The sequence below is a fragment of the Phycodurus eques genome, chromosome 1, assembly GCF_024500275.1.
Source record: "Phycodurus eques isolate BA_2022a chromosome 1, UOR_Pequ_1.1, whole genome shotgun sequence".
Taxonomy (NCBI): domain Eukaryota; kingdom Metazoa; phylum Chordata; class Actinopteri; order Syngnathiformes; family Syngnathidae; genus Phycodurus; species Phycodurus eques.
This window is the reverse complement of record NC_084525.1, coordinates 34,261,003-34,405,181: the sequence shown is the minus strand read 5'-3', so window position 1 is coordinate 34,405,181 and position 144,179 is coordinate 34,261,003. Positions and strand designations below refer to the sequence as shown.

Here is a 144,179-nt window from a genome sequence, read left to right as displayed (position 1 = left end):
TATTTACAGTATGTTTGTTATTTATTAAGTTGTAGTGTCTCTTTAATTAAGACAATGAACGGTTAATGTCAGCGTAATCACGTCAAAATAGCTCTACACGCATGCATTTGCTCGGCGGAAATTCCGCCTACGCACATACAGCAAATCCAGATGCAACCAGCAGTGCCGCGTTCTTTATGAATGATATCCAGGCACAGAATCTTTCCCAAAAAGTCAACAAAGGGCTAAACGGTTCGAAATTAGAATGGCTCCTAAGAGGAAGCACTTGATGAGCGGAAAGAGCCATGCTGTATCTTTGTTGTTGGTTTTTTTGCTCTTCATTAGACTGACAAAAAAATGAGAATGCGCTCACAGGCGATAGCGTGAGCGAGGCAATGAAAAAAATTCTAAAATTAATCAAATGATGAAAATGATCATAAGAAATGTGCAGCAAATTGGCCAACAGAGCAATTCATCTTTAAATGACAATGTGACGTCCCGCTTTCAGATTTTTTTTTGTGAACAGAAAAAGACAATTTTCGCTGAATCAGTTTATTGTGCCAAAACCAACAAAGGAATTAGAAAAGAAAGCGGCAAAAGAAAAAAACACCTCAATCTGAATTTTCCCATTATGGAAGAAAACTCTTCTTCATTGAAGAGCTGTCACCTCCCCTTTAATGACCAATAATGTCCCTTTAATGACCAATAATGTTAATGAAAATAATTAATAATGACAATGACCAATAAATTGTTATCATGTTTATTTAGTGTTTTATTTCTTTAAAACAGTGAGTTTTCACTGATTTCTGTACTGCATGTTTATTTTAACCATACACACTGCAAAAAAAAAAAAATTTTGTTTAATTTCGGGGCTGGAACAGATTAATATAATTTCTATTCATTTCAATGGGTATTATTACTTCGGGTTAAGAACGTTTCGAGTTACAAACAGGGTCATGAAACCAAATAAGTTTGTAACCCGCCGTTCCACTGTATTTGCCTTTTTCCCCAATTTATCAGTAGCGGGATTTTAACCAAGACCCTCCTGCTCCAGTCTTTACAGATGAGCTTCTGCCACCCAAACTATTGTTGAAAATGTATCTTGAGTTTGGTTTGTTTGTGGTTATAGCTCTGAGGAAGATAACCTCACGTTAGTGACATCACAACACACAGCGAGCGCCTAAGCTTTTTGCCAAGTAAGTGTAGACATGAGACTTGAGTAAGTAACCTTTTTGTTATTAATGTAAGAGATTTGAATGGATTTGTGTGATGAGACTGTGACAGAGGTTAATGCTAATTTTCATGACTATATCTAAAAACAGGTTGTTGTTTTTTTGGCAATCATTCAAATAAACAAAACAACACTTTTTTGCTAGCATTCTTTGAGTGAACGACAATTGCTTTGAGAGGGGCAAAAATATGAAAGCCACTTATCACTAATATTAAAACGTGTTAAGGTTTTTATTTTGAGAGCTTTGACTAATAATCTCAGTAATCCTTTTTATTTTATTTTAATGATAGGTGCGCTTTGGATGTGAATGACACTCACCCAGTAAGATCATGTGACAGTTTCCCAACAAGACAATACTCCGCACAACGCTGTTCTCTGCTAAACGCCACTGGCTGGAGTTAAAGGTCGACCCGCAAGTAAATTATTAATGACTTGTTTACTTTTTCTCCCTGCCCCACTGCTCAGTCTTTTATCCTGTCTTTCCTTCTGATTGGTTTTTACATTACCCTCCATCCACACCTTCTTCTACCATTCTGTCTCCAGTCCTGGCATAAAAAAATGCATTATTTATTGTAAATATAATTTTTGGAGCAATTTAGTACACAAGTATGTGCAGTAAATGAACAGGTGATTTAAATAGACACATTGCTCCATCTTGTGATCGGATCGGTGATCGGCCCCAAAAATCCTGATCGTGTAAAGCCTAGTTCCAAATTATGGACAAACATTTGAAAAAAATCAAATACACTAATACAAAAATTATTAGACCACTTTAGTTCTTCAATTTCTTTTTCATTTTAATGCCTGGTACCACTAAGGGTATATTACCTAAAGAATACAACGAACATGACAAATACTTTGCCCTATTTGACATGCTTAAGCTTAATTGTATTCCCAGTGATTTTGGTTACTATCAAGAAAACCATGGAACATGGATAGATATCAGCTCTTAAATAAAACTATTATGACCTACTTTTGTTTTCATCATTATATTTGTCCAAACAAATGGTATTTAAAAAAAATAAAAAATAAACTGAAGAAACAAGGGTGGTCTAATATTTTTCTTCCGTGACTGTCGATTGTAAGAACTTGTTTTTCTGTCATTACATAGAGATCTTTAAAAAAAATCTATTGCTACTTCAACCCAAAAAAATAAACGTTTGTTTGTTCACGTTAACATAGGATAGTTTCTGCCTGTATCTCATTTGAGGATGCAAGAATGGCTTCCCAGAGCTGCAGTTTGGAGGTATACTGCCATCCATCCTCAAATCTTTTTAGGGGTGCTCCATAGGCTTTCAATAGGGTTGACATCAGGGTTTTCTCCCTTTAAACCCATAGCTTCAATGTTTTGTTTTGTTTTTGAAGTGTGGAATGGTGCTTTGTCTTGTATGATAATTATTTTACGACGAAAGACAGTTCTTCTTTTTATACCAAAGTAGGAAATGGTCTGTTCGAAACTAGAGGTAATTTTAAAAGCTTGAGGCACACTAGCCATCTCACTTCTAATTATCCCAGCCCAAAACATAGCTCTGCGAAATTATTGTTGACATTAGGTCTGGGGGAGGGAGGAAGAGAGAGAGAGGAGAGAAAAAAAATAAAAAATAAAATAAAATAAAAAAAAATAAAAAATAAAAAATAAAATACAACCCCAATTCCAATGAAGTTGGGGCGTTGTATTAAACCTAAATAAAAACAGAATACAATGATTTGCAAATCCTGTTCAACCTATATTTAATTGAATACACTACAAAGACAAGATATTTAATGTTCAAACTGATAAACTTTATTGTTTTTATCAAATAATCATTAACTTAGAATTTTATGGCTGCAACACGTTCCAAAAAAGCTGGGACAGGTGGCAAAAAAGACTGAGAAAGTTGAGGAATGATCATCAAACACCTGTTTGGAACATCCCACAGGTGAACGGGCTAATTGGGAACAGGTGGGTGCCATGATTGGGTATAAAAGGAGCTTCCCTGAATTGCTCAGTCATTCACAAGCAAAGATGGGGCGAGGTTCACCTCTTTATGAACAAGTGCATGAGAAAATAGTCAAACAGTTTAAGGACAATGTTCCTCAATGTACAATTGCAAGGAATTTAGGGATTTCATCATCTACAGTCCATATTATCATCAAAAGGTTTAGAGAATCTGCAGAAATCACTGGATGTAAGCGGCAAGGACAAAAACCAACATTGAATGCCCGTGACCTTCGATCCCTCAGGCGCCACTGCATCAAAAACCGACATCAATGTGTCAAGGATATCACCACATGGGCTCAGGAACACTTCATAAAACCAAAGTCAGTAAATACAGTTCGGCACTACATCTGTAAGTGCAACTTGAAACTCGACTATGCAAAGCAAAAGCCATTATCAACAACACCCAGAAATGCCGCCGGCTTCTCTGACCCGAGCTCATCCAAGATGGACTGATGCAAAGTGGAAAACTGTACTGTGGTCCGACGAGTCCACATTTCCAATTGTTTTTGGAAATTGTGGACGTCGTGTCCTCCGGGCCAAAGAGGAAAAGAACCATCTAAACTGTTATGGACGAAAAGTTCAAAAGCCAGCATCTGTGATGGTATGGGGCTGTTAGTGCCAATGGCATGGGTAACTTACACATCTGTGAAGGCAGCATTAATGCTGAAAGGTACATACAGGTTTTGGAGAAACATATGCTGCCATCCAAGCAACGTTTTTTTTCATGGACGCCCCTGCTTATTTCAGCAAGACAATGCCAAACCACATTCTGCACGTGTTACAACAGCGTGGCGTCGTAGTAAAAGAGTGCGGGTACAAAACTGGCCTGCCTGGAGTCCAGACCTGTCTCCCATTGAAAATGTGTGGCGCATTATGAAGCGTAAAATACGACAACGGAGACCCCGAACTGTTGAACAGCTGAAGCTGTACATTAAGCAAGAATGGGAAATAATTCCACCTAAAAAGCTTAAACAATTAGTGTCCTCAGTTCCCAAACGTTTATTGAATGTTGTTAAAAGAAAAGGTGATGTAACACAGAGGTAAACATGACCCTGTCCCAGCTTTTTTGGAACGTGTTGCAGCCATAAAATTCTAAGTTAATGATTATTTGCTAAAAACAATAAAGTTTACCAGTTTGAACATTAAATATCTTGTCTTTAGCGTGTATTCCATTAAAAATATAGGCCGAACATGCTTTGAAAATCAGTGTATTCTGTTTTTATTTTTGTTTAACAACATCCCAACTTCACTGGAATTGGGGTTGTAAAGTAATTAAATCGAATAACTCTAAGTCGACACAAAAATAGGTTGACACAAAATTTCTGCCTCGAAGCTCCGCAGGGACCTATACAGAACCATGTTTGCGCCGCCGGAACACTTTTCACAAAAACATTTATTGCAGAGGGACGCAGTGTTGTGCCAATGATTAACTTTGCCAAACATGACAAAGACGCGTCTTTAAGTGATTTTTAAGACACTGTTAAATGTGTAACATACATATAACATGATAAGTATGAGTGAGCTGAATAGTAGTGTGTGTTTTTTGACCTAAATTGGTAATCATCAGCGCGCTAATGTAATCGCGATTATTAACCATTTAGCATTTTGCATTCTCAAATTCGGTACACCAAATTTAATCCATACACTCAGTACCAACATATGCAGTTTAAGGATTGAGGTCCATCCCTCATAAATGAGAATAAAATTCATGTTAGTGGGATTTTTATTTATTTATTTTTCAGTAATAGTGTGGGAGTGGGTGATTATTATTCAATTATTCAATCATAATCAATAGGAGAATTGATTCTAAAAAGATTCAATAGTGACAGCCCTAGTTGATATTGCAGCTTTGTTGGGACATGTCGGTCATCAACCAACCACCCAGAACACCATCCATCTGTACCATCCCAGGTAGCACTGCATTCAACAGTGAATGAAACTGTTAGAGAATTGGTCTTCGTATTCTAAACCTACTGCAAACGTTTCGCCTCGTGAGATAGGAAATACAGTGGTGCATTGAAATTGAGTTTAATTCGTGCCATGGCCACACTTGTAACTCACAACACTCATCACAAATATTTGTTGGGGGGGTAGTGTGTATTTTCATGAGGAAAAAATAGAATTCTATAATATTGTACTTTATAAAAACATACCGTAATGACATAATTAAATAGCATGCAGTCCTGCCTGAATGCACCAGCCATTCATATTGCAGTGCGGAGTGTCCTGCCTAGAGCTCCAGTGGGATTCATAATAATGCCTCAATTCCTCTCAGGAAAGTACTCTATATTTGTTGTTCTACGCAAAGGATGAAGGATATACTGTATCAATGTGAATACTGTTACAGTATATTGTCAGTGCACATGTTAATGCAGCATTTTTGCACTGCAACATACAGTAGCTGCTAATTAGCGTTAGGATTAAGCTGGCGGACTGAAAGAATCAGAATCAGAACCAGCTTTATTGGCCAAGTACATTACAAGACACAAGGAATTTGTCTATGGTAGTTGGAGCCACTCTAGTATGACAACAAACAGCCACTATGACAAAATATACATTTAGGACATAAAAAACAAGTATGGAGAGTCATTGAGCAATGAAAGTGTACCATTAGTGTGGTGATGCTGATATAATGACAATTGTGGAAATGATACAGTCCTCAAGTAATTTAGAGCAATTTAAAGTGACTAATAGTGCAATGATATGGTACATAGACGATTGTGCAAATGGTGCAGAGAGTTTTCGAACACATATGTGGGTAGTAGTAATCAACAACAGAATGTAAATAGTACAGCGTGATAAAACAGTGAGGGTACGAATAATGTAGAAGTGTCCCAACAGAGATGTGCAAAATTGGCAGATGTTACAACTGTTTTATAAGTTAAAGATAAGAGGAAATAAGCTGTTGGAATTTCGCCTGGTTTTAGTTTGCATTGTTCGATAGCGATTACCTGAGAGAAGGAGCTGGAATAGGTGGTGACCAGGATGTGGAGGGTCCAAGAGGATTCTGCATGCCCTTGTCTTAGTTCTGTCAGCATGCAAGTCCTCAAGAGTGGGTAGTTTGGGTACCGATACAGTTTACAAAGTCAGCAGCCTTGACTGTCAGTTGCAGTCTGATTTTGGTGGTGTCCCCTAGCCTCACCAGATATATCCTGCCTGTCAGGAAGCTGTAGATCTACTGGCAGATGGCAAGCGAGACGTTGAGCTGGAGAAGCTTGGAGGGGAGGAGTTCAGGAACGATGGTGTTGAATGCAAAGCTGAAGTCCGCAAACAGGATCATTGCGTAAGACCACGCGCCGTCGAGGTGTTCTACGATGAACTGCAGTCCCATGTTGACTCTGTCATCCACAGACCTGTTTGCTCGATAGGAAAACTGCAAGTAGTCCTTCAGGGGTCCTGTGATGCTCTTGAGGTGGTCCAGCACAAGGGGTTCAAAGAATTTCATGTCCACAGATGTCAGGGAGACAGGTCTGTAGTCATTCCATCCTGAAACTGCAGGTTTCTAGGGGACTGGGATGATGGCCGAGCGTTTGACACAGGATGGGACTTCACACAGTTCCAAAGCTCTATTGAAGATCTGGGTGCAGACTGGAGCGAGCTGGTCTGCACAGACTTTCAAGCAGGAGGGGGGGACAGTGTCTGGGGGTCTGCCGCTTTGTTGATCTTTTGTTGTTTAAAGACACGTTTTACATCTTGTTCTTGAATGGTCAATGTAGAAGGGGGAGTCAGAAGTGTGATGGTTGTCATCGGTGGTGCAGCTGGGTGGGTATGGGGTGTGAAAGTGTCCTTTTCAAATCTACAGTCGAAGGTATTCAATTCTTCAGCCAGTCCTTGGGGGGGGGGGGGGGGAGATCGCTTGTAGTTGGTTAGTGATTGTAATCGTTAGCAGCAAACTGGTTTTCCAGCTTTTCTGCATAATGTCTCTTTGTGATGTTGATTAGGTTTGCTAGCTGGTTTTTGGGCTGATTGTACAGGACTCTGTCCCCACTCCGTTAGCCTGTTGAAGTTGGCAAAGTTTGGCAGTTCACCACGGCTTGTTGTTATTGAACGTGCAAAATGTCTTTGTTGATACACATACGTCTTCACAAAAGCTGATGTAGGATGTAACAATGTATGCATATCAGTCCAAGCTGCCAGTTGAAGTTTCAAATACTCCAATCTGTGCAGTCGAAACAGTCTTGAAGTTCCATTTTTTCTTCATTGGTCCACTTCTTCACTGTTTTCACCAAAGGCTTCGCTCATTTAAGTTTGTGCCTCTATTTTGGCATTAAGTGAATTAAATAGTGATCAGACGAGCCCAGAGCTGCATGGAGAATAGCATGGTATAAGTCCTTCAGCATGGTATAGCAGTGGTCTGGAATGGTTTCCCTGGTGGGACAGTCAGTGTGCTGCTTGTATTTAGGGAGTTCTTGGTTGAGTTTTGCTTTGTTAAAGTCCCCAAGAATAATGAGGGGTGAATCTCATTTGGGTTCAAACCTGTGATACGCCCACCTCCCCCCTCCCGAGTTCGTTTACTTGGTCAGTCAGCTTTTGTAGTGAGGAGTTCGTGGGGAGGAATGTAAACACCGGCGAGTATGAATGAAGCAAACTGGCACGGGGTATAAAATAACTTACAGTTCAAAAACAGTGACTCCAAGTTCAGGCTGCAGTGTGTGCTGAGCTCCGTGACATCATTATACTATTTTCCGTTTATGGAGACGCATGTGCCGCCACCTTTTGTTTTCCCAGATAGCTTCCTGTCGTGGTCCGCTCAGTGTAGTTGGAAGACGGCAACAGTACAAGGCCGTCGGGGATGCGTTCACAAAGCCAAGTCTCCGTGAAAGACCAGTAAAGACATATGCAAAGTCTTTACTGGTCTTTGTGAGGAGATGAAGCTTGTCCATTTTGTTGGGTAGAGAGCGTAGATTTGCGAGGTGAATCGACCGAAGTGGTGTTCGAAATCCTCGCGGTCGGAGCTTAACTTCCACTCCGGCATGCTTTCCTCTGTGGCGCCGTCTTTGCCTCCTCAATGCGACATAAAGTGCTGGTAATTAAATCTGGGAAAAAAACTTGGTGGATTTGTGAAAGTTGGCGAAAGAAGGTTCTCAGTACAGTGTTCCCTAGTGTAAGTAAGTCACGTAATGTCTCCAAAGATGAACGAAAAAGACAAAAACAAGGGCATTACTAGAGAGCGTGTTACCGAGGCGTCCACCCGCGTAAACTATGGTTGCTTTAAATACAAAAGGTATCGTTCTCTTTGTTGTATGCTTAGTTTGACAGTAATTTTCAACTTGGAGTGGCATTAAACATAACTCTTTTTGAAGAATTGTTCACTATTTGTAAAAGTGCTGCTATTTTGAAGTTATATGAGTTGATTTCACTTCCATCATACAGCGTTCATATCTCAATCAGCCAAATGACAGCTTGTATGTTGTAAAAATCGTATGTCGGTCACTCGTGTCTCGAGCCATGTGTCTTTATGCATGACTGCAAGCCCAAAGAGACACCAGCAGCTTTGAATGCCTGCTTGCTTCCTTGATACACCTTTATATGAACGAATTAATTTGCTCTCCAAGTCACACACAATGTATTTAATAGTGCAGTTATCTTGCTTATGTTTACTCAAAATGCCCAGTGTTTGCATTCCTTTCGAAAGGCCTTGGACCATTTCATGCTTTTTATCAGCAGAAAGATTCTTCTCGTCCTCCCATCATGCATACAAACTGACATGTCTAATAATATGCAACAACATCCAGAACAACAATATCCTTTTAATTGGACTCAGCTGAAACTAGTTCTGAAACTGCTCAAGATCGATATCAGCAATTGAAAGAGAGAGGTGAAACAACATGCAAAAACGTCCACAGAAACACTAAAACTGTCAATCAATTTTTTAAATCCTAACCCTCAAATTTTTAACACAGTGTATTCTGGAGCACTTTAGCCGTCTCCCCGTAAAAACAAACCAGAAGCATTTATTGACAGTAGATGACCATTTTATCAAACGATATGGGACAGACAGACAGACAAACAGAAGTAGGCCCAAATTTGATTTATCACCTTGAGAAACAAACACTATCTGTTAAAAAGACCCACGAGGACGAAATCAGTACATCTTTTTCTCATATTGCATAAAATCAATATTTATATTCTTCCCCCATTTTCGTTCAAAGAGACTGTCACTGTTGTTTACTACATCTCAGATCTCACAGGACTAACAAGTTTGTTGTGAAAAAGAGAAGTAAAAGGGATGTGTGTGGAGGGTTGGCAATGGAAAATAGATGGAGCAAAATTTGCTCCTTATGCTTCTTTCCATTTGCCAGCATAACAGACTTGCATAATAAAAGTATATTAGTAAATGTGCTGTGTCCTCATCCACACTGTGTAATTCAGCACTTGGTTGAAGTCTAATCCACTGTCTTGTCTGCACGTCATTTGAAAATCTCCTTAGTCACATGTATGTCACAGAGAGATTCTCAGGAAGTTGCATCCTGCCAAAAGCACTTTTTAAAGAGCGTTTCCAAAGCATTGCCTTCACTGGTGAGTCAACATCATGCTGCTTACAGTTGTTACAATAATATTAATTTTACTGGCTAATCCTCATTACGGCGGCACGGTGAAGGTTAACAGTTACGAAAACAAATCGATATTTTTCTACAACTTAGGGCAGCATCGTGTCCGACTGGTTAGCACATGTGCCACACAGTTCTGAGGACCCGGGTTCAAATCCGTCCTCGCCTGTGTGGAGTTTGCATGTTCTCCCCGTGCCTGCGTTGATTTTCTCCGGGTACTCCGGTTTACTCCCACCTTCCAAAAACATGCATGGTAGGTTAGTTGAAGACTCTAAATTGCCCGTAGGTGTGAATGTGAGTGCGAATGGTTGCTTGTTTATATGTGCCCTGCGATTGGCTGGCGACCAGTTCATTGTGTACACCGCCTCTTACCCAGCGGCAGCTGGGATAGGCTGAATGAATGGATCCTCATTACATTCTGTCGCACCTGTGCAGTTTACTCTGTTCCAGGTTGGAACCAGATACAGAAAAGTGGGCTCATAATCATAAGTTCTTTAATTATATGCAGGATACTTGTTAAGTCATCCAATCCTGCCTCTATGCTATATTTATATTAAGGAGAAGTGTGTGTGTATGTGTGTGTGTGTGTGTGTGTGTGCGCGCGCGTGCATCAGGGCCAGAGCAATAGTGGCGGAGTGGCAGTAGAGGGGAAGGCAGGACGGGGGTAAACCGAGTTGAGGTGGTGGTCACGTAATAGACGAGTTCAGGCAGAGTTGAAGCTGCTGCCTCAGTGAGCTGCATCTGGTAACATTTACCTCAACTTCTGCCCTGTGTGTGTGTGTCCATGGACATGTAAAGGACAGCTAAAACGCTTAAACTGGATTGTTTAACAATGGAAAACAAGTAAAAACACAGAGCACCCCTTCTTCAAGCCACACACCTCCCTGTGAGGAACCCATTTAACAAGCATCTATTATCTTAAAGCATATGTGTCAAACCCAGGCCCGCGGGCCAAATTTGGCCCACGATGTAATTATATTTGGCGCGCAGGACCATATTAAGTGTGTATTAGAGCTGGCCCGCCAGTATATAACACATGCACCACTAATATTACAAATCCCAGAATGCTTTGCTAGTGTGGCCCATCAGTCTAGACCGGCGAGTGCCCATCGATACATAGAAGATAGAGAGACAGAAGAATTCATGTTATCTACTTAAATACAAAACAACAAACAAATACCACTGATTTCTTTTATCGCAAATTTTATTTCTCGTGTTTATAATATTCAAGTTTGTTTATTCCAGATACAATGTTTAAGCAAAATTTAAGTTTGTTGTCAATGATAAACTTTAATGCTACATTTCTACAGAAAAGGGAAATGTGCACATCGCAGTGATTTTGCATTAAATATTGAGTATGGCCCGCGACGTTGTCCCAATTTTTAATTTCGGCCCACCGTGAATCTGAGTTTGACACCCCTGCCTTAAAGCAAGGAGGAACATGCAACTACAGTCCCTTTCAATGGTTCTACTTGAGGCAAATGCAGACAGGACAGATTGTGTTTTCCCACTCCTTTTAAAAGCCCTATTTGACTGACACCTTAGCTCATTGTTAGGGAAATGGACCATCTAAAAATGTACCTTGCCAGGTGGCCCCAAAAAAAAAAAAATTACATTTTTCTCCATGGAATCCAATCTGGCGGCACAGTGGATGACTGGTTAGAGCGTCCGCCTCACAGTTCTGAGGAGCGGGGTTCAATTCCCGGCCCCGCCTGTGTGGAGGTTGCATGTTCTCCCCGTGCCTGCGTGGATTTTCTATGGGCACTCCGGTTTCCTCCCACATCCCAAAAACATGCATGGTAGGTTACTTGACGACTCTAAATTGCTAGTCGGTGTGAATGTGAGTGCGAATGGTTGTTTGTTTATAAGTGCCCTGCGATTGGCTGGCAACCAGTTCAGGGTGTACCCGCCTCCTGCCCGATGATAGCTGGGATAGGCTCCAGCACGCCCGCGACCCTAGTGAGGAGAAGCAGCTCAGAAAAATGGATGGATGGATGGAATCCAATCTTGGTCAGTACCTCCTCACTACTGAACATAGATTCATACACAACCAGTTGAAATACATTGTAGAATGCAGACTCAGCCTCGTCACTGATCGAGTGTTGTTAACGTGTACGATGACCATAATGTTAATTCACGACATAATTAAACTCAACTCATTTGTGGATAATAATTTCGATTTTTATTCTTTAAAAAGTCAAGAACCAAATTCATGCCAACATAATGTATATGTAACAGGTAGTGGTCATTACTGTATAAATGGTGACAGTAAATATGGAAAGGAGTTCACCCAAGGGATTTTGCAGACCTTAAAGATGAGGAACAAAGAAAAACTGAAGGGGGGCGGGGGAGTAAAAAGGATACTGTGTGTTCGGAAAAACAAATCCAAACCAGCGTCTCTCTCCGACTGACCAGCTAAATATTTTATCACAGCCACAAGTCCAGAGATTGCTCATTGCTTGTTGCTTTATCGACAAAAATAACACTGTGTGTGTGTCAGTAGGGTCGGTGGAAGGTGCCGTCGTGTATGTTTATTAACAACATGTCACTGAAGGGCTTTCCATTGGTCACTTTGAAGCAGTTTTTTAATCTGTACCTCCCTCCTCTAGCAAGCATCCTACAGTGTGTGCTGCATGATGCTCAGTTCAGCACTGGATGAACGACCTTGAGCAGGCGCAAAGGGTTGTGTTGCTGTGGCAACCAAGCCTCGCGTAACCAGTAACAGCTGGATGCTACAGCACGCTGTGAATTTTTGTGGGTGTTGCCGCTTTATTACAACCACTCTTCCTCCTTATTTACCTCCTCCTCTACCTCCTTTTCTCATAGTCTCACATTCATCATCTCACTTACATACAATCACACCAGGACATAATGATTATTTACACAAAGAAAAGCCCGGTTCCTCGATAAGAGTAATGTAAACTTATCTTGAGTACACCACGTGAGCGATAGAATACAGTCCACGGTGTACGTGGAAAGATAGTGGAGAAGAAGCAGCCATGAGAAGCACAAAACAACATGAATCCGAAGCAACTAACAAACTCGCACATAAGAAAGGCATCGAGATGGCCACTTAACATTCATCGCACAGATGTAAACCAGTGAAGATTAATTCCTGTTTAACACAGCCTGACACTTGGAGAAGGGGGCTCAATAACAACAGGACAACAGTTCAGTTGGCACACTGTTGACGGAGGAAGGCAGGGGACAGCGGGCAAAACACCCAAGAAAGACCAGCAAGAACAGAATAAAGAATGTGGAGCGTTTCGACTCAGAAAGCTTCCTGATTCCACAGCAGAGGACGGCGCAGAATAGACCTGGGGAAGACAAAAGGGCACAAAACAATGGAGGAATTCCAGGTAGAATTCCAGCAAGAGGCTCCACCTTTGCCCCTCCTCCCTTCAATACCCACATTCTTTCCATCGTCGCAAGCTTCCCAGGCTGGTGGTGGGTGAGGTCCAGGCTCCCCAGCCCCACCCCCACCCCCAGGGCCTGACCCTCTCACCAGCATCCCCTGCTATAACCTCTTTCTTCATTTTCTCCCGAATTCAGCATATTTCATGCATCACTGTCATCGTCCTCCTCTTTCGCATTCATCTCTGCATCCACAAGAGCGAAGATCAACCAAGACCTGGCCACAGGGAGAACTGTGAAGCTGTCAGAAGAGGGGCAGTGGGGCGGAGGAGGGCAACTGATGGCGTCACCATGCCTCTTCACTTGGGAAGCAGGCAACCACGTCCGACAGCCCGCGGTCCCAGGGTCCGAAATTAACACTCGCCAGTCGCCAAATGCGACTAAATTATCCATTTGGCGAGTGAATCGAAGTACACGCCACGTGGTGAGTGAATGTCTGTACCCACGTACACACACACACGCAAATCATAGTGTAACGGCGTGTGTCCTGGAGCCAGTAATATTGAAGCAGGGCCGATCTCAATTATCAGCTCTGTGCGTGCGTATTTCCTCGATCTAACATGATGGGATGATGGGACATAGTTTATTCTGTATCTTGTACGGTACCTCTGAAAATACTCAGGACTTCAAACTAGTGTTGTATTTTTCTACATTCGCTGCACTGTAGAGTGAAAAGTGAGCAATCATGGCTTAATAAAATGTAAATAACTACTATTCAAGATTAGTATTTACATGTATTTATTAATATGGTGTTGCAAATCATATGAGCGATCTGAAATGTCTTAACAAAATGACTGAATCAGTTTTTTTCATTTACACTTGTGCAATTTACAGATAAAAGTGGATCTATATAAAACCCCAATTCCAATGAATTTGGGACGTTGTGTTAAACATAAATTAAAAAAAATAAAAAATACAATGATTTGCAAATCAGGTTCAACCTATATTTAATTGAATACACAACAAAGACAAGATATTTAATGTTCAAACTGATCAACTTGATTGTTTTCAGCAAATAATCATTAACTTGGAATTTTATGGCTGCAACACATTCCAAAAAAAGCTGGGACAGGTGGGAAAAAAGTTGAGGAATGGTGTTTGGAACATCTCACAGGTGAACAGGCTAATTGGGAACAGGTGGGTGTCATGATTGGGTATAAAAGGAGCTTCCATGAATTGCTCAGTCATTCACAAGCAAAGATGGGGCGAGGTTCACCTCTTTGTGAACAAGTGCGTGAGAAAATAGTCGAACAGTTTAAGGACAATGTTCCTCAACATACAATTGCAAGGAATTTAGGAATTTCATCATCTACGGTCCAAAGGTTCAGAGAATCTGGAGAAATCACTGCATGTAAGCGGCAAGTCCGAAAACCAACATTGAATGCCCGTGACCTTCGATCCCTCATGCGGCACTGCATCAAAAACCGACATCAATGTGTAAAGGATATCACCACATGGGCTCAGGAACACTTCAGAAAACCAATGTCAGTAAATACAGTTCGGCACTACATCCGTAAGTGCAACTTGAAACTCTACTATGCAAAGCAAAATCCATTTATCAACAACACCCCAGAAATGCCACCGGCCTCTCTGGGCCCGAGCTCATCTAAGATGGACTGATGAAAAGTGGAAAAGTGTTCTGTGGTCCGACGAGTCCACATTTCAATTTTTTTGGGGAAATTGTGGACGTCGTGTTCTCCGGGCCAAAGAGTAAAAGAACCATCCAGATTGTTACGGACGCAAAGTTCAAAAGCCAGCATCTGTGATGGTATGGGGCTGTGTTAGTGCCAATGGCATGGGTAACTTACACATCTGTGAAGGCACCATTAATGCTGAAAGGTACATACAGGTTTTGGAGAAACATATGCTGCCATCCAAGCAGCGTCTTTTTCATGGACGCCCCTGCTTATTTCAGCAAGACAATGCCAAACCACATTCTGCACATGTTAGAACAGCGTGGCTTCATAGTAAAAGAGTGCGGGTACTAGACTGGCCTGCCTGCAGTTCAGACCTGTCTCCCATTGAAAATGCGTGGCGCATTATGAAGGGTAAAAGAGACCCCGGACTGTTGAACAGCTGAAGCTGTACATTAAGCAAGAATGGGAAATCAATTCCACCTACAAAGCTTCAACAATTAGTGCCCTCAGTTCCCAAACCTTATTAAATGTTGTTAAAAGAAAAGATGATGTAACACAGTGGTAAACATGACCCTGTCCCAGCTTTTTTGGAACGTGTTGCAGCCAATTCACTGGAATTGGGGTTGTATGTACCATTTATAAAACAACTCTGTGAAGCTCTCAAAATCATTTTAAATGTACATATATTTCAGAATTCAGCTGGAAATCTTGACAAACTCAACTGACTCATCGCACCATACAAACTAACGTGGTAACTATTCAGAAATTATGCAGTTATCCACCGACCTTGTAAATGTGTGTATGTAAAAATACAAGTTGTGGCAGTGCATGAAAAACAACCAATAAAATAATTGCACAAAACCAACCTCTTTTGAACTGAAGCTGTGGATAGACATTTTTCAATATTGATTTATGGCTGGATATTTTTCAATATCCAGCCATCCATTTTCTGAGCCGCTTCTCCTCACTAAGGTCGCGGGCGTGCTGGAGCCTATCCCAGCTATCTTAGGGCAGGAGGCGGGGCACACCCTGAACTGGTTGCCAGCCAATCGCAGGGCACATAGAAACAAACAACCATTCGCACTCACATTCACACCTACGGGCAATTTAGAGTCTTCAATTAACCTAGCATGCATGTTTTTGGGATGTGGGAGGAAACCGGAGTGCCCGGAGAAAACCCACGCAGGCACGGGGAGAACATGCAAACTCCACACAGTCGGATTGAACCCCGGTCCTCAGAACTGTGAGGCGGACGCTCTAACCAGTCGGTCACCGTGCCGCCTAGGGCTGGGCAATATGGCCAAAAACCAAAAAAAAAACACAATTCCCAATAATTGTTTTCATATCGTCCGATCTCGATGATCAGGATTTTTTCATATTGTTTTTAACATTTTTAATCTCCCAGTTTTAAAGCACCTGTACTGAAAACTGAACATTCGAGAGTAGTTCAACATTTTATTAACATAAGTAATAAGTAAATTAAAGAAAAATGAAAAAGATTAATTGTAGACAAATTATTTTACCCAACGGTACAAAATATGTAGGAAAATATTTAAAAAAAACCCACAGTGAACTAGTTTACTGTCTTGACTAAGTGTTTTTGCAAGTATACAAGACCCAAAATAAACAAACTGCCCCCCTTCGGGATAATGAAGATGCCTTAAAATGTGAATAATATTATTTTGAAGTTATGATGCTACGTACAGTGTTAACATTATTATTACCTGCAAATGTGCATATTTAATAACAGTAATGATTATAGTTTCAACTTAAACTTGCGCCGCCAACAGCTATTAAGGGCCCTCGCACCCCTTGCCATGTTGGGGTACTGGCACATTGCAAATCCATTAAAAAGAAATGGCCACCACACTTTTCAGATTAATCTTCGTGTAGATCTTCATCTTTCAGACTGTACAAGTGCATCAATATCATGTGTCCAATCATGAGGAGCAGCCAATTTCAGAATGTCATTTAAGTGGTAGGTGTTCATCAGTGCACTCGCCAGTGGACAAAATTAGCAACAACAGTTACTTTTATTGAAAAATAGCTGTGAATGTATTCTCTATCCCCACATGCAGGATTGGATGCCCTGATGGGCCAGTTCTGGCCCACGGGCTGTACGTTTGATACCACTGCTGTAAACACAGACTGACTTGCAATCAATCCAGGCTGAGCCCCGCCTCCCCCTGCCCCCCTCTTTCCCAATGTCAACTGGGATAGGCCCCACCCCCTGCAACCTTGCGTAGGATAAACATGGATGGATGGATGGATTTGAATGAACATGTATAAAGTCTCCTTGCATATGAAGGCTGAATCTTTCTGGGTCATAAACATCAAAGTGTGCTACAAAAACCCACCAACAGGTGCAATCAACAATCATCATGTTTTCCTCCGATTACGTAGATTGATATATATATACTCACACACACACACATAGCCTAGCATATAAATAATTATGTTCTGTTATAACTTGTATTCAAGTGCACACTTGAAATTAAACCCGATTGGAAGTGTATGACAGTAACAATACAGAGAGTCTTGAAACAGATTCATTAAAAAGGACAAATCCAAGCAATTCATCTTTGCCCACAAGTGCCGGTTGCACCATGTCACACACTACATGCATCACTTTTAGTCCCTTTTTGTTTACGCACAATGTGGGGAGCAGACAGTACATGTGAGCTCATACGGCACGGGGCTTTACGTGCAAGCAGGCACATACACACGATCGTGAGTGACTGAGGTATCAAACAAGGGAGCTCCGGTGTTACCGGGTGTCGGTGCACGGTCGCTGTGCTGCCCCCTGCAGATTTGCACAGCGAGACGTGTTCCGGAGGGTAGAGCAGATGACACACTGTTCAGCTCACACAATAGGGATAACAAACAAAACAAACGAGCACGTACATTCATTCATTCACCTACATTTGCACGCAAAGCATTCGCGATTCAAAGCCCAAACATGTACTTTGAGCACTTTTTCATCGCTCAGTAAGGCGCGGGGACTCCGGCCCTCGCAGACGGACAAGGCAGCAGCATCTTGTCCACAAATCGCACCAGCAAAACGCAGGCTCGCGGCTCTCGCAAAGCAGTGCGCGCATTCATCACATCGGCAAAGCTTTCGCTCCCTTACGTCGCTGCCGCGTCGTGGACAGCCTTGGCTCGCAAGCTGCCAGCAGATCGTCGCTGTCAAACGGGGCCAAAACCTTTACGCCTCACCTCACGCTTGTCGCGTGCTTGCTTGTGTTTTAAACATAAACTTCCCGACGCGTTAAGCGGAAACACTTGCCACCAGCGAGCGGCGCGCGCGCGCGCGCGTGCGTGTGTGTAAACTAGCCAGCTTGCGTGAAGTTCACTTGGTTAAATAAAGATGCAAAGAAACAATTGTTTAATCGCCCAGACCGCGCGACAAAGACTTCCCTTTGCATACGCATACGAGATGAAATGTTAAGTGTCATTTAGAAAAAGGCACCGATGTCAATTTGTGTGCACTGTCGCAGGGAAGACAAATAAGCGGGTTGTATTTCCGTCCTCTATCACATCGCAAACCAAAGCAAAGTCTGGTGAAATTCGTGTCTGAATGGCAACAAACACAAAGTAATGCCTTACCTTGCAGACGTATCTCTCTCTACCGAGTCGATAATTTCGTCTTTACACCATTAAGTCTCCGCCATCTTCGGCACTGTTTGTTTAAATGAGAAACACTCCCGGAGCCTAACGAAGCCAGTTTCTGGAAGTTGAGGCGTCGCGGGAGGTGGCGGGTAGTTGAGTTCATTTGCGGAAAGCGCCGCTGTTCCGGCCTCGCTTTTCAACCCGGAAATGGACTACAGACAGACGACACCACCACGCCGGAGAAAGCAGGGGGGGTATGGGCTCAGGGGGCTTTCGCTGTCTGTCTCGCCGCTCGCTAGACGGGTGTCAGCGACTGGAGCAGGTCGGCCAAAGGTGAGAAGGTGTGAACCTTCACTTGACCTTTCAAAATGCCTGGCTTGCTTGGAGAAATTGTTTCGTATTTACTGGCGACCACAGTACAAGAGAGTGACACACTTTGGGCCTAACTCAATTTGACAGAAAAGCAGTCAAATACAGTCATGAAGACTTGGGCTAAACAAAAGCCACAGTTAACATAGTAACGACAGCAATGCTTTGAGTAAAAATGAAAATAAATATATATATATATATATATATATATATTAATTAATATTTATTAAACAACTACCCTACATGGAACGTAACCTTAATCAATGATTGCTAAGGCCTGTATCTGTCCTACTATTTACTGTTTGTTGAAATGTCTGATGTGAGAAGGGTCATTTAACTACAACTTTTGCACAGCACAGCATTCCTCTTACATTTTACATCATCTCTGTGAGTATGCATATGTCAGTAATTTTGCTTTATCAACCCCTTTAGGCCCCAATAAATATATGATTGACTGTGCGAAAGAGGTGTGTGGTTTTATATTTCTTTCTGTTCCTTTCTTGCAGTGTTCTCAAGCTTTGTTGAGCCAAGACACCTATTTTGCATTAGAAACAAAATCTCATGCCACACCAACAGACAAAAAATGTCCTAATGAGTATCATTACTAAAATACTGATGATCTTGTCTTGATTTACTTACAAATTTAAATACTCAGTGTGAAATCTGGGCCTGTTTAGTTGAACACAAAGCTGATATACTTGCCAGAAATGATGACTTATTCTGTTGTATGAATGACAACAGGTAGATAAACAGGTTACTGTAATTGTACCTTCTTACAACCCCAATTCCAATGAAGTTGGGACGTTGTGTTAAACATAAATAAAAACAGAATACAATGATTTTGCAAATCATGTTTCGACCTATATTTAATTGAATACACTACAAAGAAAAGATATTTAATGTTCAAACTGATCAACTTGATTGATTTTACCAAATAATCATTAACTTAGAATTTTATAGCTGCAACACGTTCCAAAAAAGCCGGGACAGGTGGTAAAAAAGACTGAGAAAGTTGAGGAATGCTCATCAAACACCTGTTTGGAACATCCCACAGGTGAACAGGCAAATTGAGAACAGGTGGGTGCCATGATTGGGTACAAAAGGAGCTTCCCTGAATTGCTCAGTCATTCACAAGCAAAGATGGGCCGAGGTTCACCTCTTTGTGAACAAGTGCGTGAGAAAAGAGTCGAACAGTTTAAGGACAATGTTCCTCAACGTACAATTCCAAGGAATTTAGGGATCTACGGTCCCTGATATCATCAAAAGGTTCAGAGAATCTGGAGAAATCACTGCATGTAAGCGGCAAGGCCGAAAACCGACATTGAATGCCCGTGACCTTCGATCCCTCAGGCGGCACTCCATCCTAAACCGACATCGATGTGTCAAGGATATCACCACATGGGCTCAGGAACACTTCGGAAAACCAATGTCAGTAAATACAGTTCGGCACTACATCCGTAAGTGCAACTTGAAACTCTACTATGAAAAGCAAAAGCCATTTATCAACAACACCCAGAAACTCCGCCGGCTTCTCTTGGCCCGAGCTCATCCAAGATGGACTGATGAAAAGTGGAAAAGTGTTCTGTGGTCCGACGAGTCCACATTTAAAATTTTTGGGGGAAATTGTGGACGTCTTGTTCTCCGTGCCAAAGAGGAAAAGAACCATCCGGATTGTTATGGACGCAAAGTTCAAAAGCCAGCATCTGTGATGGTATGGGGCTGTGTTAGTGCCAATGGCATGGGTAACTTACACATCTGTGAAGGCCCCATTAATGCTGAAAGGTACATACAGGTTTTGGAGAAACATATGCTGCCATCCAAGCAACGTCTTTTTCATGGACGCCCTTGCTTATTTCAGCAAGACAATGCCAAACCACATTCTGCACCTGTTACAACAGCGTGGCTTCGTAGTAAAAGAGTGCGGGTACTAGACTGGCCTGCCTGAAGTCCAGACCTGTCTCCCATTGAAAATGTGTGGCGCATTATGAAGTGTAAAATACGACAACGGAGACCCCGGACTGTTGAACAGCTGAAGCTGTACATCAAGCAAAAATGGGAAAGAATACAAAGCTTCAACAATTAGTGTCTTCAGTTCCCAAACGTTTATTGAATGTTAAAAGAAAAGGTGATGTAACACACATGACCCTGTCCAAGCTTTTTTGGAATGTGTTGCAGCCATAAAATTCTAAGTTAATGATTATTTGCTAAAAACAATCAAGTTTAACATTTTGAACATTAAATATCTTGTCTTTGTAGTGTATTCAATTAAATATAGGTTGAACATGATGGGCAAATCATTGTATTCTGTTTTTATTTATGTTTAACACAACGTCGCAACTTCATTGGAATTGGGGTTGTACATCTCATGTAAGAGGATCTAATTATTCTTCTTGTCACTATACGACGTTGGCATAGCTAGATAAATAGAGACATATTTGTAATTCATGAATAATAATTTGAAATAATGTGAAATTGGATCATTTCCTGCAGCACCCTTGATGATCGCTCATGGTACCCTGGTTGGGAATCACTGATTCACTGTATTGCCATAAACAATAATAATAACAACAACAATAATAACAATAATAACAATTTGATGCTGTTTTAGAAACAGCATCAAATTGGATGTCACATAACATGTACAGATATTACTGATACTCATAAGCATTATGTGTGATAACGTCTTTCTGTTAAGTGTATTTCCGCTCAATCCTTTTGTGGCAAAAGTCTTTTTTTGTACATTACTTTGACAAATTAATAGAGTTTCATAAAGGAAACAAGTCAGAATACTGATTATGTCTCCTAACTTGTCTATTGTTTTTCATCTCGATTTGTCATGTGGTACACTAAGACTTGTTCTTTCATCGGAATCCATTGCAAACAACAAGAACCTTTACCCAGAAACATCATTCAACAACCCTCTTTCTTCTGTGAACTGGCTTTGTGTGTTTGACCAGAGAGACTTTGGCTCCTCCAAGCAAACCATCTCTTAAAGATGAGGGCCATATGCAGGCTCCATATGTGAGCTGGCGGGTCCAGCATGGAGCACTGATGTCTTTGCCAGGTGGCCTATGAATTGGGACGCGTCGACACAGCGGCCCAACTGCTGCCAAGATACACTAGGCAAGGGACAGACAGCAGCAGAATCCGTCGCCATGGTGATACCAGGCAGACAAGAGCACAGATAGCTTGATAGATGCACACACACACACATACACGCACGCACACACAGTCAATGTATCCTGTTGTGTCAGTGACAGTGTGAAGGAAAGAGAATGAGAAGTGAAGAGGAGGGTGAGAGAGAATCGGGACAAGATGATGAGATAGTGGCATTTAGTTTAGCGTAAGTAAAGGACGAGATCACAGATAATGATAAATGCTGTCTATTTCCTGGAGAGAGGGGTAGCTGGGAACACCAATATATGGTTTAAAAAAACAAAAGAACAAAAAGAAGCTTTGTAATAAAAGCAGTGTAACTGAGTTCGAACTCTTGACTGAGAAAGTTAGCGATGAAGAAAGTGTGAGACTACCGAGAGTAAGAAATGTTGAAATGGGGTTGCGGTGGAGGTTTAAAGCAATTAGCCTTGTGGGTCAGGCTTAATTCATCAGGCAAAATGAAAAGGCTTGCCTGGGAGTAGAAAAGGAGATTAGAGCATGACTCAATGGAGGATTCGAAACGTGACTGTTCTTGGAAAGCAAATTTACACAAGGAAGATTTTTAGAATTTAATACTAATGTTTTGAAAAGGTGCAATGGACACACTTTCGGGAGGCATGTTTTAGTAATTTGTGGGTACTTTTTAGGACTTCGGAGGCACCACCTGAAAAGTGTGTGTGTGTGGGGGGGGCACGTGTCCCCAACACCCCCCCCCCCCCCCTCCCCCGGTTCCACTGCCTATGATGCTACACATCATTTTAGTGTCCTAAAAAATGGTTGGTCAAGAATTAAATTGGCCATCGATGGTGTAGTGGTTCACTCACAGGCAGCGTGGGCTCTGTTCATGTCCAACAATGGTGTACAAGGCAAGTGTGAATGGTTGTCTATCTCATCGCATGTACTATGTGATTCCCTTAACACATATAGCAGACTGTGTTGGATGAAATCAGCTGAGACAGGCTCATAGGATCAGTGGCATATAAAATTGATAATTGGATAACATTTTATCACCTGGCATTCCATGGGACACGACTGATCTTTTTGAATCCCTCAAAGATTATTTTTCTGTTGCAAAGGAAGAACCCAATTGATTTTAAACACCTTCAGACCAAAGATGATTGAGGTAACTGGTTTCAAATCTATAGAGTACATGCTCTTCTTTTGACGAACAACTTCCAACGAAAAAAAAACCTAGGTTTTTTACTCGTCTAGAATTTGTACCATTATTAATGTTACAGTTATTAGCAAGAGGGCTTCAGGTTTCAATTCTGAACTAAAGAACAACAGCAATATTTACCTACCTGGGATTCATTGTTGAGAGTCGACCTGTGAGGATTTTTGAGATTACAGTGTGAGGTGTGGGAGGGTGAGAAGAACAGGAAGGCTGCTTAAAATTCTTAACAGGTAGAGATGAGGTTACAGGAGGATAGTGGAACAGCTAATGCACTCACATGAACACACACACACACATGCACACACACGCATGCATTTCAGTATCACCATCGACAGCACCTCGTGGACACCAACAGTGAGGTGAAATTTCTTATTTGAAGACATTTGTAAGGCAGCTGGACTGGTAAGAATACGCGTATGTGAGCTCACTAATCCACTTGGGCAAGATTCAAACTGATACAAATTATATTCAAATGTGTTCAGGGTTGGACTCTGGTTTTATGATTCAGGAAATTGCTTTCATTTTCTTGGGCATTACGTGACCCACCTAAATTAGAGTGTGCAATAAGCCAAGTCCACAAATGTATAAAGGGCAATGACAGTTCTCCCTAGCCCCTCTCAAAGGTCAGCTCTGTCAAATGTGTGAGGATTTACTCTTACTACATGAGTTTTGCTGGTGTGAGTCGTGATGTGATGATGCAACAACAGATGTGACGGTGATCATAAGATTGGTCATTTAAATGCAAGGTCTTAGATGACTACATGTATCCAACTGGGCAGCCTCCAATTGCTTCTGATATTGTACCCAAAGTAATTCGACAAGTGAGGTCAGCTTGAATAAAACTTGATGAAAAGTGTTTCGAATGTTTTTTTCATAACGTCATAAAAATTGAAGAAGCAGACAATCGGGAGTTTTCATTTTACAAGCCAGTTTACCATAATAAGGTTATTCAATGTACAATTCCAATGAAGTTGGAACGTTGTGGGAAATGTCAATAAAAACAGAATACAATGATTTGCAAATCCCTTTCAAGCTATATTCAATTGAGTAGACTACAAAGTCAAGATATTTACAGTAATATTCGAACAGATACGCTTATTTTGGTTTAGATTTTTGCAAATATTCACTCATGTAGAATTTGATGCCTGTAATATGTTCCAAAAGACTGGGAAAGTTGAGGAATGCTCCAAAAAAAACCTGTTTGGAACATTCTTCAGGTGATCAGGTTAATTGGAAATAAGTGATTGGGTATCAAATGAGCATCTCCGAAATGCTCAGTTGTTTACAAGCAAAGATGGAACGAGCTTCACCGCTTTGTGAACAACTGCGTGAGCAAATACTCCAACAGTTTAAGAACAATAGTTTATAGTTTGAAAAGGATTTCCAAATCATTGTATTCTCTTTTAATTTATGCTTTAGACAATGTCCCAATTCCATTGGACTTGGGATTTGTAAATATTTGCGACATAATAGTACATATTACTGCAGCTATAAACTCACATTGCTGCAACCACACGCACACACACGCGCACTCTTCCATCTATTACAGTATTTCCGTCAATTCCAAAATAATCAAATCAGTTTTCCTTCCTCTCGCTCCCTTGAGCATGTCCTCTTCACTGCCGTCTCCTTTGTAATCCCATATTTACAATGCCTCCAGATGTTTTCACCCGTTCTACACTGTCCTTCATCGTTGTACACCTGCTCCACTGCCCACCTCAAACACACCCCTCTGGTCTACTGGCCCACAAATAACCGCGAGGTCATGAACATCTTAGATTCCCTCTGTGTTTCACACAGCACTGCACGAAAAGAAAAAAAAAACTGCCTCGGAGCGCAGCTGCTGCCCAATTTGCTCATGTGAGACAATCAATGAAAAACAATGCTGGAGGACTACAATATTTACAAGAGATTACACGCGCACTCACGCACGTGCGCAAACACACGTGCACACCGACACCCACACACACACACAAGCTCCATCCCAACTAATTGGTGGCTATTTGTCTGCAAGTCTGGGATTACATGTCCTATTAAATACAGAATTTAAAATGAGCTTTGTTAAATAAGAAAGTACTCCACTTTTAATGAAGTTAATTTATATGGAAATTACACATAATACGAGCAATTCACAGAAAGATTCATCCTCGTTAGTTGTAGGGGTTCGTGGACTTAATGGGGGAGTTTGCTCGCCTCACTTTTATCCTGAATATTTTGCCTCTTAAGCACACTCCAGACAATCCAGAGCATAAACGTTTGGGCCATAGATGATTTTGTGTGTGTTTGATGGAAAATGTGTGCGTGAACTCCCGTCCTTGTGGTGACCCTGCAGAGCTGGAGCCTTCCTCCCTGCCTCTTCATGATCCATCATGCTGTCTGCTTGGCCTAAGAAAAGCCATTACGCTGGAGCAGCACAACATGTGAGCAGTAAGCTGTAGGTGTCTTTCTTTTTTTCTGGGGCGCACTCATTCCTGACGATCGATGAATACAAAGGTCATGTTAGTGTTACAGCAGTCAAGTTGGAGGCCGACACCCAAATTTAGATTAATGTCACCTGATTTGGTCAATTGACAGCTGAGGACTTAATCAATTGACACAAGCTATATTGGTTGAGAAGATAATGTTTCACTCTTTCTCACTCTGACGAATGGTTTATTCATGCAGTTTTGTATGCAGCAATGCCCCTGCAGACCCCTTCCGTCCGCCTGGTTAAAAAAAAAAAAAAAAAAAAAAAAAAAAGGTTCAGCGATGCCCTCTGGTGGTATTCCAAGAAGTAGGATTAAGACAATAAATCCCACTGATCAGTTCTATCCATCCGTTTTCTGGAGCCTATCCCAGCTGACTTCGGGTGAGAGGCGAGGCATCCTGGAATGGTCACCAGCCAATCGCAGGGCACACATAGACAAACAAGCATGCACACTTAAAACGCTTAAATTTGTCAACACAGTTAAGGAAAAACATCCATCCATCCATTTTCTGAGCCGCTTCTCCTCACTAGGGTCTCCTCACTGGAGCCTATCATCGGGCAGGAGGCGGGGTACACCCTGAACCGGTTGCCAGCCAATCGCAGGGCGCATACAAACAAACAACAATTCGCACTCACATTCACACCTACGGGCAATTTAGAGTTTCCAATGCATGCATGTTTTTGGGATGTGGGAGGAAACCGGAGTGCCCGGAGAAAACCCACACAGGCACGGGGAGAACATGCAAACTCCACACACGCGGGACCGGGGATTGAACCCCGCACCTCAGAACTGTGAGACTGACGCTCTTAACCAGTCGTCCACCGTGCCGCCCATTAAGGAAAAACAAACAACAACAAAAAAAATAGTTCAATTAGGGGTAAAATCGATATCAATTATTTTAGAAATAGTCCAATAATGCAAAAGCTGCAGTGTTCCAATTAGTTCACCTGATTCAAATGGGTCAAAAGGCTTGAGTAATGAGATAAAACCTTTATTTAAACACAAAATGTAAAAAGTGACAACAAGGTGATCAGAACACACATGAATTTGCATAAATATATACCGTATTTATATTTACCAGCAGACCATTTCAGAGAAAACATTTGAAAAAGCAAATGCACAATCATCACATAACAGGTAGCTACATAAAAATAAATCCATCCAAAAATGAAATATGAAAAAATGCAATCAAAACATGTCTTTTTCAAAGCAAAGGCATTTGCAAATGTCAGTTAAAAAGGCAAATAGATTATTTTCTCCAATTTATGGCAGCATGGTGTATGACTGCTTAGCGCATCTGCCTCACATTTCTGAGGACCTGGGTTCAAATCCCAGCCTCGTCTGTGTGGGGTTTACATTTTCTCCCCGTGCATGTGTGGGTTTTCTCCGCGTATTCCGGTTTCCTCCCACCTCCCAAAAACATGCATGATAGGTTAACTGAAGAATCTAAATTGCCCATAGGTGTGAATGTGAGTGTGAATGGTTGTTTGTTTGTTGATATGTGCCCTGTGACTGGCTGGCGACCAGTACAGGGTGTGCCCCGCCTCTCGCCTGAAGATAGCTGGGATAGGCTCCAGCACGCCCTCGACCCTAGTGAAGATAAGCGGTACTGAAAATGGATTGATGGCATCTCCAATTTATCATTCCAACAAACAATGCCAAATGTGTGTATTGTGTGATGCATTTTATTTATTATTATTATTATTTATTTTTTGCAAACGTTGCATTTTTGGCAAATATACTGTGCAGTTTGACTGCAGTAGAGTACATAATGCAGAGCCAAATTGCAGATTGCAGATGAGCAAGGCTCTAAATCATGGGCCACATACGTCCTGCTCTGTTCTTTAATCTGGGCCACCAAGCATTTATATTATTAACAAAACTGTAATATTTATTTGCTTTAAGTTAGTTTTCCACCCCTAAAATTGGCAAATTAAAATGAATATTTTCATTTATTTATTTTGTATTGTTTTTATCTAATTAAATAATATTGTGTCTTTTTGTATCAAAATATTGGTTTATCAATTATAATCGATGTACTTAATAATACACATACATTTTTTTTTACACATTTTACATACACCTTTTTTTTTTTACCTCTCCAATGATCTGGTCCATCTGTCAATTTTAAAAATCAAATGTAGCCCTTGAGCACAAACGTTTGCCCACCCTTGTTCTAATAGTTTGGTTATGTAGATTATTAGATCATGGTCAAAATACAACTTAAATAAAGCAATGAAATTAAATATACACTCACGCAACAATATATACCCACACTAACAGTTTAGCAGGCTTCATTCTTGGATTGAAAACTATTTAAATGCAAAACATATTCACACCATTTAGAATAACAATAGAGTCTGACGACCCCAATATAAAAATAGCTTTTACAATCTGACACTTATTACATTTTAGGGTTGCTTTTATGTCTTCGATAGTCCTCTGCTTTTCTTTCTATTGTGAGACACCGTCAAACACTACTCTAAGTGGACTGCCCAATTCTCAATATGGTGAACTAAAAGCAGCAAACAGGATTGGCATTTTTATTTCTTCCCTGTTTTGTTTCTACACTGAGACTCCAAACAAACTCTGAATTCTTTCTCTTCACAGATCCAATGGTCCAGGAGAGGAAAGATAAGGTCCAACAGGCAGGACCATTTGAGTGATACCTAGCAGCTAAACACAATCACAGGCACTCAAAAAAAAAAGGGAACGTTATCTGGGGGTGTGCAAACACAAACATTTAGCAACTGCAACTTTTGCAACTTAGCCTTTTACACGCAGAAATGTGTAACAGGCATTCTTTAAAGTTTGCAGGGGATCAGATGAGGCAGGATTTAATTGACATATTCTTACAATTCATGCACTGCACACAGGCTGTCATTTTTTTCTTCAACAGACAAGTTACAGACAGACAAACAGATTTGTCGTCATCATAATTCAGGCCAAGTTGATTCACACACATCTACAATAAGCAGAACGCACATAGACACACCTCCCATTGCACCACAGGATGTAAGCTGGGGAACAGTTTATGCTTTGAGGCACCAAAATGTAAAAGGAAAAAATGAGAATGCAGACAGAACAAACACAAGCAGAACAAGTGATACAGCTCACTGACATTATAAGGACACTTGAAGAAGGATTGTATTGTTTGGAATAACTGAACACAGTTGCTATGTACCGCTGTGTTTGCTGGTTACAATAACCATCAATAGTCTGTGATAAAAATAAATAACCCTCTTGCAGCAGTTGTAAAAAAGGCCACTGAATGCTTCTGTCTGTGTGTGTGTGTATGAGAGAGAGAGTAGCAAACTCAATAGCACAGGTAGGCGTTAGCCAGTGTGTTCAAACTACCATGCATTGACAACGTTACCATACAAAAACACTGAGTTGCAGCCTTCATGCTCAAGTGTCTACTCATGCTGATAGTTGGATTTAACTGTATGCATACGTTAAAGCCTCAGAGGTTCGAGCACAGCTTCCAGATGTGGAGAGTCCCCTTGAGCAGGGTGAAGCTGAGAACCAGGTGAGTGAGGATTACATAAAATGAGAAAAAAATGCCTCAATACGGCGTTGGATTTCAAAGGCACTGGCCATCATAATTGGAATAAATTATCATTAACTCACAACTTTAACACAGTACCTAAATAACATTACTACTATACACAGTGATTAATAGGGATGTGTTTTTTCCTGAAAAACAAACAAAACAAAAACAAAAAGACAAAAAAAAAAAAACATAATTTTTAGGGACATGACTCAGCAGCCTGTTTGGTCAGTTTAACTAATTAAGGCCCAAACAAAAATATGACAAACAACTAAACAAATAATCAAACAACCAATCAACCTTGTACAGTTTACGTGTAAATTAAAACTTCACATTAAGTTGCATTTTAAAGAACCAAAATTTGGATTCATTCCATGTCATAACAGTGGAAAACAACTCAACGTAGGATCATGGTTGTACACAAAAGGACACTTTTTTGAAGAGTGAAATCGGTTCAGTTTAAAGCATCAGACCCAACTCTGTCTTGCCAAGCTCCAATAGAAAGAGAACCAAGTTAAGAACTCGCAGTGTGTCTCACAAAGGGAATCTCAATACCAAAGAGACGGCTATGTGGGGTTTCCTTGTGATTTTGTTTAGAACGCAGTAGACACGGTGCTAAGTGGTGTATAGAACATAGAGTATGTCACCATGCCATCTTTTTCTCAACTTCGCCGTTGTTATGAGTTTTTAACTCTTCTCGCCCGTGGTGATGTTTTATCATCAGGCTTCACAATTCCATTGGCAGCTCCAGCTGATGAAACAAGTGAACAGAAACAGCAGGTTTTAGAACAATGTTTCCGACATTACAACACAGAACATGTTTGACAGATACCCCTAGTAAAGTGGGCTGGAATCGTTCATTCTATTGATTTTATCCCCACCTTGAGCTCTGTACATATATTTTAGAGGTGGGAGTTTATATATATATATATATATATAAAATGTGAAGTTTTCATTTACACGAAGCAAATAGATTAGAGGCTGTGTAATTAATTAAAACCCTAAAATATCCTTGGTCAAAAGTAAAAAAGACCAGCGCCATTTCTACAATCTACAAACCCAAATTCTCATGAAGCCGTACCAGCTTTTTTGGAACGTGTTGCAGGCATCAAATTCAAAACAAGAGAACATTTAAAAAAAAAAAAAAAACTTTAATCAGTTTGAACATTCAATATCTTGTCTTTGTAGTGTATAAAATTGAAAAGGATTTGCAAACCGTATTGAATAATATAAAAACACAACATCCCAGCTTCATTGGAATTGGGGTTTGTAAAAAAAAAAAAAAAGGATATATAACATAAACAGACACAGTCCCAGTATCCTGTGCATAAAAACACTACAGTCCATATTATTTTCATATAGGAATTTTAGTCTGTTTTAATAACAACAAGCCCATTGGCCCCACAATAAATGTTCTCTTCCAGCCAGTTTCTGAGACAAACAAGCCTTGCTCCTACTAAATCTATTGCCGCTGCAATGTTTTGCTGTCAGGGGATGATTTCTTTTTTTCACTTGAATTTGGAGCTGGATGAAAAACACACAATGGACCGAAAGGTCTTTGAGCCTACCTTTTAACTCAATAATTAATAAGAATTGTTCCCCTCTAAATCCTAATACTTCAAGGTATCAAGATATGTTGTACAATATCCCGGTTGCCAATTTGGGAACACAAGATTGTGACACATTGTGCAACATTTGATCTCAATAGATGAACAGACAGAACAAATCTGATGCCTGTGTGGGTTTTCTCCGGGCACTCCGGTTTCTTCCCACTTCCTAAAAACATGCAGGGTAGGTTAATAGAAGACTCTACATTTCTCGTAGGTGTGAATGTGAGTGCGAATGGTTGTTTGTTTCTATGTGCCCTGCGATTGGCTGGCAACCAGTTCAGGGTGTACCCCGCCTCCTGCCCGATGATAGCTGGGATAGGCTCCAGTACCCCCGCGACCCTAGTGAGGATAAGCGGCTCACAAAATGGATGGATGGATGTTCCCCTCTAAATCCGAATACTTCAAGGTATCAAGACATCAGAATCGGAATCATCTCAATAGATGAACAGACAGAACAAATCTGATGCCTGTGTGGGTTTTCTCCGGGTTCTCCGGTTTCCTCCCGCATCCCAAAAACATGCGGGGTAGGTTGATTGAAGACTGTAAATTGCCTGTAAGTGTGAATGTGAGTGCATAGTGAGTGAGTTTATATGTGCCTTGCGATTGGCTGGCGACCTGTTTAGGGTGTACCACACCTCTCGCCCAAAGATAGCTGGGATAGGCTCCAGCATGCCCGTGATCCTCGTGAGGATAAGCGGTACAGAAAATTGATTAAAAAAAAACATGATATCCCTACAAACACAGACAAACAAAACATGAAAGTTTGAAGTTAAATATTGTTACTTTGACATAAAAGGATAACCCTAACCAACTATTCTAGAAAGACAAAAGTCTTCTATGAACGTCTATGTCAGGGGTCGGGAACCTATGTGGCTCTTTTGAGGACTGCATCTGGCTTGGAGATAAATCTTAGCTGACATTTCTTAACACGATAAATAATGAATAATTCCGCTGACTTTTAAAATAAAAAAATTACAGAAATCCATGGCAGGCAGTGAGTTTTGGACCTGGAGCTTTAGTGACGTAATCCACCTCTTAAAAACACCATCATGTCGCAAAATACTGTACAAAAATGCTATATAACTGTGTGGCATTAAACAAGAGACAGAGGCATTTCTCATATTTGAGGATGAATGCCATTATCACTAAAGCGAGAAACACAGCTAAATTTATCTTCCAATACATCACCTCCAAACAACTCAAATTCTCTATATTGGTCTGAGGTTGTAGTGTACACACTACAGTATAGCACTTCACAATTAATATTTATCTAATAACATGGCAAAAATATGAATACCTAGAATAAAATACATCATACTCACTGGAGATGCTGATATAGACGCAGAGACCTTTCTTTTCCCCTGCCTGTCATGCTCATACATGCTGCTCTGAAAGTGCCCAAAACAAGCCAGACAACAACTATGTTGGTTGACCTAGCCTCCCAAAGTCAAGTTTTTCTTGAAAAGTAGCATTCAAATTGAATTTTTAATCATATCCGACATCGTTCTCCCCAGTAAATCAATCTTATGCGCATTTTCAGCTCAACCAATCAGAGGGGTACACAGACTATTTAGCTGAACCAACCAGAGGACGGAAAAATGCTGATGGCGCTCAGCCTTTGTAAAGCCACTGTGGTGAATCTAAAATCTGATTGGTTAAAAAAAAGAAACGACCATTTCAACAGTGTGTATGTGCTTGATGCCTGCACCTGGGATTCTGAAGGCCTTGGGGAGATTACATTTACATGACAACAAACAGAAGCTGAAATCTGATTGGACATAAAAAAAAAAAATCTATATATACGATACACGACTGGAAGCCGGGAAGATAAGACACACGTTATGAAATGAAGACAAAAAGACTGTTGGAAATATATATATGTACACACATATATATATATATTATATATAATTATAATTATATATATATATATATATATAATTATTTAATCAAATTGTAAACGTGGGTCAGTGCTTTTGATAGTGTTTAGACCAGCAGAGAAGGCTCTGAAGGCTCTCACTGCGCACTACTGCAGAAATCACAGTGTTAAGAATAATGCTCAAAATATAACACACTCTCATGCATTTGATTAGAATGTCAGCTGTCTTTCCGGGTACAGTAGGGTCAGACACCAAAACTATTTTTATTGGATAATGCGGTAACCTACCTGGGTCTTTGTGAGATTAAGAAGTAAACTTCCCTCCTTTTAGTCAAATAGTCAGCAAGCCAATTCTGCGAAGCAAACTCTTTTGTCGAAGAAGAAGGCGAAAAGAAAGAAAGGTGAGGAGTAGGCTACTATATATTTCAGCATGAATGGACAGGTTCTGTGGTGTGTCTAATATGCAATGGTAAAATTTCATCAACAGAACGGTCAAATATAAAAGACATGCCTCTGTCAGCAAGAACTGTTCACAATCGTACCATCATGATGGCAAACCAAGTAGAGGAAACAAGTGAATGGCATAAATGCAGCGCCATACTTTTCCCTCGCATTGGATGAGTCAACAGACTTAAGCCATTTATTGCAACTCAATGTGATTGCAAGGTATGCTGCCAGTGACAAACTGTGTGAGGAAAGTCTTACTGTTTTACCACTGAAAGGGTCAACAAGAGGGGAGGATTTATTCGTCTTTCATTAAGTTAACTAAAGAAAAAAATCTACCGATGGCTAAACTTATTTCAGTGTGTACTGATGGTGCTCCGTGTATGGCAGGGAAATAGAGAAGTTTTGTTGCACCTTTTTGTGAACACGAACATACTGTAGACCCATCCTAAAATGTCATCGCATTCTGCATCAGGAGGTGTTTTTTGCTCAATTCGGTAAGACTCGTATGACACAAAACAAACACAAGTGGACGGAAATGAAAAAACTTCAACCCGCAGACCAGTTGAATGTCAAAACTTGTAACGCACTGCAACATGTGCGTATTGCTGTATTGGATCTATGTTTGGATCTATGTATGGATCTAAGGTCACTGTGACATCTAAAAAACATCAAGACCTACCTGCGATCATGTTGAAAGGATGGAAGCCTGCATGAAGCTTAAACTCACCACGTATCAACCAGACTCTGAAGCCATCAGCAAAACCATGCAACATCGGAAGTCGCATTAATGTTGAGAAATATTTTATTTATTATTGATTAGCTTCAGTGTAACAACATCAAAAAGAATAAATTCAGATTTATATTCAAAAATTGTTGGTCTTACTTAAAAATGCATGCTTTAAGTTGTATTCAGTGTTAAAAAAAATATGATATGGCTCTCACGGAGATTTTTAAATATGTGGCTTTCATGGCTCTCTTAGCCAAAAAGGTTCCCGACCCCTGTTCAATGGACAAAATGTATGCAGCCTCTTCAACTACACGTATGTGCACTGTGTCAGTTTGCTGCTGCTGACTAAACCATGAGGCATTGAACCACTCACCTCTTGTAAGCTCCCTTTTGTGAGGTTTGCTCTTTGGGCTGGCTGTCTTCTTCTTTGAGGCCTGGATCTGGGTGTTTTCTCTCCACTTCTTCAACTGGAAATTGATGAACTTCCACATCATCCAAGCCTGAGTCAGGCAGATGGCTGCCAAACATGCTATCCTAGTGGGGCATAACAGACACACTTAAACCAACACCATTAAACTTGTATATACAGTGATTTGTGTTCGCATGTTAAAACTGAGTGAAATACAGTACATGGTTTCCATAACGAAAAAGACATCTTCTGTAGTTTCTAATGCATTCCTGCACGATTAGACAGACTGTACCAATATAGTCCATATTGACTAGCATTGGGCATAACAGTCAATTAAATGATCATTGAGAGTTCTGACAGTTGTGTAGAATTGATTGTTGATACGGTCGGCGACTGGTTAGAGTGTCTGCCTTACAGTTCTGAGGACCAGGGTTCAATCCCCGGCCCCGCCTGTATGGAGTTTGCATGTTCTCTCCGTGCCTGCGTGGGTTTTCTCCGGGCACTCCGGTTTCCTCCCACATCCCAAAAACATGCATGCTAGGTTAATTGACAACTCTAAATTGCCTGTAGGTGTGAATGTGAGTGCGAATGGTTGTTTGTTTGTATGTGCCCTGCGATTGGCTGGCAACCAGTTCAGTGTGTACCCCGCCTCCTGCCCGATGATAGGGATAGGCTCCAGCATGCCCGCGACCCTAGTGAGGTGAAGTGGCTCAGAAAATGGATGGATAATTAAAATTTATGATCAGCAAAGACTAGAGTAACGCACTTCTCTTTGTGCTGGTTAAAAACTTGTCTTAAGTGTTTTAGATTAATTGGAGTCTATATAGTCTTGCGTTTAATCTCTAGTCTGGAGTCTAAATAGACTGAGATGCAGTAATCCAGGCTGTAAATATTAAAAGTATGGATTACTTTTTCCAGATCTATGGGGGACCGAATTTACCTGAATTTGTTTCATTATCTGAGGTAGGCAATCTGCATCATGTTGGTGACTTAAGCATCAAAGGACAGCTCTGAATCAAAATTGACTCCCAGGTTCCAGGCGTCTGTCCTCACATTCTACACAGCGGTGATCGAATCAGTACTGTGTTCTTCCATCACAGTCTGGTTCGGTGCTGCTACAAAAAAGGACAAACTCCGACTGCAACGGACAATCAAAACTGCTGAAAGGATTGTCGGTAACCCCCTACCCACCCTTGAGGACAGAACTAAGACAAGAGCATGCAAAATCCTCTCGGAATCTCCACATCCCGGTCACCGGCTCTTCCAGCTCCTTCCCTCAGGTAGGCGCTACCGATCAATGCAAACTAGAACTAGCAGACATTCCAACAGCTTCTTCCCTCTTGCGATCAACTTCTTAAACAGCTAACTTACAATTCCATTACAACAATTTTTTGACTTGAGTTCGTTGTCACATTTCTGTCGGGCCAATTCTATATTACTCGTGCACTCACTGTAGTAGTCTCGCCATGCTGCACTATTTGCATATCTGTTGTTGACCAATACTGGCCACTCATGCCAGAGCAGCATTTGCTCCATTTGCACACTGACTGAGGAGTATCTGCGACATTTGCACAACCAACATTGTCCCAGATGATCGCACTACTCGTCACTTTAAACCGCATACACTCCTTGAAGTCTCAGCGCCCTTTGCACAATGGTCATTGCACCGGACTATTGCAATATTAGTCATTCGAACTGCTCTAAGTGCTAGAGGACTCTGCATCTTTTGCACAATTGTCCAAAAAAAAAAAATAATGTACCGGCATTACCAGACAACTAGCAACCCTTTATTGCTTATTTTTCTTTTTGTCAATGTCTTTATGTCACAAAAGTGTTCTCTGTCAATTGACTGTCTGTTGTCGTACTAGATCGGCTCCAACTACCGGAGACAAATTCCTCGTGTTTTTTTGGACATACTTGGCAAATATAGATGATTCTGATTCTGATTGTTTGATAGGGCACTCAGGGAGGAGAGAAAATTACGTTTGCTGCTACGATTAGGGCCAGAGGGTGTAGTTATGATGACTTTACTTTTGGTGTTGTGTACTTTCATAAAGTTTTTACCATCACACTTTCTGACAGACGGGCCATAATTTGCAAAACATCGCCGGAGCTGGGATTCAGCGGAATGTACAGTTGAGTATCATGTGCATAACATTGGAAATCGATAATAAAGTTCTGCAGGATTTTCCCAAGGGGCAGCGTATACAGTATACTGTGAAAAGGAGGGGCCCCAACATTGATCTTAGGTGGACTCAACACACAAGAGGGGCACAATACTAATAAGTCAAAGGTCAAACTAATCCCCCTGGAGTCTTATACATTCTCCCAGCCTTCTCTGCCATGTGTTCATGCATCCCTGGAAAGATTATTCCGGGTTCCTCCACAGCTCATCACGGCTATCTTAATGTCAACCACGTCTTCAAAGTGGGTTCCCTTTATGACGTCCTTGAGCTTGGGAAAGCGGTAAAAAAATCACTCGGAGCCAGGTCTGGTCAGTAGGGAGGTTGCTACAGCAAAGCAAAATTCTTGGCCAGGAACTATGGGATGCGCAGGGCATCGTGAGCAAGTGCAAAGTCATGGTAAAGCAACCACAAGTTGTCCTGTCAACTCTGTCCTCTTCTCGCGAAATAAATGAAGCAAATGCCGCCAGATCTCTTGATCTCTACATAGATATGCTGGTTGATCGTCTGACCCACGTTTAAGGGGAAAACTCGTAGTTTGGGGGTTGGGAAATACAGTATATCTTTTGTGACAGCCGTTCTAGGACTTTTCAGACACACCTCATATGCAGGAAAACACTTTTCTCTGAAACTGTTTACATTTCTTTAAAGTTCTCTATTTTAGGGTACACACAGACTATAGGTGTTTAATACCAAGAAACCAATGCACCCTAAAAAAATAACAACTTAAAATGATAATAGTTTAATGTAGTTGAGCAGAGAATTTTACTCAAATGTGTCTTCCAAATCTCGACAGTCGTGTTGCTAACTCACAAAATCTGAATATTTATGAAAAACTGGGTTCTGCAAACAAAATAATCCATTCAGATTCATCAGAAAAACAGTATCGATTTCATATTTTTGGCAGTTGGATTTACCTTATGGTGAGTACATTAAAGTTGCCTTCCACAAGAGAAAAGCCTTGGTTTTCTGTCCGGGGCAACCCAAAGCCAAATGTCAGGACTGAAAGAGTGAGCGTGAGGAGGCGAGCGATGACGAAAAGCAAAGCCCACAGAGTGAAACTGTAACAAGAAAACAAAAACAAAATGGTATTACGTTACACAATCTGGTTCAGTTAAAAGAAAAGTAAGCCACCATCTAAATGACAATTTTTATAGTTGTATGAACGGTACCCTTTCTGCTTGTTCTCATCACTGAAGTAGAAGAGGCGTGAGGCGTGAAACAGGAGCTCCACCAAGTAGTGAGGGACCAACAAGACGACACCGAGTCGGTGGAGGCTGAACAAATGAGCGCAAGCAAACAACAAAGAAACGTTCACTGATTACTGGTGGTCTAATTATCAGTCTCATAATCGTCATAAAACAGTGAATTATTGGACAGTGATGACCTAAAAATTATTTATATAAATATTAATACTTTGACACAGGCCATAGCTCATAAAAAGATAATCAGTCCATTAACTAGCAATATTGTGTCATAGACTTAATTTAAGTAACTATCCAGATTGGTCAGCATGGCATGACCAATTTATTTTTAAGTTTGAAAGACGTTAAAGTGACACACTGTCACACGTATGTGAGGAGCTTATTTCTGAATGGAGGTGCATTGTGTTCATCTGTCTATCTGCCCTGCCTGTCTGTGTCTGTCTATCTAGCTTATGTCCATCATGGACATTCCACAGCACCCACTCCACAGCACCATCTCCAGGAAGAGCAGAAGAGCAGCTAGAGTGACAGGCAGCTGCCACTGCCCTGCTCCACTGACAGAGGAAATCCTTCCTCCCCCATGACATACCGACTTTTTAATTCCACCCGACGGGGGGGGGTTCCTCAACTCACTGTACTGTCAACATCTTGGTCACTAATCACCATGCATCTTATTCCAGATCTTTCCACCAAAAAGAAATTATGACTTTTATTTTATTTCTGTACTAAAATATATATATATATATATATATATATATATATATATATATATATATATATATAGTGGATACGTAAAGTATTCAGACCCAGTTAAATATATATATATTATATTTCACTCTTTGTTATATTGCAGCCATTTGCTAAAATAATTTAAGTTCATTTTTTTCCTCATTAATGTACACACAGCACCCTATATTGACAGGAATAAAACAGAATTGTTGAAATTTTTGCAGATTTATTAAAAAAAGAAAAAGTGAAATATCACACAGCCATAAGTATTCATACCCTTTGCTGTGACACTCATATTTTACTCGGGTGCTGTCCATTTCTTTTGATCATCCCTGAGATGGTTCAACACCTTCATTGGAGTCCAGCTGTGTTTGACTATACTGATTGGACTTGATTAGGAAAGCCACACACCTGTGTTTATAAGACCTTACAGCTCACAGTGCATGTCAGAGCAAATGAGAATCATGAGGTCAAAGGAACTGCCTGAAGAGCTCAGAGACAGAATTGTGGCGAGGCGCAGATCTGGCCAAGTTAACAAAAACATTTCTGCTGCATGTAAGATTCCTAAAAGCACAGTGGCCTCCATAATCCTTAAATGGGAGATATTTGGGACGACCAGACTTCCTAGAGCTGGCCGTCCGGCCAAACTGAGCAATCTGGGGAGAAGAGCCTTGGTGAGAGAGGTAAAGAAGAACCCCAAGATTACTGTGGCTGAGCTCCAGAGATGCAGTCGGGAGATGGGAGAAAGTTCTAGAAAGTCAACCATCACTGCAGCCCTCCACCAGTCGGGGCTTTATGGCAGAGTGGCCCGACGGAAGCCTCTCCTCAGTGCAAGACACATGAAAGCCTGCATGGAGTTTGCAGTCCAAGATGGTGAGAAATAAGATTCTCTGGTCTTATGAGACCAAGACTTTTTGGCCTTAACTCTAAGCGGTATGTGTGGAGAAAACCAGGTACACTTCATCACCTGTCCAATACAGTCCCAACAGTGAAACATGGTGGTGGCAGCATCATGCTGCGGGCGTGTTTTTCAGCTGCAAGACGAGAGATGAACGATGAACGTGGCCAAGTACAGGGATATCCTGGATGAAAACCTTCTCCAGACTGGGCCAAAGGTTCACCTTCCAACAAGACAATGACCCAAAGAACACAGCTAAAATAACAAAGGAGTGGCTTCAGAACAACTCCGTGACCCTTCTTAAATGGCCCAGCCAGAGCCCTGACTTAAACCCAATTGAGCATCTCTGGAGAGACCTGAAAATTGCCCTCCACCAACGTTCACCATCCAACCTGACAGAACTGGAGAGGATCTGCAAGGAGCAATGGCAGAGGATCCCCAAATCCAGGTGTGAAAAACTGCATCTCAATTCTCAGCAACTCATGACTGTATTAGCTCAAAAGGGTGCGTCTACTAAGTACTGAGCAAAGGGTTTGAATACTTATGGCTGTGTGATATTTCATTTTTTCCTTTTTAATACATCTGCAGAATTTCAACAATTCAAATTTTTTTCTGTCAATATGGGGTGCTATGTGTACATTAATGAGGGGAAAAAATTAACAAATGATTTTAGCAAATGGCTGCAATATAACAAAGAGTGAAAAATTGAAGGGGGTCTGAATACTTTCTGTAGCCACTGTATATATTATGTTTAAAGATGAACCCGTCATTTATGTTTTGTTTCTAAATACATTAAATATGTTTGAAGGTAAGTGCTCAAAACTGAGAATAATTTAGGACTGAATTGTTGAGATATAGCTTCAAAGTCGTTTTCACCTGCTAAATTTTCTGGATATTTTTTTGGGTGGGGATAAAACAGGGTCATGCTGACGTCACTAGCAGAGGTGGTTGGAGTAGCCAAATATTGAACTCAAGTAGGAGTACTGTTACTTTCGAATAATATGACTCAAGTAAATGTAAAAAAGTAGTCATCCAAAAATGTACTTGAGTAGGAGAAGGAAAGTACTCAATGAAAAAACTACTCAAGTAAAGAGTAACTTGTGAGTAACTTCATTTATTTATTTATTTTAAATCAGAGCATGAACATCAAATAAAATAAAAAATATAATAATACATGGGAGTCGACACACATCTGCCCCCATTTTAATTTTAAACTGCCCAAAAAACAACAACACATGCATTGGGCCCTACAGAAACATTATTTGCTTTATTCACTTAAATGACTTTATGGAGAAGCTGTTCGCTGACCAGTGTGAGTGATTGTGTGTGCGACACCGGATGATAAGGCTAATTTTACCAAATCACTGCCAAAACAACAATAGAACGAAGTTAGAAGTGGGCTGAAATAGTTTGGGCAGTCACAATTTAAGAGCTGCATGACAAAGCTGTTGCTTTTCAGAGTCTGGAAAGTAATCACACTCGCGCGGCTGTTTTTTCCCCCCCAAAAATGAGTCATTTTGATTGGCTCGCGAAGGCTATATGCGCGGTCATGTGACTACCTAGTGTCGTCTGATTGGCACAACGAGCACCATATGAGGAAGTTGAAGATGGAGTCTGAAAATAGACGCGCAGGAATGGATAAAAGTAGCGAACGGATGTCGATCATTGTAACGGAGTAAAAGTATCGATCTTTCTTCACATAAATACTCAAGTAAAAGACAAAGGTACAGTGCATTTGAAGTACTCTGACAAGTACAGTTTATGGAAAATGTTACTTAAGTAAATGTAACGGAGTAAATGTAGCGCGTTACTACCAACCTCTGGTCACCAGGGAACAGCACGAGTCGGCCCACCCCCACTATATAAACACCAAGCACCCTTATTCCATGCAGTGGCCATTCAGCGGAATTGCCACTTCCTTATTCAGGACAACTTGCTCCAGTTCTACAAGTCTAGCGTGTTGTTAGCCATCAAATTAAGCCCACAACGTAAAAAAAAACATCTTCCCTGAAGTGTAATGTGTTTAGTGTTATTTGGGCTACAGTGTCTCTGCCGTTGCCCCCCCATGTTTTGTTGTGAGGCAGCAGCGAACCGGACGGGATCCACCACCCCATGACCCATTGCCAGCCCTACAGTGGTAAGAGTAGCCGGCGGAGGTCCAGTGCAATGGCATTAGGGTCGTCACCCACACAGTTGCCAGCCACACGTCATGGGGCGGGGAAGAGGAAGGGGGGGGAATCATCCAGGGGACCGGTGCACGTCGCGCTGCTGTGTCCGCTTATGCTGCACACTTCATCGGCAACAGCAGCGTGGTTAACGGCCCGCTGAATTTCAATGGAGGCAAAGAAGGGAAAATTGTCCCAGCGGCACTGCTGCTTGTCATTACGCCATCTCAGAGGCTGCTTCTCTGCAGCCCGTGAGTGTGTGCATTGAGAAAGTGTACTGTGAGAGACGGCACGTATTTGATTAACAGCTGAAATTCCCGGGGAGCATTCAGTGACACGTCCACAGCGTCCGGAAGCTTGAACAATGTTTGCCTCTTTGGTACATCTTTGACAGTGTCTATATCTTCAAGCTCCTTTATCAGGGGTGTCAAATTAAATCGCACAGGGGGGCAAAACTCAAAGCACAATTTGGGTATTGGGCCAACCAGAATGAACATTTTTGAGCACAGTAAAACAAAATTTTAATATTATTCCCCCCAAAATCAATTTAAACTTAAAATATTATATATATATATATATATATATATATATATATATACACACACACACACACACACCCATAAATGCCCAACACTTAGGGGCTTAACCGTAGGTAAAACTATGGGACTACGTTTGGGCAATCTGCCAACACGCATTAGGGCAGCGTGGCAGATTAGGGCCTATTCCTTCTTCATGGCAGTACAACAAAAAAGACGACCCTCAACGTCCGAACGCTAAAGGACGATTCTCGATTAGAAGAGCTACAACATGAGCTAGAAGCCATCAAATGGGATATAATTGGACTTGGTGAAATACGTCGGAAAGATGAAGCTATGTTGACTCTCGATAATGGACATCTATTTTATTACAGAGGATCAGAAAGCGGACGCAATGGTGGAGTTGGTTTCATTATTAATAAAAGTATCGGCAATTATGCTACCAGTATCAAAAGTGTTTCCGATAGAATCGCCACATGTACCATCTCAATTAGAAAGCGTTACTCGCTTCAATTGATACAAATATATGCGCCGACCATCAGCCACACCGACGATGAGGTGGAAGCATTTTACGAGGATTTATCCCGTCATTATAGTCAATCAAAGCACAAACATCTGCAACTTACCTCAAGGTGTTTTCTCAAGTAAGAAGTCAAAGTTTGGGCAGTGACAAAATTACGCTGCATGTTAAAGGAACAGCTTTTTTTGTCAAGCCGTACGCCTCTGGCAAAAGATTTGGAACTAGGAAGCACACTAATTCCTTGTGGCTCATGAAAGCGACTCGCCATCGATGAGTACCCTACGTCAACAATGTCACCATGACCAAGCACACCCGCATGGTAAGTTTGCATAAAACTTTCAAACATTTTCAAGCTTTTTTAAATATATTTATCTACAGTAACCTTTTACTGTACGAGGCCATGAAAAAAAACCTACAAAACAATAATTTTGTACTGTACAGTCATATGGGTATGTATGGCCTAAAAAAAAGTGCTTCAATGTAATGGACAATCGACTATATGGAATGACCCTCCCGCCCCTATTAGTCTGTTCTATCGAGGTTCCAGTGTACTTTCAAAAGTTCTGTTAAGACAGGATGATAGGCGCTTGATCCTTATTGTATTTTGACTAAAACATATCAGAGAGAGACATGTTATTGAGACACTTGAGAACTGTTTTAATTTGCGTAAATTAGCATAATATTCACCCTTTTAAGTTTATAGAGGCATGTGCAAACAGAGTAGCACAGTAGTTCTAGTTCTAGTCAATTAAAATCATATCACGGATGACATAAACCTCTACTCACTTTAAGATGTAGGCACCAGCGATGTGAACAACATAAAGGCAAATGTAGTACAGTTGGCGGGGGATATCCTCCTATGGTGACAGAAGACAAATCAGACAAGAGTAAGTGACAGAAAGCACAATAAAGTAATGCATTCATTAGCTGGGGCCTTGTGTGGACCGTTTTGTACGATCACTGGGCTTCATCTTGTCAACTCAAATGCGACTGGATACACTCGTTACCATGCTGACGACAACAATAATGGATCGCGCCATGTGTTTATAAGAACAAAATGGGGAAAAACGTGTGTTGGTGGTCACCGGTGCTCGGGAAAGGACGTTCGTGTAAGGCTTGCTTGAGGTATGTTCACGTACTTTTAATATAATACAGCAGGCAACAACACGTTATGTAGACTAGCAAGCTAGTGCTAGCACTAATGGTTGTAAGCGAACATGCAGGCGTTCTGTCGAATCATGCTCTAAAGTTTTGGTGTGTGAAGTAATTTAATTACAGTAGAGTAATTTAATTACAGTAAGTTAGCACCCATTATTTCTGTCATGTTGTAATTGTTGTTGTTGACCTGACTGATTCGAATACATGATCAGACTAGAGCAGTGATTTCCAACCTTTATGGAGCCAAGGCACATATTTTACAATTGAAAAATCTCACGACACACCAACAAACAATGTCACAAAAAGCGGATACATTAATTACTGTATGTACTTCCTGCCATCTAATAGACCATTCATTTGTTCTGTCTGTCACTATGCCTCACTGGCATAAATAGATGAACAAAGATAAATTATTTATTGTAAATATATTTTTTGGAGCAATTAAGTACACAAGTATATACAGTAAATGAATAAGTCATTTAAATAGACACATTGCTCCATCTTATGATCGGATCGGTGATCTGTTGTCATTTTTTTTTTTAAACTCAATGATCGGCCCCCAAAATCCTGATCGTCTAAAGCCTAGTACACGGAGCTTGTGTATCTGTCTACCCACTCTGCGAGGAGGCGGGCTGGACCTGGCTTTGGCACTTAACTGGACCGGTGTACATTCAAGGCATTTAAAATGCTACATCTGCGCTGGTCTGGGTCAGTGGCAGTTCTTGACAGTCTGGCACCCCCCACCCTGCCAAAAATGGGCTAAAACCGCCACTGCTCTGGGTGTCACCACAACAGGCTTCAATCATCTCCTGTCGAAGCGGGTTATTGCATACCCTTCAAAAGGAGCGCAAATCGTCTTGCATGCTGATGTCAAATATGCGGAAGAGGACTCCGCAACCCGTGTGTAACTGGAGCATTGAATGTTCGCGGTATGAGAATATGGTGGCCGACTGGTTAGAGCGTCAGCCTCACAGTTCTGAGTACCCGGGTTCAATCCCCGGTCCCGCCTGTGTGGAGTTTGCATGTTCTCCCCGTGCCTGCGTGGGTTTTCTCCGGGCACTCCGGTTTCCTCCCACATCCCAAAAACATGCATTAATTGGAGACTCTAGATTGCCTGTAGGTGTGTCTGTGAGTGTGAATGGTTGTTTGTTTGTATGTGCCCTGCGATTGGCTGGCAACCAGTTCAGGGTGTACACCCCGCCTCCTGCCCGATAACAGCTGGGATAGGCTCCAGCACGCCCGCGACCCTAGTGAGGAGAAGCGGCTCAGAAAATGGATGGATGGATGGTATGAGAATATGAAATTGAGCTGGTGGAAAATCGCTGCAGACTTAAATGTGTCCACGGACTCCATTGATCTAAACCCCCCCAAAAAATGTCCTCGTTTCTATTACCCTCCCCCCACCCTTTCCTGTTGATGGTCGGCCAGAGATGCACAATTGATGGTCGGCACACCGGGCACATCTACTTCGAATAGCTGTTTACAAAATAAACCCCCAAAAAATCTTTGCCACCACCTGTTATTTACCACATACCTGAGAGTAAAATACTTCAAAATGATTTTACAGTAATTAACTAACTTCCACTGCATCACAGGATTTTTCTTGACGTCACACAGAGTTACTGTATTTTGCATGCAGCAGAATTGTGAAGCCGTGTGCTCCCAGTATGCATTGCGCCATAAAATGATGAACATTTGCCGTAATAAAGACGTTAATCCTTAATGTTCATGAACGATAAGGATTAACGTAACATTGATTATGTGTGTTTATGTTACCCGTAGTTCGTTGAATGTGTGTCTTCTTTAACTCTCGCATTACATGTATGTTGCACTTTTTTTCCATGAAACCCTGACTGTGGGTTGTGTGCAATAGAGTGACATCCCTCACTTCTGCTGTATGCTAATGCCTGATACACACATAAAGATTTTCCTAATCTTAAATGAATTTTTATTTGCTACAGACCCAACACATAAAGTTAAAAAAGTGGCCATTTAACAGTTTTGGTCATCATATGGGTGGCACGGTGGACGACTGGTTAACACATATGCCTCATAGTTTTGAGTTCAATTCTGTTCAAATCAGGTCTCGCCTTTGTGGAAATTGCATGTTCTCTCTGTGCCTGTGTGGGGTTTTTTTTTTTACTCCTGTTTCCTCCCACATCGCAAAAACATGCATGGTAGGTTAATTGAAGACTCTAAATTGCCTGTAGGCGTGAATGTGAGTGTGAATGGTTGTTTGTTTCTAAGTGCCCTGCTATTGGCTGGCGACTCGTTCAGGGTGTACCCCGCCTGTCGCCCAGAGTCAGTTGGGATAGGCTCCAGCACACCCGTGATCCTAGTGAGGATAAGCAGTAGGGAAAATGGATGGATGGTCCTCATATGTGTGGTGTGCTCCAAAAACCCTCAACACAGCACACCACACACATAAAGCGTCTTTTCCACCGCCAAACTAGAAATCTCGCGTGATCACGTGATCTAAAAAAAAAAACAGAGAAGAAGAAGAAACACTTCTGAATATGTGCCGATGTTTGCTGAAAAGTTTCCCGGAGGTTGCGGGCCGAGAGCCTTGTAAAATGGCGATGTTGTCAAAAAACAACTTCTTTTGGAAAATACTTCATGCCGTCTGGGGAATCCACAACAACATTGTTTTCATTTGCGTTCATTTCCATGTTCATCAGTCTTGGGTGCTTCTTTGATTGGCTACATTTTGTATCACGTCACCATTCTTGGCGTCAAGACTTGGGAGAAGGGTTCCCCACACAAATGAAAGGTTTTGGTTGGAAATATTGAACACGTTAATTATTTAAGATTGTCGGCCCCAACCAGTTTCAGAGCCTAAAATCGGGAAGAATCCACTCTTAACATACATCAGACCTAAGAACAATCTTATAGGATAATCTTATAAGATTTAAGATTTTCTGACGTTTGACATGCTTGGTCGGAAGGGACAAAACCGGCACAAAAACAGGCTGACTGTCTGTATGTGTGCCTAAGTGAAACTAAGATAAGCATTATCTGGCCTACTTCATTTGCAAGCCAAAAGAGCTCCTGTTTACCTTGTACGATTGAATTACTAAAATCGTTGTCCTAAACACCAATTAAAAGCTCAGTCAGTGCCTAAATATCAAAGACATAAGAAAATACCTAAGGGTGCAAGCACGTGTTGAAGTGAGAATGGCCAACAGTTTTATAAATACAACTGCACTCGTCACAAGGAACAAGGCATTGCTTTAGCTGTTAAAAAATGCATGCAGCCTGGAAAACCTAAGTGACACTGAATTACTTGTACAGTATGCTAACATGTAGACTGTTTACATATGAGCCTTACCTTGCGTACTTTTTGAAAGTACAGCTCAGGAAGTGCATGGAGCCAATAGGCAATTTGGCAAATGTAGAAAAACTTGACCTGAAAACTGAGCAGAGGAAAAAAATATTGTGCATACTGAATGTTGAACCTGGGTTCCATTTGTATACAGATAATTATTTCTCACTGTGCATTATAGGCCTATTTTCATTTTTAAATACAAAGTGTGACATGAAATTAAATATTTACATACACCATGTGAGTGTGTGGATAACCCTCCCATAGGAAAGTGGGATTTTTTGCAAAGTCCTCCTATCAAAAACAAAAGATGGAAAGAAACATAGATTTTATTAAGGTATAGTGCGACCCACTGAAGAGATGTGTTTTTACCGCTGTCAAGATGCCGCAGCCCCAAATGAAGGAGAACAGGTAAAATGCTGCTAGTTGCCCTGATTCATTGAACTTGCTGTGTTTGGTCTTTGACAGATGCAGCCTTCTGTTCATTTTCTGAAACAAAACAAGATGAAGACATTAAAATGGCACTTCTTGAAATGGCATACAAAACAAAAAAGAAGTGTTTGTGTTTTTACTACAAAATATGTTAAAATAATGTGACTACGTTTGATTATTTGACTCATAATGAAGATATTTGTTAACAGGCGGAAATGACAATGACGTGGTCAGAAGCTACACTTGTACTTGTGCTTGCAAACATAATATCAACTTGATTGTATTACAAAATCCAATCTTAAACTTAATATTGTTTGATGATTTCAAAAACACAGCACACAACTCTGAATGGTGACTAGCACCAACACCAGTCCTCACAAGAGAAGTGTGCAGCCTGGTCCAACAATTTAATCGAACACTGACGTGGGTGAATTGAGAGAAACATTATTCTACTTATTACAAATTGGTGTACCACATAAACAGTTGTTTAGGTTAAATTATTATGTAATGTTAACTTCATTGCGATTGGCTGGCAACCAGTTCAGGGTGTACCCCGCCTCCTGCCCGATGACAGCTGGGATAGGCTCCAGCACGCCCGCGACCCTAGTGAAGAGAAGCGGCTCAGAAAATGGATGGATGGATGTTAATTTCATTAAATTGTTTAACATTAAATTCATTCACATTCAGAAATAACTTTTATTTATTAATATTTTGTATTCTCCTGGTTGTGAAAGGTGTGTCCCCAATGTGTTATAAATTCAAAGGATGAGGGATGGAATCCCAACTGTCCATTAATTCATTTTTACTGGAAGCTTGAGGATTCAGAAGACTCAGCTATATCACGACAATATCATCATCGGGCAATTAAGTGTTAGATTACCCCTTTTATGATTTGAAAGGAATACTAACAGAGGTGAGGATTACACTATGAAAGAGTAAAATTAAATCAGATCAAGATGTTTGAACCCCATTTTGGATTAAAAGATTCTCTCCAAACCATTAAAAAATATGCTACTATAAAAGTTAATTCCAAATTATGTCACTTTTATTCACATCAAAAATTTATTACCACATTAAATAATTTTATACAGTATATTATCCTTCTCCATCCTGTAAATATTCAGGATATAAGAAACGGCACATAACATAACAAATTCAAATGATAGCTGCAACATACAGTCCAGATACACCGTAGAAGGCCCTTCCAAACATACACAGGTATATGAAACATCTTTTCCCCTGTAGTTTAGAGGTCAGAAGTGTATGAATGATTATAGTTTCAAGGACAAAACTGAGACAAATGCTTGCCTACCAAAAAAAATGTTTCAAAAAGTGCAGCATATAAAATACCCAATATATTAAGGCACCGCGTTACAAGGGGCACAGAATGAATGGTGAGCTTGTATACTCACATCAAGAATATACTCTTGTATCAGGGCATGAAGGATGACGACAATTAGAAGGTAAAAAAACACAGTGGCCACATCTTTAGGTCCATACTGGTAAAGGTTCACTAGATCATTCTTTTCATCTGGAAAAACACAGAAGCGCAGAAGTAAATGAGCCTGTTGACCCTGTACTCTGAAAGGAGACGATCACCGGACATCAAGCCTTCTACTCACCAAGAACTTGTGTGACGTTGTACTGGACTGTGATGAACATGATGGAAAACTTTGCTGTGACCTGGAAAGAAAATGGTGATAGAATAATGTTTTTAGCTTGCTTTGTAGAATTTGTCATTATGGTACAAAATGTTTAACAATAACAAGGGGACAATTCATACAAAAGGTGCAATGTCTCTATTTATGTGTGAGACAAAAATACAACACTAAGCGAGGAGCATGTAGAAGTTACATGGAACCAAATTGTTTTCAAGTGGTCTAATGTTCAGACATGCAAACACCAAAGGTATGAAAAATGTGACAGACCCAAAAAAAAAAAAAAAAAAAAAACATTGTAGGGGTGGCTGTGGGGATCACTGGGCCCCTGCAGAGAATTTTGGGGGATTTTAACATAAATTAAGCAATCTGGAAGACTTCAAGCAGAATAACATTTATTTACACCGCTCAAGTACATGTTGATGTACATATTTAAGATTTAAATTAAATTTGTCTCATTTCCTTGCTTTTTTTGTTTTGGCCTCCAACTTGAGGCAGACACATCTCCACCTGCACCTGATGCCTGCTTCAAGCTGTGCCACATGAATAGCATCCTTGTCTTTAAGCACGCTCAATCATGAGAAAGAATTTACTAAAATCATTGTCTGTTTCCCTTCATTTTTCACTATTACCAACTTCAAAGGCTAATCCCAAATGCATCCTCGAGGAAAATATTAAGTAAAGTATTTTTTTTTTTTTTTTTGGCCATCTCTGGATTTGAAGTTAGTTCATTCTGTGTTGTGACATAACCCCTCACATCGCTCCGTCGCTTAATATATTTAACATTAACATCCGTAAACTAATTAGATTTAGTTTCCCAATTAATATGACACGTACTAGCGGATCAGCTCTTGTCTCCGATGTTACGTGTGCTTCGCGGTTCCGCTGGGACCACAACCTCAACACGAAAATACAAAAGACCAGTGCAACAAATACAACACTGGCTGATCTGATGAGCAAAAAATGTTGCTTAAACATAAGAGTAGCAAGAGAGGATGCCAGCTCCACAGGTGGGTAGTAGCCAAATATTGTACTCAAGTAAGAGTACTGTTACTTGACAATAATGTGACTCAATTAAAAGTAAAAAGTAGTCCTCCAAAAAAATTACTTGAGTATGAGTAAAAGGTACACAGTGAAATAATTACTCAAGTACTGAGTAAATAGTGAGTAACTTCAGATTTTTTTTTTTTAACCACTACATGAACATCAATAAAATAAAAATAACAAAATAAAATGTTTTTTACTGCAAGGTGTTTTCTCATGTTATACGTGGGCTGAAATATCCACGTTTGGGCAGATAGTGCCAAACAAATACAACAATAAATGAAAGCTGTTGTTTTCGTTCATCTAAATGTAAACACGAGTAGCGCGCCGTTCCCTTTATGTTAATGACGACCTTCCCAAAATGGCACGACAATCAGCCGGGCTGGCTTATCTGGTGGTAATACCTATGCCAGGGATGCCCGACATAAGACGTTGTGTGAGGTCATGTGACTTTCTTGTGTTGATTGATTGGTGAACTAGACTTAAACGGCACCGGCGCGTAAAGGAAAAACTCATCGGATCTGTACGATTCATGTAAATGGCCTATTTTGAGTTCAAAATGGCAAATTCCGCCGAAAGGCGACTGATTTGCATGTATGAATGTTAAGTTTATGCAGCACCAAACCCCCTGTGGATAAGTACAGAAGCACACCCGGCCATCCACATTCTCTACCGCTTATGCTGTTCAATGTCACTGGGAACTGGAGCCGCTCTCAGCTGACTGAGGACGGAAGGCGGGCGAAACCTTGGACTGGTCACCAGTCCATCACTGGAACTGGCTGCTGAACCCACACTGCATGCATGGAAGTCAGCAGAATGAACCACTACACTATCACTACACATTAATGACACAACCTTAAATGAATTATAAACCAACAAATCAAGATTTCAACAGGACCATATTAGTTACCCCTGAATGTTAAATAAAGTTTTGATCTTACATTTTGGACAATTACTGTATATAGTTTCAACGCAACATGTCTGCCTCACAGGTTCGCGGTTAGAATCTCAACTCAGGCCTTTCTCATCTGCATGTTCTCCCTGTGCTTGCGTGGGTTTCAGTGTCCTCCCACATTAAAAAAAAACATGCCTGTTCGGTTCACTTAAGACCCAAATTTGCTCATCACTGTGAGTGTAAATTGTTGTTTGTCTATCGGTGCCAGGCGATTGTTCGACGACATCAAAGTCAGCTGAGATAGGCTCCAGCTCATCAATAACCCTGATGGGGACAAACGTTATGAAAAATGGATGGATGGATGTCAAATACTGAATGCTATTGATATACATGTGAAGCTCTCTTTTTGAGGATACTATAAATACATTTGGATTATTCTGAGAAAAATGACATTCGTTTGGCCAGACAGTCCTTTGAATTTTCCCAATTTAAACATAGACACATCATTTTCAAGAAGTGGGGTGGGGGCGGGGGGATAACGTCCGTTTACCACATTCTAATCATGTACAATTAGTGTACATGTTCAAATTAAGTAAATTCAAGTGCACACAACAATACACGATAAATGACAAGTGCAATCATTTTAAAATTTGGCTTTTATATCATTCGCGAAAAGAGCTCGTCATATATGCATATTTTCTCGATCTATATATAAAATTCTACTATATAGTACTGTATTTTATGTTTTTGTTTTTTTAAACCCACATTATAGGCTATGAGTACATCCATGTAGTTCCCCACATATTCTACTATTGATACATATTCATTTTCTAAAGTTGGGTATTTTTTTATTCATTTACATAATTAAATTTAAAAATATGATATTTTGTTCATTAATAATCATAATATCAGTTAACGGTTAGGAATAAATAAATGTATCAACCTTATCTAACATGGAATAAAAAAGAGCACAATACTTGCAACCTGTTACTATGTTTTATTTAATTCCTTATTTTCTATTATTTTCTTTGCATTTTATGTAGTGTCTTCCTTTTTCCTTGATCTTATTTATAGTTCATTGATTCAACTGCAGTTGTTCACATATATTCCAAATACTGAACACTATGCTGTCTGCAAAATGCCACAATTACAATGCAATAGAGTGCACGATGTGTTTCAATGCATTTCTAGTATAACGTATTGTTATTATTATTATTATTATTTTCTCTTCTACACTGTAGGCCCCTCACAGAATCCTATCCATGCTGTCATGCCAGGTAACGGAACCTCAGAACCGCAGAAGCTAGGCGGCTAATAAACACGATCGCATCCACAGAGTACCTCAAACATCAGGCCCAGGAGGATGATCATAGCCAGGCATGACACCATGTCGGCGTGGTTCTGGATAACAAACTCGTGGCTGAGAGCCGGTGGGCTCTTGTTCTTCTTTCGGAAGCCCATGGCTCACACGGTAGGCAGGACTCTCAGCCTCCTGCTGCTGCGGGATCCCGCGACCCGCACCGCTGCTAGCCTGCGCCGCGCAGCCGATGGATGTTTGCTCCCCTTTAGGGCCGATCGCTCCCCCGCAGTCCGTCCACGCAGTGGTCCACTGCTCATGTGTCCTGAAACATCGTAGCGAACCAAACATACACAAAAACTTAGTTAGCACGTCTTTTTTAAAAAAAAAAACAATATATATATTTTTTACCCACAACCTTGTAAAGCCAGATGAGGGGCCCTTCCTTTCCCACAACCCATTCAGTACCGCCCTGTGTCACTGACGTAGTCGAACCGCAGACAACCATTGCCTGGAACCGACGTATTTACACACCAACAATGGCACGAACATGTTTATAGGTTTGTTGTATTTCATTTCATGATTTAATGTTGGTCACGATGACAAATTTCAGGACAGTAATGATGATCGAATGATATAGAGCTGTGTCAATACCACGAGTCTAAACACACATTTAGGTTAAATGTGTAAATAATTGGGATGATTGACTTGGGCAATACTTTATCGTCCTGTGTTTTTCCAGCAAAATAAACATTTTAAAAACAATATCTAAAGTTATGAGAAGAATAACTAATCGATGCGTGTAATGGAAGTGGTCCCACCAGAAGAGAGTGCTGTGGCTGCGCCACCGCTTGAAATCTACCACCACCAAGCAAGACAAAGCCACCAAGTTACCACTTGCAATTTTTTAATGCATCATTTCATCTTTGTCAGTTCGTCGTGGCTTGAAAATCTCCATTGTTTTGGCCAACAACACCATATGTTTTAGTAAGAAGCAAACCCTCATTTATTTCTTAGCCTAGCTATATTATCGAATGCTAGATATTGAAAGTCTTGGTAGACAACGGACGGGCGGATGGCTGCTAGCAGGTAATTATTTTTTATACAATTCCGATACCTTTAATTTGGAAGTTTAAATGCGGGTGCAGTATTCTTGGTATTTCATTGCCAATGTTTTAAGCCTGTACTATGTAATGACTCTTTAGTTTAACTCGCCTTACATTCCTTCTTGTTTTGGTTGCTAGGTGTCAGTATGCGACCTACCAGGGATAGTGATTCCACCTCAAGTGCTTCTTCAGTACACTGTAAGACTACTTCTGACCATATCGGTCGTGTGCCCGGCTAGCTCAGTCGGTAGAGCATGAGACTCTTAATCTCAGGGTCGTGGGTTCGAGCCCCACGTTGGGCGAATATTTTTTCAAGTTAAAGTAATTGAGTTTGACTGTCATTAAATTCTCTCTGATACATATTTGTTATCGATACAAACCACTAGTGTTGTTTATTTTATGTATATGTAGCATGTTTTTTGGGCTATGAAACTGAAACTGACTACTCTAATTAGTACCTTATGATATAAAGGCTTCTTTTATGTAGGTATTTTACGAAACATTTCAAACAGACTGAATATCAAAACAGAGGATATCGTTGGATAGAGATTTGGAACACAAATAAAATGAGCGCTAGTTTGTAAGAATCGAATAAGAATTGAAGATTTTATGTCGCCAATCAAACCAAATTTAATTCATAGGAAATGTGTCACCGAAACTTTTAATCTTTGACAGAAAAATGACCGTATGTTTCATATCAGTTGAGACGAAAATGTTATGTTTAAACAGGCCATTTTCAGATTTTTCAATGGCGGCGTCCGCTCAAGCCATCTGATTTTCACGGGCCAATCTTCAGCTTTACTTCAAACTTCACAGAAAACAAGAAAAATAATATCTTGTGTATGTAGTTAGGCAACGTACACATGTACTATGAAAAAGTATTGGCCCCCTTCTAAAAATAATGTTTTTTTTGCAGTTTCCCACTTTAATGTTTAAGATAATCATCCCTCCATCCACGTATCGCGTATCCTCACTAGGGTTGCTGGCATGCTGGCACCTAGCTCAGCTGTACATCTTGAACTGGTCGCCAGCCAATCGCATGGCACATATTGACAAACAATATACAAAGTGCTTTTATTGTCAATTCTTCAATATGCGTAACACATACATCCATCCATCCATTTTCTGAGCCGCTTCTCCTCACTTGGGTCGCGGGCGTGCTGGAGCCTATCCCAGCTATCATCGGGCAGGAGGCGGGGTACACCCTGAACTGGTTGCCAGGCAATCCCAGGGCACATAGAAACAAACAACCATTTGCACTCACATTCACACCTACGGGCAATTTAGAGTTGGCAGTTAAACTACCATGCATGTTTTTGGAATGTGGGAGGAAACCGGAGTGCCCATAGAAAATCCACACAGGCACGGGGAGAACATGCAAACGCCACACAGGCAGGGCCGAGGATTGAACCCCGCTCCTCAGAACTGTGAGGCAGACGCTCTAACCAGTCGCCCACCGTGCCGTAACACATACAGGTGATTGAAATTACGGTACTCAAGGGCCAGTGGTGCTACAAAAACCAGTGCAAATAATAACAATATAAAAAGCTAAATAAAACTATGGTATAAACAGCATACAAAGTATTAATTGAATGTGCCAATATCAAAGATCAGGTGAGGTGTGCAATATAGTCAAGGTCAGAGAACCAAGGCAAATAAGACATATATTTCTATAATTAGATGACAAAACCCCAATGCTGCTAAAGTGGCACTGAGGTGCAATCGTTAGTAGAGAGAGAGAGAGAGAGAAGAGCAGCGGAGAGAGGACACAACCTTTGGGGCGCCCCAGTGCTGATGCTGTGTGTGGATGAGGTGGTATCTCCCAGCCTCACCTGCTGTGTCCTGACCGTCAGGAAGCTGTGTGTGTGAGTGAGTGAGTGAGTGAGTGAGTGAGTGTGTGTGCATGTGCATGTTTGTGGGCCGTCCGAGTCCAGGCAGGCAGAGGACAGAAGAGGTAGAGGGGGCAGAGCGGGCAGAGAGTTAAGATTCCTGACAGCCTGTCTTTGAGTCGGCTAGTCCTGGCCTGCAGACTCCGCAGTCTCCTCCCTGATGGCAGCAGACTGCAGAGGCTGCGTGATGGATGGGTGGCATCCCCCGCTATGCGGAGGGCTTTGCGGGTGTGGTGGGTGCTGTAGATGTCCTGCAGAAAGGGAAGAGACGTTCCAATGATCTTCTCACCTGCCCTCATTATGCGATGGAGAGGATGCGGTGCGGGCTCCGTACCACACAGTGATGCAGTTGGTCAAGATGCTCTCTATGGTCCGTCTGTAGAACGAGCAGAGGAGCAGTTTGCGCAGGAAGTAGAGACGTTAGTAAGCTTTCTTGGCCAGTGATGAGGTGTTACTGGTCTAGGAGAGGTCCTCGGTGATGTGCACTCCCAGGAACTTGGTGCTACGCACTCTCTCCACCGCAGCACCGTTGATGTTCAGGGGGGCATGCTGGGAGTGCGCTCACCTGAAGTCCACAACAATCTCCTTGGTTTTCTCCACATTTAGGGAGAGATTGTTGTCTGTGTACCACCCGGCCAGGCGGCTCACCTGACTCCTGTAGTCTGTCTCGTCCCTGTTGCTGATGAGACCCACCACAGTTGTGATTTCTGCAAACTTGATGAAGAGGTTGGAGCTGTATGTCTGTGTGTAGACAAAGGTCAGCAGGGTGAAGAGGAGAGGGCTCAACACACAACCTTGAGGGGCCCCCGTGTTCAGAGTGATGATGCTGGAGCTGTTGCTGCCGACCCGTACTGAATGTGGTCTCCCTGTCAGAAAGTCCAGCAGCCAGTTGCACATCTAAGTGTTGAGCCCAAGCTGGTCCAGTTTGTAGATCAGTTGTTGAGGGATGATGGTATTGAATGTTGAGCTGAAGTCTATGAACAACCATAAAGGTGACAGTTAAACAACCATAAAGGTGACAGTTAAATAAGGCACACATTCAACTAGTGGTAACATAAACACATAGGCCAGACATATATTTTCCATACCGTTTATCCTCACTAGGGTTGGGGCATGTTGGAGCCTATCCCATCTGACTCTGGGCAAGAGGCGGGGTACTCCCTGAACTGGTCGCCAACCAATCGCAGGGCACACATAGACAAACAACCATTCGCACTTACATTCACACTCACTCTTCAATTAACCTACCATGCATGTTTTCGGAATGTGGGAGGAAATCGGAGTACCCGGAGAAAACCCACGCAGGCACGGTGAGAACACGAAAACTGGGATGAGGCCGGATTTGAACCTGGGTCCTCAGAATTGTGAGGCAGATGTGTTAACCAGTCGCTCACCGTGGCACCTAACATAAACACAAATTAATGTCTTTGTTACGGCAATAATTAAAATTTGCATGGCACAATAAATTGAGGGAACCGCGTGGCTTCACCATCATTATGCTAGTCTACACTGCAGCTTCCCTATTGTCACCCAACCTTGCTCCTTTCCACAACTAAGGTGCAATGTTTGTTGCATGTCATGTATATGCACCGCCCCAGCTATCTACGAGCTATGGCTAATGTGGCATGCGATACGATACGATGCCAACCTCCAGAAGTACAAGAACATGCGCATCACGTCTGTTGTCAACACAGCGCAAGTCACTGATCATCGCCTCCATGACAGTGAATAAACTACATTTTGACAATTATTGTTATCACAAAGGACGAAGGGAGTATAAGATGGGAGACAGACGGCGGGGAAGCTAGTTGCTAAGCTATCGTGACCTGAAGTCGCAAAACACCAAATTAAGTGATTGGGTGCTACAATACAATACTGTAGGTCTGGCTGGAACAGTGTTATAGCGAAGATTAGCCAACTTTGAAGACCAAAATAGCAGGCAAATTAGTACGTATTTATAGAAGGATATACTGAACTATACGATATATATAACGCTAGACGGCTACATAAACACAGGGACCGGAAACCGGAAATTAATTAACACGTCACCGCTGCTACGTCACTTGAGAAAGTCAGCCTATCAATTTAAAAGTACATTAACATTACACATTTTTAGAGTACATTGTATGACCTTTATTAGTCCCACAATGGGGAATTTGCATAATTTCAGCAGCAATAGTGGATACAGGAAACACAAAAAGAGCATTCAAGAGAAGACATTTGGCTGCAAATGCCTCTACCATTACAAGGTTGATGCAATACAGTAAAATAACAAATATTGAAGGCATAATTTATTAACTATTACAATTATAGAGTAATGATTATGTTGTGAAACTGAACAGTATGCAAAATTATTTTTGTCCTACTACATAACATACTGGAATAACTGTCCCATAGTAATGTTCTTGACATTATTAGAAAATATGGAAATTCAAACAAATTGTTCTGGAAGGGAATTTATTTTGGTTGGCAACTCTGTAGTCATAGTCAGAAATGCAATTTTACTAATGATTGGCATAGTTTTCTAATAATTGATGGGTTTGATTTATTTTTATATTTTAATTAATGTAAATGACTTTGTGTTGCATTTTTTGTGTGAAAAGTGCTTACAAATTCAGTTTAAGTTATTTCAGTGTTTCGGCTTAGGGTTTTAGGCCTTGGGCTCCTCAGTTTTGGTTTTCGGTTTCAGTCAAGAATTTTCATTTCGGTGCATCACTAGTCAAGGCTTCAAGCTCCGAGGAATTACAGTCGCTCAGGACCTGAAGTGGGAGACCAACCTCAACTCCATCCTCAAAAAGCCCCAGTAGAGGATGTCCTTCCTGCTTCTGAGGAAGCACTGCCTGCCACAGGAGCTGTTGAGGCAGTTCTACACAGCAGTCATTTAATCTGTTCTGTGCTTATCCATCACAGTCTGATTTGGTGTTGCCACATAGTTGACACAATCACACTGCAACGGACAGTGTGTTGACACAATCACACTGCAACGGACAGTCAAGGCTGCCAACAAAAATTATCGGGACCCACCTACCCACTCTTGAGGATTTGCACGCTACCAGGACTAAAACAAGGGCATGCAAAATCCTCTAGGATCCTCCGCACCCTGGTCACCACCTATTTCAGCTCCTTCCCTCAGGTAGGCACTATCGAACAATGCAAACTAAAACCAGCAGACATTCCAACATCTTCTTCCCTCTTGCCATTAACTTCTTAAACAGTTGACTTACAATGTCATTGCAACATGCTGCCAATTTTGCACATCTGTCAGGACACTTCTACATTATTCATACACTTACTGTTTTATCATGCACCATTATTTGCATAGTTGTTCATTACTACTGCCCACTTTTGTGTTTGAGAAGGCTCTGCACCATTTGCACAATTGTCGCTGCACCAGAGGTGGGTAGTAACCCGCTAAATTTATTCCAGTAACATTTTGGATTAAATGTATGCATGTCACTTCCCAAACTTGGACATTTCAGCCCACTTCTAACTTGAGAAAACGCCTTGCGATATGTTTTTGCAGTTTTTTTGGCAGTGCATACGGCAACATTAGCACTATTTTATGGACACAACTGTAAAAGATGCATCTTCTGTTCATTTTCTGGTACTTCTGAACACAGCCACATGCCAGTTATAAGAGAGACTGCATCCTTGTGTAACCAGATTTGTTTGAAATTTATTTTATTAAAAGTTTATTTAACCGGGTAACCAATTAAAACTCTTTAGCAATGGGGACCTGGCCAAAAAGGCAGTATGTTAAGCGTCAACTCAAGTCAATCACATTCAAGTTTATTTCAGTTGTTTATTTTCACCTCCCCTCTAAAAAAGATACAAAAATAAATCAGTCAAATTCTCCAAATTCTAGGTTGCATTCAATTTTTTTTTTAATTATTTATCTTGGTCAAATTATTTTACAACACAAAAACCTGTTTTTTGAACAGGGTGTGTATACTTTTTATGACCACTGCAGCCTTATTCCTGTTTTTGCCATCTGCCTGGTGAGCCTACAGTATTGTGGTGTTTAAAAAGTAGAAACAACAGCAGAAGACCATTTCTTAGACCTGAATTTATTTTACAAAGATTTTATTTTATATATTCTGTTTTAGATTAAGTGATATTGTTTAGCAAATTTTATTGAACGAATTTGCACATTCATATTTTATCTATCCATCCATCCATCCATCCATCCATTTTCTGAGCCGCTTCTCCTCACTAGGGTCGCGGGCGTGCTGGAGCCTATCCCAGCTATCATCAGGCAGGAGGCAGACACGGAGAAAACATGCAAACTCCACACAGGCGGGGTTGGGGATTGAACCCCGCTCCTCAGAACTTTAAGGCTGACGCTCTAACCAGTCGGCCACCGTGCCGCCTGCTTTTTATGTCCCAAATGTATATTTTGTCATAGTGGCTGTTTGTTATCATACTAAATTGGCTCCAACTACCAGAGACAAATTCCTTGTGTGTCTTGTAACACACTTGGCCAATAAAGCTAATTCTTATGTATGTATGTATCTATGCATGTATATACTGTATGTCTATATGGATGTACTGTATGTACGACAACTAATTTTCTTTTGTGTTTAATCAAAATAAGAAATTTCCAAAAATATGCTTTTACTCTAGAATCAGAATCATCTTTATTTGCCAAGTTTGTCCAAAAAACACATAACGAATTTGTCTCCGATAGTTGGAGCCGCTCTAGTACGACAACAGACAGTCAATTGACAGAGAACACTTTGAGACATAAAGACATGATGCAGAGTCCTCTAGCATTTAGAGCAGTTCGAATGACTAATATTGCAATAGTCCGGTGCAATGACCATTGTGCAAAGGGCGCCGAGACTTCATGTATGGAGTTTAAAGTGACGAGTAGCGCGAAAATCTGGGACAATGTTGATTGTGCAAATGTTGCAGATACTCCTCAGTCAGTGTGCAAATGGAGCAAATGCTACTCTGGCATGAGTGGCCAGTATTGGTCAACAACAGATATGCAAATAGTGCAGCGTGGCGAGACTACTACAGTGAGTGCAAGAGTAATATATAATTGGCCCCACAGATATGTGACAATGAACTCAAGTCAAAAAAAAAATTGCCAGCATGTTGCAATAGAATTGTAGGTTAGGTGTTTAAGAAGTTGATCGCAAGAGGGAAGAAGCTGTTGGAATGTCTGCTAGCTCTAGTTTGCATTGATTGGTAGCGCCTACCTGAGGGAAGGAGCTGGAAGAGCTGGTGACCGGAATGCGGAGGGTCCGAGAGGACTTTGCACGCTCTTGTCTTAGTTCTGGCAGCGTGCAAGTCCTCAAGGGTGTGTAGGGGGGTACCGACAATCCTTTCAGCAGTTTTGATTGTCCGTTGCAGTCGGAGTTTGTCCTTTTTTGTAGCAGCACCAAACCAGACTCTGATGGAAGAACACAGGACTGATTCGATGACCGCTGTGTAGAACTGCCTCAGCAGCTCCGGTGGCAGGCCATGCTTTCGCAGAAGCCGCAGGAAGTACATCCTTTGCTGGGCCTTTTTGAGGACGGACTTGCCCACTTCAGGTCCTGAGAGACTGTAATTCCCAGGAACTTGAAGGTCTCGACAGCTGACACAAGGCAGCTGGACAGCGTGAGGGGCAGCTGTGGCGATGCCTCCTGAAGTCCACGATCATCTCTACAGTCTTGAGCGTGTTCAACTCCAGGTTGTGTCGGCCGCACCACAGCTCCAGCCACTCCGCTTCCTGTCGATATGCAGACTCGTCACCGTCCTTGATGAGGCCGATGACAGTGGTGTCATCTGCAAACTTGTGGAGTTTTACAGCGGGGTGCGATGAGGTGCAATCGTTCATGTAGCGAGAGAAGAGCAGCGGAGAGAGGACACAACCTTTGGGGCGCCCCAGTGCTGATGCTGTGTGTGGATGAGGTGGTATCTCCCAGCCTCACCTGCTGTGTCCTGACCGTCAGGAAGCTGTAAATCCACTGGCAGATGGCAGGTGAGACGCTGAGCTATAGAAGCTTGGATGAAAGGAGTTCAGGGATGATGGTGTTGAACGCTGAGCTGAAGTCCACGAACAGGATCCTCGTGTAGGTCCCTGCGCTGTCGAGGTGTTCAAGGATGAAGTGCAGTCCCATGTTGACTGCATCATCCGCAGACCTCTTCGCTCGGTAGGCAAACTGCAGGGGGTCCAGCAGGGGACCTGTGACGCTCTTGAGGTGGTCCAGCACGAGACGTTCAAAGAAATTCATGACCACAGATGTCGAGGCGACAGCCCTGTAGTAATTTAGACCCGAGATTGCAGGTTTCTTGGGGACTGGAATGATGGTGGAGCGTTTGAAACAGGATGGTACTTCGCACAGTTCCAGAGATCTATTGACGATCTGTGTGAAGACTGGCGCGAGCTGGTCCGTGCAGACTTTGAGGCAGGATGGGGACACATGGTCTGGGCTTGCCGCTTTGTTAAAATGTTGTTGTTTAAAGATGCGGCTCACATCCTGTCCATGGATGGTAAACGCAGAAGTCAGAGCTGTGATTGTGGTCGGGGGTGCGGCCGGATGGGTGTGGGGTGTGAAAGTGTCCTTTTCAAATCTGCAGTAGAAGGTATTCAAGTCATTGGCTAGTGTGCTATTGTTCTCAGCTTGGGGGGATCGTCGCTTGTAATTAGCGATTGGAATGCATACCAGACTGATTTAGAGTCGTTAGTGCTCAACTGTTTTTCCAACTTTGCTCCATAGTTCCTCTGCAATGTTAATTTCTTTAGTCAGCAGGTTTCTAGCGCGATTATACACGGCCCTGTCCCCGCTCTGATATGCATCCTCCTTAGCTTGGCGAAGCTGCTTAAGTTTGGCAGTGAACCACGGCTTGTTGTTATTGAATGCGCGAAATGACTTTGTTGGTACACACACATCTTCACAGAAACTGATATAGGATGTGACTGTGTCCGTATATTCATCCATGCTGCCAGCTGAATTTTCAAAGACACTCCAGTCTGTGCAGTCTAAACAACTTTGAAGTTCCATCTTTGCTTCATTGGTCCACTTTTTCACTGTTTTCACTGTAGGCTTCGCCCATTTAAGTTCTTGCCTGTACGTCGGTATTAAGTGAATTAAGCAGTGATCAGATGAGCCCAGGGCGGCACGAGGTATAGCACATTATGCGTTTTGTACCGTAGTAGCGCAGTGGTCTAAAATATTATTTTCCCTGGTAGGACAGTCGATGTGCTGCTTGTATTTAGGGAGTTCGTGGTTGAGTTTAGCTTTGTTAAAGTCCAGAGAGTAATGAGGGGTGAGTCCGGGTGTTTTTTTTCCAATTTTGTTGACTTGTTCGGCGAGCGTTAACAGTGCGGCGTTCTTGTTAGCTTGAGGCGGAATATCGGCGCCAGCCAGGATGAATGATGCAAACTCACGCGGCGAGTAGAATGGCTTACAGTTCAAAAACAGCGGCTCCAAATGCGGGCTGCACTGTCTGCTGAGCTCCGTGACGTCCGTACACCATTTTTCGTTGATATAGAAGCATATCCCACTGCCTTTTGTTTTCCCCGATAACTCCGTGATACGATCTGCTCGGTGAAGATGAAAACCCAGAAGCATGAGGGCGCCGTCGGGTACAGCGTCGCAAATCCAGGTCTCCGTAAAGAACATGACGGCGGAACGTACGAAGTCTTTACTGGTCTTTATCAGAAGATGAAGTTCGTCCATTTTGTTGGGTAGGGAGCGTACATTCGCGAGGTGGATCGACGGGAACGCCAATCTGTATCCTCTCTTGAGGAGTTTCACCTGGATGCCGGCTCGCCTCCCTCTGCGGCGTCGCCTCCGCCTCCATGCGGCGAAAACCGCGGACGCCGCCCCGGTGAGTAACTCGGGGAAAAAACTGAGCGGATTTGCGAAAGTTGGTGAAAGAAAGTCCGGAGTAGCCTCCTTGATAGTTAGCAAGTCTCGCCTTGTGTAAGTGAGTCGTGTAATGTCTCCAAAGACGAACGAAAAACACAAAAACAAAAACAATACTAGAGAGCGCGTAACCGAGGCGACCACACTGGTAGGCGCCATCTTGGGGGAAAAAAAAATAAAAAATGATAGAAAACAATGATCAACATTTTTCCCTATTTTCTGACATGTTACGGACTAAACCAGTAGTTGAATCATGAGAAATCTATGGAAAAAAACATCTATTAGAAAAATAATCGTTGTTTGGAGCTGTAGTATGAGTAACCTGTCATTGACGTAGTTGAACCCGAAGCACCCTGAGAAGTGTATAGCAAAGTCGTAGCCACTCGCATTAATCAGTACCGAAGAAGTATCTCTCAGGCTCAAAAGATTGGCGAGTACATCACTCCCTCGTGTGTGATATTGCTTAATTGTTGTTTATTTGGTTTTGTTTAATCATTAAACAATACCAAATAAACAACATTAATCGGTGAATAAAAAGTAATCAGGGGGAAAAAATATTTCACAATTAACTAATGGCCCTATTGTACCTAGGTCTGTAAATAAAAAAAAAAGAAAAATTGTTTTACCCATAATATAGCAGATACTAGTGTAGAAGGCATCTCAGCGACAATGGTAATTCTTAGTCGCAGCTCGAAATGCAGTTGTTTCTCTCAGAAACAGAATTAGGAACTGAGAAGGTTTCACAGTTTTTAAATACGTACACACTGTATCATTACATCAGGCCACTACATTATGTTTTGTTGTTTCTATTATATTATTGTTGTTTCGTTTTCTGTGCAATGCAAATAGTTTAAGTAGTTTGGAAATGTAGGGCACAGTATCAAGGAGAAAATCAAATTAACAAAAATCTGTTAATTAGTATACTGTTGTACCGTATGCAGTATAATAATTTTGTCATTAAGCTACATTATTATTAGTTTAGTGGAGCAATTGGATATAAAAAAGGGATTATGGACATTACTTGAGTTCCTTTTGTTAAAAAAAGAAAACATTGTTTATCGTATAATTTCAGTTTATTTTGTAACAGTATTATTCAGACTATATTTTTGTCATAGGTAAAGAGCTCCAGCCTGTCATCTCACTGAAAACGGAGGAAGGGTGGAGTTTAAACAAAGGCCCTCTCCATATAAAAAAAATCAGGCTTGTTCAGAGTAGCCACGGTGCCTTCCTTCTGCCAGTCTACATGCTGTCATTTCTTCCTTCATGCAAAAGAAAAGGCAACTTCCACCACGATCTACTCTTGGAAACTGCTTACATGTGGTTTGTATATGTTTGGAAAATGTTCATATTAGTCGTTTTGCATTTTTTTGGGGGGGGGCTAGCAGTCGTCTTATTTTTCTTTCTGTCTCTGACACTCACAGTGCTGCCCCTGCCTGCTCTGAACAAAGATAATTACTCAGGAAACGTTTCGGCCAATCGGATGCGGCGTATCATCTTGCCTGCGTGGAAGGCAACCAGTCAGGATCAGGCTAGCAACACAGGGCCTGATCGCCTTGCCTGAAGAGCAGAGCCTTCCCCGGCTGAGGGCTGAGAGTGTCCTCCATGTTTTTTAAGTGTTGACATAACAGTGTGTCAGACAGCCATGCATCCACAGAGGTAAGCTCTGTCTTTATATTCTAGCTCAACTCTCTCGTAACAGCATGGCTTCCTTCTCGTTGTTGTGGTGGCTGTTGGTTTCATGATGAATGCGCACACATTGAAATCAGTTTAGTGTGCAGGAGGAGGAGGAGCTGGGGCGGATTGGAGGCCTCGTCAGGCCTCTGTGCTTCACTGTGCTGCGTGTGGGGGGTTGGGTAACGACTCTCACCCTTGCTCTCTATCTGTGTCTCAGGGTCACATGGCTGCCCCTGACATGCAGGCTGCCATACAGGAGGAAAAGTGGACCATGGAAAATCCTTTTCCTTTTTTATAATGCAAAGAAGTTGTAGATTTTAAAATGGCACCCACATCTCTTTCCCTTGTATTGTAGCCTGGCAGAGAAAGAATGGGGGATGGGCTTTGGAGGAGGGCGCTGTTATATACCCTTTGTAAGTAGATTGGCTCTGTGTTGTTTTCCTCTGTGTCATGCCAGACTAGGGAATAGACACATTGGGGAGTAGAAATAGCTCACAGTGGATGAAAAGTACAGATCTTTTTTTTGTTTTTAATGATTGACTATTACATATGGCAATTGTAAGTATCATGTGTACTGTACCACTTATGTTGGCATGTAAAGTAACATATTTTGACAACAAAGGAAAACTCAATGGATTGAGTTCCATACTCTGTTTAGATGAAATGATCCCCTACGAACCACAGTTTTAGTCAGAGGTGGAATCTCTTTCAGTTATTACACTCCAAACTTCAAAAATAAAGATAAAGATGCTGGTTTCCTTGATTTACAGCCACAGGCCTTGAGTTTACATTCCAACTACACTGCACTACTGTGAAACTGCGTCTTCCTCTCTCTTATCCTCACACAGTGGCCATTTTGTGCTCAGGGATTTCTTCTCGGCTAAGGTTTTACTGCTCACACAAATCAGACAGTGTAATGACTCAAACCTCTTTAATCTGAATGTAGGTTTAGTTTCCTGGAAAATCTGTGAGTTGTTGATGTCAGTGCAACATGTAGTTGGTTTCTTTTGACACTAATTAATTTATGATCATTGATAAGTTCCAGGAGGTGTTTTTTTCTAGCGAGAACGTGTTGCGCTGACTTAAATATATTTAGTATGCAATGGTTGGCAAAAAAAATCTTCTGCGCCTTGTTTTCCACATGCAGAAGTTATATAGCACAGCCACTGAGGGATGCATTAGTGCCACATAGTCTCCCAAATGGCCTTTTGAAGTCCCCTCTGGCTTTTACTGTCATAATCAAGAAGGACAAAATACATTGAAGGGAAATGAACTGTCTTGTGTGTGTGTGTGTGGGGGGGGGATCTCTGCATTGCACCAAAAAAAAAAAAATGCTTTTGAAGAGGGGAGCCGCCACACAGTGATCCGTGTGGCATAACTCAGCCGACCAATAATGTTCCACCCTGTTGGCCCTCCAGCCAATTGCAAATGCAGCAGAGGTTAAAGATTGACAAGCAGAGGGAGAGCAGCAAAGAGAAGGCCCTTCTGGAAAATTCCACAGCCATCTTTGATTCAGCCTTATATAAAATCCAGGTCAATTCTATTCTATTATTCTGAATATTCAGAGAACACGTTGAGCTTATTTGCTAATGAGTCCTTGTTTTGATGTTGCAATGCTAAATGACTTGTATTTTGATTAGGAAAAGCTGATGCAGATGTTTCCATTGTAAAACAATTCTTTTTGCATATGTTAAATACATACCTTGCTTGCACGTTGTCGGTCTTAACAAAGCAATGACATTTGTTTAAGAAGGTTCCATAATGCAAGCCCAAAAATCTCCCATGGGGTTTGTGTCACTGGGTGGTTGTAATGTTTTTAGGTTAAAGTTGGAATACCCATTTGCTTCCCGTGTGCCTGGTTCCAGGGTTATCTACTCTTTTGAGAAACCTTCATTGTTCACTATTGTGCTTGTTCTACTTATGATAAATGTGTTGTGGGTTTCAGGATGCTTTCTGAGGGCCTGCCTGCTTTTTGAATATCCAGTATTAGTTACGAGACTGCTGTATTCACGGGCAACGAGAAAACGACCTGATGGGGAATATTTGTTTAAAAGGCTTTCTGCCAAATATTCATTTGACTGTGGATTTAGCTTGTATCTTCATGATTGACCCTGTTTTTTTATGTTGGATTGCAATCTCCACAGAACTCTCTGCTGCTCCTGCATGGATGGGCCAGTGTCTGAGTCTGAGCCTGGGAGTGGGGGATGGGGGAGAGGGGGGAGGGGAGCAAGCCGTGGCCTCCATTTTCTGTGACGAGAGAACCCTGCTCGTCTCTCACAGGAGTGGAATATAAAGGCACTGAGTCAGGGTTGCTTCCGTTGTATCCGTCAGGTACGACTTTCACAGAGGAAATTCTGTCAGTGTGTTTTTGAACGTGCGTCTATGTGGAATTTATGCCAGAATCAGCTGAGGATTTATTTACTTGCTTGTCTGATGGATCATAGCTGCTGATCTGAGAATGCTCTTTGGATCACCACATACATCTTACATTCCTGGTTCTGTCAGGAATGTCTTTTCGTGGCTATGACTGTGTGTGTGTGTGTGTGTGTGTGTGTGTGTGTGTGTGTGTGTGTGTGTGTGTGTGTGAGTGAGTGAGTGAGTGAGTGAGTGAGTGAGTGAGTATGTGTAGGGGTCACCAGCCTTTTGTTGAGCTGTTCTGAATCGCCAGGCAAATGCTCTCTTTTCAGGGCTTCGGTGCATGTAACAGAAGGACTCGGCAAACATTTTTCTTATTTTCATGTGGGCCTCGTTTGCTCACTTGGTCCGGAAGAGGAAGGCCCTGGAGGCGTTGGGGTGTGTGCATGTGTGAGTGTGTGACTGTTGACGAGCTGAAACCAGATACCCATATGCCACAGTATTAAAGGAACTCTGTTCAAGCTTTGTCAGTCCTGAAGGAGCCAATACAAGTTTATCATTTTAAAAGTTTGAAAGCTTGAGTTAGAACGCCTGCTTGTATAAAAGCTTGTATTAAGAGTAGTCGTGACAATGGTAATTCGCTATGTTGGCTTGTCCACTGCCTTTTTTAAACCTCTGGATCATGGAATATATAGTGTGGGTTTAAAGCGTCACGGGATCACATTTTAATGTCCTCTACAATTTAGATTGTCAATGCAGATGCGGTAAACCCATGAGTTGATCAACTTTGGGTGGGAGCAGATACTGCTGGTTGGACTTGAGGAATATTTCTTTTCAGATAGAAGTTAAAGAAAAAAAATCTTGGGGGAATGTGCTTGCTCTTTAGATTGTAGTCTCAAAATTCATCACGCTCACTAATAACCGGAACTGTATTGAGTAGTCTTAAGAATTGTTCAAGTGGGTGACTGCTATTTGGTTTCCATGTGTGGGCTCCTGAATGAAGACCATATATATCCATGTTGCAAAGTCCTCTGTCATTCTACTAAAGGAGGAGATGCAAACGGTTTAGCTTTTAATGTCATTTTCCTCTCGACTTTAAAAAAGAAAAGGGAAAATGGAAAGTCAGTCTTTAAATGTACTGTATATCCGTGTGTGGCTAAAAAATGTTTGATGATAAATTATACCACGAATATACATCCAGACACATTTGTTGACAGATATTTTGCTGTTTGACATGTAAAAATGGGCCCAAAGACTGGTCTTTTGGAGTCTTAAAATGTTCAGTGGACTATTTTTGTCCTGCTCGCAAGGAAGGAATCTAATGTTAGAAACAATTTTAATCTCTTGCACTGAACTGTTATGTCTTCTGAAGGATAGATGCGCAGGGCAATGCCATGCCAAAGCCATGTGTATCTTTCTGAATATGGACTAGTGCTTAGCAGACAGGAAGGTTGTCATGGTGACTGTTGCTATTCTCTTACCACAAGAAGAACAAATTGCCTCTGGTTTGTTACCGAAGACTGGGAAAAGATTTGAACTTGGGCCATATGCTATCGGAGATGGTGCAAGCTAATGTATGTAATAACAGTGGAAACCTCCAGAGTCCCTGTTGACAGATCCTCTGGGATCCGGGTGGCTTAGGTGGTGTTCCACTTGTTTACTGTTAATGCAACCATGGTTTTTGAACACCCTTACTGACTGTGTGTTTGCATCTTTTTGTTTCTGGCTTTGCTTGCTTGGTTCTCCTTAGTCTGGCTGAGGAGGAGATAAAGACGGAGCCTGATGTGGTAGAAGGGATGGATACATCTGTACGAGCCAAAGGTAAGTGACAGGTGTAAGTGCTCAATTCCCATTTACTGTAGTGCCTGTACCCGATTGTCTGTAGACATGTATATTTCAAGTAACCCGCATTTGAAATCACAGTGTTCACATTCATTGAGCATATAAAACAACCCACATGCGCAGATGTCCAAAATACAGGGAGACAACGCCACCAACGTGGCAGCAGACACACATGGAACTACAATAATAAGCAAAAATAACTAAGCATTGCATTTAGTTGGTATGGACTGATTTCCTTCCCATTGGTTAAATGCAGGTAACCTTGGCATTACTCCATTGATCATCTATTATATTCCTTAAAGGTCCCCTGCCATCAGAAAACATGTTTCTACTGTTATGCATTACATAGGTCAAAATGAGTCTGTGAGTCTGTCTGTTTAAGGTTGACATCGATGCTATTTACCGTTTGAATGCAAAAGCCTTTGAACACCAAAACTGTTTGCAAACGACAGGATTTGAAATCGCCAACAGTGTAATGTAGTTTTGGTAATTATATTCATATATTATACCTGACCTCTTTGTGGGTGTTACCCGACCACTCAACTTAGCTGAACGGCAACACAGCATTTCTGGGTTATACGCTATGAGTCTTAGCTGCTGCCGAGTCATAAAAATAAAGTACACAAATTGTTTTACAAAAATACTTTATATGCTATATTTGTAATTTTTGATAACGGTGGTGAATAAAATAAAGAAGCTTGTATTCATTGTCTCCAGCGATGGTCGCCAGGGCCAGTTCATTACACATGAATGGGAGTGGATGATGAGCTCAAAATAGCCCACTCCCTTATTTCACCCACGTCCACTCTCAAGGCCTCTTTATACTCCCGCGGCCGACAACGCACGCATTGCATCACGTGCCCAACGAGTTGCCCCGCGCGGCCCGTCTGTGTAGCTTGACGTGCACACGTCAAAAATTGTTGCTGGGCGTTGAACGCCATGGAGATCATCTCTCGTGATTGGTCCATTTTAGTCACATGCTGTGATGACGTACTCAACGTGCGAGTATAAAGGCAAACTACGCGTGGGACAGCCGCAGTGATATCAGCGCGGTTGACGTCCGCGTGAGTATAAAAAACCCTTCAGCTCATGTTCACTATTAGTGGGCCAACAATCGGACGCTTGGTGAATTGTGCTTCACAATGATTTATGCACACTCAGTGTGGCGCAAATGAAGAGAGTGCGGTCCTCTTCAGCGAGTCATCGGTGGCTGGCGCCCGAGGGAGTGCACCACCACTCTCTCCATAGCGGGGACGGGTGTCGCCGTGGCCGCTCAGTGCTCTCTCGTCGGGCGCGGGACATGCCGACACCACCTTGGACCTACTCAGCCTTGTCCTTTATTTGGACAAAAAATGCACACTTGTGCACTAATTAACATGTTGTCGATGGTATCTTGATTGGTTAAATCAGTGGTGTCAAACTTACGGACTGCAGGCCAGAACTGAGCCGTCAAGGGGGTCCAATATGGCCCATCTCTTACAATCCATGTATGCAGTAACAGATTTTGTGTAACTTCTGCATAAGCAGCGCCTGTGTGTATTATATCACATTTTTTTGTCAAGTAATTTTATGTGCAAATTTGCAGTTAAAATCAAGTTTGAAATTACTTGGGACATCCATACAGCCATCCATTTTCTGAGCCGCTTCTCTTCACAAGGGTCGCGGGCGTGCTGGAGCCTATCCCAGCTATCATCGGGCAGGAGGTGGGCTACACCATCAACTGGTTGCCAGCCAATCGCAGGGCACATACAAATAAACAACCATTCGCACTCACATTCACACCTAAGGGGCAATTTAGAGTTGTCAATTAACCTACCATGCATGTTTTGGATGTGGGAGGAAGCTGGAGTGCCCGGAGAAAACCCACGCAGGCACGGGGAGAACATGCAAACTCCACACAGGCGGGGCCGGGGATTGAACCCCGGTCCTCAGAACTGTGAGGCAGACGCTCTAACCAGTCGCCCACCGTGCCGCCTACTTGGGAAATTTTCATTAAAATGTTTTAGTGACTGGGAGTGTATAGAGCGGTACATGGTGCTGTCTTTAGAGCAGACGGCCACAGGTTTGATTCCTGGTCAGTGCATCATTCCCTATCCAATACCGGTCTTAAGCCCATATAAAAATGTGTGGGTTGGGTCAGGAAGGGCCTCCAGCGTAAAAACTGCAAAACAAATCATGCAATGGACTCGCTGTGGCGACACCTGACTGGAAAAACCTGAAATCCACTTCTTTAGTGAGATGTACAAGCTTATTTGATGCATGCTAATACATTGTGATAGGTTGAAAATTGTTTATGTAGACTAATGCTTACCTATATTAGATTCATTGCAGTTCAGGGTGTACCCCGCCTGCTCCCGAGAAGCGGCTCAGAAAATGGATAGATGGATGTTTGTGCTTTAGCTAAAATATGCCATCTTTTTATGGCAAGCTACTGGGCTAAATTTCTTTTTAAATATATGTAAATGTAAAATGGTTTCTAGATCATAGCAAGTTGTTTTATAAAAGGTACAGACAGTACAGTATATAATGTAGATCTATGGTCATCTTTAAGTTGCATGTGTAAGTGAAAACTGATAAATATTTTTGAGATTGGACTCATTTTTGTTAAAGAATTTCAGATGGCCCATATGGTTTGAAACAAGGTTTGCTAGATAGATGATGATAATATAATATTTAATATTTTAGAAAAGTACTTTTGAATTATTATAGCTTATTATGTCACGAATACACTCGTCTGGTCCACTGGAAATCAAATTGGCAATGTGGCCCCTGAACGGAAATAACTTTTATTTTTGGAAAGTTGGAAAGAAGTAAAGTTGAATAAGATTCAAGATTTAATAGTACCCCAATCCTTTAGCGTGGCACAAGCTATGTCATGTATGATTATTGTGCCTCTCTATGTAGCCCCTGATCCACCGGGGTCAGCAGAACGCTCCCTGGCACCACAGAAGAGGAAGGTGTCTAGTCCCACCCACTCCTCCAATGGACACTCTCCGTCTGACACATCCCCCAGTCCGCTCAAGAAAAAGAAAAAGCCTGGGGCCATGAACTCTAACAAAGACCAGGTAAGGGGACCCAGTGTTCCAGAATCTGGTATGTTTGGGGTGAAATTTAAAGGTTTGGCTCCAAGTGTGTCCTTCAAAACCAGAGTTTGGCAATAAAAATTGGAACCAATAACAATTTGGGGCTTCTGCAATCCAATTGAAATAGAAGGAACTTCAGCCCTCAAACTCACTTCATATCTTGTTTTTTTTGTAAAGCATTTCATGTACAGTGTGTATGTAATGAGCGCATGCCGGTTTTGAATATGGTTTACAGTGTATTGCAAGCTTAAACCTGGGCACAATGTGTTTGTAGAACCGGCTGTGAAATAGGATTTATCTTGCGATTAAGGCCTCTTTATACTCCCGCGCTCGCGCGGCCGACAACGCCCTCATTGCATCACGTGACCGACGCATTGCCCCGTGCGGCCCCACTGCGTCGCTTGACGCGCATGCGGCAAAAATTGTTGCTGCGCATTGAATGCCGCGGAGATCATCTCTTGTGATTGGTCCGTTTTAGTCACATGCTGTGATGACGTACTCAGCATGCCCCTTGGTTCTACATACCATCTACGCCGCCGCCTTGATCGATTTTGCAGCATAAGTAAAGTATCATCTAGGTTCATTTGTTCTAGCAGACACTGTTCCACGGTCGCCATTGTTTGTTGCTTTGTTCCTTGTTACAGAAAGGAAAGTAAAAACGGCTACCGGAAATGGCCAAAAAATGCAGAGAAAATTCCACCTTGTGGTGTCCTAGCCAATACCAGCCGTAGCGACACCCCCGACTTGGAGGAGAACTGCAGTACATTTTCAAAACACTGCGCGTGGGTTGCGCTCGAGTATAAAGGCAAACTGCGCGCGGGATAACCGTAGTGACGTCAGCGCAGTTGCCGCAGAGTATAAAGAAGCCTTTACTGTAGTGGGATTTGAAGAATGCATGGTCAATGCAAAGTGAATTGCTACCAATACAGTATATACTATTTGCACTTGGTGGTTTTTAAGACTTTTGACATGTGACATCAACTTTGGTTCAATCATGACCAAGAAGTGGAGTTTTTTTCTGGATGCTGGATCTTGGTATAATCTAAGCATGGATAGTATGTCGATACTGTACATGTGGACTTGTCTGAAAAGGATCACGATAGCAGCACCTCACATTACAGATAACATTTGTGTGAAGCAAATTTGTTCTGAAAACACAAGACTATTTCAAAAGTTGTTTTAGCCTTCATCCAGTAGATTCAGTGAGCCAGGAACTGAGCTATTTACTAATGTAAAAATATCAACATTTACTCTTAGAGAGCTCAATCCCTAAACTTGTTCAACCAGTTGTCTTTGACCCGCAGTTGAAACTGTCACATGATCAGATGTTGAGATTAGCCGCTTGAGTTTATTTTCTGTCCTTGCTTAGCTGGCCTACCCCACTGTATTGTTGCCTTATTTTTGTTGCACTGCACCCTTTTGTGTTCCTATGTGTTTTTTGAAACTTGCCCCCTTTTTCTCTTGCCTGCATTTCAGTCAGAGCTAAGACATGGTCCCTTTTACTATATGAAGCAGCCAGCACTCACCACAGACCCTGTTGATGTTGTACCGCAGGACGGCAGGAATGACTTCTACTGCTGGCTGTGCCACCGCGAGGGCCAGGTGCTCTGCTGTGAGCTCTGCCCCAGGGTGTACCATGCCAAGTGCCTCAAACTACCAGCTGAGCCTGAGGGCGACTGGTTCTGTCCCGAGTGTGAGGTATCTCAGTGGATACGTGTTTGTGTGTGTGTGTGTGTGTGTGTGTGTGTGTGTGTGCGCGCGCGTGCGTGCGTGTGTGTGTGTGTGAACGTGTGTGCATGTACACAGATTACAGGACCTGACTGTTGGGTTTAAAGTAGGGATGCATCACAATGCTTTTTGGCATTAATGCAGAAAACCAATCATCAGAATCATCTTTATTTTGCCAAGTATGTCAAAAACACACAAGGAATTTGTCTCCGGTAGTTGGAGCTGCTCCCGTATGACAACAGACAGTCAATTGACTGAGAATACTTTTAAGACATAAAGACATTGCGAAAAACAGTCACTGAACAATAAAAGGTTGCTAGTAATCTAGTAATGCTGGTACAAATATGATTATTTTTTGACAGTTGGACAAAAAGATGCAGCGTTCTCTAGCAATGAGAGCAGTTTGAATGACTAATAGAGCAATAGTCCGGTGCAATGACCATTGTGCAAAGAGCGCAGAGACTTCAAGAAATGTATGCAGTTTAAAGTGACAAGTAGTGTGATAAGCTGGGACAATGTCGATTGTGCAAATGTTGCAGATACTACTCAGTCGATTGTGTAAATGGTGCAGATGCTACTCAGGCACATTAGTGGCCAGTATTGGTCAACAACACATATGCAAATAGTGCAGCATGGCGAGACTACTACAGTGAGTGCATGAGTAATGTATAATTGGCCCAACAGAAATGTGACAACAAACTCAAGACAAAATAATTGGCAGCATATTGCAATGGAATTGTAAGTTAACTGTTTAAGAAGTTAATGGCAAGAGGGAAGACGCTGTTGGAATTTCTGCTAGTTTTAGTTTGCATTGTTTGGTAGCACCTACCTGAGGGAAGGAGCTGGAAGAGCTGGTGGCCAGGATGTGGAGGGTCCAAGAGGATTTTGTATGCTCTTGTCTTAGTTCTGGCAGCATGAAAGTCCTAAAGGGTCGGTCGGGGGGTACAGACAATCTTTTCAGCAGTTTTGATTGTCCGTTGCAGTCGGAGTTGGTCCTCTTTTGTAGCAGCACCATACCAGACTGTGATGGAAGAACACAGGACTGATTCGATGACCGCTGTGTAGAACTGCCTCAGCTGCTCCTGTGGCAGGCCGTGCTTCCTCAGAAGCCGCAGCAAGTACATCCTCTGCTGGGCCTTTTTGAGGCCCCACTTCAGGTCCTGAGAGACTGTTATTGCCAGGAACTTGAAGGTCTCGACGGTTGACACAAGGCAGTTGGACAGCGTGAGGGGCAGCTGTGGCGAAGGATGCCTCCTGAAGTCCACAATCATCTCTACAGTCTTGAGCGTGTGCTCTAGGTTGTGTCGGCCGCACCACAGCTCCAGCCGCTCCACTTCCTGTCGATATGCAGACTCGTCACCGTCTTTGATGAGACCGGTGACTGTGGTGTCATCTGCAAACTTTAGGAGTTTGACAGCCGGGTGCGTTGAGGTGCAGTCATTCGTGTAGAGAGAGAAGAGCAGCGGAGAGAGGACACAACCTTGGGGTGCCCCGGTGCTGGTGGTGCGTGTAGATGAGGTGGTGTCCCCCAGCCTCACCTGCTGTGTCCTGCCCCTCAGGAAGCTGTAAATCCACTGGCAGATGGCAGGCGAGACGCTGAGCTGGAGAAGCTTGGAGGAGAGGAGTTAGGGGATGATGGTGTTGAACGCAGAGTTGAAGTCCACGAACAGGATCCTCGCGTAGGTCCCCGTGCCGTCGAGGTGTTCTAAGATGAAGTGCAGTCCCATGTTGCATCATCTGCGGACCTGTTTGCTCGATAAGCAAACTGCAGGGAGTCCAGCAGGGCACCTGTGACGCTCTTGAGGTGGTCCAGCACGAGACGTTCAAAGGACTTCATGACCACAGATGTCAAGGTGACAGGCCTGTAGTCATTCAGACCCGAGATTGCAGGTTTCTTGGGGACTGGGATGATGGTGGAGCATTTGTAACAGGATGGTACTTCGCACAGTTCCAGAGATCTATTGAAGATCTGTGTGAAGACTGGAGCAAGCTGGTCCGCGCAGACTTTGAGCCAGGATGGGGACACAAGGTCTGGGCTTGCCGCTTTGTTGATCTTTTGTTGTTTGAAGATGCGTCTCACATACTGTTCGTGGATGGTCAATGCAAAAGTCAGAGGTGTGATTGTGGTCGGTGGTGCGGCTGTGTGGGTGTGGGGTGTGAAAGTTTCCTTTTCAAATCTGCAGTAGAAGGTGTTCAAGTCGTCGGCTAGTCTACTATTGTTCTCAGCTTGGGAGGGGATCGTCGCTTGATAAATATAAAATATATCATCATAAATAAAAAATGTCCAGTATCTCTCTCGATAAGTATTGGATTGTTGCATCTCTAATTTTGAAGCCCAGTGGAAGAAATGTAATTGGCGCTAGTCTTGGGTGTCAGGCTCCCTGCTGTGGTGTAGAAGAAGCTTCAGTAAATTGCTTTGGTCTGTTGCACCTGACCTTGCAACTCTCTTTATATTTTTGGAAATCCACAGAGCAGCTTTTCAATTTTCTCATTTTGAACATTTGACATTTTGTACAGCAAACAAACAGAAAATGTAATGTGTAAATATTTACAAAACTATGGATGATATGTCCTTGCTTGTTAATTTGTCACTCATGAAATGCTTGTTGTTGTCGCAGAAAATAACAGTTGCAGAATGCATTGAAACACAGAGCAAAGCAATGACAATGTTGAATATAGACCAACTCTCTTACTTGCTCAAATTTGCACTCCAAAAGATTAAGCAGCCTGGGGTAAGTCATACAGTTGAAATGTTATTGTAACGGAAATAACACATCCAAACTCTTTCTGATGCACCCATTTTCCCTTATTTGTTCATACTGAGCAGACTGAGCCCTTTCAGAAGCCTGTGTCCTTGGAACAGCATCCTGACTATGCTGAGTACATTTTTCACCCCATGGACTTGTCTACTTTAGAGAAGGTAATATTTTTTTTTCCCATTTTCACATAAAAAGTTATGGCCCTTCATAGAATATTGAAACATTTCCCCCCCTGTTTAAAAACAGAATATCAAGAAGAAAATGTATGGCTGCACTGAAGCCTTTCTGGCTGATATGAAGTGGATCTTACACAACTGCATCATTTATAATGGAGGTAGACCACTGACATGCTAAAACAATAAACCATGTTTGCAAAATACATAAAGGAAAATAACAATCTGTGCTGGTCGATTTAATCCAGGTAATCACAAATTAACAGCAACAGCAAAAGTCATTGTCAAGATATGTGAGCATGAGGTAAATAAGCTTTATTTCAATTTGAATAATTACTTGTTGTTTGTTATTAATGAATAATATTTGTCTTTCTCTGTGCTTTCTTTTTGTAGATGAATGAGATTGAAGTATGCCCTGAGTGCTACCTGTCTTCCTGCCAAAAAAGGGACAACTGGTTCTGTGAGCCATGCGTACGTTATTGGCATGATATTACAATATGTGTGCATTCAGTCTTGATTTTAAATCTTATTTTTGGACACCAACAGAGTCAGCCTCATACCCTTGTCTGGGCGAAACTGAAAGGTTTCCCCTTCTGGCCAGCAAAAGCCCTTCGTGAGAAAGACGGCCAGGTTGATGCACGCTTCTTTGGACAACATGACAGGTGAGCTAAACTCCTGAGATTAGTAAATTGTTTGGATTTTAGGATGATGCAGCAAGTACAGTCAAGTTGTGTGTAGTTGTATACTTATGAATTTTGCTTTGCTTTCTATGCAGAGCTTGGGTCCCCATCAATAACTGCTACCTCATGTCCAAAGAGATTCCTTTCTCCGTAAAGAAGACAAAGAGCATTTTCAACAGTGCCATGCAAGAAATGGAAGTTTATGTAGAAAACATTCGTAAGAAATTTGGGGTTTTTAACTATGCGCCATTTCGAACTCCTTACACACCCAACAATCAGCTTCAAATGCTGCTGGACCCTTCTAACCCTAGTGCAGGCACAGTAAAAACAGAGAAACTTGATAAAATGCGCTTTAACTTTGATTTAACGGCATCTCCGAAGATGGTTCTTAGTAAGAGTTCCACACCCAGTGGTATGAATCGGAGAGTCTCCATGACAGACATGCCTCGTTCCCCTATGAGTACAAACTCCTCGGTTCACACAGGGTCTGATGGAGAGCAAGATATAGAAAAGGCCAGTAGAAATTCTGCCTTTCACTACAGCACAGGAGAGGACTCCATGGACTGTACTGGTAAGTCCTCTTATCTGGTTCCACATTACACATTTTAACCAAATACACAAGTGAAATTGATAATATACTTTTCATTTACTTTATTTGCCTCTCCATTAGCTTTGGCTAACGCCATCGCGTTTCTTCTGGGAGTCCACCGCCACCATTGTCATCTTTACACGGCAATACACCATTACAAAAATCCTATATATAACAAAACCTCACAACAATTACAACACACTACAACACGTCCATACAGGACAGGACCTAGTTCTAATTCACAGTATTTCCTGACTGACACAGATCATAAATGGTTAGATTGTTAAATGTCTATCAACATACTTCATCCCATTATTTTACTAATTATGGAAAAATTAAATAAGTAACAAATAAAATGTATATGGATCTGATCGTCACAATTTAAAATTACCATAATGATTTACAAATGGGCGGCACGGTGGGCGACTGGTTAGAGCACGAGGGGATTTATCCCGTGAGCTGATTGGCTGCGCATCATCGCAGCCTCACCCAGCGAGAATTTACAGCTCATCCCAGCACAGTGGCAAATTCGACACATCGATTCATCGACTAATTGGTTCAACCCGTAGTTGATGCTACATTTGTAAATCCATCCATCCATCCATTTTCTGAGCCGCTTCTCCTCACTAGGGTCGCGGGCAGCGCTGGAGCCCATCCCAGCTATCATCGGGCAGGAGGCGGGGTACACCCTAAACTGGTTGCCAGCCAATCGCCGGGCACATAGAAACAAACAACCATTCGCACACATTGTCATGCCTACGGGCAATTTAGAGTCTCCAATTAATGCATGTTTTTGGGATGTGGGAGGAAACCGCAGTGTCCGGAGAAAACCCACGCAGGCACGGGGAGAACATGCAAACTCCACACAGGTGGGGCCGGGGATTGAACCCGGGTCCTCCGAACTGTGAGACTGACGCTCTAACCAGTCGGCCACCCTGCCTGGTGCATAGATATGAATGGTAAATGTGCTGGCGCAATGTAGGAGCCCTACTAAACGCCGTGCCTATGTAGTGGCCATGTTGGGGAGGTCGACGTTCCCAAAGAAGGCAATGCATGGACACTGAAATTAAGTTATAAATTGCTTATTCCGCAACCGATTTTCATAAGGTTTACTGTTTTGTCAATGCCAAAGTGTATCAATACACAACATTTGAAAAGAAAAAAGAAACATTTCGTGACTCCCGGTTCCCATGTCGTAATTGTACAATGTTTTACGCAACCACGTGCAGCACAATCTACCACCATTCTTGGTCTTTTGGTTTTCTTGCTGTCCACCGCTGATGACTTTGACCTCCCTAGCTTAGCGTCGCCATCAGTACGACTTCAACAAAGCAGCCAGACAGTGTGTGAGGGAAGGGGAAGGTTTGAGCGCACAGTGATGTGAGATATATGTATAATATACCGTAATTTTTCGTGTATAATGCGCACCCATGTATAATGTGCGCTCCCAAAGTTGACCTCAAAATTCTGGAAAACCTTTCTACCCAAGTATAATGCATTTTTACAATGCATGACTTTGCTTCTACCCATATGATCAAAACATGAATTATTATCTGTATTTTGTTCTTTTTTTTTTCAAATAATTATTCTGAGGTGAAGTTGTTGAACACATCATACTTTCGTTTTATTTACTTGCTCTTATTTTGAAATTCACACCCGTACTTTTATTTAGTAAATGAAAAAACACACAGTTGTGCTCACGTTTGATTACCAATGCAGAATTTGTAAGATGTGTACAATTATTTTAAGAAAACATGAAGGACCAGGCGAAACATTACATTTTATTTTAATGGGATTCAAATTAAACTGTCAAGCATTTCAGAAAAGCATGATCGTTAAACAAAACATAACCATAAAGAAATGAATGATGGTTGTTGTTCAGTCATCAGTCGTGTTAAAAAAATAAAAAAGATTCTGCCTGGGTATATAAACTTATGAGCACAATTGTACATATATGCAGTCATATGTACCCCTGTCATATTGGAATGAAAGTGTAGGCTACACCTTTTTCGTAACCTCTAGGTGGCATACTAGAATGAAAGTGTACAACTTTTTCATAACCTCTAGGGGCCGGTGGCATAGTGGAATAAAAGTGTACAGCTTTTTCATAACCTCTAGATGACGCCGTGCCGTGCATGAGTGTGTGTGTACATATATATATGTGTATGTGTGTGTGTGTGTGTGTGTGTGTGTGTATGTATATATATATATATACACAAATTTTTTAGTTTTTTTTACATCGTCATACATACACATACATACACAAAAAAAATAATTTGTGTATGTACCACAACGTATACAACATGCTGCGTTATTCTGAGTAATTGAAGTTTCTTTATGTATAAGATGGCAATGCTTGAGCAAACCTCTGAGCAAGTTTAAATGTGATAACACATGACTTATAATGACACTTCCCTTTATATTTATTGGTAAAACATTTGCACATCATCTTATAATTGAGAGATTTCTACCCATTTTATGTATCACTTTATCAATGTGTTTAGCCCATGATAATTTACTATTGACACTAATGTATCCTCGGAAGTCTGGTTTCTTGAACTTGTTCTACTGCCACATCGTTTACAAATAGGTTCAGTTTTGGCTCATTCATTCACATAGTTTTTAATCCCAAATAAAATGCATTTTGTTTTACAGACATTTTGGATTAATTTATTGTTGGTTATCCATTCCACTACTGTCTTCAGTTCCTGATTTATGACACCTCTAAGTTTGTCTATTGTTTTTTCTGCTGTGTAGATTTTTAAGTCACCCGCATTCATCAATATTTTAGCTTTTTGTATCATGGTAGTTCATTAATAAATATTGAAAAAAAGTAACAGACCTAGACAACTTCCCTGTGGAACTCCACAATCGATTAATTTAACCTCTGACAAACTCCCATTCAATAAGACTGTCTGTTTTCTGTTTGTCAGATAACTGTAGCAATTGGATTGCATTCTGAGGAAAACCATAAAATGTGCGATCAATGATGTCAAAGGTTGCACTGAAATCGCAAATCCATTGTCAATTTCTCTGAGCCAATCATCTGTCATTTGAGTAAGGGCTGTAGTGGTGGAATGCTACTCCTTGTAGGCATTTTGATAATCTGTGTTCAGGTCATTAAATAAAAAGTAATACTGTATTTGTTCAAAAGCAATTCTCTCCCAAGATTTTACGCAAAGCAGATAGCAAGCCTATTGGTCTACTATTAGAGCCACAGAATGATGCAATAAGATTCTTAAGTAGTGGAATAATCGTTGCTGTTTTCCAAGCCTGTGGAAAAATAAATTTCTCTAAACTACAGTTAAAAACATGACAAACTGGAATAGCAATCAAATTTGCTACTAATCAAAATATTTTATTCTCCATATTATCCACACCAGCTGGTTTATCCTTACATCCTAGTAACATCTTTTCCACATGGCTAACCATAACTTAAATGCCTACCATGAGTTGATATTTTATCAGGGCATATGATTGAGTGTTATTCGTTTGGCTCATCATATCCCTAAGCTTATCAACTTATTAAGTAAATATTGTATTATTAAGTAATTATTTAGATGATTTGCAATATCCATAGGCTTTGTTATAAAATGTTACTCTGATTCTAAAAAAGCTGGAGAAGATTTAGATTTCCTGCCCATTATCTGTTCTGTTGTCATTACAGCTTCTCCTGTCTCAGGAAAGGTTGGTCCAGCGAGCGGTTTCACGGGCAGCCCTAAGTCACTCAACCCTAGCTTGGTGCCTAAGCAAGAGAGGCCTGCATCCACAGGTGGCATCCTCAATCTCAACCTAGGTCAGCACCACAAAATAACCTTATATTCACAGTGTAACAGATACTGTATACTGAACATACTCAGCCCAGCTAATGAGAGCCTTTTCTATTTTGTGTTCAGATCGAGTGAAAGCTGAGATGGATCTGAGAGAGCTGAGCGAGAGTGTGCAGCAGCAGCAACACCAGCAACAGTCAGGGTCAGCTGCTCTCCCCACACCAAAGAGACCCATCAGGAGCCTCGACAAGACTATTGAAAGCTGCAAGGCTCAGCTGGGTAATTACAAAACCTGATTTCGACTTGCATTGTGTGGATTTTAGACCAGGTTTTTTGAGTCAAATTTGGTCAATGCAACAGCTTGTAGTAAATTTATGACAATAATTGTTCAAGTAATTTGTATGTTTTAATGGCTTGGAATAAGGAGAAACGTGTCTCTGGCTGTATTTGCACTACAAGTACATACACTCAAGTGACATTCTGTTTGAATATACATAGTAAATATATACACCCCTTATATATAGGTGGTCAAGCCTCACATCTTGTGATAGCACAAGCTTCGTTGCAGAGCCTTGTGCAGTGTTTCCCCATTCTATCGCAGTTCCTTTACTCTCCGGCAGATATTTAAGCGATTTTTATTTTTTTATTTTTTTTACAGTATACTTACTTTCCGTACCTTCCCACTTACTGTGCCTTCTTGTAATTTCATTTAGCTGTAAAGCACTTTTGAATACCTTGTGTATTAATTGTGCTCTACAAAACAAACGTGCCTTCCCTGGGCTGTCATTGCAATGTACATGTGCGTAGTAGTCACATTTCAGGTCTGCAATGTACCTTGGCTTCAAATTGTCTTTTTACTACTGTTTGAGTGACTTTGTGCAGTTTGACAAATGGCGAACAATTCTCCAAATGAGAGGCAAAATGTGCTTGCTTCAAGCTGTTCATCACTCCCAGTTGTAGTTTACTGTAAAACTGATGTAAAACAAAGAATTAATTAAATTCAATTAAGATGAACATCAGCCATATTAATGCTAATGTACAGTAATGTAAAAAGCCATAGATATGCTAATGACAATTAGCACCATTGTTAGTGTAATTATAAACCTAGGGGGGCTACGGCTATGTACACAGTCGCGTTAACTAATGCACTGAAATATAGAATACAAAGTATGTTAAAACATAGGTATAAAACAGATTGAAGAAAAACAAAGGAGTAGTGTTAGCAATGTTCTAATGACCAAGCGTTCCATAAGACAGTATAACTATGCATGAAAAGAAATTATTTTAAGTTGAAGTCTGGACTATTAACCTGCTCACTACAGTAAATTTAAACACAGGTAGACCTCAGTTTACCTCTGCGCTCAACTGAACATAGTGTCTTTTCTACTGAAGCTATCATAAACTGTTAAAATAATAAATCGGAGAGGAAAAAATAAATATGTACTGGTTTTCACGTTTGTTTTATTTTCCTGTTAATTTATTTTTATATCGCAATATATATTGGCAGGTTAAAAAAATCACATCTTTTTTTTCCCCCCAATATCGTGCAGCCTTTGTTGCCTTACTTTAATGCCTTCACATGTGGGAAAGGAGAACTACAGTCGCCGATGCACTTTTCAGCTCTTTATTGGACGCCAAGAGAACAGTAAAACACAATAAGCACACTCACATAGACGTTGATTTCAGCCACACCTCTCGCCGACGTCACACTCCACCCCACCAGGCCTTGACCCGATCTATGACACACTATAATACATACAATATTTTCTATACAGATTATGCTTACAATTGTGTGTGTGTGTGTTCAAATACGTTTGTGTTTTAAAAATGTATGTTTTAATAAATTGGTGTTTAAAGCATCAGGGAGAGGTAAAACTATTTTTAAAAAACCTGCTGTACAAACCTTTCTACATACTAAATCAGATGTTTATTTCAGGTTATAGCACAGAGAAGTTTTGTTAATGTTCATGATGTTCATTCCTTTGCTGGACAGCTTCAGCCTCTGAACATTTAATTCAGATTCAAGTAAATGATATATTGTATATTCAACAGATGTTTGCTCCAAAGCCAATGAATTACTTTTATGAGCCGTTTGGTAGTCTATGTTCGTTTGTTGGTTGTTGTGGTTTTTTTTTAAATACTGAAGGTCCTTGGTTTATGACAATCCTGACATACTCTATGACATTTCAGGGTTAGGAATGGCAAGCAGTGAACTAGTTTGCGCATCGTCATAGAGCACAAAAAGCCCCATTTGGTTACTGCCCTACTTACTGTTTTTCCATGTAATTGTGTTATAGTTGTGGCCGAGAAGTGTTTTCATTGAAATTTTCACAGTAATTACGGCTTTACTGCATTAGCATAGGTTCGTGGTAGGCTGTGGTGCATTGCACACAAATAGGGTTACGTCACCGCCATAGGAACGGAACCTCCTCTACAGTATCTGTCTATATCTTTAATTGTTGAGAGTGCTCTGGACCAAAAAAAAGTACTTACTGTTTAATTGAAAACTTTATTCAAGATTAGGTATACAACTGTGAGTTCTTTTTTTTCAATTGTTTTATTTTACTATTATTATCAACTGTGCAATCATGGATTTCATTTTTTTAATTGACCTTTAACTTGTTCCCCTATTGCAGGGATAGATGAAATTTCTGAAGATGTATATAAAGGTGTGGATCATAGTGACACAGAGGACTCTGGTAAATCTGACTCTAGTGATAGCGAGTATGTCAGTGACGAGGAACACAAGCCAAAGAGCTCTGTACAGGACGAAAAGGTCAAAGTGGATCGAAAGAAGCCCAGAGCAAGTGCAGAAGCAGAGAATAAGGACTTAGTTGGAGGGATGGGGGAAAAATCTACACCTGCAACCCAGATCAAACAGAAGCAGGGTAACAATGAGCAAGAGGAGGCCCTTCAAGAAAAGCCCAGAATGACCCAGTCTCAGCCCATCTCTGACAAGCCGAAGGCCCCAGAGGAGGGGAGAACAACTAATGCAACATCAGTTGCGGAGCAAGACTCTGATTCTGAAAGAGAGTTGGTGATTGACCTCGGAGATGAACACGGAGCTCGTGACACAAAGAGATCAAGAAAAGACACGGGAGGCTCCTCTGCCAAAACCCCTAAAGAGACCAATGCTTCCAAACTGGAGGGTGAGACATATCATACATCATTGCGATTTGAAAGGAAGTAATCATCACATTTGAATTCTTTCCCAATATTTCCTTTTCCCCAGGTAAAGTAACCAATTCCAATACAGCAGTTGCTCCAGCCACTTCCACCCTGAAAGATGCCTTGCAGCCTGCTTCGACTGCTCTCAACCCTGTTTCCACTCCTGCATCTGGTCAGCCTATTGCTGCCTCAAGTACCAGCAGCACTTCCAGCACTCCGTCCACCTCAGTTGCATCAACCTCGCCAGCTGTAAAGAAACAGCGCCCCCTGTTGCCCAAAGAAACGGCCCAGGCTGTGCAGCGAGCAGTCGTTTGGAATCCCACCAAATTGCAGAATTCCTCTCAGAAGGCTCATGTACAGAAGCAGCAACAGGCAGAGCAGTCGACTGCACAGCCACAAGGCCAGGTGCAGGTCCAGACACAAAGTCAGTCTCAGCAGAATTCTTCAAGTACTCGCTACCAGACCAGACAAGCAGCTAAAGGTGTTTATAGCAGCACTAACATTGATCGCAATATCGAGTGTAATCTAATGTGACATCTTTCTATTACTCTTTAATCATTCCAGTTCAATTGAAAGACTCACCTCAGAGTACGTCAGCATCTAGTAGCTCATCTTCCTACTTGTCAGGAGATTTGCCAATCCCTACTGCTTCTGCAGATGCAGCTGCAGATATAGCCAGATATACAACCAAAGTAAGTCTTTAACATGACTGAAGGACTATTTTGCTAAAAGGGCACGATTCCGTTAATTGGTCTGTTATTTTAAATTTATTTTTACACATTTACTGTTTAAAGGTAAAATTAATTGACAAGATCTGACAAAACCTTTCCAGATTATGGACTCAATAAAAGGAACAATGACTGAAATCTACAATGACCTTTCCAAAAGTACTTCGGGAAATACAATCGTAGAGGTAAATATTTTATTGATTGCCCTTGATACACCTTACAAGAGTTGTGATTAACTTTTGTTGTTCCGTAGATTCGACGGTTGAGGATAGAGATCGAGAAGCTTCAGTGGTTGCATCAACAGGAGTTGTCTGAGATGAAGCACAATCTGGGTATGTTTCTCACATCAAAGGATATACAGTACTGTGCTGTTTGGCTATTGCATATAAACATGGCAGGTAGTTTTATATTGTAATAATTATGCAAACTAAATCTCAACATATGAAAGTTTACATTGAATTGAATGGAAATTTTCCGTAGTTGTAAACCATCTTTTGATTCTTACATTAAAAACCATTTCTCTGTTGTCATGTGACAATCATGTAGAACTGACAATGGCAGAGATGAGGCAGAGTCTGGAGCAGGAGAGAGAAAGGCTGGTAGCAGAGGTAAAAAAACAGATGGAGCTGGAAAAGCAGCAGGCTGTGGATGAGACGAAAAAAAAACAGTGGTGCGCCAACTGTAGGAAGGAGGCCATCTTCTATTGTTGTTGGAACACCAGTTATTGTGATTACCCCTGTCAGCAAGCCCATTGGCCAGAACACATGAAGTCCTGCACGCAGTCAGGTAAAAATCTCATTATGACATCTCCTTTCCAGTTATGGTGATTAATTGTCACCAAAATAAAGTTGCTATAATTTATTGTCTGACTCAAAACCTAAAACATATTTACAGTGTGTGTATCATTCTATTGATATGCTGTATTTTTGTTTGTCTTCCAGCTTCAGCTTCACAACAGGAACCAGAGGCGGAGCCCAACCCAGACGCTTCGGGCAAATCAACAGGCAATTCCCCGGTCACACAAATTCTGACTGTTCCAGCAGGAGCAGCCGCACCCTCTTCCTCCTCCTCCTCATCCATATCAGACAAAAGCAGCTCTCCCACATATATTGACAAGAACAAGGACAATGCTGGGGTTACTGTAACATAACTGTCACTCTACATTGTGGCATGTATTGCAAGGCTGCTGTGGACCTCGCTGTGTCACACTGCACCCTGCTCTGTGACAATTTACTTTTTGGTTTCCATTCCCAAATGCTTGGAGGACATTTTTGTTGGTTTCTATGTTCTTGTGGATTCATCATGTGAAAATAGTCAGTTTTAACACAACAAATGTGAGTCTATGTTTCCATACTGTAGTTTTGTTATCGGTATGTTACCACTTAATTTCTTGTCTGAGCAAGATTGTAACTAACTGCAGAATATTTGTTACACTAACATGTTTCATTGCTGCTCTTAAATGCTTAAATGCTGTATTTTTTTGTGAATCCTCCTACCATCTGAGATGTCGAAACAGCCATGAATAATTGATTCTCAATTATCATGGTGCCACCAGATGTATTCTGGGTTTTGCATCATTGCGCCTTTTTTCAATTGTACTTTTCATGTCAGTGGTCTTTAAAAAAAAAGTCATCCCACATTGTATAGGCATAGGTAAAAAATTGATTTATGAAAAGATCTAAAGCATTTGTGTAAAAGGTTTTTGTAAGAAGATAAATGAACAATATTTATTATGTTTTTATAGTATGTTTTGATGAATCACATTTTTGTCTAAAATTTATTTTGACCTAAAATTACTCATGAATGTCATTACTGGGTGGAGTCTGTTTAACTGTTTTTCCAAAGTTGATGTAAATTCCGGTCAGGCTGTTTGAAATTGTGTATACTTGAATATAAAAAACGTTTTGGCTGATTGTGATTACACGAGCATGTCTAATTTGAGTTTTGTCTCCTTGTTTACATATTGTAAATACAGTAAATTGATTCGTGAAGAAAATAAAGGTTCTTGATATTTTGCCGCTGATTGGTTTGCTTGGTCGTGTCAAACTACGCATCGCTATGGGCAAAACAAACAGCGAAGGACGGAAGGAAGTAGCGGAAACTCTCAGTTCAATCTCATTCTCGCGATATGTTAAAAGTAGAGCAAGGCAAAGAAAATGGATGGTTGTGCTAACAAGCTAACAGGATAATCCCAGTGTTAGCTGGATAATAATCCAATTTGGTCGGAGGTATGCGTTCAGATTTCCTCGTGGCGTCCATGCAAAACATCTTACAGCCGTTAAAGGTTAGATTTGTCTTCATACAATTAGCAGAGCATCGCGTTTTACGAGGTAGACGAGCGCTTAGGTTTTAGCCAAACTAGCTGTACGCAATGTCGGCTCTCCTCTACTTGTCTGCTCAACTGCTGTTTTTTTGAATTTCAAAGTGTTTGGGCCCAGAACGCTTCCCTTCGTTTAAAACTTGTCTGCATCCTGTTTGTGGAACTAACTACAATGCCTCATTTCTATCGTTTGGAATGTCTTGACACTTAAGACAAAATATGACGATGGTTAACGATGAATTGCCAGGTTGCTTTTTCTATGTTGTCATCTACAAAAGTGAAAGCAGCAAACTAGTAGCCAGTAGGTGAACCCAGAAGAAATGCTGAGTACCGGCACCCAGAAATGTTAAGTATATGGGTCCCTAGGATACAACCGCCGGATGTCAATTTGCGTAATAGAGAGGTTTTCATAATTAGCATTATTAGCTTAGTCGTCCATTTTGATCACACATTTTTCACGGTTTTGTCTAGCTAACGTGAGTAGTTGTAGTGGATGCTGATTTCATTTCTTGCACTTTCAGTTTTTCTTTTGGGAAAGGTTGAATATTTTCCAGCATAATATTTTTTTTATGGTTAGCGCAATCTTACATATGAGGATCATTAGTGTTGTGAATGTTAATGCATTGTTTTCAGGGTGTACTAGAGAAGCTGAATCCCCTCCTGACACTTTTGAAGATTCATTCATTCATCTTTCGTTCCGCTTATCCTCACGAGTCTAAATTGCTGTTTGGGTTAACAATGAATCTTTGTTTGGCTGAATGTTGTGCATTTCTGGAGGAAAAAAACAATGTGGGTATTTGACATAATTTGAAACCTGCAACTGTACTACATATGATCTTTAAGTCAATCAATGAGATGATATCATCAAAGCACATGCGCCACCATGTTTGATCATCAAACTGTGTACTAATATATACTCGATACATGCCACACAACACAGGACCCTAAATCGCTAGTGCCACACCCAAATGGTTGTAGGGCTGTCCAGGTTTGTCCAAAAGTCACACGATCCGGTTAAAACTAGGCCAGACGTAAGAGTTAAAAACTCAGGGTAACCCTGGTCAGCCGCCAGACAAAAGCATAACCAAGAGGGTCTTCCCTCTGCACCATACAAAGCAAATACTGGCTCCCACCTTTACATATCCATTGTCACCAATCGTAGACAAGGGAACTGGGCTAAGCTCATATTTGAAGAGATAACAGTTGAGCAAATAATGGCTCAAGGTCACAAACAACCCTTTGACTGACTTAATTTCATTTTTGTGGAACCTCATAGTCACTACCTTGTTAGAGATGGGGCCATGAAATCCCTCGTTTGAACTTGTGTGCTCTGTGACGTTGGGCAGCTGTCAATTGGTTTACTAGCAGTTGTGCCAATATGTACCTTCCTGAAAGCATTGTGACACTTTGAGTTATACAGAGCATCAGCTGCAGGTAGGTCCATGATGCCATTTGCCTGAAATTTCACAACTTCTTGCTCAGTCATCCTGCCATTTATTACATTTAGACAAAATCACACCTTTGAAGGAATTTTTTTTAAACTGGATTCCAACTGCTATGATTATTTAGTCTTTTTTTTTTTTTTTTTTTTTTTTTTTTTTTTTTAATAAATAAATACAACTAATACTCAAAGGCAGATAGTTGAGCATGGATGATACGCTTTCCAGACTGACTTTGACATAAATGTTTGCTCCATTTTTTTAGAGCAAGTATATGAGCTTTAGCAAGATTTTTGACACAGCACAGAAGCTGATGAAGCACCATCAGTAGCAAATGCAGTCATGTTTGAAAAAGTCTCATGTATGGCTGTCTCCTTGATGTTCTGTCTATTAAACGGAGAGTTAACCATTAAAAAAACACGAGGCATCAATCGTTTGTTGCGCACATGTAGGCACGCTCCGTACAAAAAACATAAAACCGCACATTTAGTTTTAGTTTTTCTACATCACTAGCAAATATCTCAGCCTACCTCTCCGTCCCCAAGCCAGCGCTGTAAACATAACACGTTTGGTCTCATAAGTAGTGAGGGTCGGGTCTTCTACACGGAGGCAACCAATCAGAGGAAAGGGGACTTCATGGTAATGGTCTTAGCCAAATATGGACGAACCAGATACAAAAATGGGTCAAACAGAAGTAGCTGTCAGAGGGGCCTTTTCTGGACACTAGTATGACAGCCAAGGTTGTGATATATATATATGAAATTGACACTTTTATACTAAATCCATGTTAGAAAGTCACTATGGAGGTCTAAACAGCCAAAATATGGGACCTGTAAAGTCACCATCTTTGTCACTGCATGGGGAAAACAGACTTCTTTCCTGACATTTTAACCTGCTCAATCCATGTCTTTGTTTCGAAAGTACTTAACCCCAGAGTCGAATGGTTAACTAATCCTCCATAACAACTTGAGAAAGCAGCAAAAACAATGAATGTTGACTGTATTTAGTCCTTTCCTTATTAAACCACAAAAAGTCAGAATTTTAAAAGAAGAAGGCAAACATATTTGAGTAATGGCGGCTAGTGTTAGAGCACCATGGGGGTATTCCAGCAAGCAGGTTCAAAATGCTCTGAATCTAAAACTAAATTCGGACTTAACCTCCCCTGAACTCAAAAACTCGGATCATTCAGGTCCAGAACAACTAATGTGACTTATTTCTATCAAGTCTACATTCACCCTGAGCTAAGCTGGTTCACGGCCACAAACAAAAGACATCAGTCATCAATGGAGCCCTGATAGGTTGATTCACCGTGGAAACCGATAGAAACGTCAAGTTTTACTTACTTAACCCCTAGGAATTTGAGGTGTTAATGAAGATGTTTAGTGATATGAAAATATATTCTGTAAAAAAAGTAACACTGCTGCTCCAGAAGTGAAGGAAAGAGAAGCAATTGATTTATGAGAGAATGCAGAGTTTCAGTGCATTAATTTTATTCACACTAATTGACATTTATAAGTGAAGTAAATATTTATGTAATGGTCCCATATTTTGCCCAACCAACCTTTTCTAGTATTTGGAATGTAATATTGTCTCTATGGTGCCTCAGTAAACATTGAAATATGAATTAAAATCATCCACGCATTCCTGAGTTCCAGATGTTTTTCCGATGAGAGGCCTGAAGTCAGGTCATTTGAATTTCTCAAGCTTATCTACGTCACTAGCGAAGATCTCCGGGTTCCCTTTCTGCTCCCGAGCCAGTGCTGTCAACATAAGTGTTGTTGTACTAGAGCGGCTCCAACTGCGGCAGACAAATTCCTTGTGTGTTTGTGCGTTTCAGACACACTTGGCAAATAAAGATGATTCTGATTCTGAAACGCGTGTGCTCTAACAAGTGGGTTTTCTACACGGAGGGAACCAGTCAGAGGAAAGAGGGCGGTCTGAGCCAAATATGGGCAAAGTGGATACAAAACTGGATCAAACAGAATTCACTGTCAGAGGGCCTTTTCTGGACACCCGTAAGACAAAACCAAGGCCTTTTTATTTATTTATTTATTTTATGAAATGGACCCTTTTATACTAAGACCATGTTGGAGAGCCATTCTATGGAGGTGTAAATAGCCAAAATATGGTACCTTTAACATTCAACACATTTTTATTTAACAAAATTTTATTTACATATTGGTGTGCTAAAAATAAAATACGACTACTACTACCTATTTTATTGACAAAATTAATTAACCAATGATTTCATTACATCAATGTATAAAATGTAAAATGGTTAATTTTACAAGTAAAATAATGTATTCTCATTTTAAAATTAATCTTTTAGAATAACGCTAAATTAATTTAAATCACCAATTATTAAAAATACATGTGTGTTTGTATGTGTATATATATATATGTATTGTATTAAAATTCAATCAATCAACTAATTCAAAGTGAAATCGTTACAAAATGATAAAAGGAAAAAAATACATTTAATCCAATTTTTAGGACAATCGACTTAATGCAAAAAAATATTTGCGACTCTTGATAAATGCTTGTCGGTTATGATTTGATAAAGCAAAATATATTTGGATACAGTCCCCTCCAAAAGTATTGGAATGACAAAGTCAATTCCTTTTTGTATACGGAAGACATTTGGGTTTCAGATCAAAAGATGAATACAAGACAAAAGTTCTGAATGCTAGCTTTTATTTCATGGTATTTAAATCTAGAGGTGTTAATTGAAGACTCTAACACCCGTAGGTGTGAATGTGATTTCAAATGGTTGTTTGTTTATTTGTGCCCTGCGATTGGCTGGCAACCAGTTCGGGGTGTACCCCGCCTCCTGCCCGAAGATAGCTGGGATAGGCTCCAGCACGCCCACGACCCGAGTGAGGAGAAGCGGCTCAGAAAATGGATGGATGGATGGATAAATCTAGAGGTGCTAACCAACTCAGGACTGAGCACCTTTTGTTTTAACCAACCCACTTTTCAAGTGAGCAGAAGTATTGGAACAGACATTATTAGATTAACTTAAAGTGAATAACATTCATTCGGTGGCATAACCCTTACTTGCAAAAACTGCATCAAGCCTGCGACCCATTGACTCCACCAGACTGTTGCATTCTTCATTTGAAATGCTTTTCTAGGCCTTTACCGCAGCCTCTTTCAGTTCTTGTTCATTTACGGGGATTTCTCCCTTCAGTCTCCTCTTCAGGAGGTAAAATGCATGCTCTATTGGGTTAAAGTCTGGTGATTGACTTGGCCAGTCTAAGACCTTCCACTTTTACCCCCTGATTAAGTGTTTTGTTCCGTTGGCAGTGTGTTTTGGGTCATTGTCTTCTTGCATGATGACGCTTCTCCCAATTAGTTTGAATGCATTTTTCTGTAAATTGCCAGACGAAATGGGTTTGTAGACTTCAGAATTAATTCTCCTGCTACTATCATGAGTTACATCATCAATAAAGACAAGTGAGGCCGTTCCAGAAGCAGCCATGCAAGCCCAAGCCATAACATTACTTCCACCATGCTTCACAGATGAGCTTGTGTGTTTTGGATCAATAAGCAGATCCTTTCTTTTTCCATACTTTGGCCTGTCCATCATTTTGGTAGAGGTTAATCTTGGTCTCATCAGTCCATAAAACATTCTTCCAAAACTTTTGTGGCTCATTTCTGTACTTGTTTGCAAAAGCCTATCTGGCCTTCCGATTCTTTTTGCGGATGAGTGGTTTGCATCTTGTGGTATGGCCTGTATATTTCTTTTCTCGAAGTCTTCTTCAAACAGTGGATTGTGATATCTTCACCCCTGCCCTGTGGAGGGTGGCCGTGATGTCACTGCCTGTTGTCTTTGGGTGTTTCTTCACAGCTCTCACAATGTTTCTGTCATTGTGAGAGCTGGCCGACCTGTTCAATGTCTGTTGCTCAGTACACCAGTCGTTTCTTTCTTTTTCAGGACATTCCAAATTGTTGTATTGGCTATGCCCAATGTTTGTGCAATAGCTCTGATTGATGTTCCCTCTTCTCTCAGCTTCAAAATGGTTTTTTTTCTCCCATAGACAGCTCTGTGGTCTTCATGTTTGTTTCACAGCTAATGCAGTTTTCACAGGTGAAAGCCAAAACGACGCACTATCTAATGTTTAAGCAATCAATCTCAAAGGCAACACCTGGGCAACTCGAAATACCCGTCAGTCACATTATCCAATACTTTTGCTCACTTGAAAGTGGGTTGGTTCAAACAAAACGTGCTCTGTTCTGAGTTATTTAACACATTTAGATGTAAATACCATGAAATAAAGCTGGAATTCTGAACATTTGTCTCATATTCATGTTTTGATCTGAAACCCAATTGTCTTCAGTATACAACAAAAACAAAGGAATTGACCTTGCCGTTCCAATACGTTTGGCCGGGACTGTAAATTATTTCTACATCAATCACTTGCAATCCTATGGAACAATTTTTCTAACACCATAACGGGTGTTTCACTGCGACGGTGACTTGTCGCACTGGCGGACATGTCGTTGCACAAATTTTGCACCAAATTTGCATCAACACAAACCGTCATGTTCACCGATGATGAAAAGCAATAGTTTATTTTTTTAAAATCAGAAATTAGTTTGTGAATACCAGCATATCATTTCAGATATAGTTGTGCATCAATATCGATGGGATCACGGCGAAGACAGACAATCCGTCTTTGCTTCAGGTGGGAGGAGACACGTTGAAAGTCAGGATTGAGCATGCTTAAGCTGGTAGGTTCACTGAGTAACTGAGTCGGAATTCTCTTTTCCCAGGTCTTTGGAACAGAATGTTCAGGCTTTCCCTCATCTCAGGGTCAAATTATTCCGAGTTTTCACGTAACCTGCTTGGTGGAATACCCCCTGGATTCACTCACAAAATGTAACTGACTAGAATTTCACAATGTGTTGAACAATACTGGCACTTTACCTCTGTCCACTTTTTAGCTTTATGATAGAACTAGTGATGCACCGAAATAAAAAATATTGGCCGAGACTGAGGAACCCACGACTGAAAGCCGAAACTCTGAAAGAAATTATAAATCAAACTTTATTTGTAAGTGCTTTTCATACAAACAAATTGCAACACATATATCACTTCACATTAATTGGAACATAAAAATGTATAAAATTCGCCAATTATTAATTATAAAACTGCAAATTATTCATGAAATTGCATTTATGGCTGACGGCAGAGCTGCCAATTTATAGAAATTAACTTTTAAAATTATGTCAAGAACATTACTGCAGGACAGTTGTTGCGGTATATTATGTAATTGGATTTTTAAAAAGTCTGCAACCTGTTCAAGTTCACAACATAGTCATTTCTCTATAATTGTAATCTTTAATAAATTATGACTTCAATATTTGCTGTTGTAATATATGGCAGCTGAAATAAGTATTTAACACGTCACGAGTTTTCTCACTAAATATACTTCCAAAGGTGATATTGACCTGAAAATTTCACCAGATGTTGGGAACAACCCAAGTAATCCATACATAAAAAGAAAGTAGAAAAAATAAGATCAGAAATTAAGTTAAAATTAAGTGCCAACAAAGGGTATATAACAAAGTATTGAGATTAACTTTTGTTATTGACCAAATACTTATTTCCCACCATAATTTGCTCATAAAGTCTTTAAAAATCAGACAATGTGAATTTCTGGATTTTTTTTTTCTCATTTTGTCTCATAGGTGAGGTATACATACCTATGATGAAAGTTACAGGCCTCTCTCATCTTTTTAAATGGGAGAACTTTAACAATTGGTGGCTGACTAAATACTTTTTTGCCCTACTGTAGCTGTGTTTAGCTGTAGTTTGTAGGTAGCTCGGGAGCCGCTAGTAGGATGATGGAAAAGTCACGCGGTTCCCATAATTCATCGTGACATGCAAATTTGATTACAGTAAAAAAGGCATTCATCTTTGTTGTCGTGTGTTTACGATCCCAATAGTTTGTTGAATGTATGTTGTTTACCATTTATGGTTATTTCACATTCATGGTTGATTCGTGCCACTATATCATTATCAATCCGTGAGTATAATAAATTGACGTCCCAGTTTTAATGCAACTGGATATTCAGCAAAGCTCTTAAGGCATTGCTTGTTAATAGTAAATGATTCTTTACTCTGAGCTGTACTAGACTCGCTCGCGCCGGCCGTCGGTGTTCAACACATGTCATAGTATGCATGTTCCATGTTATTTTGGCAGTTTAATTTAGGTGAAAGTTTAATTTAGGTTATTTCGGTCCGAAACCCAAAATGTACCTTTGGGCTAATTTCGGCCGAAACGTTTTTACGACAGAAATTTTGGTGCATCACTCGTTAAAACCTAAATCTAATGTCAACATTAAATCCTTTGAATGACTTTTGTATGAATATTAAGACTATACACTATATTGCCAAAAGTATTCACTCACTTGCCTTGACTCACATACAGTGCCACCAGAAAGTATTCACACCCCTTCACATTTTCCACATTTTGCTATGTTACAGAATTATTGTAAAGCTGATTTGAGTCTAGTTTTCTTTAAGAAAATCTACATAAAATATCCCATAATGAGAAAGTAAAAACCTATTTTCAGATATTTGTGTAAATTTATTTAAAAAATTAAACATTCAAACAATAATAGGTTCATAAGTCTTCACACCCTTTGCTATGACACTCAAACTTAAGTTCAGGTGCATCTGATTTCCACTTATCATCCTTGAGATACTTCTAAAACTTGAATGGAGTGTACCTGTGGTTAATTCAGTTGATTGAACATTTAGAATGGCACACACCTGTCTCTATAAGGTCTCATAGTTGGCAGTGCATATCAGAGTAGAAACCAAGCAATAAAGTATAAGGACTTGCATGCAGACCTCCAAGACCGGATTGTGTGAAGGCACAAAGCTGGGGAAGCATACAAAAGAATTTCAACAGCATTGAAGGTCCTGAAAAGCACTGTCGTCTCGATTATTCGAAAATGAAAGAAGTTTGGAACCACCAAAACCCTTCCCAGAGCTGGCCGTCCGACCAAGCTGAGTAACAGGGAAGAAGTCCCTTGGTCAGAGAGGTGAACAAGAACCCTATGGTCACTATGGCAGAGCTCCAGTGTTCCCTTTGGCGAAATAGGAGAACCATCCAGAAGGTCAACCATTGCTAATGCACTCCAACAATCAGGCCTTTATGGTAGAGTGGCCAGACGGAAGCCACTTCTCACTATAAGGCACATGGCAGCCCGCTTGGAGTTTGCCAAAAGGCACCTTATGGATTCTCAGACCTGCAGAAACAAAATTCTCTGGTCTGTTGAAACCGAAATAGAACTTTTTTTAAAAACTCGAAATCAACCCAAAGGTTTTTTATCGGGTTGAGGGCAGGACTCTGTGCAGGCCAGTCAAGTTAATCCATACCAAATTCTCTCATCCATGTCTTTATAGATCTTACTCTGTGCACTGGTGCACAGACATGTTGGAACAGGAAGAGGTAATGTCCAAACTGTTTGACTATCCAAAATCTCTTGGTATGCGGTAGCATTCACAGTGTCTTTCACTGGAGCTCAAGAACCTTTGGACATTTCCAACTAAGTAGGAGCAGTTTGGAGATGGCCCTTTCCTGTTCCAACATGACTGTGCATCAGTGCACAAATCAAGATCTGTAAGGACATGGATGAGAAAGTTTGATGTGGATGAACTTGACTGGGCTGTACAATCCTGACCTCAACCCTACAGAACTCTTTTGGATGAATTAAAGCGGGGACTCCAACATCGGTGCGTAACCTCACCTATGCGCTTCTGTAAAAATGGTCATAAATTCCCATAAACACACTCCTAAACCTTGTGGAAACCCTTTCAAGAAGAGTTTATGATGTTATAATTGCAGAGGGTGGAGTTATGTCATATTAAAACCTGTGGATTAAGAATGGGATGTCACTTAAATTCATATCCGAGTCAAGGCAGGTGGGCGAATACTTTTGGCAATATAGTGTTTTCAAGGTGAATTTTGACATGAAAGTCAGCATGATTTGAAAGTAATCACTTCTACACTCAAATTGTCATGAGTTGAAATACCATTTAAATCTATATTGTGAAAATGTATTTCAACGTGTTGAGATTAAAATATGGGATGCACCGCTTATTTTCAGACCCAGTATGAGTCAAATACTTATATTGGTGCACTCGCCGATACCAAGTACCGATCTTGATAATGTCGTTACGTCTTGCAATTGTGATGAAAATGTTTTATTATAGTCAAATATTGTTCAAAAACACAAAATCTTCTTGAACATACCTTAAGTTTCACTCAAATATAAAAAATTTTAGATTAAGGTGATTACTGAAATTTTAAAATCCAATTTCATATTTGCACACATTTTACTTAAATACAGCCTGTGTAACACAAAGCATTTCTAAAATAAAACTGGAAGGACAACTGAAGGGATATCACACCATCGCTTACTTCGCTTTACTCTGGACGCTGTATTCAAAAGTGAGGCCCGTTCTTATTTGTGAAGAGTGTTAAAGCATGTATTAGATTGTAGATCTCAGATTGTATACATATGCTTCTGGCGGGCCCAATCAGGTAGCCTCCGGGGTCCGCGGGGCGGTAGAGGCCAGATGGCTGCCTCCTCAGCTGGAGTTCATCCATTTTGCACAGCATAATTTGCAGTTTGCTGAAGTGTTGTCATCTGTGTTTACCTTAAAATATCTCCTCACGGTTAACATGGCTTCCAGAAGGTATATGTCAGGCTGATGAAGTGGTATTGTTGTCGTAGCATCGGAGCATTTTTACGAGTAGGAGTACAGACCTATATTATCGGCACAGATACTTACAGTGTAATAATATTGGTATCAGTGCATCACTAATTCAAATAGAAATTGTGATAAAGTGTGGCATTGTGTTGAGTTGGCATGAGTGTATAAATCTTGTCAGTCGGGACAGTTCTGCCAATAATGCGAACTGTGCTTATGCAAATTGCTCAACAAAATTAATGTCTGGTGGTTTATGTCGGGGATCCTTACTGAAATATGTTTTGTTCTAAAACATTGGCATGCTCAACATTTACAGGTTCATAAAGGGGCTCTATGGGCTGGCTGCTAGGCTATATTAGTGAAAACCCTATTTCGGAATAGGGCGGATGTTGGATGTTTTATGACACTAAGGTGACATTTCATAAATCTGTAGATACTGGGGAAAAAAACTTTTGTTACAATGATGTCCACTTCGAGCAGAGCTGGAGTTGCTACAAATATTTACTGTGCATAAGATAGTACAAACCCCAATTCCAATGAAGTTTGGACATTGTGTAAACAAATAAAAGCAGATTACATTCATCCATTCATTCATCTTCCGTTCCGCTTATCCACACTAGGGTCGCAGGTGTGCAGGAGTCTATCCCAGCTATCTCCGGGCGAGAGTTGCGGGGTACACCCTGAACTGGTCGCCAGCCAATCGCAGGGCACATATAAACAAACAACCATTCACACTCATATTCATACCTACGGGCAATTTAGAGTCTTCAATCAACATACCCTGCATGTTTTTGGGATGTGGGAGGAAACTGGATTACCCGGAGAACTGGGAGAACATGCAAAGTCCACACAGGTGGGGCCGGGATTTGAACCTCGGTCCTCAGAACAGTGAGGCAGATGTGCTAACCAGTTGTCCACTGTGCCGCCAAGCAGATTACAATGTTTTGAAAATGGTTTTCAACATATATTCAATTGAATACACTACAAAGACAAGTGGTCAAGGTGAAGGTTGGACTGCATCAGGGATCACAGATTTTTGTGATCTGCAGTACATTAGCCGAAGTAAGACAGAATATGTGTTTGAGATGCACAATAGTTATCTGTCCGATACTGGGGAAAAACGTCACACGGATCGGTCCAATACCGAAAACAAACTGGACCCATAACAAGATCCTTATCACTCAGCGGCACGCTGGTTGGAAGCGGCTGCTGATGCATTGGCCTGTGACCTTCAGGGACATCTTTACCAAAATTCTTTGCCCACGACACTAAAAATAGTAAATCAAAGTGATTTAGCATATGATCGCCAGCACTTGCTGAAATTGCAATCATCCATTGATTTCGAGTTTGTAACTACGACACACGTGACCGTTTGGAGCCCAGCGCTCTGCAGTTCCCAGCAGCATACGAAGCAACTCATGTTAGCAACATAAGCCGAAGAGGAGCAAGCGGAGGCGGCTTGAAAAGGGCCACATCACACCCATAGGGTCACATATTGTAAAAAGTGGGGGGGCGAATTGATCAAATCGGCGAATTATGACATTTAAGCCGATCAGCATAAAATGCTAATTATTGGCCGATACCGATCAAGCCGATCAAATCGGTGTAAAGTCTATTTACATCTAGATGTGTTTAACAACTTAGGACAAAGCACCTTTTGTTTGAACCCACCCAGTTTTCAAGTGACAAAAGTATTGGAACATGTTGACTGATGGGTTGCTGACTGATGGGTTCTTGTTGCTCAGGTGTTGCCTTTTAGATTGATTGCTTCAACATTAGATAGTCCTTGATTGTGGCTTTGGGTTTCACCTGTGAAAACTGCATTTGCTGTTAAGCAAACATGAAGAACAGAGAGCTCTCTATGGGAGAAAAGAAAACAATATTGAAAATGAGAGAAGAGGGAAAATCAATCAGAGCTATTGCACAAACATTGGTCATAGCCAATACAACAATTTGGAATGTCCTGAAAAAGAGAAACTACTGGTGTACTGAGCAACAGACATCGAACAGGTCGGCAAAGGGTATCAATAGCAGTCAATGACAGAAACACTGTGCGTGCTTTGAAGAAACACCCAAAGACAACAGTCAGTGACATCACTGCCAACCTCCACAAGGCAGGGGTGAAGGTTTCACAGTCCACTGTTCGAAGACTTTGAGAGAAGAAATACACAGGCCATACCACAAGATGCAAACCACTCGTCAGCAAAAAGAATCAGACGGCCAGATTGGATTTTGCAAATAAGTACAGAAATGACACAAACGTTTTGGAACAAAGTTATATGGATGAGACCAAGATTAACATCTACCAAAATGATGGAAAGGCCAAAGTATGGAGAAAGAAAGGATCCGATTATGATCCAACACATACAATCTCATCTGTGAAGCATGGTGGAGGTAATGTCATGAGTTGGGCTTGCATGGCTGCTTCTGGAATGGGTTCATTAGTCTTTATTGATTATGTAACTCATGATGGTACCAGCAGAAGGAATTCTGAAGTCTACAAAACCATTTTGCCTGGCAATTTACAGAAAAATGGATCCAAACTAATTGGGAGAAGCGTCGTCATGCAACAAGACAATGACCCAAAACACACTGCCAACATAACAAAGGACTTAATCGGGGGAAAAAGTGGAAAGTCTTAGACTGGCCAAGTCAATCACCCCGGCCCTTAACCTAATAGAGCATGCATTTTACCTCCTAAAGAGGAGACTGAAGGGAGACACCCCCAGAAACAAACAACAACTGAAAGAGGCTGCAGTAAGGAAAAGCGTTTCAAACGGAGAATGCAACAGACTGGTGAATTCAATGGGTCGCAGGCTTGATGCAGTTATTTGCAAGTAAGGGTTATGCCCCCAAATAAATGTTATTCACTTTAAGTTAATTTAATAATGTTTGTTCCAATACTTTTGCTCACTTGAAAAGTGGGTGGCTATTTACATCTAGATGTAAATACCAGGAAATAAAAGCTGGAATTTTGAACTTTCGTCTCATATTCATCTTTTGATCTAAAACCCACGTCTTCCGTCTACAACAAAAACAAAGGAATTGACCTGGCCGTTCCAATACTTTTGGAAGGGAGTGTAGGCTTTGCCAAAAATCGAGTGGCGATTCCAAGCAAAAATGCACACAAATACAACAAAAAGAGCATCAAGTGCACTGTGATGAAACAGCCATTACGCTGGCTGTAATGGCGTCACTGGGGTGGGGAAGAATCGGCAGTTTCTGAAAAGTTGATGCCTCTGATACCAGAAGACTGACACTCAAAAATAAATGTTGATACGTTTGATACTTCAGTCATTTGTGGGACTGTATTTGTAGTATTGTATCAGAAAGGAAGTCGGTGATATTGCACATTAGCAGACACATAGAAGGAGCACAGCGGCGACAATCTTCGCAGCAAAACCATAAAACACGGATCACACGCAAAATGCACCCCACTGGCCAGGAGGTGAATCAATTCAGTATTATTATTAAATTGCTTGCAGAATAAGGATGTCCCGCTCCAACTTTTTCACTTCCGATCTGATACCGATATTTCAGCCTTGAATTTTTTCCAATATCAATATCAGTCTGATCCGATTTCAGCAATAATGAATTACTTATTTTGTAGTATGGAATGTTAGAAAAGGCTTGATGAAGTGATATTACTCAAACAGAACAATCATCAGCAACAATAGGTATGAGGAAAAGACAAACCCATTTATTATTAACCAATGGGTTACATTAGGGCTGCACAATTAATTGAATTTTAATCATGATCGCGATTTTAGCTGCCACGATTAAATGAGCCTGATCGATATGAAAAGTGCTTCATTTACAGCAGTGTCCGCAACCTAGTCAGCCAGCTGGCGAAGGGATGGTGAAGACTTCATTAAGCACCGGCACCGAGCTCCGGGGCCAACTTCAAGATAAAAGCCAAAGATTGCATTGATGTCCAATGTAGTAAGAGATAAAGCTTTATTTATTTATTATTATTTAAAAGCTGGCCCTCTCAACATGTTGGTTGATAGGTGGCATGTGACGTTAAGACACTATTGACAATCGTTGTAGTGGCTGCCTTGACTTCAACTTTTCCGCTAGCCTGTAAAAAAAAAACGGCAAAAGTAAATAGAGAGGGAAATCACAACTGTCGAGTTCTTTGCAGTTTGTGACAGTACATGACTGACTAATAGTCCAGCAGAACGGAGACGAAGCCGTCCTTGACAATTCACTATATTGACGTGGATTTTCAAATGAAAAGTCGGTGCTTAGGAATCCTAATGTTAGTGCGTTTTATGCAATAACTATTTGCTTCCATTAAGTTGCAATTTTTAATTGCACTTTGTAATAGCATATTTATTCTGTTAACCCTTGGTAAACAGACATTTTTGGGGTACATTTATTTTTTTATTATTCTCTTTTATTTTAAGATTCATTTTGCAGTGAAAACTGTCACATATTGTTTGTTGAAAAGTAGTGCAATAAAAATCTTCTGTAACGAGGAATAATCGTGGTTAATAATCATGATTACAATGTTGATCAAAATAATCGTGATAATTATTTTGGCCATAATTGTGCAGCCCTAGGTTAACATCAAGTAACTTTAAAAAATAAGAATGTACTACAATTGAATAAAATAAATAAACATTATTTGAGGAAATCCTGAAAAATAACCTAAAAGAAATCATTTTTAAAAATCTATTTAAATTGAAACATAACCACTACTTAACTTAAACAAAAGCAAATTCTACATTTGAATAGATTAAATAAAAAATGAAAATATAGAAAACCATAAAAAATAATCTCTATAAATTCTAATTTTAAAATGCAAAATAATAAAGTTCAATTCAGTTATTTTTTTTTTTTACTGTCAGTATATGTTGGGAACATCATTTGCTTTCTCCATGTGAGGCAATACACTTTTTAACTTCTTGATGCAACTGGGGTTTAGTTGTATTGAAAATCACTGTTCCTGCTGTGTACGTCTTGGCCCCTGAGAGGCAGTGTGACACATGCAATGAGATAGACGCAGCAACAAAGAGTAGAAGTCACGATCGAATATTGTTATTATAAATCCTTTTTCCACGAAGTTTGAAGAGTATATGCCAGAGAGTATTGTTATATTGCCTGTTTGTATGTGGTTATGCAGAGATTGTGTACCAAGGGATATTGCCATGTGGGCTCAGGAACTGAAAAATTCTGCCATGCAACACGAAGGCCATACATTAACAACACGCAGAAACACCACTGCCCGAGCTCATCTGAGATGGACTGACACGAAGTGGAGATGTATGCTGTGGTCTGACGAGTCCATATTTCAAGTTGTTTTTGAAAGTCTTGGACATCGTGGCCTCCTTGCCAAAGAGGAAAGGGACCATCTGGATTGTTATCAGCGCAAAGTTCAAAAGTCAGCATCTGTGATGGTACGGAGATGGCTAACTTGCGTTGCGAAGGCACAATTAATGCTAAAAGGTACATACAGGTTTTAGAGCAACATATGCTGCCATCCAAGCAACATGTTTTTCAGGGACGTCACTGCTTATTTCAGCAAGCCAATGCCGTGTCACATTCTGCACGAGTTACAACATTGTGGTTTTGTAGTAAAAGAGTGAGTAGTAGACTGGCCTGCCAGCAGTCCGGACCTGTCTCTCATTAAAAATGTGTGGCGCATTATGGAACACAAAATATGACCACGGAGACCCTGAACTGTTGAGTAACTGAAGTTGTACATCAAGCAAGAATGCTAAAGAATTCCACCTACAAAGCTTCAACAATTTGTGTTCTGAGTTCCCAAACGCTTAGAGTGTTCTGAAAATGAAAGGTGTCGTAACACAGTGGTAAACATGCCCCTCTCCCAGCTTTTTGGGAATGTGTTGCAGGCATCAAATTCAAATTGAGTGAATATTTGCAAAAAACAAATTCTGTCCATTTGAACATTAAACATCTTGTGTTTGTACTCAAATGAATATGAGTGGAAAAGGATTTGGAAACCATTTTTATTTACGTTTTAGACGATGTCCCAAATTCATTGGAATTGGAGTTTGTTTTAGAGTGTTACATTGTTGTATCTTAGGTTTGTTTGACACACACATAAACATATGTTTTAATGTTGGGATCCAGTCTCCTGCGTCACTTAATTTCGCGTGTGTGCTAACAATATATTTTATTTTGGGCAGCCTTGATTCATTCCAGTGGATGTCTGTGTGGAACCAATGGAGAATATTGCAGGGTCAGGTAAAACATGTCTTATATCTTCTGAGGACAGATCGTTCCAAATGATCATGATGTCATTAATTTGTATTTGTGGGTATTATGGTTTCTTTTTTTGCAGAGGAGCAGCAGAGCCAGTCAGAAGCTTCGGATGATAAACCGGGATTGTCCCAGATTAGAAAGTCCTGGGGTTTTAGGCGATCAACTCTAGCTCGACGCGAGTTCATGGAAGAAGTCGGAGACTTAAGCCATAGCCCTCCACCTCTACGGCGAGTCAGAGGCCGTTGTCTTACAAGAACAACGATGGCCTGTAAAGACAACAAAGGTGTCGAATCTCCTCAAGAATCTCGGACTGTTATAGAAGATCTTGAGTGGTCTGCCTCGTGCTCACCTGTATCTGAGGAGACAAAACCAGCTGTGGCCTCTGCGGGAGGGTGTCTTGACCCAAGCATGTGGCAGGATATTGGGTCTGCTTTCCACACAGCTTTCACTCTTCTTGGTGGGGATGAGGATTTGTCAATGGAAATGTCTCGAGCTTTGGCAGTCACAGATAGTTTGGGAGTTGGCAATGCCACAGAGGCTGCTCCTCCACAGGCTGCAGATGACACAGAGGTGTCTGAACTCAGGGGGCCTACAGACAGTGTCGGAATTTCGCATCCTGTTGCTTCAGACCAAGTGGCACAAGTGGATGTTGATAATGTTCTTTTAATCTCAAGTCAAGAAGAGGATAGCGATGACATGCCTTTGATACAAACCAAGGAGCAGTTGGACTCAAAAGCCAAGCAGGGAGGCAGAGCCGGCAGAGGCGGAAGAGGAAAGGCCAGAGGGAGATGGAGGGGGCGAGGAAAGGGAAAAGGCAGAGGAAGGGGCAGAGGGAGAGCTAAGACAGTGGAGGTTGCATCAATTGCGGTAGATGATGATGATGATGATGATGATGATGTGATACTTGTTAATCCACCAGATACACTCTCTGTTATGACTCTGACTCCTATTCAACAAACAAGGTCAGACTTTATTATTGTAGACACAGATGTCGATCAGAATAGTGACACAACTTCAGGCCAGTGTGATGATGCACCAGAGGAGGAGGAGGGCAAGCAAGGCGACAGTGTCATTAAGAATGTTACGGAATATTCAAGTTTATCGGACTCCAAGGGTTATGACCCCAATGCTCTGTACTGCATCTGTCGGCAAAAACACAACAAAAGGTAACTTCAGGGTAAAATATATCCTGGGCGGATTTGTTGGTCCTGCTCCAAATTTTTTGTTTTGGTTTCCTGATCCCTGCATTTGGTTCCCTCTCTAGGTTCATGATTTCCTGCAACAGTTGCCAGGAGTATTTCCATGGCGACTGTGTTGGTATCAGTGAGGCAGAAGGCTGTAAAGAGTACATCTGCCCACCTTGCACAACAAAGCAGATGAGCCAATTCCCATCTGAGTGTCACTCCCAGGCAGAACCAGAAATTTCTCCTGAGAGCTTGTCACTCAGTCCTTCTGGTGAAGAACCAGAGGGGAAAGAGGAGTGGGAGCCCCTAAAGGTTAGGATTTATTTTTGGATTCTGGTTTTCACAGCAGTGTTATAGAATATCTTGTATCCAGACAGCCCAATTTCCCTAATGACAAGTATTGCTTTTCCAGTTACTGTATACACCATGGCAGTATGTTTCTTCTTGAATGATGTTGAATTTATGACTTCTCCAAGTGACGTGATTATTGTATTGTTTAAAGTTGTCTGATTGAAGTCTGGTCTTAAGATGCTAATCTGGTTTCAGAAGACTGTAGATTTGGAGGCGAATGACATAGAGGAGGTTCCTGCAATAAGGACTGAGCCTGGTCCTGAACCTGAAGGAGAGATTGAGACAGATTGTTCTGGTTCACTGTGTATCGGACCAGGATGCTCCAAACCAGCATTACAGGACTCTGTTTATTGTGGCACTGATTGCATTGTTCAGCATGCTGCCGTCACTATGAAGTCCCTCTCTGACACAAAGGTGCCCAATCCTAGAGGTCAAGTGCAGAGAAAAGCCACACCTATAATACCTACTGCAAAGGTAATTAAGTCATTTTAAATATAGTGATCTAGAAATGTGGTGTCTAATTAAATGCCAGTCAATATAAATGTTTGATGAGTGAAAATATCTTCCTCTCAGGGTCAATGCTCTAGTAGGGTGTCTGCGAGGTTAGCAGCAAAAGCTGAGGAATGTGCCAAAGAGGAGGAGCTGATGGAAACTGATGGAAGACAGAAAGAGGCTACGTCTTCCATAGCCTGTGACCCCACTCTCACAGAAGTTCAGGCCACTCCGCAACCATCACCTAAGTTTTACACAGCGTGTATGTACCATTCACTACTCATCCTCTTCCAAATCATACAACAGTGTTTACAGAAGCGCCCCATTCAGTTTCCTTCCTCTTTGCACAAGTAACACAATCATGCACAGTGATACATAAATATATCTTAATTCTTTGGGGTCACTAATACATGCCAGGGGTCAGGAGTGGGTAAGTATACTACAGTTCTTTTGTCAAATCTAGCCCATGATTTGCCAAAACACAATCTTGATTTTTTTTTTTTTTTTTTTTTTTTTTTTTTTTCTCCCCCGGATACCTTTGCATTTCTGAACACATTAATTCAAACCAGTCTTGTATAACTGGAAAATGAAAACACAAATCACAGCAGTGCCTTTTGGGATGTTATCCAGTTGCCGGGGGCTTTACAAATGAATTCGAAATAAGTCATGGAAATAAATCATTAGACCACCCTTGTTTCTTCAGTTTCTTGTTCATTTTTAATGCCTGGTACAGTTGAATGTACATTTCTTTAGACAACGATGACAACAAAAATAGCTCAGAAAAGTTTAAGCTGATAAAATGGCTGATTTCATAGCCATTTTCCATGTTTTTCTTAATAGTAACCAAAACCACTGGGAATACAATTAAGCATGTCGGACAGAACAAAGTATTTTGGAATCAGCTGCATTTTGTTCTGTTCATTGTATTCTTCAGGTAATATACCTTTTGTGATACCAGGCATTAAAATGAACAAGAAATTGAAGAAACGGTGGTCTAATATTTTTTTCCATGACAGTACATGTCCTAACACTGGTAATACAGGTAACAGTGATTGATCGTCCCTCGAAAAGTCTACTAGAATCTTGAGGGTTTTCACAGAAGAAACACACACTGGAAACGTGCAAGCAATTTCTTCTTATTGTTAAGTAGGTACCACATGAAGATTACATCCAAGATTTCACAAGCTGGTCATGTTGAACACATCCGAACATGCAGGCCAAAGGGAAAACCAATTCAATTCCCAATAAAAAAATCACGAAAGTATATTTTCAGCCACATTCAACAATATTCAGGGGATGGGTTGCCATCTAATTGATAATCGTCTGAGAGGAATTTTAGTTATTTAAAATTGTATTGATGTTATTTTTTTATTTGTCCCCAACGAGACTCTGAAGTATACTTTTACACACACTGATTCAATGAGCAGACAAGCAAATGACGGGACATCTCAGTGTTGTGCCCGAAAGCAGTTTGAGGTTTTGTGCCTTGCTCAAGAAGCAGGTCCACAGCAGAATTAGACTTTTTGATCCACAAGCACTGAGCTGACACAGAAATGACACTTGAAGCTTATTTGAAAGGTTGTGTTGCATTGCAATTACTAGTATTTTATGTTTCCAAAGTCGATGATTGATGACCATCGACATTGAGCAAAGGCTAAATATTGTTCATTGAACTTTGTCTTAAACTAACAAACACAAATTAACAATTTCATAGGTACACAATGGTATTAGGGCATTTTTTTCCCACCCCAAACCATAAACTGGGGTCAACATTGAATTGCCAAGCTTATAGATACAAGTCATTAGCTTTCATTTGAAGTGCAATTGAGGAAGACAGTCGAAAGAAGAGTTGTACAGATACAACACAACACTATCATGCAGTACACACATTGTAATTGTTGGAAAAAGTTGGCAACCTTTTGTCATTCAGCTGACCCTGCAACTGGTTCAGTTGGACAAATCTTTTAACAGCAGCAAAGGCAGCTGCGATGCTCTTGGAGAGCAAGCCTTTTCCATCTCCACTGTATTACAATAGCATGCTATATGCCACTATAATACTATAAAATAGTGGAAGCTGTATTCACAAGCACCCCTGTACACCAACAAATGGGTTTACTTACAACATTTCCAGACAAATATTGCTTCAATTTACAAACTATGTTTCTGTTCGCAAACAGTCACGGCTTCCATGCGGAACGCTCTCTTGTACTTCCGCTCACACAGCACGAACATCATTTGCTCTGCATTTCACATACAAATACATATCTTTTTGATTTTCTTTGGGTGTATATTAACCCTTTTTGGCTCCTAAGAAAGTGAAAAGTACAAGTGATTTGAGGAAGCCCTGGAAAGTGTCGCAGTTCTGGTGGTGTCCGGTGAGCTCTCGCTTGCAAAACTGGAAACGTGCTGTTGCTGGGTAAGCAGCAGCCCAGCTGCCCGCCAGAGGTGCAGTGCCGGTTGTTTCGTCCGGCGGCTCGGTGGGAGGCCTCCAGCTGCATCTCAACGCGGCAAGCTCACCCCACCCGGGCGGTCCGCTCCTTGCTGGACTTCTGTCGGCTGTATTGGACAGCAACTTTGTCGGGGGGCTGCAATGGATGAATCCTATTCATTTTTACTGGAAAAAATTGCTAGCAAACATTTCGGTTCACAAACAAAGTCTGGTAATGCATATTTCATCCTTTGTGAGGAAATTGGGGGTTATGTTTACATTCTCCATATGCTCACACTGCATGCCTACAGTACCTTCCAATAATTTACAGCCATCTTTGCCCTGGCATCATGCTTCAAACATTCCAGATACAATATGTTAAAACTATTCTTACATTTTCTTAATTCGGGAGCTTTCACGTTCCTGATTTTGCATCACTGATCACAAACTTACCTACACAGTCACAGTTATACATATCAGAGATAGGGTTGTTGGGACTCTTCAAGGAGACGGGCACCATATGTAGCGATGTTATATATAGCTAAAGTTGCTGTCCACGTGACAAAGAATGGTATAACATTTTGGTTACTTTGCCACTGTCAACATGAAGTTGTCCCTCCTGCAATGGAAGACATGTTATTCCTCACAGTTTCACCACACTGCAAACTTGCAACAGTTTTTTTTTTTTTTTTTTTTCCCCCTGACAGACATTTTTCTACTACAATTGTTTGTGGATCAGGTTCGCCAGTGATCTAATAGCTGGAAAACCCCTCCCACTCTCCGGTAGCAAACCACTGAAGTGTAACACCATGGACAAATACACACACTGAACAGTATCTTGACAGCAATCCATCATCTGTGTCATGATATCGGTCACATACGAACAAAATTATCATCAAACATTAACGTCATCTCTAAATGACAGGGTCTGCTCATCTATCCGCAAGCTACAGCTTACAGTAAACCAGAAACACAACAAAACACTGTACAGTGTATTGACCCATTTGATCGGGCTCAGAGTATGGCAACTTACAGCACGGATCTGTCACTCGCAACTACATCTTTTTGTTGTATGTTACAGACAATCATAATTTATATGATGGGAAAAACGCTTGTCTGCTGGCAAATAATGCAAACCATATTACACACCCATATTTAAAAAAAAAAGCAGTCAGCATGAAACAACCTTTGATTTTGAAGGCTTTTCAAAAGTTAGCATTGTATGACCAAAACCAATGTAGATTTTGGGCATTAAAATTAGACGAAGAATTTTGCTGGTGCTTGCATTGGTAACGTATTGTTAATATTCAGATGCTGAGTGAAATCATGGTCTTATGGAACTTTCAAAATGAAATCAATACATCACTGAACACATTTTGTGGTAAACAGTGGAGTCATAATCTGTCATCAGCCACATTTTTGCACTTCCAGCTACCTTTTGATGTATAGCTGATACACTTCTGTCGGGCTTCCTGACTGAGCTCTTGGTTGGCAGAGGGCTCCTCTGTGTCTGCGGGCTATGGATTCTAACAAGTACTTACCAGTGTCAAGGTCAAGAGACAGTACACGCTTAAAATAGTTTGCATGTGTGGCCAACTTCCCGATTATACATGCTGACTTGCTGCACATTTTCATTAGATTCATGGGAATCTCAACACTATACATGGCTGTTTGTGAGCCATTTTTTCAACATACCCCACATGAATGCTGGGTCTTCTGGTGCTTGGGTATGACGCTTCTGAACTACATGCACCTTTCTTGACAATTTTGTCACTTATGATCACAAACTGTCCGTCTATGCAAACATTTTCTCACTATTGGCTTTTATGTTGTTTCATAAAACATCTAACAAAAGAATATTTAAACAGATGGTCAGAGCTCAGCGTTTTGTAGGTGTGCAGATGTGCTACTTTGCATTCTCTTTTTTTTATTCATATTGTTGGTCAGGTGGATCTGATCAACAATACAAACACAACAATTAAAAAAAAAAAAGTGGCTGTTGCTATCATAGACAAAGAAATCCCACATCTAGCCTTGCTGAAATATCATGGTTCGATTAATATTCTGTATGGAAAATAATTGGGGAGTTATTATTCTATATGGAAAATTGGGCAGCATGGTGACATAATGTTTAGCATTTTTGCCTCACAGTCGAGAGGTTCCTGGTCTCAATCTCAGTTTTGGCCTTCCTCTGTGGAGTTCTCCCTGTGAGAACATGGTTTTCCTCCAGGTTCTCCTGCTCCTTCATTTGCCTAAAACAACCATTTTAGGTTAATTGAAGACTCATTTGTGTGAATGTATACCGATATCACACACACGCAGGGCTGCACGCACACATTCACAAAGTGTATATTTTTGCATTACACTGTTTCATTTTCAGGGTTTGCTTGGTACTGGCATATGAAATGTAATTAATTCCCCATACACGCGGACGCACACACACCTAATTTCTAGTGCTGTTTTAATAAGATAATTTATGGAGTAGTGAACGGTATTCCCTATTGTTTATAACTGGTTTGAACAACAATACAATAATGTGACATGATTACCCTCTAGTGGCCAATATGATAACGTGCAACGTTAGTTGACGACAGAACAGCTGCAGTATGCAGAAACTTGTCAACCAAAATTATGTTTATAATGCTGAAATATAATAATCCATGAATTTTAAAATATACAGTTTTAAAAAAGAAGAAGCAAAGAACTTTGTTATTACCTGAATTATCATTGTATAACTTCCATTGCGGTACAGAAAATTATTTTTAGTGTTTGAATGTTGTGACACATTCATTTTTGAATTCTCAGCGAAGCAAAGTGTGCTGGATCATGTTTGGGTTTAAAAAAGTGAATTGTAGTTGGTCTGTGGCTACACAACGGGTTTTACCCTGTCGTGCGTGTATTATGTATGACATGATCCAGATTCCCAATTTGCTGGTTAACAAATCGAATTTCTTTGTCATTATAAACAAAACCAAACATTAGTGAACAGAGTTAGTTGTATAAATATCAGACTTGTTTCGAGAGGGTATAATTAATAATTAAGTATTATTCTGAGAGTAACCCCTTTAATTCTTGGCACTTTTTCTTTTCTATGTGGCTAAGCATTATGATAAGTCGACCGACGCCCTCAAATCAATGGGTGATAGTTCATGCAGGCTTTAGCACCGTTTCCACTCACCAGTAGTTATTCGTCCCGTCATGGATGTACTTGCTATTCATGCCTTTGTCAAAATCAGGTATTCTGACATATAAATGCTATGACATGGTTAATTAGGGTATCAGCGTGTCCACCCGATACAGTATGGGTGAACTAAACCACTGCTGATCACTCATTGGCCAAGATTCATCGTTATCATTGTTTTTGCACAATTGTAGCATAAAGATGGAGGGATACATTGCTACAAATAAAGTTCTGGGTGTTGCTTTTGTTTTAATCCACATTCTCCTCATTGCTGCAATGATCTGTTTTCTTGTTTCTGTCGAGGTTTTTGGGGGAGCGTCACCCTCACATTGCCTTCTCACACCAGATCACATTGTAGTCATGTTGATGTGTTCGATTAATATTAAGTTGATAAGTAATAATTGGTGTTCTGTCCAATATACTGTCTGCCGATTTGTGATACTGAGTCAACATTTAAAGCAACTCCTACATTGTTGCCTGTCAGTTTGTGTGATGGGTTTACCATATTAGTGATGATAAAATAGATTCCTGCAATGACTAAGGCAGTCCAGTTGTATAGTGGAAAATTGACCATCCCAAAGTGGGAACAACCAAGTACATCTGTGGCAATCTGAGTAGGTACTGATCTACTGGTCATTGACCCCCCCCCCCGCCCCCGCCCCCTCCAGACTTTGTGCGAAAATGTAGGCCTTTAGAGGTTTGAGCTGATGCACGTTATACTTGTACAACCCCCCCCCAACCTTGCTACTTTTGAAGAGATCTACAAGAGTGATAATAAATTCATGAAATTAGTGTTGGAATCGAAGGAAAATAGACGAGCTATATGTCGACCGGAGAACGTCACAATTCAACCACGCCATTAGTCGTGTTCGTGTGAATAGATCAATTTACATCACATTTGCAGAATGTAGAATCACAGAAAAATAGATGAATCAGATCGTCGCAGGGATTAGAAAGAATAATGAAACCTTGTAAAAACTAGGAAATGCAGCGGTTCAATTGCACTTCCTTCTCATTGAGTGACAACGTCGTTCTGCACACAGACAGTTACAGCAGCAGGGGACAAACCTAAATGCACATACTGTTCAAGCACTTGAATAAAACGAGGGTAAAATTGATTAAGTGTCCTTTTCATTGTTATTTAGAACAGTCAACGCATTGGGAAAATCCTGGTTTGAGTTGTAATCGTCAAAATTATTATTTTTGCTTTTATACTTTTTTTTTTTTTACTGTAGTACCAATAGGCTGTGCATCTTTGGTAAAGATTTTTTCGAGAGCTGCGTTAGGGTTAGCATTATTTGTGTGTGTGCATGGTCAGAGGAGGTTCTAAATTTGCCCGCAGAGTATGAGCAAAAACAAGTACGAACATATTGATGAATCACAGATTTGTGTGTCAAACGTGCATACGCACTATTTAAGACCAAATCTGTGCATGCATGTTTGCTGAATGAGGCCCATTGTGATTATTATTGCTGTCACCTATTGACATGAGCGTAATATAAGATGAAGATGCAACTTTTAAGTATACCAGGAACATCTTATAAACACTAGCTGCACCAAGCTGGGATATTATTAGTTTTTCATGTTTCATTCCATTATTACTCGATTCTGACACTTCCAAGGGAATGTTGCAGCATCAATCTCCTTGCCATGCTGTAATTTCCCCCTGTTGTTTAAGGTTTTGGTGATTGATTCCAAATGTAGCCACAATTTCCTATCAACTGACAAAACTGTCACATGATTAGTCACTCACAGTTGATTTCTTGTGTTGTTGCCTTCATCTTTAAACTGAACTTTTGTTGTATGTATTGGAACTCTATTTCGATAGTTCAGGACAGGCAGATGCCCGATGTGACAAAGAAATGTGTTTCTGCTTCACTACTCCAACCAATCCATAAAAGTAAAGAAATTTCAGCAGATGAAGCACTAAAAATGAATTGATGAATCACAACAGGGCTGTACATAGACGTTTTGAGTGGTAGGGGCTCAAAATTTAAAAGGGGGCACATGGAACAAGAGTTTGAAACACTTTATAGCAACATACTTTACACTACACTGAGGCAAAAACATTGTCAAAATGGCACTTGGACACCAAGAGGGAAAGGGACAGGTGCTCCAGCAATCTTTAATGCCACCCCACCTGCATGTTTCCAGGTCACAACTTTAAATGTATTATGCTGTGCCACGTCGACTCGGCCTTGCAGTATGGTGGCGTATGTTAACTATGCTGACTACCCAGTGTCATTTACAGCAGCTGTCACTGATCTGTTTTGCACCGCTGACCACTAACACACAGCCACACACACGTTTTAGGAAATACATTGCTCTGAAAGTGTTTTTAAGAGAAGAGAGACATACACGTCATCAGAGATCAAGGACGTGTTTACAATAATGGAACTCACCATAATGGAGAATCAATGGGAGCACTCTATGACACTCCAATCTGGATGTGATGGCAGACAAAAGGGACAACCGAAGTGGGTCGACGCATTGAATGAGGTGGACTTGGAAGACATTAATCACTATTGCAGTGAAAACTAACCTCTTGAACGTGGCATTCTTTTTGTTGAAATTCACATAGCATGATTTCCTATTTATATCTATATGTCCCCTGAGCAACATTTACTTGGTTATTTGGAGACTTTACACGATCAGAGTTTTAAAAAAAATCGATATCCGATCACAAGATGGAGCAATGTGTCTATTTAAATGACTTGTTCATTACTGTATATACTTGTGTACTTAATTGCTCAAAACAATATATTTACAATAAATAAATGTATCTTTCTTCATCTATTTATGCCAGTGAGGCATAGTGACAGACAGAACAAATGAGGGGTCTTCTATTAGATGGCAGGAAGTACATACAGTAATTAATGTATCCACTTTTTGTGACATTTTTGTTTGTTGGTGTGCCGTGCGATTTTTCAATTGTAAAATATGTTCCTTGGCTCCATAAAAGTTGGAAATCACTGCTCTAGTCAGGTCATGTATTCTAATCAGTCAGGTCAAACCAACATTACAACATGACAGAAATAATGGGTGCTAACTTATTGTAATTAAATTACTTCACACACCAAAACTTTAGCCCATGGTTCGACAGAACGCCTGCATGTTCGCTTACAACCGTTAGTGCTAGTACTAGCTTGCTAGGCTACATCACGTTTTGTTTCCTGCTTGCGAGCTGTATCGTATTAAAAGTACGTGAACATACCTCAAGCAAGCCTTAAATGAACATAATCTCCCGAGCACCGGTGACCACCAACACACGTTTTTCCCCATTTTGTTCTTATAAACACACGGGACGATCCATTATTGTTGTCGTTGCCTTGGTAACGAGTGTATCCGGTTGCGTTTGAGTTGACAAGATGAAACCCAGTGATCTCAAAAAACAGTGGAATACAAGATTTTATTGCAGTAGTCTGACATAGTGCAATCGTGAAAGAGCAAATTTGTCTTGTCTGATCGGGCATTACGTGTTGTCTGTCCCACACCGCCAACATGTTTTTTAAAAATAACTTTATTGGTGGTCATATATTTACAGTACAACATCAAAAGACACATGACAAGGTTAAAAATAAACTAGCTTTTGTATTCAAATATACTGTACACGATGGTGACGCGGAGTAAATGTCTTTTGCGGAGCGGATCGGCGAATTATGACATTAAAGCCGAACAGCATAAAATGTTATCGGGCGATACCGATCAGGCCGATCAGATTGGTGTAAAGTCTAGTTATTTGTACGTTAAGCTTGTGAGTTCACTGGGGCAGGAAAAAAATAAAGTGAGATAAGTGAAGTACAATAGGACTTAATGAATTGAAGTAGCCATTATGCAATGATAAAATGGCAGATATGCTACATGTCCAGGTCTGACCACCTTCATTGGTACCTACAGGTGCTGGTCATATCATTAGAATATCATGAAAAAGTCGGATTTATTTCATTAATTCCATTTGAAAAGTGAAACTTGTATATTATATTCATTTTTTACACACAGACTGATATATTTAAAGTTTATTTCTTCTAATTTTGATGATTATAACTGACAACTAATAAAAATCCCAAATTCAGTATCTCAGAAAATTCAAATATTATGACTTAAGACCGATACAAAAAAATATTTCTCAAAATGTTGGCCAACTGAAAAGTCTGAACATGAAAAGTATGAGCATGTACAGCACTCAATACTTAGTTGGGGCTCCTTTTGCCTGAATTACTGCAGCAATGCATCGATCAGTCTGGCATCGATCAGTCTGTGGCACTGCCCAGGTTGCTCTGATAGTGGCCTTCAGCTCTTCTGCATTGTTGGGTCTGGCGTATTGCATTTTCCTCTTCACAATACGGTTGAGGTTAGGCGAGTTTGCTGGCCAATCAAGAACAGGGATGCCATGGTCCTTAAACCAGGTACTGGTAGCTTTGGCACTGTGTGCAGGTGCCAAGTCCTGCTGGAATATCAACTCTGCATCTCCATAAAGTTGGTCAGCAGCAGGAAGCATGAAGTGCTCTAAAACATCCTGGTAGACAGCTGCGTTGACATTGGACCTAAGGAAACACTGTGGACCGACACCAGCACATGTCATGGCACCCCAAACCATCACTGACTGTGGAAACCTTACACTCTCCCTCAAGCAACGTGGATTCTGTGCCTCTCCTCTCTTCCTCCAGACTCTGGGACCTTGATTTACAAAAGAAAATGCCAAATTGACTTTCATCAGAGAACATAACTTTAGACCACTCAGTAGCAGTCCAGTCCTTTTTGTCTTTAGCCCAGGCGAAACGCTTCTGACGCAGTCTCTTGTTCAGGAGTGCCCTGACACAAGGAATGCCACAGCTGAAACCCATGTCTTGCATACGTCTGTGCGTGGTGGATGTTCTTAAGCACTGACTCCAGCTGCAGTCCACTCTTTGCGAATCTCCCCCACATTTTTTAATGGGTTTTGTTTCACAACCCTCGTGCACAAAACTTTGAAAGGAAAAAAAATATCCATCTGCTGCTTCTAGCTTAAATAGGTAATTGTAGAGGCGGTCAGCAGAAGGTATGGCTTTTTTCAGAATTGGGAAGTGGGTGAGAATGTTGTCGTTTAGTTTGCTTAATGATAAGATGAAACTCAAGTCATGGAGGCGTTAACCAAGCTGTACATTTAATGCCCAGGGAGATCCTTGCATTGCAGTTTGAAATGTAGTTCATTAATGCAGTCACATCAACAGTAAAACATACGTCTGCAGTCTGGCCTGCATCTGACAGTTATGCAATGTCATTTCCTTTCTCTACACAGATCTCTCTCTCTCTCTTCCCCCCTCCCTCCCTCACTCTTCTCTCTCTCATTTAGTTCTTTAAGCATTTTGTCCTGACTGACAGCTGTGTAGTGGACTATGTCACGATGTTTTAATCTCTAAAGTGCAACTAAATAATTCAAAGCTCTTGACCTTGGAGTAAACTAATGTAGTTGCCGCATAACAACAGTGTTCATTTCTAGCACTGACCTACACAACACTTCTTGATGTATAACACAGTGCAAGAATACCAGGGTCCGTTTATGTCTCATCCTGCACTCTCTTCAAAAGTCCCAAATTTATACCGTTAGATTTGGACAACCATCAGTTGTTATGCCTGTTAGCTTGTCCCATTTGAGTCCCAAACATTTATTCATCTCTGTGAATAAATCACTCCCTGCTGTAGTCCTTTTCATTTATTGGATGTCTGCTAGTCCCTTAGTCATTTTGAAGTCTGCAGTTATTGCACATACAAAGTTGCTAAGCGGTATCATTAACAACACAGCTCTCATTCGAAACCATTGCAAAAATGTCAAAGTTTACCGCTCTGTGTTGCAGTTGAAGCTCCAGATCTTTCACAACGTTCTCATTCCTTCTTGTGACAGTACTTGTACGTCCGACCAGACAAACAAACGGATTCATTTTATTTGACCATATTAGAGCTGCAGACTCCACGAAGCATTCCTTGATAAATGCTCCATCAGAAAATGGTTTACTATTCCTGACCTTGTGGTGGGGATGTGACATAACTTTTTTGGCATCTGCATCTCTAGATGTGTGAAGTTTCATCAAAATTCCTTTTTCATTTTTTATTTCAGCTAGCAAAACATTCGACTCCTTGACCTGCTTTTCATCAGACAGGTTCTTGTAGATCTCTACGTTTGGTAGCGTAGTCACAATTAAAATTGTAACGTAACCTGTGCGCCAAACTAAGCACATGGCTTTATCTTTGAAGTGTGTAAATAAGTAGTGTATTTTGATGATCGATGACTTGTTTAGAGCCATTGTTTAACTTAACATTGTCCAAGTCCTCTGATTTCTATAGTCCTCCATTGAAGCAGACTGATTATCTTTGTGTTTAATCAAAGTAAGACATTAGCAAACATCTGCTTTTACTTTGGATATCAACGATCAACATTTTCCCCCATTTTCTGACATGTTACAGACCAAACCAGTAACTGAATCATTATCAATTCATGAAAAAAATAATGGTCAGTTTAATCTCTTATGAAAATAATCGTTATTTGCAGCCGTAATATGAATAAACTGTAACTGACTGAAGCAGTCAGCCAGAAGTGTATATCAAACTAGTGACCCTTCACATCAATCAGTACCCAAGAAGTAGCGCTTAATTTAAAAAAACGGTTGCTGAGTTGCAACATCACTCCCTCTCATGTCATATTGCTTGTTTATTGGCTTTTGTTTAACTAATCAACGATACCAAATAACAGTAATTGGTTAATAAACAGTAATCATATAAATTTAAAAAATCCAATAAACTTTAATGCAAAGTAAATTTTTATCTGATTATTGGATTAATCGACGGTATTATCGATAGAATGTTCAAATCAAAACCTATTCGATAGTGACAGCCCTAGTTGCTAACTGTGATTCACAATTTCCAGTTCCAGCCAGATCAACTGCGTTGCTCGGTATGTGGCTGGCTGGCTTAGACCTTAGCACAGTATTTCTTGTATGTTACAGTAACCACCTGAAATTAACGTTCACACGTCTTGCTGTTTTTCCTCTTGACAGCTTCAACGGAATGTAAACAAATAGAGAGTGAAACTCACCAAAAACAAAATTCAGAGGACCCCTCAATGGATGCGTGTCCCCCACCTCAACTTGTGTCTGAACCAGTTGCTCCACAAAGTAACTCTCATGTCAGCATAAAGAAGTCGACAAAAAGTGACACTTCTGTTGAAACAACTGAAAAATCGAATCCCTCCACACCACCCGTAAGAAAAAAATCTGTTCCATCTCTGGCCTCCCAATCTCCAACCACATTAGGATCTGAACACAATGAAACCGGGGCTGTTTTGAACTCTTTGACATCATATATAATACCAAAGAAGCAATCTGGACTTCAGTCCTCATCAAGCCACATGATAGCCTCATGCCAGAAGCCTTCGGTCCCAACCCTGCTGAATGAGCCCCGAAATCTGCCTGTGCCACCTGCACCAAGCGCTCCCCCCTCTAGACCCTCTCAGCCAAATAACCAGGTCAGACAGAGCATCCAACGCTCCCTCACCAGCATCTTGTCCAAAAGGTAAGACGTCAGTATCGTCATCCTTTTAAGTACTATATGCTGTTAAAAAAGATGACAATGACAATAATAAAATCTACAGTACATGAACACGCATCTCAATTGGCTAGATTGCCAGTACATAATACAGTATATTGACTAACTCTCTTTTTGTTTATCAAGGGTTTGTGACTGTGAGGAATTGACCATGTCTGAAAGTGATGCTGCAAAGCTTGTTGCGAGCATTGAGATGGAGATGTTCAACATATTTCGGAATACAGACAGCAAATACATGAATAAGTACAGAACAATTATGTTCAACCTGAAAGATCCGAGAAACAAGGTTTGCTCAAAGTTAATAAGTGCTATTTTGTGATCTTTGTGAATATGCATTCAAAGTGATATGTGCTGTAAGTCCAGTACTACATAGGTATTACCAGATAATATTTCTTTAGGGCTTGTTGTATCGAGTTGTACAAGGAGACATTAGTCCTTTCAGACTGGTCAGAATGAGCCAAAAGGACATGCAGGCAACCAAGGCCCCAGACCACAGTGTAAAGGACACATCAGAGGTAAAAAATAAGACACATCTTAAATCCATGAGTTCCCGGTAGTTTCCCTCCAGGATCAATAGAGTCCTGTTTGTTTTAGGTTGAAAATCCAGCTGCCAAAGCGTCTCGCTTGTTGCAGAAGCCTGAAGCTGTGAAGATTGATCTTTCCTGTTTAAATGTCACTAAACCTGAAGCGGTGAAGGTTGAGCTTTCCTGTTTAAATAACCCTAAACCTGACAGAAGACCAGTGGGCAATGTAAGCATTTATCTTATTCTGATGCAGATGATGTTTTGACTTGATAATAACCTAATACTCGCTTCCTAATGTACTGTATACTTGCTGTGTTAAACTGTATTTTTTCACCCTGCAAACAGAAGCGAAGTCTTTCTACTCCCACTATTACTCTCAAGAACAGAGTAAGTGAGCCAAGCAAGGGGAGCTCTGTACCAGATGTTCTTACCTGTATGCTTAAAGACACAACCTCTGAACACAAGGCTCATCTATTTGACCTGAAATGCAAGATATGTACAGGTGAATTGAGCGCGTTTATGGGATTAGAAGCATAGTATCTGTACATCATAAGTATTTCGTCCCATTATTACTTACATATCTAAAATCTTCTCTATTTTCAAAGGACAAATGGGAGACGAGGAACCTCCAAACAAAAAAAATAGGGTGTCTGAATCAAGCGTTAAGCATTATTCGCGGTGGAGGAAGTCTACAGGAGATGACTCACCTCTACGAGTACCACCTGACTCACCTGACTTTGATTATTCATCATCTGCTTTCGACCCTTCATGCCCTCTTATTATTGACACCAGTGATTTTGCTGTTGTCGAATCGCCGGCTTCCCCTATTATGGATTCTCCGGCCTCTCCTACTTTAGAGTCACCTGCTTCCCCTGTCATGGAGTCTCCTACATCTCCAGTTTCGGACACTTCTAAAACCACAAGATCAAAAAGAACATATACACCTGTTGTGATTCCAGCCATCTCCACAGTAACTATTACAAGGCGTGATCCCCGTACTGCAGCCAATAGGAGCTCTGCATCATCACGTAGCACCTCTGGCCCTATAACTACATTAAAGAATCAGTCAGCACCTTATGCTCCTCCTACAGAGGGTACCTGTACTTCACCATCCATACCACAGTTGACAGTACCACCAACAAAACTATTACCAAAGCCTATCCTAATGAAACCGTCCTCTTCAGCTGATCCCCGACTCTATGGCACATCCTCAAGGTATTTAAAGACCTGCACAGTTAAGTTTGATGTAATAATCTTGCTTGTATATTGAAAAATTGTGTGAAATAGCTAAAATGCGAGTATGGATTTGTTTTGGTGGATTATTTTCCAGAAATGTGATCTCTGAATCTCCAGCCAGTGGCGAAACTTCGCAGTTCCTGGCCAAGCAAGAAATAGTGTGGAAAGGCTTCCTCAACATGTTCACCGTATCAAAGTTTGCTACGAAGGCGTATCTGGTTTCAGGATCTGCCGAAATTCTGAGATCGGTAACATTTTTAAAAGTTTTATCGGATCAGCTCCACCCTTTGTCTTTGGAATTAAACTGAAAATAATAAGCATCTTGTTCTTGCCTTTAGGAACTAGCTGACAGCGTAGAAATTGGTGGACGAATCATGCCTCAAACAGTGTGGGACTATGTTGCCAAGCTCAAGACCAACATTACAAAGGCAAGCATCATATACACTCCTCTCCAATAGTATTGTAACAGTCAAGCCAATTCCTTTATTTTTGCTATAGGCAGAAAATAAATGGGTTCGAGAGCTCAACAGTTGTTTCCAGGTATTTGCATCTACAGATGATACGCAACCTTCTGTTTTAAATGTACCCAGTTTTCATGTGAGCAAAGGTATTGGTCAGTGTTTGTCTGATGTTTGTTTTGGAGGACATCTATTATCCTACTGTCCTACTAGATTGATTACTCAAACAATAAACAGCGCTAAATGTCTATGCCTGATTTCAGATTTTAGTTTTACCTGTGAAGACTACATTTATTCTTGTTAAAGGTTTAACCAGCATAAAAAAAAACAAGAGAGCTGTCTTTGGGTGAAAAACACGCAATAGTGAAACAATGACATGACCCTAATGAGTTGAGTCTACAGCTAAAAAAAAAAAGAAAAGAAGAGGAATTGGTCTTACTGTTTCAATACTTTTAAAGTGAAGCATATATTAGATTAATTTGTCTTGTGCAATACTATTTACATTGTATACTTTTTTTTATAATTGTTTATTAGGAGTTATGCGTAATCCGCTTTCATCCTGCTACTGAAGAAGAGGAGGTGGCATATATCTCGCTCTTTTCCTACTTCAGCAGCAGAGGGCGTTTTGGTGTAGTTTCCAACAATAGCCGTTCCATCAAGGATATCTACCTTGTACCGCTGAGCGCAAAGGAATCCATCCCATCCATACTGCAACCTCTGGAAGGACCAGGTGTGATAATGCTTGAGTCCATGACTTAAATCCACACGTGCACATGTGGATAAGATTTTTGGTACCCCTCTGTTACTGAAAGAAAACCCCACAGTTGTCACAGATAAGTTGAATCTGACAAAGTAATAATAAATACAAATGTAATGAAAATTAACCAATGAAAATCAGACATTGCTTTTGAATGGTGGTTCAATAGAATTAGTTTAAAAACAAATTAATGAAACAGGCCTCGACAAAAATGATGATAATCTAATACTTTGTTATACTACCTTTTGAGGCAATCACTGCACTCGAACGATTTTCGTAAAACTTTTTAAAAAATTTCTGCACTTCTCAGCATGTCTTTTGGCCCACTCTGGAGCAAACTGTCTCAGGTTTGAAGTGTGGATTCTTCAGACATCATGTTTCAGCTCCTTCCACGGATGTTGAATAGGATTGAGATCAGGGCTCATAGAAGGCCACTTCAGAATAGTCCAATGTTTTGCTCTTAACCATTCTTAGGTGTTTTAGTTGTGTGTTTTGGGTCATCATGCTGTTGCAAGACCCATGAACTGCGACTGAGACCAAGCTTTCTGACACTGGTCCGCACATTTCTCTCTAGAATACCTTGATAGTGTTGAGATTTTATGGTACCCTGCACAGATTCAAGACAGCCTGTGCCAGATTGAACAAAGCAGCCACAGAACATAACAGAGCCTCATCTGTGTTTCATAGGAGGGAGTGTTCTTTTCTTGGTATACTTCATTTTTGCGGAGGTGAACATAGAGCTGATGTGCCTTGCCCGAAAGCTCAAGTTCTGGCTCGTCTGTCCATAGGACAGTCTCCCGAAAGCTTTGTGGCTTGCCAACATGTAGTTTGAAAAATTCCAGTCTCACTTTTTTATGATTTATTTTCAACAGTGGCAATGTCCTTGGTCATCTCCCATGAAGTCCACTTTGGCTCAAACAATGACAGATGGTGTAATCTGACACTGATGCACCTTGACCTATAATTTCTTTGCAGGTTGTTCTGGGCTCTTTTGTTACCATTTGTAATATCTCTCTCTTTATCATCAATTTTCCTCCTGCGGCCACGTCCAGGGAGGTTGGCTACAGTCCTGTGGATCTTAAATTTCTGAATAATATGTGCAACTGTAGTCACAGGAACATAAAGATGCTTGGAGATAATTGTATAGCCTTTACTTTGAACGTGCTTGTCTATAATTTCATTCTAATCTTGTGAGACATCTCTCTCCTTCGCTTCCTCTGGTCCATGTTTAGTGCGGTCCACAAAATGTCGCCAAACAGCACAGTGAGTACTTGTCACCCGAATAAATAAGCTGACTGACTGATAACAAGTTTGAAGACACAACTTGTTTGAACATGTCCTTGTGGTCAAATTATTTTCAATCTTTTCTAGGGGTACCGTCATTTTTGTCCAAGCCTTTTTCATGCATTTTTTTTTCATAATTCTGTTGAACCACAATTCAAAAGCTGATTTTCATTGGTTAATATTCATTACATTTTTATTTATTATTACTTTTGTGGCGGCACGGTGGAAGACTGGTTAGCACATCTGCCTCACAATTCTGAGGACTGTGGTAGAAATCCCGGCCTCGCCTGTGTGGAGTTTGCATGTTCTCCCAGTGCCTGCGTGGGTTTTCTCTGGGTAGTCCGGTTTCCTCCCACATCCCAAAAACATGCATGGTAGGTTGATTGAAGACTCTGAATTGCCCGTAGGTGTGAATGTGAGTGTGAATGCTTGTTTGTTTACAGTGGGTACGGAAAGTATTCAGACCCCCTTAAATGTTTCACTCTTTGTTATATTGCAGCCATTTGCTAAAATCATTTAAGTTCATTTTTGTCCTCATTAATGTGCACACAGCACCCCATACTGACAGAAAAAAACTGAATTTTTGCACATTTATTAAAAAAGAAAAAGTGAAATATCACACAGCCATAAATATTCAGACACTTTGCTGTGACACTCATATTTAACTTTGGTGCTGTCCATTTCTTCTGATCATCCTTGAGATGGTTCTACACCTTCATTGGAGTCCAGCTGTGTTTGATTGTACTGATTGGACTTGATTAGGAAAGCCACACACCTGTCTATATAAGACCTTACAGCTCACAATGCATGTCAGAGCAAATGAGAATCATGAGGTCAAAGGAACTGCCTGAAGAGCTCAGAGACAGAATTGTGGCAAGGCACAGATCTGACCAAGGTAACAAAAACAATTCTGCTGCACTTGTTTCCTAAGAGCACAGTGGCCTCCATAATCCTTAAATGGAAGATGTTTGGGACGAAAAGAACCCTTCCTAGTGATGGCCGTCCGGCCAAACTGAGCAATTGGGGGAGAAGAGCCTTGGTGAGAGAGGTAAAGAAGAACCCAAAGATAACTTTTGCTGAGCTTCAGAGATGGAGATGGGAGAAAGTTCTAGAAAGTCAACCATCACTGCAGCCCTCCACCAGTCGGGGCTTTATGGCAAAACACCTGAAGGACTGAGAAATAAGGTAAGAAATAAGATTCTCCGGTCTAATGAGACCAAGATAAAAGATATAACTTTTTGGCCTTAATTCTAAGTGGTATGTGTGGAGAAAACCAGGCACTGCTCATCACCTGTCCAATACAGTCCCAACAGTGAAGCATGGTGGTGGCAGCATCATGCTGTGGGCGTGTTTTTCAGCTGCAGGGACAGTATGACTGGTTGCAATCAAAGGAAAGATGAATGTGGCCAAGTACAGGGATATCCTGGATGAAAATCTTCTCCAGAGTCCTCAGGACCTCGGACTGGGCCGAAGGTTCACCTTCCAGCAAGACAATGACCCTAAGCACACAGCTAAAATAACAAAGGAGTCGCTTCAAAACAACTCCGTGACTGTTCTTGAATGGCCAAGCCAGAGCCCTGACTTAAACCCAATTGAGCGTCTCTGGAGAGACCGGAAAACGGCTGTCCACCAACGTTCACCATCCAACCTGACAGAACTGGAGAGGGTCTCCAAATCCAGGTGTGAATTCCCAAAAAGACTCATGGCTGTATTAGCTCAAAAGAGTGCTTCTACTAAATACTGAGCAAAGGGTCTGAATACTTATGGCTTTGTCGCATTTCAGTTTTTCTTTTTTAATAAATCTGCAAAATTGACAACTATTTTGTTTTTTTCTGTCAATATGGGGTGTGGTGTATACATTAATGAGGAAAAAATGAACTTAAATGATTTGAGCAAATGGCTGCAATATAACAAAGAGTGACAAATTGAAGGGGGTCTTAATACTTTCCGTCCCCACTGTATATGTGCCCTGTGATTGGCTGGCGTTATTATTGGACATTGTTTGACATAAAATAGCCAAACCTCATCCATCCAGTGGACAAGTTATAATCCATCCATCTATTTTCTACACCGCTTATCCTCATCGTGGGTATGCTGGAGCCTATCCCAGCAAACTGTGGGCAGGAGGCGGGATACACCGTGAACTGGTTGCCAGCCAATCGCAGGGCACATCTAAACAAACAACCAATCGCACTCACATTCATAACTACGGACAATTTGCAGTCTTCAATTAACCTACCATGCATGTTTTGGGGATGTGGGAGGAAACCGGAGTACCCGGAGAAAACTCATGCAGGCACGGGGAGAACATGCAAACTCCACACAGGGGAGCTCAGATTTGAACCTGCGTCCTCAGAACTGTCAGGCAGATGTGGTAACCAATCGGTCACCGTGCCGCCACAAGTTATAATATTTATTTTAATTCAATTGTACATGAGCGTTTAGCACATCTGCTCACGGTTTTGAGAGTTAGACAATTATCCGTAGGTCTGAATGGTGGTTTGTCTATATGTAACCTGCCATTGGCTGGCGACTAGTCCAGGGTGTACCTGGTCTCTCGCCCAAAATCAGATGGGCTATGTTTAAGATTAACGCTGACCTTAATGAGCAAGCTCTGTAGAAAGTGGTCGGATGGATGTATTCTTGATTTTAAAAGATGCCCAAAATGTTCAACATGATATTTTTTTTCTTTTCTAAGCAATAATGTCGAACCAATTATTCATTGGATTTTTGTTTCTTCACAGGACTTGAAAAGAACAGGCCCAATCTTCTTCTTGGTTTAGCAATTATCCAAAAAGCAAAACGTTCCGGAAGTGTACTTCAGGAAATAGATGAAAAGAGATCAAAAGTTGTGTCTAAAGACCCCATGTGGATCCCAAAACCTCCAGTTCTCTATGGTTCTGGCAAATTGGAGGTTTTCCAACCCTATGATCCTGAGACCCCAACAAACACAACCCCCCCTGTTTCACCCCCTTGTCCTGGGTCACCATCAGAATTCTCTTCTAACACAGAAACTCTACCATCACATGTGACCTCTATTAACGCAAACCCCACCGTTTCGACCTCAGCCCCTGATGCATCCACCCAGTCCACATCCAGTCACATCCCTGACAGGAAAACGAAAGCCCCCACACCACTATCAACTATCTTAAGTACATTGTTTAGAAAAAAGCAAACTACTGTCATTGTCTCTAATGAGGAACATTGTACTACTAATGTGACAACAGTAAGTGCTAAGGTATCTGTGCTTTCTCATGTGTCCGGATCAATGGTGGATCCAATTGTTCAACAGTATGGACAGAAGTCTAAAGTCAAAGATATAGAAGAGGAGTACACATTTGATCGTCCGTATGACCCAGAGGAGGAGTATGATCCAGCAACGGGATATGGAACCGTTTCTTCACAGAGCAAAGGAAACAATAATTCGAAAGATTCTCCATTATCAAAAGCTGCAGATGATGATGTGGCCTATGATCCAGAGGATGATACTATTTTTCAAGATGTGCATTGTAATGCAACGAAACCGAATCAACCTAAAATGTCAAACTGTCCATCATCAACATTCCCAATTTCCACACAGGTTGAAACACAGTCTTTTGCCAAAACTCCAACTCAAACTTCTTCTCTAACTGCAGTTCCTCAGAACCTTCCCACAGGTTCTATAGTTGTCTCAGCTGCTACACTAACGGAGCAGCAGCGAATGCTTGAGGAACTTAATAAACAGATTGAAGAGCAAAAACGACAGTTAAAGGAACAAGAAGAGGCACTTCGTCAACAAAGAGAAGCTGTAGGTATGTTCATGGCACACTTTTCTGTTACCGATTCCATGATGTCTCCTCCATCAAAGTCTCTGCCTCTCAGTCAAGTCTCATCCCTTCAAAGTGGGATAATTCACTCAGAGTCAAAACCTTCAGAATCAAAAGATTCTAAGCCAGAAGAGGCCAGCAATCTAACAGAGGTTGTGAATGATCCCAGCAGGGAGTCACAAACTGATAGCCAGGAAAACACAAATGCCATTCCTTGTTTAAATATCACTTCAGTTATACAACAAGATGAAGTATCTCACAATATAAAGGAAAATGAAAAATCTTCATCTGCTGGTGAAATTGAGGATTCAGATGTACCTTATGATCCAGAGGATGAACTTTTCAATGAAATCCAAGATGATGTATTTCAAGTAGGCACCACAAAGACTCAGGATTCCTCTTTACCGAGAACATACGCAGCTCCAATTTCATATCACAGCAGAAGGCGTAGGTCATCACCAAAGAAGCGAAGTCATCGTGAAAGAGACCGCTGCAGAAGTCCTTCAAGGAGATCCCATCAATGTTCCGTTTCACATTCCAGGAAACACAGGGAAAGGGATAGACACAGAAAAAGTGAACGAGACAGGTCAAAGCATAGAACTAGAGATCAATCTGAACGTGAGGCTCGTCATCGTAAATCACATAGTACACGGCGACATTCCCATGATCACAGGTCACCATCCTCTACAAGAAAAAACGATTTGGTGCCACCAGAAGAGTTCAGGGCGTCCCCCAATGTCACTGTTTCCTTTGAAATGTCAGTTGAACCCAGATGATGTACAATTTGAACAAAGTAACACATTACATACCTCACTTTCTATGGAAAATACCAGCAATGAAAGCTCTGATAAAGTCTTTTCACAAGAGAATTTGGCCAATTTAAGATTAGAAACTTCACAACAAACAAACTCCAACGAACCTGTAGTAAACAAGGACAGTGTGCTTAATAACTCGGGTAATGTTTTTCCTCCCCAGATGAATACACAGCTAGGAAAAAGTGGAGATAAATTTGAAAGTTCAGTTCCTCTGAGAGAAATTGACCCCCCCATTCGAGATTCCCCTGAGAGCCCTGACCCTGATCCACAGTTTATAGAACCAAGTGTGGTAGCTCAATCTGATAAAATCATTGATTGTCCAAACACAAATCAGTAACCTTACACCAGCTGTGGAAGTAGACAACGAATTACAGCTTTCTGTAAACCATGCAACTTTACCACTACACTTTGAAGGTAAATCAAATGTTGGCAATCTCATTTTTAGAGCACTTGATATACAGGGATCAGATTCAGGAGAGCAAAATATGACACAGAAAGAGAGAGAGCAGAAATGTTTCAGTCAAACGCTTTCAGAAATACTGGGTCAAGGGGGTGGACCTTTAAACCAAGATATGAAAATAAGTACTAGTGTAGGACCTGAAATGGGCCATGTTCTAGTAGGTAGTGAGCCGGACGAACATACTGAAGTTCCTAATCTGAAGGGAGATGAGAATATGTCCCAGTCAGAACAACCAGCTAGCAAGCCATGTGTCATGGATATTGGGGTTTTACAGATTCAAGGTATGACTTCAGATTTGACAAAAAATGATTTAAATAGAAGGAATTATGATCAAGAAAGTATTTTAAAGTCAAATGTATCCACATGTTCAGATGAAAAGCATGCAAATAAAAAACACATAAAAAGAGAAGAGGCATCCATGCATAGACCAGAGCAAACTATAAAATACAGACATTTTGAGGCTAACACTTCCTACAGGGGACAAGATACTGTTGGATCTGCACACCATTTCAAGGAATTGCAGTATGATATTAAGTTGGAGAGGAGTGTGCAAAGCCTTGATATGAAAGTGTCAGAAAACCTACACGAACATAGAAAGCACGGTGTCAGAGAAGTTTGTTCATTAGGGCTTGGTCAAGTTGTAGCTTGTATGGGTGGTCAACGTTTTAGTGATGCAGTTGACTTGCATGTTCCAGACCGAGACATTGAAGAAAGACTTCCAGATAGCAACTATGTAAATATTCAAGGAAGAAATAAGTATGACCAATGTCCTGAGAGGACAAATGAAAAAAGTGATCAACAAGACCAATGTTCTTTTTCTAATATTATGAATACAGATTGGAGAACTCAAAAAACTGGAATAGAAGTTAAGAGGAGTGAAAACATGGAACTCTTTGATTGTAAGACAAACCTAGATTGGAGTTGTCCAGGATCAGTGGGAGATTCAGTCAGAATAGGGCAACATGGACAAAATGAAGGGAAGCTCCATCAGCCTGGTTGGAGAGGGACAACTATCGAAAGCCATGGACCTGTCAAAAGCGTTACTGGAGGTATAGACCCTTGTAAATCATGGATTGAAATGGGAGGGCCAGATGTAGGGCCTTCAAAGCATGATAGCAGACTACCAGGTTGCCCAGATGTCACCGGACCAAGACTCGAGAAGATGTATCCTGATATAGAAGTCCCAGTACGTGACTGGAGAGAACCGGATGATCCAGATTTCATCGGACCCATGGCTAATGCCAGAGGACCCGATATGGATAACTGGAATGGACCACAGAGATTATGTACTGACATGAGAATTCCCATGCATGATAGGAGAGGACCAGATGTTTGTGATTTCAGAACACAGGAAAGGAAAAATCCAGCTATGGTGGATGGTTTTCTTGGCAGGAAACCCGTAAATCCTGATTTCAGAGAACCAAGAACTGAAATGAAACATTCAGCTATGAATAGTTTAGGATACGGCGTGAGAGGGCCAAGTGTTCCAGACCATTTAGGATCATGTTTTGAAGGAGTTCTGGGTAGGGAAGGCACTGTACATGACAATAGAGGGCAGAGAGGTCCAGGAGGCCATGATGTCAGGGGAAAAGGGCCTGATGAAAGAAAACCTGCAATGGAATGTCTGAGGATTGACACAAAAGGTCGTGTAGGCTCACATTTCAGTGGGCCAGGGAATGAAAGGAGGGAATTATCAATCAACCGTCCTTGGGACACTCAGTCAGAAACTGGGAATCCAAATATGAAGGTAACCTTGCATGACTGGAGAGGTCCAGATATTATGGGACCAGGACCTGAAAGAGATCACATAGGGCCTGATAACAGAAGACATCAACCATTTATGGAGAATAGAATACTAGAAGCAAGATTTCCAAACAGACCAGGGGATCAACTTTTGGGTCCAATCACAGTGTGTCCGGGGCCTGATAGGAGACATCCAAACAGGCACGAAATTAGGTACAACAGTGTTTTTTCTGACAGGAGAGGCACTGATCATCCTTTCAGAGGACCTGGCCCAGATAAAATACTTCCACAAATGATCAGCCCAGAGTGCAACTGGAGAGGTCCACATTTAAGAGCTGATTTAGAGCCTGAGAGGAAAGGTCCAGCTAGTCAAGATTTTAGAGGACCAGAATGTGCAATTAGAAATCCAAATATTGAGGGCTTGGGGCCTGACAGACGAGAACCGGGAGACCGTGACTTCAGAAATACTAGTTTTCAGAGGGGTGCAGGGGGTACAGGTCCTAACTGGAGAGAATATAGCCCACCATTTATGGGACCAGGAAATAGGCAGAACAGCAGGTCAGGGCCAGACAACAGGGAAGATCAAAGCCATGGAAGGAAATGTGACTTACATGGGGAGGTCCTCAGAGGAACAGAAGTGTCATTTGAAAGTGCAGACATAGAGGGTAGACAGCGTGATGATAATGGTAGAAATTTGAAGGTTTCAATGCCTATGAGAGGAAATGATAGAGGCACAGAACTTGGTATAAATAGTCACCAAGCCAAATGGAAAGCAACAGATTGCAGGTACCAAGCACCAGATCATAGAAGCACAGACGCTGAGGAGCACTGGTCAGATGAACGTGAAATGCAATGTAAAAACGAGTGGAACCGTCAAGATAACCGGTATCCTCGGCCGATTGCTGAGGGTATTGATGTGCCAGTTTTTGAATATAATACAGGGGACCCTTGTAATGCACAGAGGGGCCCTGGGATGAGGGAGCGCGGGCTTGTACCAGAACGGACACCTTTGCCATTTTCTGGCCCTAGGAGAATTACTGCGGATGATAGGAGTGGTCCTGGCTGTAGGGAGCCAAGGCGTTTCCAAGATAATACTGATATAGTGCGTGCTAGGCCTGGTAGATTAGGACCTGGAAATGACCGTAGAGAGACTAGTAGAGGACGTGCTGAGCCAAGATGGGGATCTGAAAACATAGGCTGCAGACAACAAGAACACGAAAGGAGAGTTCAAGAGGCAAGGCAATCACGAAGCATGGAACGGGCAAGGCCTGTTCCTGATATAAATAATTCATTCCAAAACAGAAGAGAATTTGAGATGCAGGACAACCATGAGCGAAGAGGAGTAGGAGATACAGATGTTCGATTCCATGAAAATTCATATATTGAAAGGCCAGTGAGTGACGTGAGAAATTTACATTCTGGAGCAATAGAACCAGAAAGGGAAGGTTTAGACATTAAAGGTCCTACACCAGGTGGCCAAGGATCTGAATCTGGTTTTAGGATGGAAGGCCCAGACATGAGAAGGTTTATTCATAACAGAATGGACATGAGGGGGGCACCTGACAACCTAAGACTGGGACATGGGCCTAGTGTGTGGGATACAGACACTGAGGTTCCTGTGTGTAATAGAAGAGTTGGAGACAAGATGGGCCCACGTTTAGACTCAAATGAACCTGATCCTGCGACAAAGGATGGCATGAAATGTTCTGACATAAGGGACTTAAGACGGTATAATAGACAAGAGTTAGACACTAGAGGTAGGAGACCAAGGCAGAAGGTTCAAGCAGTTCATGGTCCTCAGAGGGGTCATCGTGGTAGTTCAGAAAATCCACAAAGCCAACAAGTAAAAATTCCAAAACCTAGGGCTGCCTTGCTGCCCACTCCAACTGAAGGCCGCATATGCTTACCAAATCATAAGATTAGCAATTCCAGCATGTTCAGCATAAACCAAAAACAATTGGGCCACCATATTAACAGGCAATGGAGTAGAGGTAGATCATATAGTCAAGAAAGACAAAGACAAGAGGCAGAAAAAGGTCCTGCTGGCAAGGGGGGGGGCGAAAAGTGCAACAAAAGTCACAAGTAGGAAGCCTGCCATTTATGTCCTAAAACTAAGAACAACCATACTATGGACTTGTGTTAAAACACAAAAGTATTTGTGAAGCTGTCATACATAACATTACATGACTGGGGAAAACCCATGCCTCAATGAACAACATGACTTAAAGGCAAAATCAATGTGATGACTACCAAGTGAAATTTTACCAGGTATTTCTATTGACAATGTTCATCTTGGTTGAACAGTCGTTATATAAGGCCTTCTATGGTTCTCTTTAATTGAAACTAAGTGTGTCAATCCCTAACCACCCGTGAATTCAGGTTTTGGAGCATTTTCATGAACATTGACAAATGTTTGTACATAAATGTATATATTTAATTTGTAGTCATAGTTTGGTTTATAGTGTATATGTTGCTTCAGTTTATGACCATTTTACAACTACAAAAAAATAAAAATAATAAGACCAAGCTTTTCAATTTTGTGTCTAATTTTTTTGTGGGTTTGAATCTACTCAGGCCATCTTGTGTGGAGTTTGCATGTTTTCCCTGTGCTTTTTCCTGCATTCTAAAAGCATGAATGTTAGGTTAACTGAAGACGCTCCAATGTCCATAGGTGTGAGCGGTTGTTTGTGTCCTGTGACTGACTGACACAGGGTATCCATCTCCTCTCACCCAAAGTCAGCTGCGATAGGGTCCAGATCACCCAAGACACTAATGAGAAGCACCATTAAAAATGGATAGATGATTTTGAATCATAACAGCGCTTATAGTATATTTTTAGGCTTTAAACATGTCAAACTGTTCAATGCAAATAGGATAAGAAGGCGACTACTTTTCAGAGAACACTTCAGGAGGTGCTTTTATAATGATCCAACCATGATCCAACTGGCGCACCCCAAGATTGTGTCCTCTCTCCGCTGCTCTTCTCTCTCTACACGAACGACTACACCTCAACGCACCCGGCTGTCAAACTCCTGAAGTTTTCAGATGACACCAGTGTCATCGGCCTCATCAAGGACGGTGACGAGTCTGCATATTGACAGGAAGTGGAGCGGCTGGAGCTGTGGTGCGGCCGACACAACCTGGAGCTGAACACGCTCAAGACTGTAGAGACTTGAGGAGGCTTCCTTTGCCACAGCTGCCCCTCACGCTGTCCAGCTGCTTTGTGTCAACCGTCGAGACCTTCAAGTTCCTGGGAATTACAGTCTCTCAGGACCTGAAGTGGGCGATCAACATCAACTCCGTCCTCAAAAAGCCCCAGCAGAGGATGTACTTCCTGCGGCTTCTGAGAAAGCACGGCCTGCCACAGGAGCTGCTGAGGCAGTTCTACACAGCGGTCATCGAATCAGTCCTGTGTTCTTCCATCACAGTATGGTTTGGTGCTGCTACAAAGGAGGACCAACTCCGACTGCAACGGACAATCAAAACTGCTGAAAGGATTGTCGGTACCCCTCTACCCACCCTTGAGGATTTGCACGCTGCCAGAACTAAGACGAGTGTGCAAAATCCTCTCGGACCCTCCACATCCCGGTCACCGGCTCTTCCAGTTTGTACTATCTACCACAGGGGGCGATACTATTCCAGAAATCCTTGATGCAGTTAATGACGTGAATGTGAAAATGCAATTATTATGATTAACTGTATCACATGAAAACAAATAAACCAATCTCCACAGGGAAGTGTGTAGTCTATTAGACTTGCGTTAACGCTATTGTGCATGGATTGTTGTTTAAGCAAAGAATATTGATCGGTTTAACCAGTATTGGGTGTGGTTAGCGCATCTGCCTCACATTTCTGAGGAGCCGGGTTCAAATCCGGCCTGCTTGTGTGGATATATATATATATATATATACATACACACACACACACACACACACACACACACACACACACACACACACACACACACACACACACACACAGTGGGTACGGAAAGTATTCAGGTCACTTTATTACACACACCAAACACTCCCGGTTTGATAATGACATACAGTGGGTATGGAAATCATTGAGACCCCCTTAGATTTTTCACTCTTTGTTATATTGCAGGCATTTGCTAAAATCATTTTCGTTAATTTTTGTCCTCATGAATGTACACACAGCACCCCATATTGACAGAAAAAAATGGAATTGTTGAAATGTTTGCAGATTTATAAAAAAAAAAAAAAAATTGAAATTTCACACAGCCGTAAGTATTCAGACCCTTTGCTCAGTATTGAGTAGAAGCACCCTTTTGAGCTAATACAGCCATGAGTCTTTTGGGAAATGATGCAACAAGTTTTTCACACCTGAATTTGGAGATCCTCTGTCATTCCTCCTTGCAGATCCTGTCTAGTTCTGTCAGTTTGGATGGTGAACATCGGTGGACAGCCATTTTCAGATCTCTACAGAGATGCTCAATTGGGTTTAAGTCAGGGCTCTGGCTGGGCCATTCAAGAACAGTAACGGAGTTGTTCTGAAGCCACTCCCTTCGTTATTTTAGCTGTGTGCTTAGGGTCATTGTCTTGTTGGAAGGTGAACCTTCGGCCCAGTCTGAGGTCTTGAGCACTCTGGAGAAGGTTTTCGTCCAGGATATCCCTGTACTTGGCCGCATTCATCTTTCCTTCGGTGGCAAACCAGTCGTCCTGTCCTTGCAGCTGAAAAACACCCCCACAGCATGATGCTGCCACCACCATGCTACACTGTTGGGACTGAATTGGACAGGTGATGAGCAGTGCCTGGTTTTCTCCACACATACCGCTTAGAATTAAGGCCAAAAAGTTCTATTTTAGTCTCACCAGACCAGATAATCTTATTTATCACCATCTTGGAGTCCTTCAGGTGGTTTTTAGCAAACTCCATGCGGCCTTTCATGTGTCTTACACTGAGGAGAGGCTTCCGTCGGGCCACTCTGCCACTAAGCCCCGGCTGGTGGAGGCCTGCAGTGATGGTTGACTTTCTAGAACTTTCTCCCATTTCCCGGCTGCATCTCAGGAGCTCAGCCACAGTGATCTTTGGGGTTTTCTTTACCTCTCTCACGAAGGCTCTTCTCCCCCAATTGCTGAGTTTACTCTAGGAAGGGTTCTGATCGTCTAAATGATTTCCATACCCACTGTATGTCATTATCAAACCGGGAGTGTTTGGTGTGTTTAATAAAGTGACCTCCCAGTTAAGTCACTGAATATTCATCAAAGCTCTATAGTAAATTTCTTAAGAGTAAATGATTCTTACTCTGAGGTGTTATTTCAGTGATAAGTCTTTCGGTCCGAAACCCAAAATGCACTTTTGGGCTATTTTCGACCGGAATGTTTTGGCGGCTGAAATTTTGGTGCATCACTATTTTTGCATTATTATTTTGGGTGAAAGTCACCCTATGATTGTGGCAGAAATGTGAGTTTTTTAGCCACACTTTAACATGTCGAAATGCTAAAAGTCATTTTGTTTGTCGGGGCCTGAACCCTCACCGTGACTTTGTCCTGACCCTGGCTACTAGGTTTTTCTGGTTTCAAACGTTGGCAGGTATGTAATTGTAATGCAAGGGGTCCTCAGTTGAGGATGGAGTTCCAATTGTACGGTGGCGATGTCACCCGAATTCATACGCAAGTTGAAATGCATCTAGTCTATCACTAACCGACACTCTAGCAAAACCAAGTCATAATAACAGTCAATATTTGTATGAAAAACACCTCTAGGCCATACATATAAAACAATCTAATGCAGGCTGGTCAATAGATGGTGCTAGGGTGACACCCCAACTTTTATGGTGGTCACCACATGCATTAAAGACAAACATCCATCCATCCATCCATTTTCTGAGCCGCTTCTCCTCACTAGGGTCGCGGGCGTGCTGGAGCCTATCCCAGCTATCATCGGGCAGGAGGCGGGGTACACCCTGAACTGGTTGCCAGCCCATCGCAGGGCACGTACAAACATTCACACTCACATTCACCTACGGGCAATTTAGAGTCTCCAATTCATGCATGTTTTTGGGATGTGGGAGGAAACCCACGCAGGCACGGGGAGAACATGCAAATTCCACACAGGCGAGGCATGGGATCGAACCCCGGTCCTCAGAACTGTGAGGCAGACGCTCTAACAATTAAATAAAAATATTTATAATAACACAATATACACACACAATATACTGTATGTACATAGCGAGATGTACTTTCGCTCTTGGGTCGCACAAATCTTTATCGCTTCAGGGTTCGAAGTTTACCGATTACCATTTGCCGGGGCAAATCAAAATTAGACGGGCAAGCGACCAAAACATGCAACATTCCCAATCAGGCAAGCGTATGAAAATATTTATTGTCGTATGTAGGAATGTCACTATATCGCGAAATTAAAAGTGCCTCGATATTGTTATGGCCTTGTCTCCGCATAAAATAATGAGCCGTTGTGCTTCATTATGGAGTTTTGTGCCGTCTATATGAAGCCAAGCCGCTTGGCCAGGCTGTGTAGCGCTTCACTTCCTCAGTTGGGTGGAAACGCACTGGATTTTACGCGTAACCCATGTGACCGTGTGTGTACATCTAAAGAAATACACTGATTGGCTAACAGGCCCGCATGACCGCGGCGTTGAGAGGAGTGCGTTAGAGTTGCAACTCGTCGTACTACTACTACTACATCAGAGCATCGCTTCGCAATCGATTGGGCGAGATAGAGGCGTGTTGTTGTTCTCGCCGGCCTCTGTCCCAGCAAATGCAGACCCTCGGGCCGGGATCGGTCGCCGTGGACCACCGCTTCACTGTGCCGTCATCATGGCTCGCGGCGCCTGCCACCGCAAAGCCCCCGTGAGTCGGATCCTCACGCGTCGCCACCGCCCAATTGTTTAAGCATATTCTAACAGTATCCCACAAAAAAAACAAAAAACGATAATTGTAGCTGTGCAAAAGTATGTGAACCCGTCTCGTCGTAGCTCGTGGTGCCTCCTTTTGCAACCATTACGCCAACCAGACATTAACCTTAAGCACTAACCAGTCTCTCACATCCGTTTATGTTTTTGCCCACTAGTTCTTGCAAAACTCAGCCAGTGGAGAGGTTGGAGTGATATCTCGTATGCATCAATTTATTCAGGTCTCGCCACAACATTTGAATCGGATTTAGGTCCAGACTTCGACTGTGCCAATTCACAATACGAATCCTCTTTCTGAGATGCCATCCCTTTGTCATTTTGCTGGAATGTTTTAGTTAAAGCACACCCAGACTTTCAGATTTTCACCACCATGCTTCATTGTTGGGAGGGGGTTCTTTACATCATATGCAGGGCCAGCTTTTCTCCAAACATGGTGGTTTTGCAGGTGACCGAAATAAGCAGATGCTTCCTTGAAAAATGATACAATATTACATCATTTTAGTATCCTACGTGGATTACAACATCATCTGATATGACATTCCTGCCCATGCTATGTGTGTAAACTTCTGAACATAACTGTGCAGTGGACCACAGCTTATTTCTATGCATACACTGTTTTTGTCCTGTAAATTCAAACAAAAATAAATAGAAGCTTGGATGAGAAATAAGAATCTGCATTGTCTGTGGTGTCACGCAGGAGGAAGATCCGCTCATTGTGTGACGAGTTGAACCTTTTGGTGTAATCGGAGAGATGTCAGGGGATTGTGGGAAAGTGTTGTTATCCCAGTGGCTGTGGTGTCGAAGAGGAGTAGCAGGTTAGGGTTCATTGCCTTGCTAAAGGGTATCTCAGTAGTGCCTCGAACCCACCAGCATCCATATTTATTTTTGTCCATGGCATGCCACAAACCTAGTCTCAGAACCAAGTAGCCCTGTCACGATAACACATTTTTTAGGACGATACTATATATTTTCACAAAAATAATCAGGATGATGAAGTTTTTTTTTTTTTTTTTTTTATGCCTCTGAAGCCAGCTGGGCTAGGCTCCAGCACAGCCACGATCCCAGTGAGGATAAATTGTATGGAAAATGGATGGATTAAATAACAGGTGTCAAACTGGTTCTGGTGTAATACCATTGAGATATTTACAAGCGGTGGAACGGTGGACGACTGGTTAATACATCTGCCTCATAATTCTGAGGACCGGGGTTCAAATCCAGGCCTCGCCTGTGTGGAGTTTGCATGTTCTCCCCGTGTTTGCACGGGGTTTCTCCGGGCACGCCGGTTTCCTCCCACATCCCAAAAACATACATGGTAGGTTAATTGAAGACTCTAAATTGCCCGTCGATCTGAATGTGAGTGCGAATGGTTGTTTATTTCTATGTGCCCTGTGATTGGCTGGCGACCGGTTCAGGGTGTACCCCGCCTCTCGCCCGAAGATAGCTGGGATAGGCTCCAGCACGCCGACGACCCTTGTGAGGATAAGCGGTGCAGAAAATGGATGGATGGATATCCACACGCATTTTTTTTGTTACCAATCCCCCTTTGAAAAGAAATGTAATAGTTGAAAAACATGTTTTTATAGGCTTCTGATTTCAAAACTGGTTATTCATCAATGTGTTGTGTATACTGTAATTACAGTATATGAGGTAATCTTTCACTTATATGGGTCCACAGTAGTAGCGGCCCTCCGAGGGAAGTCATAACTGCGATGTGGCCCGTGACAAAAATTAGTTTGATACTCCTGGATTAAATCATGAAAAATAAGGCCCGCCCTCAAGCTGCAGGACTGTATGGTTTGGTCCACTAAAGGCACTGGAGACGAGCCCTTCACCTGTCAATCAAATATGTTCCCTGTGGTCAACTCCTGGCTGAATAACGTGTGCCACTGAGGTTATTCTTAAGAAATAGTTAATTGGGGACTAACACACACAACTCGGGAGCGAGGTGCTGACGTTTTAAACAAAGTCGCCGTGGCGAAGCGAGCTGTTTAGCTCCGTAGCTCACAGGCTAGTGAACATAATTAAGCGGTTAACTTTCAATACTGCAACCTTGCTCCGATGCGCCGCACATGGAGCAAGGTTGGGGAGTATTGTACGGCGCCAACACCGGTCCGCTGGCGTTCCACGAGCCCACCAACGGCTAATGACACAGGCGTCCAACTCGCCGTGAGCCGCACGCCGTCTCACCACTACGATGACAATTTATCGAGTATGGAAAAACTATCATGTCCATTTTATGTATCGACCGATAAGCCGATATAGTAATTATCGTGACAGGTCTTGAGCTAAGCTCTTATTTCTGCATTCTCGTTAAAATCTTTCAGTGTTGGTTTCTTTTAAAAAAAATAATAACAAATAAAATATATATATATATATATATATATATATATATATATATATAATTAACTGCTGTTATCTGAAACTCTCCACAGGATTTTGATGCATTTATGAGGCGGAAATCCAGCTGCTCTGAATGCCAGTACCAGGACAGACAGGGATCGCTGCATTGTTCGATTAATTTTGACCATTGATGCATTGGCTTTGAAAGTGCTGCCACTTGTTTTCAGTGAATTTGATTACTCCCATTACTGTAGTCTGAAATGCACACATTCACTTTATGTGTAGAAAACAGTAAGGTTTTACTGAGAAGTGGCTTTATTCATTCTTTCTTACATGTCGCTTTATCATCTATAAAATGGACATACAACAGTCACCCACACATAATAAATAGTGTTTAATTGTTTATGTAATAGTTACAGCACCGCTAGTACATAGTGAATGTGATCATTGCAGAATCCAACCTCAAAAAAGGAAAAAGAACTGCACCTAAGTGTTCTGAATTTATTTTACAATGTCTGATTTCTTCATCCACAACTTTTATTTGGCATTTGATTCTAGAGATTCAACTTCAAATGTTATGAAACAAAATTAACAAAACAAAACAGTTGATGAAAAAAAAAAAAAGTAATCTTGTTTGCTCAACACTTGCTTGTTGTACATACACTGCTGCTTGACAAGGGCCCAATGCTCCTGTTTGTATATTTTGCAGCAAAAGCTTGTGTGCCGAGGTAACACCTGGGATCTACATCACTGGGCCATAATGCACGTATGCTCACTGCTGTTGTCAGAGTAGACCATAGAAATGGGGGCAAGGACAACATGTACAAGGTTTTTATACACAGGGCACTCATCATTCATTTCTTTTCACTTGTTCAAAACCTGAAAGTCTTAAGTGATGATATTTGGAGGCAATGCTGATGTTCTCTAGCACTTTGTCCATGCATCCACCTTATTTATGGATGACAGCGTGATTTTTTTTTTTTTGGGACTCCCAGTTGCTTTGTTGTTATTGTTGTCACATCTCAGATGTTCATCTGTTCCTCTCAAAATGTCACACGTGTTGATGTTTTCCTTCCAACTTGTGATATGCATATTCAAATAAAGAGGAGATTTTGTGACCACCCGCGTCTTTAATTCCATCCTTTCCTCCCCTTTTCCCCAACTTTTTTGTTGTCAGTTCGGATGGCAACAGGTGGCAGGAAGCAACGTTTAATAGTTTTTAGGGTTAGATGATTTCCCAGCAACTGATGCTCCCTGACAGGCTGATGTATCACAGATTCCAGGAGGTCCTTGATGCCCAGTCCTACCTACCCTGCCATGCTCTCCAGGCTCACCTGGATCTCCTGGAGACCCATCACGGCCATCTTTAACAATCCCTGCAACTCCTGGAAGACCTGTGGAGAGTACACAGTTATTGTGACAAAGGCAGATGACTTTGTGAATGTTTCTATGACCTCACATGAGGTAAATCCTCGGTAGGGTCGACTCCTACTCTGGAGGTGATGCCATGTGTGCACAGTGTTGGGGAGTAACTAATTACATGTGATTAGATTATGTAATTTGATTACAAAATGAATGCAATTGTAATCCATTACATTACTGGGCAGAAATGCCCAGTTAAATTACAGCTGCTTTGGGAAATTTCCATGATTACACTTTCAGTTACGTTTGAAAAAGAGTGTGCAAAAGCCCAGATTTTTGTTTTCATATCAGTTCCTCCTTTTAAAGCCGATGCCTGTTTCTGGCTTTCTCCGGACATGTGCCATTCTGCCGTAATCTCTAACATGACTTACTTTCCCAAATATAACCTTGACGTGCCACCTTGTGGTACATTCTATTATTTTGTATGAGATTTTGAAGAAGCTGACTCATAGTTAGACTTTTTAACAGTTTCATCTTTATAATTTTGGACTCATGGAACATTGTCATATGAAGTGATATTGTCTAAATTGTGCACGTCATGAGCTCAACATGGGAGCATGTTTTCCACATGCTGTACACACAGTGCAACAAATATTTTTTTTATTATGTATTTACATTTCATCATGTTTTGAGATCAGTTTATTATTTGTGTAAAGAAGAAATATGTGGTTAATTCCAAAATAATGATCTAATTGTTTCAATCCACTATTTTAGAGGAAACATCCAAGGGTCCTATTGATGCATTCCTTCATAATTAAGTAATCAAAATGTAATCAAATGTAAATAGTTATATTACATTGAGAAAGTAATTGAAATGTCTACACTACTCTTATATTTTCAACATGGTAACTTGCACAGTAATTGTAATCAACTACATTTCCAAAGTAATCTTCCCAACACTGTGTGCAAAAGTACCACACCGTTACACACTTGCCATACATGTATAATGAACCACCGCATATTAGTCATTTGGCACTCGGATCCTTCGGGGGGGACCTTTGTTTTTTGCTGAAAAACTCTCCTTTTTCCTGTTTTTGTGCTCCGAAAATTCAATAACAACATTGATTCAGAGTTTATTCAGAGTGAGCCACAAACTGAGGAGGTGTTAATTGTTTGGTCACTGGTCAAAAGGATCACGATAATGCCAGTTTGTATTGCCTCATAGGTTAGCTATGGGCATTTAGGTTTCTCACTCCACATTTCAAGCTGTTATACTCTTTACAGTGCTGGCCAAAATGTCTCCATGACCTCTAATTGGCCATGTAGACTTTGCATGTGGACGTTAGTTATGGAGGTGTCTGAGCTTGGACCAGGGTTGTCCTGTTGATATTTATTATAATATATATTATAATAAAACACTGTCGAGTTTTTCCTTTCCACTTTTGTCATGCTTCGAGATAATATCTGTTGTATATTATCGGGGCCGTAAAAATAAAATTGAATAGAGTCAGAATTTAAAGGTACTAAGCCTCAAATAACAATGTCAGGCTACACACTGTACCTTGGTATCCTTGGTCTCCAAGGGGGCCCTCAATTGCTTTGCCGATGGGCCCCTTATCACCTTGCTCACCGACGTCACCTGTTTTTAAAATGGACAATGTTTAACAATTATGTGTTCAATAACATACAGATGAGCACCATGCTTCCACCAGTATATAAGTTCACACTACAGTGTTACCTTGACTCACGAGTTTAATTGTTCCGCAACCATGCTTGTAACTCAATTTACTCTTCTCTCTCTCTCTCTCTCTCTCTCTCTATCTCTCTCTCTCTATATATATATATATATATATATATATATATATATATATATATATATAAAATTATATATATATAATTTTTAGCCCTTGAAATGCCGGTGATCTGTTACAGCCCCCTAAAAAGTCTGTTAGTTCCAGAATTGGCTGCTGTTGTTTACTGGCACTGTGGCACAATGCAGGCAAAGAATGGGACTGACGTATTTCTGAGTCACAGATATACAATATGACTAGATCCAATTCCAAAAGATGTGCCTATGTGGCGGCCATGTTAAATGTTACACATTGACCTGGCAGCCATGTGATGGTTATTTCTATTGTCTATTGTACATGGAGCGCTGTTGCCGGTGTGGAGAGAGATCGAGAGCGAGAGAGAGAGAGAGAGAGAGAGAGAGAGAGAGAGAGAGAGAGAGAGAGAGAGAGAGAGAGAGAGAGAGAGAGAGAGAGAGTGAGAGAGAGAGTGGCATGGCTGAAGTCTTAACTCTGAGGAATACAAAATACAAGTCTTTGGAGTCAGGAACATGCTATTTTTTGTACAGTAACAGTTTTTTTGTTTGTTGTCAAGTCGTTATCCTTTGGCAACCGAATTGGAACTAGGAAGCACACTAATTCCTCGCTGCTCATGAAAGGGACTTGAGTATGGTACGTCAACAATTAGGGATGTCCCGATCCAACTTTTTCAATTCCGTTCCGATACCAATATTGCAGCCTTTAGTTTTGAACAATACCGACATCGATCAGATAATCATACATAATTTACATATTTCGTAGAATGGAATGTTAGCAAAGGCTTGATCAAGTGATATTACTCAAACAGAGAACAATAATCAGCAACTGTAGGAATGAGAAAAACGGACCCGTTTATTACTAATAATAATTAATTATTATTATTAATGGGGTCCAGCATACCCGTGACCCTAGTGAGTAGAAGCGGTGTAGAAAATGGATGGATGGGTTACAAAAGTAGCTGCTGTGCACATCTTGACCTCTGAGGGGTAGTGTGGTGCACGCAATTAGAGCAATAACAAAGAAAGAAGAAGTCACAATCGAATATTGTTATTAGAACTCGTTTTTAAGAGTTTGAAGAATATATGCCAGAGAGTATTGT

General features: G+C 41.2%; 5 protein-coding genes and 1 non-coding gene across 23 annotated transcripts in view; 3 read left to right on the top strand and 3 right to left on the bottom strand.

The window, feature by feature from the left end:
* Nucleotides 1–18,526, bottom strand: part of LOC133409419 (nuclear receptor coactivator 3-like) — an 85,478-nt gene extending 66,952 nt beyond the window's left edge. For 4 of the 5 annotated variants that reach the window (XM_061689391.1, XM_061689382.1, XM_061689419.1 and 1 more), the window contains exon 1: nt 18,400–18,526. The gene's annotated coding sequence lies outside the window, so the exon portion shown is untranslated. Of the gene's footprint in view, nt 1–17,923; nt 18,062–18,399 lie in introns of those variants that run through there. The other variant, XM_061689401.1, reaches the window with a different exon arrangement.
* An 8,040-nt stretch (nt 18,527–26,566) lies between these two features.
* Nucleotides 26,567–52,718, bottom strand: zgc:113278 (Translocating chain-associated membrane protein 1-like 1-like). Of its 3 annotated transcripts, none has more exons than XM_061689350.1 (12): nt 52,652–52,718; nt 52,278–52,558; nt 48,962–49,022; nt 48,752–48,870; nt 47,280–47,396; nt 47,143–47,201; nt 46,914–46,998; nt 43,214–43,284; nt 37,547–37,651; nt 37,292–37,435; nt 34,156–34,316; nt 26,567–29,870 (listed from the first exon to the last, which is right to left on the bottom strand). In XM_061689350.1, the coding sequence occupies exons 2-12, from the start codon at nt 52,395–52,397 to the stop codon at nt 29,797–29,799; spliced, it is 1,116 nt and encodes a 371-aa protein (XP_061545334.1). In that variant the 5' UTR covers nt 52,398–52,558; nt 52,652–52,718; the 3' UTR covers nt 26,567–29,796. The 3 variants fall into 3 exon arrangements, with proteins under 3 accessions (XP_061545334.1, XP_061545342.1, XP_061545352.1); XM_061689358.1 differs by having other exon boundaries at nt 52,645–52,706; XM_061689368.1 differs by lacking the exon at nt 26,567–29,870 and adding an exon at nt 31,444–32,117.
* Nucleotides 52,719–53,103: 385 nt separating this feature from the next.
* On the top strand, nt 53,104–87,660 carry LOC133409381 (MYND-type zinc finger-containing chromatin reader ZMYND8-like). 9 transcript variants are annotated; one of them, XM_061689277.1, is made up of 24 exons: nt 53,104–53,322; nt 53,478–53,537; nt 64,206–64,410; nt 64,512–64,746; nt 64,982–65,177; nt 68,870–68,940; nt 71,866–72,026; nt 73,521–73,742; nt 76,391–76,504; nt 76,600–76,692; nt 76,778–76,865; nt 76,953–77,008; nt 77,098–77,175; nt 77,251–77,366; nt 77,480–77,955; nt 81,641–81,769; nt 81,870–82,022; nt 84,380–84,892; nt 84,976–85,392; nt 85,476–85,603; nt 85,744–85,824; nt 85,893–85,971; nt 86,186–86,425; nt 86,581–87,660. In XM_061689277.1, the coding sequence occupies exons 6-24, from the start codon at nt 68,916–68,918 to the stop codon at nt 86,787–86,789; spliced, it is 3,378 nt and encodes a 1,125-aa protein (XP_061545261.1). In that variant the 5' UTR covers nt 53,104–53,322; nt 53,478–53,537; nt 64,206–64,410; nt 64,512–64,746; nt 64,982–65,177; nt 68,870–68,915; the 3' UTR covers nt 86,790–87,660. The 9 variants fall into 9 exon arrangements, with proteins under 9 accessions (XP_061545261.1, XP_061545298.1, XP_061545244.1 ...); XM_061689314.1 differs by lacking the exon at nt 64,982–65,177 and having other exon boundaries at nt 73,599–73,742; XM_061689260.1 differs by lacking the exon at nt 64,982–65,177.
* Nucleotides 53,569–53,641, top strand: trnak-cuu (transfer RNA lysine (anticodon CUU)). Its single transcript has one exon. It is a non-coding gene; the product is annotated as a tRNA-Lys (tRNA).
* Nucleotides 87,661–87,775: 115 nt separating the features above from the next.
* Nucleotides 87,776–133,183, top strand: si:ch73-181d5.4 (death-inducer obliterator 1). 4 transcript variants are annotated; one of them, XM_061689231.1, is made up of 16 exons: nt 87,776–87,867; nt 104,285–104,342; nt 104,440–105,526; nt 105,625–105,856; nt 106,091–106,369; nt 106,469–106,649; nt 119,028–119,541; nt 119,701–119,860; nt 119,973–120,089; nt 120,169–120,324; nt 120,444–120,600; nt 120,704–121,313; nt 121,429–121,582; nt 121,673–121,762; nt 122,327–122,522; nt 126,578–133,183. In XM_061689231.1, the coding sequence occupies exons 2-16, from the start codon at nt 104,321–104,323 to the stop codon at nt 128,413–128,415; spliced, it is 5,793 nt and encodes a 1,930-aa protein (XP_061545215.1). In that variant the 5' UTR covers nt 87,776–87,867; nt 104,285–104,320; the 3' UTR covers nt 128,416–133,183. The 4 variants fall into 4 exon arrangements, with proteins under 4 accessions (XP_061545215.1, XP_061545216.1, XP_061545218.1 ...); XM_061689232.1 differs by having other exon boundaries at nt 87,776–87,923; nt 106,094–106,369; XM_061689234.1 differs by having other exon boundaries at nt 87,776–87,923; nt 120,208–120,324.
* Nucleotides 133,184–140,275: 7,092 nt separating this feature from the next.
* col9a3 (collagen, type IX, alpha 3) overlaps nt 140,276–144,179 on the bottom strand; it is a 19,382-nt gene continuing 15,478 nt past the window's right edge. Inside the window, exons 31-32 of the mRNA XM_061689245.1 lie at nt 142,816–142,893; nt 140,276–141,286 (exon numbers count right to left, since the gene is read on the bottom strand). Of these exons, the coding sequence (XP_061545229.1) occupies nt 141,102–141,286; nt 142,816–142,893 (263 nt within the window). The 3' untranslated portion in view covers nt 140,276–141,101. The remainder of the gene's footprint in view (nt 141,287–142,815; nt 142,894–144,179) is intronic.

Excerpts from the sequence above, each read along its gene's own strand:
- zgc:113278 (XM_061689350.1), bottom strand. The coding sequence starts at position 52,397 with ATGGGCTTCCGAAAGAAGAACAAGAGCCCACCGGCTCTCAGCCACGAG. Across the intron at positions 43,285-46,913 it reads ACTTTCAAAAAGTACGCAAG|GAGGATATCCCCCGCCAACT; the intron begins GTAAGGCTCATA and ends CTGTCACCATAG. Across the intron at positions 29,871-34,155 it reads CAAAAGGGAGCTTACAAGAG|CTGGAGCTGCCAATGGAATT; the intron begins GTGAGTGGTTCA and ends TTGTTTCATCAG.
- LOC133409381 (XM_061689270.1), top strand. Across the intron at positions 77,009-77,097 it reads TCAAGATATGTGAGCATGAG|ATGAATGAGATTGAAGTATG; the intron begins GTAAATAAGCTT and ends TTCTTTTTGTAG. Across the intron at positions 81,770-81,869 it reads CATCCTCAATCTCAACCTAG|ATCGAGTGAAAGCTGAGATG; the intron begins GTCAGCACCACA and ends TTTTGTGTTCAG.
- si:ch73-181d5.4 (XM_061689231.1), top strand. The coding sequence starts at position 104,321 with ATGGAGAATATTGCAGGGTCAG. Across the intron at positions 120,325-120,443 it reads ACAGAAGACCAGTGGGCAAT|AAGCGAAGTCTTTCTACTCC; the intron begins GTAAGCATTTAT and ends CCCTGCAAACAG. Across the intron at positions 122,523-126,577 it reads GCAACCTCTGGAAGGACCAG|GACTTGAAAAGAACAGGCCC; the intron begins GTGTGATAATGC and ends GTTTCTTCACAG.